The 144,179-nt window shown below is 38.2% G+C and overlaps 2 protein-coding genes and 4 pseudogenes across 2 annotated transcripts; 2 read left to right on the forward strand and 4 right to left on the reverse strand.

Moving 5' to 3' along the window:
* The first annotated feature begins 15,451 nt into the window (after positions 1 to 15,451).
* Positions 15,452 to 16,381, forward strand: LOC140515555 (olfactory receptor 5W2-like). The gene has a single exon (XM_072626319.1). The coding sequence runs from the start codon at positions 15,452 to 15,454 to the stop codon at positions 16,379 to 16,381; it is 930 nt and encodes a 309-aa protein (XP_072482420.1).
* Positions 16,382 to 80,859: 64,478 nt separating this feature from the next.
* LOC140515797 (olfactory receptor 5D18-like) lies at positions 80,860 to 81,855 on the reverse strand. Its single transcript, XM_072626634.1, has one exon. The coding sequence runs from the start codon at positions 81,853 to 81,855 to the stop codon at positions 80,860 to 80,862; it is 996 nt and encodes a 331-aa protein (XP_072482735.1).
* Positions 81,856 to 84,947: 3,092 nt separating this feature from the next.
* On the forward strand, positions 84,948 to 86,246 carry LOC140516469 (eIF5-mimic protein 2 pseudogene; annotated as a pseudogene).
* An 11,798-nt stretch (positions 86,247 to 98,044) lies between these two features.
* On the reverse strand, positions 98,045 to 98,988 carry LOC140516451 (olfactory receptor 4P4-like; annotated as a pseudogene).
* Positions 98,989 to 107,249: 8,261 nt separating this feature from the next.
* On the reverse strand, positions 107,250 to 108,225 carry LOC140515798 (olfactory receptor 5D13-like; annotated as a pseudogene).
* Positions 108,226 to 129,612: 21,387 nt separating this feature from the next.
* On the reverse strand, positions 129,613 to 130,551 carry LOC140515803 (olfactory receptor 5D13-like; annotated as a pseudogene).
* Positions 130,552 to 144,179: the final 13,628 nt, after the last annotated feature.

The raw sequence follows: 144,179 nt of genomic DNA on the forward strand, positions 1-144,179 counted from the left end.
ATGGCTGAATAAGATGTCACATATGAATGTAATGGAATATTGCTGTGTTATAAGAAATGAAGAACAGTAGGACTTCAGGGAGGCCTGGAAGGACTTGAATGAACTGATACTGAGTGAAAGGTGCAGAACTGTACAAGTAAAAGTAAAACTCACAGTGTGTGAGGACTGTTTGTGATAGACTTAGTCCTTCACACCAATGCAAGGACCTAAAGCTTTCCAAAAGGACCCTTGAGGCAAAATACCATACACATCCAGAGAAAGAACAATTATATTGAAATGTAGAATGAAGCTCACTAGTTTCTCTCATGGTTTCTCCCAATTCTTTTGATTCTTCTCTGCAACATGACCAATGTGAAAAATGTGTTTAGTAAGTATCTATGTGTAGAACCCATATAAGATGGCATGCCCTCCGGGAGAGGGAATGGTGAGCAAGGGTAAGAAAATTTAAGACTCTTGCAAGTCATTGTTGAAAACTGAAATCAAATAAATTAATTTTAAAAAAGAAAAAGAAGAATTTGTAGTCTAGAAGGTGATATAGAATTCAGCATATAAAAATAATGATACTAGGGCATTATGTTTTTCACAGTTACAAAGTATTCTTTTTAATTTTTAATTTATGCAATAAACCAAACATTTCCACAAGATGGAAATGAAAACAAAATTGTACATGAACTGTAAATCTACTATAAAAGACTTACTATTTCTTTCAAATATATAATAAAATTATCATGTAATTTGTTTCCATTTGTTTCTTTCTTCCCTAGCTCCCTACCTTAGCGATGGCTCCCATTAGACAGAAATAGTTGTTCTTTCTGTCTCTCTGTCTCTGTCTCTGTCTCTGTCTCTGTCTCTGTCTCTGTCTCTGTCTCTGTCTCTCTCTCTCTCTCTCTCTCTCTCTCTCTCTCTCTCTCTCTCTCTCTCTCTCTCTCTCTTTCTCTCTTTCTTTTTTTTGATCATGGCTTTCAGGTAGTCCCATAATTTTTAAATTGTCTCTCCTGGATCTATTTTCCAGGTCAGTTGTTTTTCTAATGAGATATTTCACATTGTCTTCTATTTTTTCATTCTTTTGCTTTTGTTTTGTAATTTCTTGGTTTCTCATAAAGTCATTAGCCTCCATCTGTTCCATTCTAATTTTGAAAGAACTATTTTCTTCAGTGGGCTTCTGAACCTCTTTTTCCATTTGGCTAATTCTGGTTTTGAAAGCATTCTTCTCCTCATTGGCTTTTTGAACCTCTTTTGCCAATTGAGTTAGCCTATTTTTAAAGGTGTTATTTTCTTCAGCGTTTTTTGGGGTCTCCTTTAGCAAGGTGTTGACCTGCTTTTCATGCTTTTCTTGCATGTCTCTCATTTGTCTTCCCAGTTTTTCCTCCACCTCTCTAACTTGATTTTCAAAATACTTTTTGAGCTCTTCCATGACCTGAGCCCTGGATGTTTGGGATACAGAAGCCTTGACTTTTATGTCTTTCCCTGATGATAAGCATTGTTCTTCCTCATCTGAAAGGATGGGAGGAGATATCTGTTCACTAAGAAAGTAACCTTCTATGGTCTTCTTTTTTTCCCTTTTTTGGCCATTTTCTCAAACAGTTACTTGACTTCTGGGTCCTTTGTCAAGAGTAGGGTATACTCTGGGAATCTGTGAGATCTCAGTTCCTCCAAGGTGCCACAATCAAGCATGTACTGGTCTGGACTCTGAGAGGGATTTTTATGCCCAGAATTTTAGCAGTTACCTCTCTACAGCCACCTGGCCTCCAGCTCCCAAGTCAGCACTGGGGGTTGATTTTCAGATAAGCTGGATGGGCAGGGCCACCATTCAGTTTGAGACAAAGATCTGCTAGGCCAGGGCCTCCACCCAGGGCTGAGGTAAGACTCAGCTCTTCAATGCCCCCAGGGGTTTTTCCGCTCCAACAATGGAGCTTCTGTATGGGCTACTGTGCAGTCTCTGTGGCTGCTGCCTGCTGCGGGAGCTATGGGAAGGCCCTTCTCCCTTTCTGCCCAGCTGATAAAACCCTGTCACTGACCTTTGGCCCCTGTGGGCCGAGGGATCTGAGGATCTGCTACTGCGACTGGAGATTCTGCCCCCAAGGTGTCCTCCTCCCAGAGTCTGGTCACTCCGTGCCACTTGGCCAAGGCTGGGCTGTGCTCCATGCTTGGCTCCAAGTCCAGCACAACCAGTGTTTCTGTGGGCCTTTCAGGTCACCGTGGGCTGGAAATCTCCACTCTGTTGTTCTGCACTTCTGCTGCTCCAAAATTTGTTGAGAGTCCCTCTCTACACGTATTTTATGGGCTGTGGGGAGGACTCTACATAAGTGAGTCTTTCTAGTCCGCCATCTTGGCTCCACCCCCTGCTAATATGTTATTTAATATTTGTGAATCTCTATCAGGAAAATTGGCTTATAATATTTTTCTCTCTTTTGGCTCTTCCAGATTTGGGGATCAGAATTAAATTTGTATCATAAAAAGATTTTTATAGTATCTCAACCTCTCCATCTGTAAACTTGAGAAATCTAACATCAAAATAAACGAGACAGAGTTTAAGGAAGTGGATAGGACTGTGGATAAGGTAGATATGATAGATGTCTGGAGAAAATTGAATGCATATTGAAAGGAATATATCATTTTCTCAGGGGTACATGGCACACATAAAAAATTTACCGTTTGGTAGGGCATAAAAACCCCACAATCCAGTGGAAAAAGGAAGAGATAGTCAATGTATCCTACTCAGATCATAATGCAGCAAAAACTATATGTAGTAAAAACAATCATGAAACGATAGACTAAAAATTACTTGGAAAGTAAATAATCTAATCCTAAAGAATGAGTTAAACAACAAATCATAGAAAGAATAAACAGTATTCAAGACAGTGACAATACTGAGACAACTTACCAAAACTTATGGGATAGTATGGAAGCAGTTCTTAGGGGAAATATTACATCATTGAAAGCCTACGTGAATAAAATAGACAAAGACGATATCAAAGAATTGTACATAAACCGCAAAAGCTAGAAAAAAGAAAAAATTGGAAATCATCAAGTAAATATCAAATTATAAATACTGAAAAACAAATGAGTGTAAATATTGCAATAAAGAAAACTATTGAACTAACAAATAAACTATGAGTTGGTTTTATGAAAAAACTCTTGCAAGTATTAAAACTTGGGTCAAATTGATTAAAAAAGAAAGAAGAAAATCAAATTACTAATATCAAAGATGAAAAGGGTTGATTGGTTAGTTGGTTGGTGGGTTGGTTGTCCTTCATCTTCGAAGAGGACCAAAATGAAATCACCACTGTAAAGTGAAATTTTTGTGTGTCTCATTGGCTGATCAGACCAATAAGAGCTCGGAACGCTCTACCACAGGTTGGACACAGATAGTCCGTGTGAATATTTGGGGTGGTTATCCCAAATTTGTGCATCCTGCGTTTACTTTGTGCTGCCTCAATTCTGCTTTGCTCAAAGAGCACAACACCTTTTCTTATGTGGGCAAGCCATGTTGAGTGATCCTGTGCCAGTGTTTCCCATGTTGCACAGTCAAATTCAAAGTTTTTGAGAGAGATCTTGAGAGTGTCCTTGTCTCATTTCTTCTGGCCACCATGTGATCACCTGCCCCATGCAAGTTCTCCATAAAATAGTCTTTTTGGCAAGCGTACATTTGGCATTCAAACAACGTGGCCAGCCCATGGGAGCTGCGCTCTCTGAAGCATAGTTTGAATACTTGGCAGTTCAGCTCGAGCAAGGACTTCAGTGTTTGCTACCTTATCCTGCCAGGTGATCACCAGAATATTCCTAAGACAGTTCAAATGAAAACCTTTCAGTTTCCTCGCATGGCACTGGTAGACTGTTCATGTTTCACAGGCATACAACAATGAGGTCAGCACAACGGCATTCAGTTTGGTAGTCAGTCTAATACCTCTTCTCTCCCAAACTTTTCTTCGGAGCCTCCCAAACACTGATCTAGCTCTGGTAATGAGTGAAACCACCTCATTGTCAATGTGCACATCCCTCGAAAGTACAATATCAAGAGAAGTGAATTTATCCACAGCATTCAAAGCTTCTCCATTTGCTGTAACCAATGGTTCCACGTATGGATGGTGTAATGGTGGCTGATGGAGCACCTGCGTTTTGTGTGTGTGTGTGTGTGTGTGTGTGTGTGTGTGTGTGTGTGTGCGTGTGTGTGTGTTAATTATTAGGCCAAAATTGGATTGTTACTATGAGCATCAAACTGAATTTCATCTGCCTTCTTATTGAGCGAGGAATCCTGCATCTCTCTAAACTTTGCTTGAACTTTGCTTTTGATGGAATTAAATGCTGCCTTCTTAGACATGGATGAACTATACTGCTGGTAAATCCTGTGGAGTTTTCATTTGTCATTTAGCACCTTCTGAATTTCCCCATCATATTCACCAAATGAGTCTTGGTGTTTGCGAGTGTTCTGACCGAGAGGAGCAAATGCGGTGCTGTACACCAAATCTCTGAACGCTGCCCACTCCTTTCCTACTCCACTGTTGCCAACTGGGTGTTGGCTCAACTTTCCCTCCAAGTCAGCAGCAAACTGTTCACGCTCAGGGAAGGGCTCTAATTTGTGGACATTAATTCCTCTGGTAGTCATTTTGCCTTGAGGTCGGCGCTTTTGATGAATGTGAATAGTTAGCTTGGAAAGGATAAATCTATGATCAATCCAGCACTCTGCACCGAGCATTGCCTCTGTCACTCTCAGATCTTGTCTGTCTCTTCTCCTTACAATCACATAATCTATCAGATGCCAGTGCTTGCTCTGATGGTGCATCCATGAAGTTTTATTCCATTTAGGTAAACGGAAGACAGTGTTGGTGATGAGAAGGTCATGTGATGCACAAGTCTTCAGCAGCAAATGATCTTTGCTGTTGCTTTTTCCAACTCCATTCCTCCCTAGGACTCCCTTCCAAGTCTGGTAGTCTGAACCTATTCTAGTATTAAAATCACCCAGAATTACAAGCTTGTCCTCTTTTGGCACATTGAAGATAAGGGCCTCTAGGTCTTCATAAAATTTGTCTTTGACTTCATCAGGGTTTGCCATGGTGGGAGCATAGGCACTGATGATGGTGGCATGGTGTTTTCCTGGGAGTGGCAATAGCATAGTCATGAGCCTGTCATTCAGTCCTTTTGGCAGGCATGTTAGCTTGCTGATTAGATTGGTTTTGATTGCAAAACCCACAACGGCTTCATGGCGCTCCCCTTCACTGTGCCCATTCCAGAAAAAAGTGTATCGAGCTCCAGCTTCAGTAAACTGGCCTTCATTTTCCCACCTTGTTTCACTCAGGGCTGCTATTTGGATACTATACCTGTTGAGTTCTCTTGCAACAAGAGCAGTTCTTTCAGGTCTACTGGGTTTTGTGTGGTCTATTAGTGTGCTCACGTTCCATGTGCGATGGTGAGTGGAATCATCTTTGCAGATGTTTTTGTACATTTTTTCATGCTTCCACCACATAGTGGGATTCCCGCCCCCCCCCCTACCGCGGTAATCAGGCCAGGGTTGGGTAAGCAGGCAGTGTTTAGGGCACCTTTTTTAGTCCCCTTCCTCACACCAGGAGGTGAGCAGTGCTGTCCTTAAATGGCTGCTCAGACACCCAGGGGCCTGCCAAGTCCCACTGCTGCTTCCAGTGACAAACGGCCCTGTGGCCTGGGCCGCCTATGTGCATGGTTGTGGCTACAGCTCTGCAGCCATCACACCAAAGGTACTGATACTGGTCCTTCCTCAACACACCTTACTTCTTAATACAAGTCTCAAGTAAAACGTGGACCATACCTCACATTCCGGACTCCATCAGTACTGGCCCTCTACAACGTGGGAGATTTGAAACATTCAATCATTGTTGGTGGAGCTGTGACTTGATCCACCCATTCCAGAGAGCAATTTGGAACCATGCCCGAAGAGCTGCAAAAATGTGCATGCCCTTTGATCCAGCAATATCACTTCTAATACTATATACCAAAGAGACCATAAAAATGTGAAAAGGTCTCACATGTTCAAAGATATTTATAGCCGCTCTCTTCATGGTGGCCAAGAACTGGAAATCAAGGGATGCCCATCAATTGAGGAATAGTTGAACAAGCTGTGGTATAGGAATGTAATATATTACTATTGCACTATAATAAATGAAGAACAGGAGGACTTCAGACAGGCTTTGAAGGACTTATATGAACTGATGATGAGTGAAATGAGCAGAACCAGAAGAACAATGAGCACGGTAATAGCCACAATGTGCGAGGAGTGTTTCTGATACACTTAACCCTTCACATCAATTAAAGGACCTAAACCTTCCTCAAAGGACTGTTGAGGCTAAATGGCATCCACATCCAGAGAAAGAACAATTGAATTGAAACACAGAATGAAGCACATTAGTTTCTATTGTGTAATGTTTTGGTTTGGCTTGGTTATTCTCACGGTTTCTCCCAAGCAATTTAATTCTTCTGTGCAACATGAGTAATGTGAAAATGTGTTTAATAAGAATGCATGTGTAGAACCTGTATAAGATTGCATGCTCTCTCTGGGAGGGAACGTTGAGAGAGGGGAAGAAAATATGACTTATGGGAGTGAATTTTAAAAATGAATACAAATAAATTAAATTTCAAAAAAGAAAATTTCACAATCGGTAATCTAGAAGGTGATGTAGAATTCAGCATATAAACATCATGATATTAGGGCATTATATTGCTCCTTATTATTAGGTATTTATTTTATTTTTAATATATAAAGTAAACCAAACGCTTCCACAAAATGGTACTATAAAAAGTTAGTTGTAAATGAACTGCAAATTTACCATAAATAAATTACTGTTCCTGTCAAATATATAGCAAAATTATTATGTAACTTTTTTTCCATTTTTTCTTTCTTCCCTGACTTTCTACCCTAGAGATGGCTACCATTAGACAGAAATAGTTGTACACAAACTTTCTCTCTCTCTCTCTCTCTCTCTCTCTCTCTCTCTCTCTCTCTCTCTCTCTCTCTCTCTCACACACACACACACACACACACACACACACGCACACACACTCAGTACATATGTATGAAAAATTATTCTATGCATATTTTTATTTGTTAGTTCTTTCTCTAGATGCAGCTAGGATCTGTGTTCATATGTCCTTTGCAGTTTATTTGGATATTTATAATAGACACTTGTTCAATCCAAGTCATTCTTAAAACAATCTTATTGTTACTGTATTTAATGTTCCCTTGGTTCTGCTCATTTTGCCCTTCATTATTTCTGGCAACTGTTTCTAGATTTTTCTAAAATCATTCGACTCATCATTTTTATAGCGTTGTAGTATTCCTTTACAATCATATACCACAACTTGTTCAGTCATTTAGATATTTCTTTTGAGAGCTAAATCCATTCGAATATTATGTTTTAAAGTCTAGAACCCACTGCCTTGACTCATATTAATAGGAATTAACACTGTTGATAATTAAGAAAATATTATTTTCAAAGTGCTAGATAAATTTTAAAGCAGGCTGCAAATGTAATTTCTTTTCCTCCTTTTACTTCTTCTTTTCCACAGTACAGTGCATATGTTAATGACTTAATAAATGCGTATGAAGCTGAATTCAGTTTTTTTAATCTGAAAATGAAAGCTTTGGGACAAAATGGTTCATAAATCATTGAAAGATTTTTTAGGCCCTCATCACCATTCCTCTCACTTCTATGCATCATTTTCCCAATATCCCCTATTACCAACACACAAAAGCCATGTAAACTGAGATCTCCATCCAGACAATCATCTAATTTGTGAAGACACACATAAACACACACACACATACACACACACTAGAGGACTTAAAGTTTCATTGTGTCCCCAGCTTCAGCTCCCACTTTGGTGTGGGGTAATGTATCACCAAAGGAAGAGAAGATTAATGGAATTTCCCTTTGGATTAATTAGATAAATGTTTACACGGGCGTGTAGAGATATATCAGAGACTTCCCAGCTTAAAGTTCCAGATGTTACTAAAAGTGACTTCCCTTCATTTGAGTGCATCAGACAAGACACATGGCTGCTGTTGGGCCAGGTAAGTTTTAGAAATTTCAAGAGATGGTATTGTAGGATAGTGGCTGTAGAGGACAGTCTCCTTAGGTGACCCACACAGATGAGAGTTCCAGAGATTTGTGACTAAAGGGCCCTTATATAATTAAACATCAGGGAAACTAAAGAATTAAGGATCAATGAATTTCAACTAGAACTCTGAGGAATACTCATTCCTGTGTTTATGAACTAGACTTGTGTGTCATTATAGAGGGAATTTTTAGTGAGGAATTTCCTTGTGTCACGGAAGATCATAACCTGCTCTCCAAATTACTATTACATTATGATGAAGTCTGAGGTTAGTGGTTAAATGACTTGTGCAGGATCACACAACCTGTATGAAGAAAAGGTAGAAGTTAACACCAGGTTTATTTAACTCCAAAACCAGTAAAATATATATATCAAGTAAACATGCATCTTGCCATGCATGTAACATTTGATAAATATCTGTCAAATTGAATGAATAGGATAAGACTTTAACAAAATTTACAAAAACATTAATGTGAATATTTTCTTTTGAGCCTGATGACAAATCTTTGTGTAAAATATGTATGTATTATTAGTTCCTCTTACCTTTGAGAAAAGTGATGCTCAGAAGGGTCCTTTCAATTGTCCTTAGTCATACAGTGAGAGGGAAGACTCCATGTTTCTAAGAGTAGTTCTCCCGGGTAGTTCTAAAGGTAGTTCTATCCTTCATGAGACATGACCTTTCACCATACACACAGCAGTAAAAAAAAGCCTTGTTAAATTGAACCGAAGCTGAAACTTAGCAAGCACTTGGATACAACTGAATGTAACTAATCTCGTCTGAGATGAACAACTTTTTGTTTTTCTGGTTCATTTTTATTCATGATATTCTGTGACAGACAATGTACTAAGCAGTGAAAATACAAAGGAAATTACAAAAAGTAGTACCACTCTCAAGGAACAGACAATCTAGTGGGAGAAGCAACATACAGACAAAATATGTGGAAATAATATATACACATAAATTGTATATCTCAAAGGAAAGCATAGATAGTAAGGAAGACCAGGAAAAACTTCCTTTTTTCAATTTATTTATATATTTTTAGTTGTCAACATTCATTAACAGAAGATTTTGAGTTCCAAATTTTCTCCCCATCTATGCCCTCCTCCACCCCAAAAAAACCGTGCATTTTGATTATCCCTTCCCAAATCTGCCCTCCCTTCTATCACACCTCTCCCTTTCCTTATCCCCATCTTCTCTCTTTTCTTGTAGGGCCAGATAGATTTCCTTACCCCATTATCTACATTTCTTATTTTCCAGTTACATACAAAAGCAATTCTCAACAATCATTCCTAAAACTTTGAGTTCCAAATTCTCTTCCTTCCTCCCACCACACACATTCCCACTGAGAAGGCAAGGAATTCAGTATAGGTTATATTTGGTAGTTTTGCTAAAGAATTCCGTAATAGTCATGTTGTGAAAGACTGGCTATATTTCCCTTCATCCTGTCCTGGCCGCCATTTATTCCATTCTCTCTTTTGACCTCGCCACTCCCCAAAAAAGTTGACTTCTAATTACCTCCCCTCTCATTTGCCCTCCCTTGTATCATCCCCCACACCACACTTATCCCCTTCTCCCCAAATTGAGTGTGTACGTTATTTCCTTCTTATACCAAATGTGATGGGGGAAAGGTTCACTTTTCCCCTCTAACCTCTCTCTTTTCCCCCTCATTGAAAAAGCTTTTCCTTGCCTTTTTTAGGAGAGATAATTTGCCCCATTACATTTCTCCCTTGCTCCTCCCAATATATTCCTCTCTCACCTCTTAATTTTATTTTTTTAGACATCATCCCTTCCTAATTATCTCACTCTGTGCCCTCTGTATATAAGATTTTCTTGCATCACTCTCATTTCTCTTCTCAATTTTTTGTCCACTTCGCTTACTTGATTTTCAAAATCCTCTTTGACCTCTTCCATGTCTTGAGACCATTGTATATTTGTTTTGGAGGTTTTGGATCCAGAAACCTTGACTTCTAGGTCTTCCTCTGTGGTGAGCATTGTTGTTACTAATCTGAAAGGATGGAAGAAAATATCTGCTCACCAAGAAAGTAAACTTCTATTGTCTTTTTCTTCTCCCCTTTTTTGGGCATTTTTTCAGCCAGTTACTTGACTTTTGTGTTCTTTGTCAAGAGGAGGGTATGCTGTGGGGACCTGTAAGTTGTCAGTTCCTCCAAGGTGAAAAATCAATGGAGAGAAGTTTACTCCTCTCCTGGCCTGTGCTCTGGCCTGTGAGCAACTACAAGTACTCTTTTCTGAGAATAGAATTCCCTCTCCAAAGCTTCTTCCAGCTCCACCAGCCAGTGCTCCTCCTCACCCTAGGGCCACCACTCAGGGCTGAGATCCAGATCAGCTGCTCAGTTCTCACAGAATCTTTAGGCCAGGGCTCCAACAATGGAAGCTGCTACTGCCTGGGGCTGGGGCTAGACCAGGGTCTTCAATTTTCCCTCAGGTGAAAGAGCTTTTTCACTGACCTTTGAAGCTGTCTTTGGCATTTTTGAGTTGTGGAATCAGTTACCTGCAGCTGCTGCTGGTGCCACAGCCTGGAATTCCATGCCAGTCCTGTCCTTGCCACAGTGTAGTGAAGACTGGACTGTGTTCCGGCCAGCGCCTGGTGGGACAGACATTTCCTGTCGTCCTTTCAGGCTGCCTTGGGCTGCAAAACTATTTCACTTTGTCATTTTGTGGATTCTACTGCTCTATGATTTCTTTAGAGTAATTTTTACAGGTATTTTATGGGCTATGAGTGGAGAGTTTCTAGTGCATCCTTGTACTCCACCATCTTGGCTCTGCCCCGCCCTGCTATTTTTATTTTTGAGGGTACTATCATCTTTTCAGTCACCAAGATTTGGAAACTATGGTGCCCTCCCCTTCCTCCTTTCTTACCTCCCCTCAGAGAGAGAGAGAGAGAGAGAGAGAGAGGAAGGGAGGGACGCAGGGAGGGACGCAGGGAGGGAGAGAGAGAGAGAGAGGAAGGGAAAGAGGGAGGGAGAGAGAATGTCCATTCAGTTGCAAAGTTCTATCAATTTTACCTTTGGAACATGACTTCTTTATAACCCCTGTTCTCATTGTAAATTATCAAAGCTCTGGTGCAAACACTCAACACCTCTAAATAGGATATTCTAGTAGTCTTGTGGTTAGTCTACCTGAGTCACTCAATCACTCTCAAATCTCCTCTGTCCTTTAATGAGCTATCAGATTTTTCTTCCTAAAGAGTAGATCTGACCATGTCACTGCCCCACCCATCTCAATAAACTCTAATGTCTCTCTATTACATCAATGTTTAAATGAATAATCTGCATAGCTTTTAAAACTCTCGATGTATTTGTTCCACTGCTACATTTCCATTCTATTCATACCACCAACTACATTACTTCCTCAGAGACAGCTAGGTGGCACAGCGAATAGAGTACTAGACCTGGAGTGAGGAAGATTGGGGGAATTCTCATTTCATTTAAGAAACAAACTGTGTTACTTTGAGTATATCACTTAAACTTTATCGGCCTCAGTTTCTTTATATAAGAAGAAACAATAATACCACCTCTCTCTTAGGGATTTTAAGAATAAAATGAGAAAACTTATTCAAAGCACTTGTGGTGACACAAGATTTGGTATTTCTAACTGGACAGTCTATTTGGAATTCTATCAATCTGGGGTTTCTTTCTCTTAGCAACTTTGCCTCCCAGATACTTTGTCAATACAATTAGTAGTTAATATACCATATTATAGAACAAGAAGCTCTCAGTCCTCTTTAATAAATATACATTGCGCTTGAAAATATCATTCACGGGGGCAGAGCCAAGATGGAGGAGTAGAAAGACGCACATACGCTATCTCCAAACCCACTGCCCATAAAATATCTGTAAAAAAAGAACCACCAGCGATTCCTGGAGCAGCAGAAGCCACAGAACAACGGAACGGAGGAGATTTCTGCTCCAGAGAGCCTGAAAACCTCTCACAAAAGGTCCCTCGCCCCCCAGACCCAGAGCAGAGCGCAACCCTGCCTCAGTGGCGTGACGCGGAAAGGAGCAGATACAAGCAGGCTTCAGGGATGAAATCTCCAGCTGCCACAAGTCCAGCGGCCACGGGGGTCCCCCACCCACAGGTGACACGGGTCGTTGAGAGGGTCTCTTCGGCGGGTCGAGAGGGGTGTGGGGTGCCCCCATAACTCAGGCACCCTCGGGAGGCAGCAGCAGAGGCAGGAGCAGACCAGGGCTCCTCAAGCAGGCAGGAGTCTGGACCCGTTGTTGAAAGTCTCCACATAAACCCCCTGAGGGTACTGAGCCCCATGAGGGGGCCCTGCCCTGACCTGAGCACCTGAACTTAATCTCACACTGAATAGCAGCCCTGCCCCCGCTCAAAGCCCTGAGGCTGGGAAGCAGCATTTGAATCTCAGACCCCAAGTGCTGGCTGGGAGGATCTGGAGGCGAGGTGGGGGTGGAGAGGACACTCAGAAGTCAAGTCATTGGCTGGGAAAATGCGTAGAAAAGGGAAAAAATAAGACTATAGAAAGTTACTTTCTTAGTGAACAGGTATTTCCTCCCTTCCTTTCTGATGAGGAAGAACAATGCTTACCATCAGGGAAAGACACAGAAGTCAAGGCTTCTGTATCCCAGCCCACCCAATGGGCTCAGGCCATGGAAGAGCTCAAAAAGGATTTTGAAAATCAAGTTAGAGAGGTGAAGGAAAAACTGGGAAGAGAAATGAGTGACATACAAGCAAAGCATGGGAAACAAGTAAACACCCTGCTAAAGAAGACCCAAAAAAATGATGAAGAAAATAACATCTTGAAAAATAGGCTAACTCAATTGGCAAAAGAAGTTCAAAAAGCCAATGAAGAGAAGAATGCTTTCAAAAGCAGAATTAGCCAAATGGAAAAGGAGATTCAAAAGCTCACTGAAGAAAATAGTTCTTTCAAAATTAGAATGGAACAGATGGAGGCTAATGACTTTATGAGAAACCAAAAAATCCCAAAACAAAACCAAAAGAATGAAACAATGGATGATAATGTGAAATATTTCATTAGAAAAACAGCTGACCTGGAAAATAGATCCAGGAGAGACAATTTAAAAATTATGGGACTACCTGAAAGCCATGATCAAAAAAAGAGCCTAGACATCATCTTTCATGAAATTATCAAGGAAAACTGCCCTGAGATTCTAGAACCAGATGGCATGATAAATATTGAAAAAATCCACAGATCCCCTCTTGAAAGAGATCCAAAAAGAGAAACTCCTGGGAACACTGTGGCCAAATTCCAGAGTTCCCAGGTCAAGGAGAAAATATTGCAAGCAGCTAGAAAGAAAAAATTCGAGTATTATGGAAATACAATCAGGATAACACAAGATCTAGCAGCTTCTACATTAAGGGATCGAAGGGCGTGGAACAGGATATTCCAGAGGTCAAAGGAACTAGGACTAAAACCGAGAATCACCTACCCAGCAAAACTGAGTATAATACTTCAGGGGAAAAATTGGTCTTTCAATGAAATAGAGGACTTTCAAGCATTCTTGATGAAAAGACCAGAGCTGAAAAAAAAATTTGACTTTCAAACACAAGAATGAAGAGAAGCATGAAAAACTAATGGCAAAGAGAAGTCATAAGGGACTTTACTAAAGCTGAACTGTTTACATTCCTACATGAAACGACAATATTTGTAACTCTTGAAACTATTAAGTATCTGATTAGTGGGTGGGATTACACACACACACACACATGCACACGCACACGCACACACACATAGAGACAGAGTGCACAGAGTGAATTAAAGAGGATGGGATCATATCTTAAAAAAATGAAATGAAGCATTGAAAGAGAAATATATTGGGAGGAGAAAGGCAAAAATAGAATGGGGCAAATTATCTCTCATAAAAGAGGCAACCAAAAGACTTATTAGTGGAGGGATAAAGAGGGGAGGTGAGAGAAAAACATGAAGTTTACTCTCATCACATTCCACTAAAGGAAGGAATAAAATGCACACTCCTTTTGGTATGAAAACCTATCTTACAATACAGGAAAGTAGGGGATAAGGGGATAAGCAGGGTTGGGGGGATGATGGAAGGGAGGGCATGGGGAGGAGGGAGAAATTTGAGGTCAACACTCATGGGGAGGGACAGGATCAAAACAGAAAACAGAAGTAATGGGGGACAGGATAGGATGGAGGGAAATATAATTAGTTCTTACACAACACCACTATTATGGAAGTCATTTGCAAAACTACACAGATTTGGCCTATATTGAATTGCTTGCCTTCCAAAGGGAAGGGGTGGGGCGGGAGGGAGGAAGAGAAGTTGGAACTCAAAGTTTTGGGAACAACTGTCGAATACTGTTCTTGCCACTAGGAAATAAGAAATACAGGTAAAGTGGTATAGGATTGAGAGAAGGGCAGAGAGGGATGATAGACGAGAGGGCAGATTGGCAGACAGGGGCAATTAGAACGCTCGGTGTTTTGGGGTGGAGGAGGGGCCAAAAGGGGAGAAAATTTGGAACCCAAAATGTTGTGAAAATGAATGTTAAAAGTTAAGTAAATAAAGAAAGAAGGAAAAAAAAGAAAATATCATTCACAAATACATACATACATGTGGGTGTGTAGGATTGCATGTTGTCTCATTTGACTATGTGTTCCTTAACGGAAGCACCTATTTATGCTTTTATTTGTGTCCCAAGTGATTAACAAATTGACTGGCACACAGAAAGTCCTCAATAAACTTTTTTGAGTTAAGGTCCCCATTTTATCATTGAGAAAACTAAGACTTAGGGGTGTTTGGGTATTTGATCATGGGCACATAATTAATATATGTCTGAGGCAAGATTTCAGTTCAAATATTGAGTCCAAGTATAGTGATGCTTAACCAGTCGTACGTTCCATTCATTGGAGACTGGAACACCTGGGGTCATTAAGTTTTGGGGAGGAAGATTATGAAATAACACACGCTATTTCTCAGGATTGTTTTCAGGAGAACATATATGAAGATCTTCATCTAATGTGACTAAATACTTGATAAAAGGAAAATTATCCAATAACTCTAAATTTCTTTTTTCACAGAGGAAAATTTGAAATATTGATTTCTACAGTTCACACTTCATCAGATTGTGCAACAGAATTTTTTTAAGGCTTCAAGCACTATAAAATTGTGAGGCATCTTTATGTCTTCAGATCCTTCTCCACTCTTTTGTTAATATCTCATCTAGATAAGAAGAAATTTGATATCTTTCTTCAGCATTAATATGAAGTGTACAGGAACTCTATTCCTCCTTACTGATGAGAACCAATCCAAAATCCCTCTTCTCATTAGCTTTACAAAAGAGTGAAAACATAATTCCTCCACTTGCCTCTGTCCTATTCACAGAAACAGAGGAGAGAACAAAACAGAAATGATGGGGAATTACTCCATCCCAACTGAGTTCATCCTCTTGGGAATTACCAATGTTCCAGAGGTAAAGGTGGTTCTTTTTGTTCTCTTTCTCATCATTTATTTGATTATTCTTGTAGCAAATCTTGGGATGATCATCTTAATCAGGATAGATCCTCAACTCCATTTACCCATGTATTTCTTCCTTAGCCACATGTCCTTCTCTGACCTCGGCTACTCCACTGCCATTGGCCCCAAGATGCTGGTGGACTTCTTTGCCAAAGACAAATCAATTTCCTTCATTGGTTGTGCTCTGCAATTCTGTGTCTTCTGTTACTTTACAGATTGTGAGTCCTTATTGTTAGCAGTAATGGCCTTTGATCGCTATATGGCAATAAGCAATCCTTTACTTTATACAGTAAATATATCTAGCCGCGTCTGCTACTTATTGATGGCTGGTGTCTACATGGTGGCGATGGTGGATGCTCTGCTCCATACTACTTTAACCTTCACATTGTCTTTCTGCAGGTCCAATGAGATTAATCATTTCTTCTGTGATGTTCCTCCTCTTCTATTAATCTCTTGTTCTGATACCTATGTCAATGAGCTGATTATCTTCATTGTCTTTGGCTTTATTGAAATGGTCAGCATTTCAGTAGTTCTCATTTCTTATTGTTATATAGTCCTCTCTGTGTTTAAGATCCGCTCCTCTGAGGGCAGATGGAAAACATTTTCAACCTGTTCTTCTCACTTAACTGCTGTCACAATCTTCCAGGGTACTCTTCTTTTTATGTACTTCAGGCCAAGTTCTGCCTATTCACTAGACCAAGACAAAATGACCTCCTTGTTTTATACCCTTGTCATTCCCATGTTAAATCCCTTGATCTATAGTTTGCGAAACAAAGATGTGAAAGGAGCTCTGGGAAAACTGAAAAATAATATATATTCTTAATATTGGTTGCTATGATTTCCATGATTTAGACCCTATATTGGGAGGTTCGAGTCCAATTCAGTTCATTGAAGATATTCTAAGCCATTGACAAGTTGGAAGTTTTACTGAAGTGATAATGATAACATATCAGTATACAAACACTGAATCTCAAAATGTGAAAGGAACCTCGGAGTTCACCTAATCCAATCTCTACTTAAACAGGAATATATTCCATAATTTTCTATATGCACAATATTCCTTGGAAAGTGAAATTTCCCAATCAATGTGTGTATATACATACACAACAATATACACATGCATATGTGCACATATAAACCCATGTATGCATGGACATATACACATATATATGTATGTATTATTTATATTGCTTCATATGTATGAAAGATATGAGTAATTGAGATTTTAGGAAAATAGACTTATGAATCGCAGATTATATCTTTACCTTCAATTTAAAATTACACAGCATTCTACATTTATCAATGTCTCATGTATCAACTATTCACTCTTTGACATATAGTATGTTAAAATATAATTGTGGCTTTATTTTCTGTATCTCGGAATTATTGTTACTTTACCCAGATATGTGATTTTATGTGTGTCAGAATATTCTGGTAAGAAATTATTCCCAATTCAGATCAGAGAAGAATTTCCCAGGGTCACATAGCCAATTATGTTGCAATGATCAGACTTCTACCTAAGTATTCATCACCAAGAGGACTGCCTTTTATCCACTATATTTTTGTGTTTTGATGTTCAGTTGCTCTAATATAGTTTGTTTTGTAATCTTTAAAGGTTCATTATGGTTCTCTATGACTATATTGTTTGTCTGAAACTTCCATAAATGTCTCTTGGAGCTACTAAAGCCAAATGAGCGTGTGCTAGAAGCATACATTCATCCCCAATTGATAAATGGTCAAAGGATATGAACAGGCAATTTTCAGAGAAAGAAATTAAAGATATCTATAGTCATATGAAAAATGCTCTAAATCACTTTTGATTAGAGAGATGCAAATCAAAACAACTCTGAGGTACCACATCACACCCATTAGATTGATAAACATGGAAGAACAGGAAAATGATAAATGTTGGAGAGGATGTGGGAGAATTGGAACACTGATTCATTGTTGGTGGAGCTGTGAGCTCATCCAACCATTCTGGAGAGCGGTTTGGAACTATGCCCAAAGGGCTACAAAAATGTGCATACCTTTTGACCCAGCAACATCACTTCTCAGACTGTATCCCCAAGAGATCATAAAAATGGGAAAGGGTCCCACATGTACAAAAATCTTTATAATAGCACTCTTTGTAGTGGCCAAAAACTGGAAATCAAGGGGATGCCCATCAATTGAGGAATGACTGAATAAATTATGATATATGAATGTAATGGAACTCTATTATGCTATAAGAAATGATGAACAGAGACTCCAGAGAGGCCTGGAAAGACTTATATGATCTGATGCTGAGTGAAAGGAGCAGAATCAGGAGAACTTTGTGCACAGCAATGACCACAGTGTGTGAGATTTTTTTTTCTGGTAGTCTTGGAACCTCATTGCAATGTAAGCACTTAAAAAAATTTCCAATGTTCTTCTAAGGCACAATGGCTTCCACATCCAGAGAAGGAACTATGGAATTCAATCACAGAATGTAGCAGATCATTGTGTGTGTATGTGTGTGTGTGTTTTGCGTTTTGGTTTGTTAGATGTTTCCTCCCACTCATTTTAATTCTTCTACACAGCATGACTATAGTGAAAATATATTTAATAGGAATGTGTGTGTAGAACCTCTACAAAACTGTATGCTGTCTAGGGGAGGGAGGGAGGAGGTAGTGAGGAGGGAGAAAAAAATAATAATCTAAGTTATATGGTAGTGATTGTAGAACAATGAAAATGAATAATATTATTTAAAAAAAAAAAACATGCATACCAGAGGAACATTTCTATCCCTCCAATCATTGTTTTCTTTGTATACACTCATATATACATGCATATATACACACATATATACACATATATATCCTACATAGGGGTAATGTACCTTTCCGTCATTTGTAATAAAGAATATATGAATTGGTTATTATATTAAAAAGGCATTACTTGAGAGTAGGAATAATTACTTGTGCGTTATTGAGACAAATAATACATGATTTAAGGATGAAATGGGTATATAAGCATAAGATAGAAGTGAAATAGCATAGTGGAAAAAGAGAAGAGAACCCAGGCCAGAATCCTGAGAGATAACTGCATGTAGAGGATGTGATTTGAAGGAGGATGCAGTGAAATAGATTAAGAAGGAATAATTAAATAGGTTGGAGGAAAACCAGGAGAGAGTGGTAATCTACAAACCTAGGGAGAAGAAAGTACTAAGGAGGAGAGAGTGATCAACATTGTCAAAGGCTGCAGAAAGTTCAGGGCTAATAAAGACTGAATAAAGATAGTTGCATTTGTCAACTAAGAAATGATTAATAATTTGGAGGAGAGCAGGTTTAGTGGGATGATGAGATAAGAAGCAAGATTATAAGGAATCCAATAGGTACGTTGGTATTGTATACATAATACAGTGAGATCAAATGCAATGTCACAGACACTTCACTTCATGATGGGATTCTGATAAATTCAATTGGACATATATGATGAGACTAAATTATAGTGTGATTACATATTTAGCAGGGAAATATGCAAGATCAACTAGTCTAATCTCCTCTTAGAGATGAGGAAATCATACAGGTTGAGGTAAAGCTTTTGAAGTAGCAAAATCAGGCATGTACCATCATACTTATCAATATTGTGATTTTGTTTTGATGAGCTACTTTTCATCATTGTTCTCTCTTTTTAATGTGTTACTACAAGACATGAAATTATACTCTGGGGAGGGGAAAGAGCAGAGTCATCTGGTAATAAATTGATAAGAAATAATGTATGAAACTGTTGTGTAGGCCTTAGGAAGGAAAGTGAGCATAAAAAAAGAATGGTGCATACACAGGTACATATGTGGGAAATAAACAATAACTCCAACTCATCAGCTGTATTGGAAATGACTGAGCTATATATTAGATGATATCAGACCTTCCATAGCAAACTGTGAACCTGCACAAATAATCACTCTTCTGCTTTGTAATTGGTTTCATATTTCTGCAATTAGCAGAGTCAAATACGTTTTAAATTCTTTGTTTTTTTATTCCAAATCTAGCTTCTTATGGTTCCTGGTGTCTCATTTATGTGTGTATACATGCAAGCTTGCATCCATGCAAAAATATGCACAAATATAGATATGAAGCATATATACATGTGTATTAAATCACATAGCTGTGTATACAAATATATATACATGTAGAGTACACACAAGATAGCAATGTTTCTATTAAAAATGAATAATTCATGTATACATGCATGTGTATGCATAAAATTTATACATACATACATATAGGAACAATTTATATATGCATGTATGTATTGTTATACACAATCATTGTCTATATATTGTAAGCCTATGTACATATATTCTATACACATATACGTAGAGATTGCATATATACATATATTGAACTACACAATGTAATTATATATATATATGTTTGCATAAGACATAGATTATTCATAATTTCTGTTTGTATATGTGTGTGAGTTAAAAAGAACATTAAAGGAATTTGAAATTTGCCGTTTGGGAAATTATCTCACCTGATTGCTACGAGTCTTTTTTGAGTGCCCCCGAAGAAGGGATGGAGGCGGGGGCGGGCTATGATTGACTCTCCTTAAAGATCATAAACTGTGGAGTATGGAATGTTGATAGACATGAATATTTATGCAAATCACTATTCAAAATAACTTTTCTCTTTCACACCCCATCTCCCCTTCTATATCTTCCACACATGCTTTCTGATAACAGTTTATCCCACTTTGTAATGTGCTGAATTAATTAGTCTATTATAAGACACATTAGAAAGGAGGATGGTGGAAAGGGGGATGCCATCCCTAGTCAAATTAGAATTTCACTCAGCTGCCTCTCACTTAATGGTAGCAATACACAATATGAATCAGTTGATATACCATAACATAGCACTTCCATACTTTGATATTTCCAGTAGTGTGTTCCTCGTTAATACATATGAGGTAATATTGTCATGCCTGCTTTCCAGATAAGGCAACTGAATCTCCGATATCTTAACTGAAGTAACAGGTAAAGAAGTTGTAACATTGAGGCCCGAATCCAAATGGAAAACAAACCAACCACTCTTTCCACTTCACTGCACTGCCTGAATTAACATCAAATGCTTTTATCTAAATTATCCGTTCAAAACGAACGGTTAATTTCTTCCTTTTGTTCTTCTTTTTGAGTTTCCTTCTCTTGTTCCCCCACCTAGGAGTGAAGCACTTTTAATTTCAAAATGAAATTCAAATTCACTTTTAATTTCAAAATGAAAGATGGTAAGAATTTGGTATTATGTAAAAATTATTTTTAGCCTTTATGTTCCGTTGTCATTCTCAGTCCGTAAAACATAAAATAATTCAGTGGCAAGGAAGTATTTTAGTATTTAAAGTCCCATGCCAATACAAGCTAGTTAACTCAATTTAATAAACAAAGATAGAATTGATTACAGGGTTGTAAGCTTTATGCCCACTGTAGCCAGTCAGTTTTACTATATTTTTGGTCCACCAATTTAGCCCTATCCATCAATCATCCATTTCACAACTTCTAGTCATTAAAAATGAAGTGGTCAGTCTGAGAATGCAGACGGAGCAGTATAGGGTATTTACACTTTATGAAATATGATTCACAGCATATATCCTATAGATGTTGTCAATTCAGTAACCCTTGTATGCAGTAAAATTGTTTCCACACATCGACTGGACCTAAATTATAGGGGAGAAGAAACTATTCTCCTGGAATTAATAACATATTCTGGCATTCTTGATACAAGAGGGTTATCCTGGATAACTTCCAAGGTCCCACCTAACAATGAGATTCCATGTCCTTAGTATGAAGTATACATTGATAATAATATGTTCATTGAAATCTTTATATTTAAATTCCTTATACAGAAATTACACTGTTGAGTCGCTAAACATATAATTGAGTTCTTCATCAGTGTTGGTGAATAGCCATGGAGGTATCCAGATTTGTTGTTGTTTTCTCAGTAAGTCATTCATATATAATATCACTAAAGTTTCAGTATGTGTTTGCAGTGAAATTTCAGGTGGGACCCAAAAGGATTTTTCCTCACTCATCTGGGTTCTTAAGTTGAAATTGGATAAAAATAATAAGCAAAGAAAGCATGAAGTAAATAGACATTTATTCTGGCCAGCAAAAAAAACAAAAACAAAAAAACAAAACACCAAGATGGATGGCATTTACCTGAACTTTCTGTAGCAACGTTATTACATACAGATTTTTAAGGAAACATTCATAAGCTAAACATTATTAAAGTAATATTTTAGGAAACAAAGAAAAGCAAGATGTCTATTCATAAAACAGATGTTTATATGAAAGAGTATACCAATTGGAGTGAAAATATACACATTTATACACACACATACACACACACACACTTATATGAATGGGAAAGATTTTTCCTTTAAGAAATAAAACTACAGCAGGCAGAGACAAGATGGCAGAATGACAGCATGTATTCTCTAGAGCCCTGCTACAAGCTCAGCCATATATCTGTAAAAAAGGGCTCTAAACAAATTCTGGAGCTGCAGAACCCACAGAATGACGGAGTGAAGCAAATCTCCAGCCAAAGACAGCCTGAAAGGTCTCCAGGAAGTGTCTATTGCGCCACTTTGGGAGCAGAGCACAGTCCAGCTTGGACCATGTTGGCACAGAGGGGATCTAAGCAGGCCTTAGGGAGACTGAATCTCTCGCACTTGTAGAAGTTCCCAGAATTCAGGACCCCAAAATGCCTAGGACAAATTGGAAGGTCAGTAGAAAAAGCCTGTGGAACCAGTGTGGGAGAGTGGAGTGGTCCGACCACAGGTCTAGGGTGGCAGAGCAGGGAGGAGATGAAGGGACCCAAGGCAGTCGCAACAACAGCAGGGGCAGAGACAGCCACTGATTCTGGAACTCTAGGCTCGCTGACTGGGAGGAGGGATGGATTGACTGAGAGTACACCACGTACTCTCACTGGAAGCAGAGAAGTACCTTGACAAAGATCTCGAAAGTCAAGTAAAGGGCTAGGGAAATGAGCAAAAACTGGAAAAAGAATCAGACAATAGAATCTTACTTTGGTGACATGGAGGACCAAAGCATGCAACAAGAAGGAAAGAAAGTTAGAACACCTGAATCAAAAGCCTCCAAGAAAAACATGAATTTGTCTGAGGACATGAAAGAGCTTAAAAAGGATTTTGAAAATCAAGTACCAGAAGTAGAGCAAAAATTGGGGAGAGAAATGAGAGTGATGCAAGAAAATCATGGTAAGCAAGTCAATGACTTACTAGAGAAGACCGAAAAAAAGATGCTATTTCAAAAAATAGACTAACCAAAATGGCAAAAGACATCCAAAAAGCCAATATGGAAAAGAATGCCCTAAAAAGCAGAATTGGCCAAAAGGAAAAGGACATCCAAAAGTTCACTGAAGAGAATAATTCCTTGAAAATTAGAATGGAACATATGGAAGCTAATGACTTTATGAAAAATCAAGAAATTATAAAACAAAACCAAAGGAAGGGAAGACTACCAGACAATGTGAAATGCCCCACTGGCAAGACAACTGAACTGGAAAATAGATCCAGGAGATACAATTTAAAAATTATGGGACTACCTGAAAGCCATGATCAAAAAAGAGCGTAGACCCCATCTGTCATGCAGTTATCACGAAAATCTGCCCTGAAATTCGAGAACCAGAAGATAAAATAAATACTGAAAGAATTCACCAATCACCTCCTGGAAGAGATCCAAAAAGCAAAACTATTAGGAATACTGTAGCCAAGTTCCAGAGTTCCCAAGTCAAGGAGAAAATATTGCAAGTTACCAGAAAGAAACAATTCAAGTGTCATGGAAATATAATCAGGATAACACAAGATATAGCAGCTTGTACATTAAGGGATCGAAGTGCTTGGAATATGATATTCCAGAAGTCAAAGGAAGTAGGATTAAAACAAACAATCAACTGTCTTGCAAAACTGAGTATAATATCTCTGGGGAAAAAATAGTCATTCAGTGAAATAGAGGACTTTCAAGTACTCTTGACGAAAAGACCATAACTGAGTAGAAAATTTGACTTTCAAACAAAAGAATCAAGAGAAGTATGAAAAGGTAAACAGGAAATAGAAAAGGTAAAGGACTTTCTAAAGTTGACAGTTTTAGATTCCTACATGGAAAGACATTTGTAACTCTTGAGACTTTCCTAAGTATTTGTGTTGTCGGAGGAATTATATACATACTAACAGAGGGCACAGGGTGAGTTACAGAGAAAGGGATGATATCTCAAAAAATAAATTTAAGGGTTGAGAGAGTAATGTATTGAGAGGAGAAAGGGAGAAATGGAATGGGGCAAATTATCTCTCATAAAAGAGACAAGAAAACGCTTTTTCAATGGAGGGGAAAAGGAGGGAGTTGAGAGGGAAAAAGTGAAACTTACTCTCACCACATTTGGCTTAGGAAGGAATAACATACACACTCAATTTGGTATGAAAACCTATCTTAAACTACGAAAAAGTAGGACTTAAGGGGATAAGTGGGATGTGAGGGGCATGATAAATGTGTGACCAAATGGGAGGAGGGGATAATTAGAAGTAAATACTTTTGTGGAGGGACACTGTCAAAATAAAGAAAAAATAAATGGGGGCAAGATAAGATGGAGGGAAATATAGTCAGCCTTTCACAACATGACTTTTATGGAAGTCTTCTTTTGCATATCTCCACATGTATAACCTATATTGAATTGTTTGCCTTCTCAGCAGGGATGGTTGGGGAGGGAGGAAGGGAGAGAATTTGGAACTCATCTTTAAAAACGAATGTTAAAAGATGTTTTTACATGCAAATGGGAAATAAGAAAGATGGGTAATGGGGTATATAAGTCTATCATGCCCTACAGGAAAATAGAGGAGATGGGAATAAGAGAAGGGAGGGGTGTGACAGAAGGGAGGGCAGATTGGGGAAGGGGTGATCAGAATGCACAATATCTTGGGGTGGAGGGAGGGGAGAGATGGGGAGAAAAATTGGAACTCAAAATCTTGTGGAAACATATATACATATATACATACATACATACATACATACACACATACATACATACATACATACATACATACATACATACATATATATATATATATATATATATATATATATTCCCACTCTTACTCCCTTCCCTTCTGTTTTCCTGTAGAGCAAGATAAATTTCTAGCCCCATTGCCTATATATCTTATTTCCTAGTGGCATGTAAAAATAAATAACAATGACTTTTAAAGTTTTGAGTTCCACATTCTCACCCATCATCCCTCCTCACCCACCCTCATTGATAAGACAAGAAATTCAAAATAAGTTATGCATACGCAGTCATGCAAAACACTTCTATAACAGTCATAATGTGTAACATTATTTTTCCCTCCATCCTGTCTCACCCTCCATATATTGTATTCTCTCCTTTGACCTATCACTCCACAGAAGAATTTGCTTGTGATTACCCCTTCCCCCAATCAGCTGTCTTTCTATTGTCGTCCTTCTCTTATCCCCTCCCGTTCCCTTTTCTGTAGGGTAAGATAAATTTCCATACCTGCAACAGTAAGCATCCCAATATATACAGGGGGGCTTAATATCACAAGTTCTCAGATCTGCATTCATAAAAGGAAAGCGACTTTCAAGGGGTTAAAAATCACCTTAATGAAGCAGGGGTATCAGAAAAAATCAAAGTCAAAATTCAGATAAAATACAGAAAAATCAAAAGCCAACAGACATGCTTTAAAATGTCTGACCATTACATACATACACAGGTAACGTAGAGGGAAACATCAATTTCTGGGTTTTATATATGCTCTTTCTAACTACCTTAGTATTGAAAAAGGTCTCAAGACTTACAAATAACATATTTCCATGTAGGAATGTAAACACTTAAAATTAAATGAGTTCCTTAAAGCTTTTCTTTCCTGTGTACCTTTAGGTGTTTCTCCTGTTTCTTGTATGTGAAGGTCAAATTTTGGATTTAGCTCTGGTCATTTCACAAAGAATGCTTGAAAACAGTGTATTTCATTGAAATTTCATTTTTTTCCCTGACGTCTTATAGTCAGTTTTGCTGGACAGGTTATTCCTGGTTTTAATCGTATCTCATTTGACCTCTGGAATATCATTTTTCAAGCCCTTCTATCCCTTAGTGCAGAAGCTACTAAATCTCGTGTTATTCTGATTGTATTTCCACAATATCTGAAATGTTTCTTTCTGGGTGCTTTGAATACTTTCTCGTTAACCTGGGAACACTGGAATTTGGCTACAATATTCCTAGGAGTTTTCCTTTTCGTATCTCCTTCAGGAGGTGCTTGGTAAATTTTTTCCATTTCTATTTTATTCTGAGGGTCTAGAATATCAGGCCATTTTCCTTGATAATTTATTGGAAGATGAAGTCTAGGTTCCCTTTTGATTATGGTTTTCCAGGTAGTTCAATAATTTTTAAATTAACTCTCCAGGATCTGTTTTCCTGATCAGTTGTTTTTCCAATGAGATATTTCACATTGTGTTCTATTTTTTCATTCTTTTGGTTTTGTGTTATATTTTCTTGGTTTCTCATACAGGCATTAGCTTCCATATGTTTCATATTAATTTTTAAGAAATATTTTCAGGGGGCGGTGCAAAGATGGCGGAGTAAGAGCAAGGACTCACCTAAGCTCTAAGACAAACTCTTTGGATACCTCTGAAAGGAGAATCTGACGAAATTTTGGAGGTGCGAAATCCAGTGGGAGACAGACTGTGACGGATTCGGAGCCCAGCTTAGACTGGAAGGCCCACGGTAAGGATCTGTTCCACTGGGTTGAGCCCCCAGCTCACAGTCCAGTGCGGTCAGTGCAGTGGAGCGGAAGGGACCCGAGAAACCTGAGAGTTGTGGGCGGAACCAGAGGAGCGGGAGACAAGCCGAACCAAGCCAGTGAGAGCCGCTGAGAGCCAGATATCAGTGCAGCAGTTCCTGAGACCTTCAGCCTGAAGATTAAACTTCAGTAAGTCACCTATTTGAACTTCCAGGAGCCAGGTTGGTGGAGTGATTGGTAAATGCTCTCTCCTCCCCCCCGATGACTGTGAAAGAACCATAAAATATTTCCCCAGAAAAATCCTGATCAGCGGGAACAGCAGAGGGGCAAATAGTTTCATAACACCTGAGGCTAAGAAAATAGCTAGGGGGGATTCCTCCTACTGTGGCGGAAGCGAACCAAAAGGACAGAGGACCCAGGGCAGAGAAAACTTGCACTAGGACCCAGGCAAACCTCAGAGCCAGGAGAGGAGCCAGGAGGGGTGGGAACACATATTAGCATCTAGGCGTGCCTCAGCCCTCCAGGGGAAATGGGAAGACAATAGGGTAGCTGGGATCACCATCCCCTGAGCTTGCTTTTGCCTCAGTTCAGCTGAGGAGATCTCCTGTGACCAGACTACTCCTCCCACACACTTAACAAGCTAACCCCAGGGTTCATCTGGGAAACAAAACACAAACACCTGCATTTAGCTTTTCACACATCAGCTCAACACAAAGTTCTGTACCTTCTGACTGAAAGAACCAGAAGCTACAACAGTCAGTCAACATCATGAACAGGAAAAGGCAGATGAAGGGTGAAAAAACCGTAGAATCTTTCTATGGGGATAAGGACCAAAACACAAAAATCAAAGAGGTCAGAGCTGAGACTGTACTTCCATGTGAAACTTCAGAAGGGACTATGAACTTCTTGCAAGCACGAGCAGCTCTCCTGGAACAGCTGAAGAAGGAAATAGAAGAAAAACTGGCCAATTATTTTAAAATTATAAAAAAAAAATTACCTGATGAGAACATCACTTTGAAAAGGAAAATTGAACAAATGGAAAAGGAAGTTCAAAAATTAACTGGAGAAAATAATTCCCTAAAAGGAAGAGTTGATCAAAGGGAAAAGGAAACCCAAAACCTAATTGGGAAAATTGGTCAAATGGAAAAGGAAACACAAAACCTAACTGGGAAAACTGGTCGAATGGAAAAGGAAGTACAAAAATTAACTGGAGAAAATAGCTCCTTAAAGGGAAAAATTGGTCAGATGGAAAAGGAGATGCAAAAGTTAACTGAAGAAAAAAATATGATAAAGATTAGAACTGGGCAAGTAGAAACTAATGATTCAATGAGACAGCAAGAATCAGTCAAACAAAACCTAAAGAATGAAAAGATAGAAGAAAATGAAAAATATTTAATTGGAAAAACAACTGACTTAGAAAAGAGTTCCAGGAGAGAAAATTTAAGAATTATTGGCCTGCCAGAAACCCATGATGAAGAAAAGAGAATGGACAATATCTTCCAGGAAATCGTCAAGGAAAACTGCCCAGAAGTGCTATATTCAGAAGGCAAAATAGTCATCGAAAGAATCCACCATTCCCCTCCCGAAGGGGACCCCAGACTCAAAACCCCAAGAAATATCGTTGCCAAATTCCAGAGCTATCAAGTGAAGGAGAAAATACTACAAGTAGCCAGAAAGAAACATTTGAAATATCAAGGACATACAGTCAGGATCACACAGAAACTTGCAGCTTCTACATTAAAAGACAGAAAGAATTGGAACCCAATATTCCATAAGGCAAAGGAATTGGACTTCAACCAAGGATCAACTACCCAGCAAAGTTCAACATAACATTTCAGGCAAGGAGAAAGTCATTCAACGAAATAAGGGATTTCCAGAGCTTCCTGACCAAAATGTCAGAACTCAACAGACAATTTGATCTTCAAATGTAGGTCTCAAGAGAATCATAAAAAAGTAAACAGGGAGGAAAAAACAAAAACAAAAACTTGTTACTCAATTAGGGCAAACTGTTTACCTCCCTATAAGGGAAGATGATGCCTATTAATCTTGAGAATTGTGCAGCTATTATGATAAAAAGAATATACATAGAGGGAACGGGTATAATGTAAAGTATATCATGTCAAAAATATGATTTAAGTATGAGAAGGGATTGTAATAGGAGGTGTGAAAAGGAGGAAGCAGAAAATGGCAAATTACATCACAGGAAGAAGTACAAAATTATAGTAGAGGGAAGGAGGGGAGGGAGATGAGCCTTGTTTGAGAGGTACTCTCGTCTGATTTGTTTAAAGGAAGGAACAATAAATTTAAGCAGATAATCCTAACTAGCTCTATAGGTAGTAGGAGGGGAAGGGGGAAGAAAGGGGAGGGAGGCTAAAAGGGAGGTAAGAAGCAATAAGAGTAAAGGGGAGTAAAATGGAGGGGGGCTAAAAGAAGGAAGGGAAGACCGCAGGAGGAGGTGGTGAAAAGTGAATACTATTGAGGAGGGGAAGGGAGAGGGGAGAGGTAAAAGCACAAATGGTGGGAAAGAGGATGGAGGGAAATACACAGATTGTAATCATAACTGTGAATGTGAATGGAATGAACTCTCCCATAAAACGGAGAGGGATAGAAGAATGGATTAAAACCCATAATCCAACAATATGCTGCTTACAAGAAACACATTTGAAACGGGAGGATGCACATAGGATAGAGGTCAAAGGTTGGAGCACAATATATTGTGCTTCAGCTGATGTAAGAAAGGCAGGAGTAGCAATCCTAATCTCAGACAAAGCAAAAGCAGAAATAGATCTAATCAAAAGGGATAAGGATGGAAACTATATCCTGCTAAAAGGCAATGAAGCAATATCATTACTAAACATGTATGTTCCAAGTGGTATAGCATACAGATTCTTAGAGGAGAGGTTGGGGGAGTTGAAGGAAGAAACTGACAGCAAAACTATACTAGTGGGGGACCTCAACCTCCCCCTCTCTGAACTCGATAAATCTAACCTCAAAATAAACAAGATAGAGGTTAAGGAGGTAAATAAAACTCTGCATAAGGTAGATATGATAGATCTTTGGAGAAAATTGAATGGGAATAGAAAGAAATATATCATTTTCTCAGCAGTAAATGGAACATTTACAAAAATTGACCATCTACTAGGACATACAAATCTCACAATTCATTGCAGAAAGGTAGAGATAATCAATGCATCCTTCTCAGATCATAATGCAATAAAAATTACATGTAATAAAAGGCCATGGAAAGATAAGCCAAAAAACAATTGGAAACTAAATAATCTAATCCTAAAGAAGGAATGGGTTAAAGAAGAAATCATAGGGGGCGGAGCGAAGATGGCGGCGTAGAAAGATTCACATACACTACCTCCGAACCCACTGCCCATAAAATATCTGTAAAAAAAGAACCACCGGCGAATTCTGGAGCAGCAGAAGCCACAGAACAACGGAGCGGAGGAGATTTCTGCTCCAGAGAGCCTGAAAACCTCTCACAAAAGGTCCCTCGCCCCCCAGACCTGGAGCAGAGCCCAACCCTGCCTCGGCAGCATGGCGTGGAAAGGAGCAGAAACGAGCAGGCTTCAGGGATGGAATCTCCAGCCGCCGCATGTCCAGCGGCCACGGGGATCCCCCACCCACAGGTGACAAGGGTCATTGAGAGGGTCTCTTCGGCGGGTCGAGAGGGATGTGGGGTGCCCCCATAACTCAGGCACCCTCAGGAGGCAGCAGCAGAGGTGGGAACAGACCAGGGCTCCCCAAGCAGGCAGGAGCCCGGATCCATTGTTGAAGGTCTCCACATAAACCCCCTGAGGGTACTGAGCCCCATGAGGGGGCCCTGCCCTGACCTGAGCACCTGAACTTAATCTCACACTGAATAGCAGCCCTGCCCCCACCCAAAGCCCTGAGGCTGGGAAGCAGCATTTGAATCTCAGACCCCAAGTGCTGGCTGGGGGGATCTGGAGGCAAGGTGGGGGTGGAGAGGACACTTAGAAGTCAAGTCACTGGCTGGGAAAATGCCTAGAAAAGGGAAAAAATAAGACTATAGAAGGCTACTTTCTTGATGAACAGGTATTTCCTCCCTTCCTTTCTGATGAGGAAGAACAATGCTTACCATCAGGGAAAGACACAGAAGTCAAGGCTTCTGTATCCCAGCCCACCTAATGGGCTCAGGCCATGGAAGAGCTCAAAAAGGATTTTGAAAATCAAGTTAGAGAGGTGAAGGAAAAACTGGGAAGAGAAATGAGTGACATACAAGCAAAGCATGAAAAACAAGTAAACACCGTGCTAAAGGAGACCCAAAAAAATGCTGAAGAAAATAACACCTTGAAAAATAGGCTAACTCAATTGGCAAAAGAAGTTCAAAAAGCCAATGAGGAGAAGAATGCTTTCAAAAGCAGAATTAGCCAAATGGAAAAGGAGATTCAAAAGCTCACTGAAGAAAATAGCTCTTTCAAAATTAGAATGGAACAGATAGAGGCTCATGACTTTATGAGAAACCAAAAAATCACAAAACAAAACCAAAAGAATGAAAAAATGGAAGATAACGTGAAATATCTCATTGGAAAAACAACTGACCTGGAGAATAGATCCAGAAGAGACAATTTAAAAATTATGGGCCTACCTGAAAGCCATGATCAGAAGAAGAGCCTAGACATCATCTTTCATGAAATTGTTAAGGAAAACTGCCCTGAGATTCTAGAACCAGAGGGCAAAATAAGTATTCAAGAAATCCACAGATCACCGCCTGAAAGAGATCCAAAAAGAGAAAGTCCTAGGAACATTGTGGCCAAATTCCAGAGTTCCCAGGTCAAGGAGAAAATATTGCAAGCAGCTAGAAAGAAACAATTCAAGTATTGTGGAAATACAGTCAGGATAACACAAGATCTAGCAGCTTCTACATTAAGGGATCGAAGGGCGTGGAATAGGATATTCCAGAAGTCAAAGGAACGAGGACTAAAACCAAGAATCACCTACCCAGCAAAACTGAGTATAATACTTCAGGGGAAAAATTGGTTTTTTCAATCAAATAGAAGACTTTCAAGCATTCTTGATGAAAAGACCAGAGCTGAAAAGAAAGTATAAAATACTCTAAAATGCTACTTTATTTCATATTATTTTCATTATTAAACTGAACCTTGGTCAATATTTAACGTTGAATAGAAGAAGTGATCTGCTGGGCCATTGGGTAGGATTCAGAGAAGAAATGTTCGCCTACAAACAATATGCACGCATATACATGAATTAGAGAAGTCAATGAAAGTGGTCCAAATGTGGAAAATTCCAACTAGGATGACGCTAGTGGGAAGAAAAGAGTCTAGTACTTCTTTCAACACAAGTAAAGCACTGACCAATTTGCTCCAGTAATAATCATATTAGTAACCATACTTCACCATATCTCTAATGTTTTCTCTACTTTTTATATCTTTATCTCTATCTAGGTTCTCTGCTTAATCTTCTTATTCTCTTTTTATTTGTTTTTATTTATTTATTTTATTCATTCATTCATTTTTATTTTATTTATTTTTAATTTATTTATTCTTTTATTTCTCGTTTTTCTCCTTAAGATTTATTATAATTTGATATTTTTTACACATTCACCACTTTTACAAATGAGGAAACTAAAGCTGAGAGAAATTTAAAAAATTTAACAAGTGTCAAATATCTAGTAAACCTATGAGAAGAGAATATCATTCTGCTCTTTTAAAAAAAAAGTTTTCTTTAACTTATGGAATAAAACAAGCATTTCCATAACATAACATAGCAACAACAGCAAAAGATTATTGCATATGGAGCTGCAAGTCCATTGTGTTCAACTTGATATTCCTTTTAAATACATAACAAAATTATCATGTAAATTCATTATTTTTTCTCCTTTCCTCTATCCCCACATCAAGCCCTGTTACATACTCTCTACTAGTAACCTCTATTTTTGGAAATCTTCAGGACAGTCATGTCACTTTCAACCTACCTCTTTTTCTGACGCTCCAAACTTTCTCTTTCTTTTTCTCTTGCCCTTTAAGTCAGGACAACTAGGTGGCACAGTACATAGAGTGCCAGGCCTGAATTCACGAAGACTCATCCTCCTTATTTCAAAGCTCTTTTTAGACAAATAATAAGTGTGTGATCCGATTTAAGTCACTTCACCCTGTTTGCCTCAGTTTTTTCATCTATAAAATGATCTGGACAAGGAAATGGCAATCCCCTCCATTATCTCTCCCAAGAAAGCCACCAAATGGGGACACAAAAAGTGAGATATGACTAAATCAATTGAACAACAAAGTCCTTCATCTGTTTAATGGGGATACAGTGTAGAAGACAATGACAAACCAATATCTTTGCAAAGAAAATCTCATGCGCTATGGTGTCATATAAAGTCAGACATGACTGAATTATACATCAACAAATCACTCCAGTCATTAGTCCTTACTACTCTGCAGCAGATCTCATCAGTGGCAGATAGTTGACGCAGTAGATAGGCTGCTGGGCCCAGAGTCTCATCTTCCTGATTTCAAATGTGACCTCAGATACTTACTATTTGTGTGAACCTGGGCAAGTAACTTCACTCTGTTTGCCTCAGTTCCTTCGTCTGTAAAATGAGCTAGAAAAGGAAATGACAAACCACACCAGCATCATTGCCAAGTAAATAGGGTCACAAAGATTCAGGCATGACTGAAATGGCTCAACAACAAGAGAAAATTTGAGAATATACATATATTTATATATATATGTATTTGTATGTATGTTTGCATACTTTATATGCATATTTGTGTGTATATGTACATATAATGTATATTCGAAACTCGTCTTCAGAGAACATTTGACACTCTATTTGTCAAACAATAAAAATTAAGTCTCCATTTCTTTTACATTAATAAATCAATAGGTTGTTCCTAAATGCTTATGACATATAGTGAATTTTACATGCCTTTCCGCATAAAATAGCTTCAATCTATATGCATATATACTCCATTGATGTGTATTTTAAGTATGTAGATAAAACTTATACAGATACACATGCACATATAGATATATTAATACAAAATTAATATTACCTTTTAAAATCAGTGTATTTCATCTGTCAACTTGAATTTCATAGATTTCTTTCTCATATGATATTAATAAACCATGGTTACAATCATATGCATACATATGTATATATTGTGTTTGTCCTTCATTCTCAAAGAGGAACATAACATCCAGATGATGATACGACTTGCAGTTGACTTTGATTTGAGTGAGGGTGGGTTGTTCAAGGTCACCAAACTCACTTTCTCCTCCATAGTCATCTGGGTCCAGTGACCTGGTATTCATCAGGAAGACTGGAGATGGTCCAGAAGGCAATATGAGACCCTGGTCATTTTAGGTTAAGGCCTTATCTCATTCTCACTTTGAGTGAGATACTCCCATTCGATGAATAGGCTTCTTTAAGTATTCGCTCAAGAGATGGCCCCTTTAATAAAAAAAAAAATCAAACTTGGAGTGGAATACCCTCAAGTTTCCTAGGCAAAAGAGAAACAGGTGCTATTAAGTATTTAAATTCACTCTGTCATAAGTGGGTGGAAACCCGTTTTCCAGTCTATAAGGTGCAGAGTAAATGGGGTTTAAGGCTTGTTCTTTGAGAAAAAAAAATCTAGTCAGTAAACCCAAAGCAAAAAAATGGCAGCTTTTGGCCATGGAAGTGTATGTTCCCCCGGATAGAATACTGAGGAGGGGAGAGGAGAGGAGAGGAGATGAAGGGAGAAGAGAGGAAAGGAGAAGAGGGAGGGGAAGAGGGGAGGGACGAGGAGGAGAGGAGAGGAAAGAAGAGGAGAAGAGTGGGGGAGGGGAGAGGAGAGGAGAGGGGAGAGGAGAAGTGGAGAGGACAGGGGAGGGAAGGGGAAGGGAGGATGGGAGATGAGAGGAGAGAAAGGGATGGGAGGGAAGGGTAAGGAAGGAGGGGAGGGGGCAGGGGAGAGAAGAGGAAAAGAGCTGATACTTACTCACCGATTGTGTTTGTCCATCATACTCAAGGAGAATCATGACATCAAGATCATTACATGACTTGCAGTTGACTGATTTAAGTGAGGGAGGGCTGTGGAAGGTCATCACTCTCACTTTTTTCTCCAGAGTCATCTGGGGTCAGTGGCCTGATATTCATCAGGATTGCATATATGTATACACAAATTCATATATATTTACATACACATGTATATACACACATATCTACATGCATGAACACACATATGTTTTATCCTCCTATTAGGTTATAAATTTCATAAAGTCAGGGACCTATGTGATATCTCAAAATCATATTTTTTCCAGTTACTAGGAAAAAAACCATACATTGCATAGATGGCTAAGCTAAGAATCAAGAAACCCTGGTCACAAATCTTATATCTGTCACCTACTACGAATATTATCCCAGTCAACTTGTATGATGTTATTAAAGGTCTCCTATGTGCTAAAAACAGTTACGTGGTGCAATTGATAGAATGCCAAACCTGGAGTCAGGAAGACCCATCTTCATTAGTTCATATCTGACTTCTGACAGTGACTAGCTCTGTGACCCTGGGCAAGTCATTTGACTGTTTGCCTCTGTTTTCTCATCTGGAAAATGAGCTGGAGAAGGAAGTGAAAAACCAACACAGTATCTTTGCCAAGAAAATTCCAAATGGGCTCATGAAGAGTCAGACATGATTGAGACAACTAGAAAACAACAAAGTATTAGATGTGTTAGGAGCTAGATTTTTTAATAAAAAAGAGATAATTTCTGAACTTAAGAAACAACTTATATATGCATTTATATCTGTATATGTATATGTGAATGACTACAGTGGTGCAGAACTCCAGACCCTGTTCCAGCCCTGGAGCTGCTTTCTGCTGATTCTTTCCAACATTATTATAGGAGTGCTGTGAGTTTAGTAATTTGCAAACTGTAAACTAAAGCTTCTACAAATAGTGAGTTATTATTGTTAATTTTGCAAATAGTATTGTTTGAATTTTTATTTGAATAATATTTTTATAGTAAAATGTCTCATACATTTCATTTCAATATCATTCGTGCTTCACACATACCCATGAAGCTCATAACTGACAAAAAAAGATAATTTTTCCACCAGGAGAAGGCAACATGCTTTCCAGGAAAGAAATTCAGATTTTCTGTAAGAACAGTATACAAAATGTATTGCACTTTGAATTTAGATATGCTAGACTCAGAAGAAAAAAAGCAATAGCTTGTCTAGATCAGAACCTATAGTTCTTGGATCTTTTAGTTCCAGCATTACTAAGTAGAGATTTGTGATGTAAAATGGGAATAAAGAAAAAAGCATTTAGTAAAATTTGTTGCACAATATTGGTGACTGATGCCGAGGAGGAGGAGGAGGAAGAAGATGATGATAATGATGATGTAGAAATTGTCTTTTAGGTCACAGGATAACAGAAAATTCCTCCCACGCTCAGCAGGATGTGTTGAGTGAAGGAGAACGATAGGGGCAAACTTCTGTCCTGATCCCTGATCGGGTATATCATTTATTAAAATTCTGCTCGTGATCAAAATTTTCCTTTATTTCATTACCTTAGTGGTGCTTTGTATTTATATTTTCAAGAGAGATTTTGGCTAGGTGCAAATAACTTCTTTTGAAAAGCCTCTACTGTACTTATCCTCTAACATTTAAAAACAGAACAAAGCTGAATTCTATAAAAGTGGCACTGGAGACTCAGAGTTCCCTCTAATGATGTACTATGTTGTTCACAGAGAAGAGGTCAGCTGAGATTCTCTAGATGTTAGGTCCCAAAGGTATCCTAAAAATACATATGTGATCCACAGCATTCTCCCCAGACTAAACTTCCTGACGCAATAATCTAAGCTGTCTCTTGCTTTGTATCTAGTCTATGAATTATCCTGAAATGGTTGCCTCAGTAGGGTCAGAGAAAAGTTCTCTACTGGACTACATTAATGTACTGTATGCTCCCATTGCTAGCATATCTAGCACTATATTTTTAAAAACACTTTAGAACAATAGAGGTACAATCTTGAAATTACAGTAGCAGAGTATACCAGGGCCGAAAGGGACTTTTGCTATTAGGATGACCAGACTCCTCTTTTGATAGATGAGCTAATGGAAGGAGAAAAAAAACTTCTTAAAGCCATACTACTAATAAGTGGTTGTTCTGGAATGCCAAGTCATGTCTTCTGGCTTCCAGACTACTGATCATTATACCGTGTCATCTTTTACTGTGTCATGAGGCTCATTAATCACAACATACCAGATTTAGGGATAATCGAGTCAAGGAGTGAACTTTCAGGTGAGTACATGTAATTTGAATTAGATTCCTTTCCCATGTCAGTGTTCCAGACTGGAATGGACAGATATCACTCAGTCTAACTCTAACTCCCACCTCTTCCCACAAGGCTTCTGTTGTTTAAGACAAAGACCAAACAGAGGACAAAATTTCCAAGGTAATTTCCTCCTGTTTCTTGTTATTATTATATGTCTTTCTAATTATTTTCTCCTACCTCAATATCCTCTTCCTCATTCCATGTATTGGTCATTTTTTTATTACCTAAGGAGAAGAAAAAAAGAATTATGATCAGACCACATGACCTTGTGAATCTCAAAATCTAATGAGCAGATGAGACATTAAAATTTAAATATCAGTTCTGTTTTGAAGACCAGGAGCATGCACAAAGGCCCACTGCGTGTGCGAACACACACACACACACACACACACACACACCCCAAAACAAAAACAAAACAGGTTTCATGTATTGAGAAGAAGAGTCCATAGATAAGCATCTGTACAAGAAGGCTTTGCAAATAGGAGGGATCTGTGCAATTCTTGCAGAAGGGTAAAGATAGATAAATAGAGATCAAAAAATGAATGTGTTAAGGCAAGGTGTATGAAGCATCAAAATGCATGAAGACAAGAAATTGCATTTTGTGGATAACATAAAGTCTCAAGACCTGTTTTTAAAGTCCAAGAAGTCATAGCTGAAAACCAGAAATCTTGGTTTATTTACCTTTATATCTGGATTGGTGCATAGTATGGTACAGTTACACAGCTCTAACTTGATAATAATTCCCTAATTATTCCCTAATATAATTATATGAAATGGAAAACATTAAAAAAGGATAATCTATTATAATGGTCCTGTTATACAAATTATCATCCCATGTCTAAATATTTGAGATTGTTAAGAATAGTCATACAGACTAAGGAATCTTTAAAATATAAGCCTATAGAATCAGTTTTCTTTTAATTTTGTATTATCTCTCATTTCTTCTATACTGTTCTCACTTAAAATCTTCTTATATTTTGCTGCCCTCCACATACTACCCTGGACCACTTGCTTATTACCATTGATTACACTGCTTATGTTAACCCCATGCATTTGTATTGTCTGTTCCAAATGCTTCGCCTTTTCTCATCTCTACCTCCTAGCATCCCTGACTTCTCCAAAACTAAACTAAAATTCTATCTTCTGGAGAAGGTCTTTCCTAGTTCCCAATTAACTAATCTAATATCTGCTCATTGAGACTGATTTCTTTTGACATTGCACTTTTATAGGATGCGTATCACCTACATTTATAATTTTTATTTTATATCTAGGGCACAGGGGGCTCTGTCACACCTTTCTCACACTGGGAACCAGGGGCCTTATTATTGGCTTTGTGTGCTTTGGCCTCTGGTTCTTTCAATCCGAAGCTATGCAATGTTGCAATTACCTGGTGCTGAGCTGGCTGGTGTGTGCCAACCTTGAGGACAGGCGAAATCTGAGTGTCCCTGGGGTTACACTGAAGCTTTTGGTGTAAGGTGTGGGGAAATGTGGTCTCGTCATTGATCATATCATCCTCCCCTCAGGCTGGGATAGAGGACTTGCAGGCTCTGTAGCTGGTGAACAACGTCTGCAGTGATGTCCACTCAATTCACCTGACTGTGCCAAGGCATACCTGGGGTCCTGGTGTTGGCACTTACAGGCTCCAATCCCCTGGGGCTCAGGATTTGCTACTGGCCTGCTGAGGTGGGACTTTCTGAGAGCTTCTAGTCCTGCACTTCAGATACAGCAAGAGGAACCTTTCCCTAGCCTCCCAAGCGAGAAGACTGCTATACCCCTGTTGCAGACTCCACTATTCCAAGATTTTTCCTGGGGCAATATTCTCTGGGTTTTTCAAGAACCATAAATCATAATAACCAGAAATCATTTCCCCAGAAAAATTCTGGAAGAGTGGGGTCAGCAGAAAAGGCAAACAGTCTCTTAGCATGTGAGGCTGGGAAAATCACTAAGGAGGGTCCCTCTTGCTACTGCTGAGGGGCACCACTGAAGGACCAGAGTTATTCCAGACAGTCCCTCTTCAGCAAACCAGAAGATCTGGAGCCCCAGGGGGGTGGAGCCCTACAAATACCCACATCAGGACTCCAGGCATACCTCAGCACCACGGGGGCATTGGGAAGACACTAGAGGAGCCAGGATCCCCAACCACTGAGATTGCCTATGCTGTGACTAAGTAGAGGAGACCTTCTGTGGCCAAATCATCCCTCTCCCACACTTAACAAGCTAGATCGAGGGTAAATTGCAGAACTATAAAAGGACTTCACTTGGCCTACTTGCCAGCTCAGCACCAGGTGTGCTTCAGCACTTTAGCTTCTGGCTAAGAGAGCCAGGGGCCACAGCACACAAAGCTTCAAGTTCAAGACACAATAATTCAGGACTGAGCCACTCATTCTCTAGAGACAGGAATCTACGTTAAAAGTCAGGGAAAGGGTGATAATCATCATCATGAGTAAGAAACAAAGTAGGAACAAAAAGACCATAGAATCTTTCTATGGGGACAAAGGACAAAACACGAATACCAAAGAGATCAGTAGTGAGACAGTACTCCCATCTGAAACTTCAGAAGGGACTATTAACTGGTCAGAAACTCAAAGAGCACTCTTGGAAGAGTTGAAGAAGGGTTTTAAAATACAAATGAGAGAAATACAAGAATAACTGGCCAATGATTTTAAAAGTATGAAAAAAGAATTCACTGAAGAGAACAGCTTCTTAAAATGGAAAATGGGACAAATGGAAGAAAAAGGTAACTGGGAAAATCAGACAAATGGAAAGGGAAGTACCAAAACTAATGAGAGAAAATAACTCCTTAAAAGGAATAATTGGACAGATGGAAAAGGAGATGCAAAAGTTAACTGAAGTAAACAATTTGAGAAAAAGTAGAATTAGACAAGTAGAAGCTAATGACTATGAGATATCAAAAATCAGTCAAACAATATCTAGAGATTGAAAAGGTAGAAGAAAATGTAAAATATCTATTGAAAGCAACTTACTTGAAAAATAGATCCAAAAGAGAAAAAACTTCCCAGAAGTCCTAGATTCAGAGGGTGAAATGGTCATCGAATCCACTGTTCACCTCCCAAAAAGGGATCCAAAACTAAATACACCAAGAAATATTGCTGCTAAATTCCACAACTATCAAGTGAAGGAGAAAACACTACAGGCAGCCAGAAAAAAAGTTATTCAAATATCGAGGAGATACAGTCAGGATCACACAGAACCTTGCAGTTTCTATATTAAAAGATCAAAGGAACTGAAATATGATATTCTGTAAGGCAAAGGATCTGAGACTACAACCATGGATCAATTACCCAGAAAAATCTAGCATAATATTTCAGGAAAGGAGACGGACATTCAATGAAATTAGGAATTTCCAGACCTTCCTGATGAAAAGGCCAGAACTCAATAGAAAAGTTGATTTTAAAACGCAAGTCTCAAGAGAGACATAAAAAGTTAAACAGCGGGAAAAAAAAAAAACAAAACAGCTTGTTACTCAATATGAGCAAACTGCTTACATCCCTGTAAGGGAAGATGATACTTGTTAATCTTGAGAATTGTACATTTGTTATGAAATAAAAAAGTTATACATAGATAAAAGGAGCAGATATAAAGTAAATGATGTGATGATAAAAACGTGATTTAAGATTGCTAAGGCGTTGTAACAGGAGATGTGAAAAAGAGGAGTCAGAAAATGGTAAATTATTTCAGAGGAAGAGGCACAAAATTATATTACAGTAGAGAGAAAGAGGGGAGTGAGATGAGAATTGTTTGATATTTACTCTCTTATCATTTGGTTCAAGGAGGAAACAACAAAATGAATTAGGTATATAAATCTAACTGGCTATATATCCAGTAAGAGGGGAAGGGGGAAAGAAATAGTAAGAGTAAAAGAGAGTGAAAGCGAGAGGGACTGAAAGAAGAAAGGAGAGACTGTGGGAGGTGGTGGTCAAAAATTAAACCTTTTGTGGAGGGGATGGTAGAAGAGAGAACTAAAAGCACAAATGGAGGGGAACAGGATTGAGGGAAAGACGCAGAGAGCAATCATAACTGTGATTGTGAATGAGATGAACTCTTCCATAAAACGGAGACGGATAGCAGAGTGAATTAATAACCATAATCAAAAAACACATTGTTTACAAGAAACACATTTGAAGCGGGGGATACACACAGGGTAAAGGTAAAAGACTGGAGTAGAATATATTGTGCTTCATCTGATGTAAAAAAGCAGGGGTAGCAATCCTAATCTCAGACAAAGAAAAAACAGAAATAGATCTAATCAAAAGATATAAGGAAGGAAACTAGATCCTGCGAAAAGGCACCATACAAATGAAGCAATATCATTACTAAACATATATGCTACAAGTAGTACAGCATCCAAATTCTTAGAGAAGTTAAGGGAGTTACAGGAAAACATAGACGGCAAAACTACACCATCTGTGCTAGCGTCTTTCTGATTCCCCTCTGCTGTTGAGGCAGGCCTGATGTCCTGATGTTGCTGGTTGTGCGCTCCAACCCCTGGTGCTCAGGATGTCCTCCCAGTTTGCTGAGGTGGGACTATCTGTGACTGCTCTGTTCCTGCTCTGGTCCCCTTCAGCCACAGCAAGAGGGGTCCCCCTTGGCGATTTTCCTAGCTGCACTGGCTAAGTGACTGTTTACCCCTTCAGCTGATCCCACTGCTCCAGGGTTTTTCCTGGGGAATTATGCTACAAGTCTTTCAAGGTCAAAAAGGGGAGGGGGAGAGCATTTACCCATCACTTCACAATCTTGGCTCCTGGAATTTCAAGTTGATCTATACCCTTTCCTAGATTTGTATACTTAACTAAGGATGGTATTTCCTCCTTGAATCAAATCTGATTAAAGTAAAGCTCAAACAATGCTTGCCTTCCTACCTCATTCCCTCTACTATAATATGGTTTTGTTCCTCTTTGTGTGATTTAATTTAACCTTTTCTGCCTCCTCCTTTCCTCTTATCTGCACCCTTTAATTAGATTTTTTTAATTATCACAACATTTATTCCCACACCCTCTACTTATGTATATCTCTTTTAGATGTTGTAATAAATATACACTTCTCAAGAGTAATAAGTGTCATCCGCCCAAATAAGGATGTAAAATAATTGTTCATAATAAATATTTTTTCATTTTCTTTCCCTGTTTACTTTTTTATTCCTCTCTTGGGTCTTTATTTGGAGATCAAATTTTCTAAGGAGACTTTGCATCAGGAAGGTCTGAAAATCCCTTATTTCAGAGAATGTACATCTCCTTGTCTGAAAGATTATGCTCAATTTTACTGGATTGTTGATTTATGGTTGTAGTCTAAGTTCTTTTGCCTTACAGAATATCACCTTCCAATCCCTCCTAAATTTTAAGATAGAATCTGTAAGAGGTTGTGTGATCTTGACTGTAGTTCCTCTATATTTGAATTGTTTCTTTCTAGCTTCTTGCAATATTTTCTCCATGACCTGACAATTCTTGAAGTTGGCAGCAATATTCCTTGGTTTTATTAATTTGGTATCTCTTCAGTAGGTGATTAGTAGATTTTTGATGACTATTTTGCCTTCTTGATTTTGGACGTCAGTACAGTTTTCCTGGATGATTTCTTGTAAGATACTGTCTAGGATCTTTTTTTTTTCATCATGTCTGTCTGGTAAATCAATAATCCTTATATTGTCTGTCCTGCAACTATTTACCACAGTAGTTATTTTCCCAGTGAGATATTTTACATTTTCTTCTATTTTTACATTCTTTAGATTTTTTGACTCATTCTTAATGTCTCAAAGAGTCATTGTTTCTATTTTCCAAATGCGCACTTTTAGCAAGTTGTTTCCTTCAGATAGCTTTTGTACCTTCTTTTTAAAGTTATTTTTTCTCCAGCTAAAAGACCTTTTTCTGGCTCCACTACAGCAGGGTTTTTCCTGGGGCAATGTTTTCTGGGTTTTTCAAGGTTAAAAGGTAGCATTAAAGTAATTACATACAGTTTGCTCTGTCATTCTGGCTCCTGGAAGTTCAAGTAGGTGAATTTCACACATTTAGTCTCTGGACTGATAGTCTCCAGAGTAGCTGCTCCAGATGCCCTGGGCCCATCTCTTCTCTCCCTCACCATATTCTGCTGGACACCAGTCCTGTGATGAGCTATTCTGGAATCTAAAGTGCTGATGATGATTCAGCCTCCCCCTAAGGTGTTCCCACTCCACTACGGCAGCATCTCAGCTGGTTTCTTTCATAATGTTTGCAGTCCCGTATCCGGGGGTAACAGATCTGCTACACTCTGTCTCCCAGTGGTTCCTGCCATTGTAAAATTCATACAGATTCACTTAAAGATATTTAAAGAAATTTGCATCTGGGAAATACTTTTAAAGACAATGCCTCTAATAAATATCTCATTTATCAAATATATATATATATATATATATATATATATATATATATATATATATATATATATATATATATATATATGGATTTGAGTCACATTTATAAGAATAAAAGTCATTCTCCAATTAATAAATGGTCAAAGAATATGAACAGGCAGTTTTCAGATGAAGAAATTAAAGCAATTTATAGTCATATAAAATGTAAATCACTATTGATCAGAGAAATGCAAATTAAAATAACTCCAGTGTATTACGTCACACTTATCTAATTCCCTAATAGGACAAAAGAAAATGATAAATATTGGAGAAGATGTGGGAAAATTAGAACTCTAATTCATTGTTGGTGAAGTTGTGAAATGAGGCAATCATTCCAAAGAGCAATTTGGAACTCTCCCGAAAGAGCTATAAATCACCATTGATTAGAGGAATGCATGTAAAAACAAGTCTGAGGTACCACATTACCCTGAGCAGATTGGATAACATGGCAAAACCAGAAAATGATAAAGGCTGGACAAGATGTGGGAAACTGGAACACAAACATAATGTTGGTGGAGTTTTGAACTGATCAAATAATTCTGGAACTATGCCCAAAGGGCTATAGAACTGTGCGTACACTTTGATCCAGAAATACCACTTCTATTTCTATATCAGAAAAGAGATCATAAAAATGAGAAAAAGAACTACATGTACAAAACTATTTATACTAGCTCTACTCGTGGTAGCAAAGAATTGGAATTTGAGAGGCTGCTGAAGGGAATGGCTAGACAAGTTATGATGTATTAATGTAGTGTTTGTTCCATGAGACATGATAAACACAGGCACACTTCAGAAAAAGAAAACTGGAAATACTTACATGAACTGATGTTTAGTGAAGTGAGCAAAACCAGAAGAATACCTTACAATACTGTACTATGACTAACTTTGATAGACCTTGCTCTGCTTAGCAATGCAAGGATCTGAGACAACGACAAATGACTCATGATGCAAAATGTTATCCATATCTGGAAAAGGAAATCTGGAATCCAAATGCAGATCAAGGCTCTCCCCGCCCCTCTCTCTTTCTCTCTCTTCTTTCCCATAGTTTCTCCCATTGATTCTAATCCTTCTTTACATCATGAGTAATAGGTAAATATCTTTAATATGAATGTGTATGAAAAGCCTGTGTCAGATTGCATGCCATCTTGAGGAGGTGAGAGGTGAGAGATGGGGAAAAAATTTGGAACTCAAAATGTCATGGAAGTTAATGGTGAAAACTAAAAATAAATAAATTAGTTTATTTGAAAAATGAAAATTAAAAATGCATTAGTCATCACTTTTCTTATTCATAATTGCTACGCATTGCTTTTTGTCTTTATCTCTCGTGCTGATCATTCTTGAGGGGCTGCCACAGGATTTACCGTAGGCACAATCTAAGCATGCCATATTTTTCTCAATAATTCCAGTAATTCTTTCTTACATTCAAGTTAAAAATGAACAGCATAATATGAAATTTAATAACCTATACATTACAGCTCCAAAGTATTTTCTAGACTTATGATACATTATTCCTTTTCATGAACTCTATGGCTTAAACAAATTGGCCTTCTTGTTATTTCTCACATATATCATTTCATTTCTCATCTCAGAGCCTTGTATAGGTGGTCCCCCAATGCCATAACGCACTATCTTTTCATGTTCACATTTTAAGAGCTCTCGTTTCCTTAAATGTCAACTCAAATGACATCTGACATCCATAAAAATCATCTTTCACAAATCTAGAAATTATATTCTATGCATTCTTATATGTTGTCTCCAAGATGTCTCCACTGTTGTTTCCAAGCCAAAAGGTGACATTTGAGAAGTCCAGGAATGTTTGAATTTTTAGTTGTATTTTTGTAAACCCAAAACCTAACCAGGAATCTACTGGTTAATAGATAAATCATAACTTCTTGTTGACTGTATGATTGATTAGCTTGTTAGCCATTTAGATACATAAAAACAATAATCAATGACCTTAAACCTTTTCTCTGGTCGTCCCAAGCCTAATCCACCATTGGCAGTTATTAAAGGCTCTCCTTCATATATGTATATATCACCGTGTTATACACTCTCTCTTATATATTTATGTCCTTTTCATAATGAGGCACTCAGATCTGAAGATGGTACTATCAGAGAAGAGTACAGAAGGATTCACCATTCAAATAGAGGTATGTTCTGTCTCTTTTATGTTATCTAATATATAGAAAACTAATCTATTCCCCAAGTGATAAATAGTGAAAGGAGGTGAACAGGCAGTTTTCAGAGGAAGAAATTAAAGATATCTATAGTCATATGAAAAAAATGCTCTAAATCTCTATTGATTAGATATATGCAAATCAAAATACCTCTGAGGTACCACATCACACTCATCACATTGGCTAACATGACAGAACAGGAAGATGATAAATGTAGGAGAGGATATGGGAGAACTGGAACACTAACCCATTGTTGGTGGAGCTGTAAGCTGATCCAACCATTCTCGAGAGCAATTTGAAACTATGCCCAAAGGGCTACTAAAATATGCATACATTTTGACTCAACAATGGCGCTTTTAGGATTGTATCCCCAAGAGAACATAAAAATGGGAAATGATCCCACATGTACAAAAATATTTATAGCAGCACTCTTTGTGGTGGCCAAAAACTGGAAATCAAGGGGATGTCCATCAATGGGCGAATGACTGAATAAATTGGGGCATATGAATGTAATGCAATACTATTGTCCTATAAGAAATGATGAATAGGAAGACTTCAAAGAGGCCTCGAAAGACTTATATGGTCTGATGCTGAGCGAAAGGAGCAGAACCAGGAGAACTTTGTGCACAGTAACGACCACAGTGTGCAAGAGTTTGTTCTGGTAAACTTGGAACTTCTTTGCAATGTAAGGATTTTTAAAAATTCCCAATGAACTATGGAATTCAATCGCAAAATGTAGCATAACATTTTATTTTGCATTACGTTTTGGTTTGTTATATGATTCCTCTCATTCATTTAATTTCCTCTACACAGCATGACTATAGTGAAAATGTATTTAATAGGAATGTATGTGTAGAACCTATATAAAATTGTATGCTGTTTCGGGGAAGGAGGGGGGAGGGAGGAGAAAAAATCTAAGTTATAGAGTAGTGATTGTAGAACACCGAAAATAAATAAAATTAATAAATAAAAAGAATTGAAGAGAAAAAAATAAATTGCCTTTTTTCTCCATGACTCCTTTTTGTGTATTCTCTAATTTTCTGAACAAAAGTACAAACAGAATGTGTTCTTCTTTGTCACTTATATTCTGTTATTATTACTATTATTTATCATTGCTTATTGGGGAGCTAGTTGTCTCAGCCCATAGAGCAGGGTCTTGTAGTTAGAAAGATTTGAATTCGAATCTGGCTTCAGATAATCTCTAGCTTTGTGACCCTGGGCTAGTCACAACTCTCTTTGTCTCAGTTTCTTCATCCAGAAAATGGTGTGTAGAAGGAAATGGCAAAGCTCTCCAGTATTTCTTTAAGAAGACCCCAAAAGGGATCACAAAATGTTGGGCACAAGTGAAAATATTGAGCAGCAGCAGTTGCTTAGTCTAGACGGACTTATTACAGTTTTCATCAGATTTATTTTTCATACGGGGTCTAGATTACTCATATTGTGAAAAACCATGAAATCTGTACTTAATCGCAATGTAATGGTGAGATGGGGGGAGGGGGTGGTGAGCCAAGATGGTGCAGAAAAAGCATTGACTTTTAAGAGAACTCTCTCCAAGCCCAGCCAAATACCTGTAAAAAATGGTTCTAAACCAATTCTGAAACTGCAGAACCACAGAATGAAGGAGTGAATCAAATCTCCAGCCCAAGACAGTCTCTAAGGTCTCCAGGAAGTATCTATCATGCCACGCTGCGAGCAGAGCACAGTCCAGTGTGGGCTGGACCTGCACAGACAAGACCTGGGCAGGCATTGGGGACACTAAATCTCTCACACTTGTGGTGGTTTCTGGACTTCATGACCCCAAAACGCTGAGGAAATATTGGAAGGTCAGGGGGGAAATCCTGTGAGATTAGTGAAGAAGAGTGGAATGGTCCAGCCGCAGCCTCGGGGCAGTTGAGTTGGGAGGGGAAAGAGGAAGCCTTAGCAGGAACAGCAGGTGCAGGGACAGCTGCAATCACTGTTTCTGTAGCTCTTGGACGAAAGACTGTGTGTGTGTGTGTGTGTGTGTGTGTGTGTGTGTGTGTGTGTGTGTGTGTGTGTGTGCGTGGCGGGGTGGGGTTGTGAGTCTGACAATACAAACCCCGCCCCCACTGGAAGCAGAGAACTACCTTGACAAAGAGTTCAAAAGTCAAGTGAATGGCTGGGAAAATGAGCAGAAACCAGAAAGAAATCAGACCACAGAATCTTACTTTGGTGACAAGGAAGAACAAAGCATACAAACAGAACCTCTCCAGATAACTACTTAAAAGCCTTCTTGCTTCTCTACTCAGTATTCACTCCTCCTGAAAAGGATTAGAGGGCGCTTCTGGTCAGGAGTGTCCATCCTCTTGAATTACTCAATAAAAGTTACCTTAATAATGAGATTTGGTGTCAGGTGCATTTCTAACAATTTGGTGTCTAACGTGGGGCTCGAGATTAGAGAATTTAAGAGGGGTAAGATAAGATACCGTGGGATGAGCACTCCCGCTGCATTTTCAGTGGTCCCTGTGTGTTGAGCCTTTCGTTACTGAATCTGAAATCCCGGACCGTGGAACAGAAGTCTAGAGGTTTGCATGAAACAGCTGGCGGACCACAGATGTCGATATATTGAGGTAAGTTAAGAAACAACCTCTGTTCGTCTCAACTTCCACTATATAGCTAGGAGGATGCTCCCCAGACAAAAGAAAAAAACAAAAGGAAAATGATAAGATAGTTTTGCCAGGAGTGGACAAAGGAACCCCATCTTGTCACCCTCTGTATTTTAGCCTAAATTTGCAACAGATGAGTGTTGGATTTGTCAGTTACTAAATTTATAAATGAATATTAAGAAAGGCACTTCTGAGGGATTAAGCAGGCTGGGGGATCTTGGGAATTTCCTCCCCAACAGTGACCGGCATATTTCTGACTCAAGTAAAAGGGAAGAAGGAAGAGGAGAGGACAAAAGGACCTCTCTCTGAGTGGGATCCTCTCCTTATTCTACCTTCTCCTCCTCCTTCTTACTGCGCATAGCAGCACACTGCATCCCCCTTGCCTTTTTCCTTGCTACCCCCACTACAGACAAGCTATTACTACCATGCCTAATCAGGAAGTAGAGGAAAGAGCATACTCTAGATTGAGGAAGGAACTGGAGCAATGAAGACAGGATATTCAAAATCTGCCCTTTCGGGCCCTGACAAGCAATAAAGAAAGTGAGGCCTCCACCCCTTTGATTCTGCTGAGAGAGGTCCCTATGGGAAGACACAGAGGGGGAATAGGGTTTGTAAATGCTCCTCTTAGTACTACTGAATGAGAGCATTCAAGAAAGAAATGAAGTCATTAATAGAAGATCCAGTGGGGTTGTCAGAACAGCTAGATCAGTTTCTGGGGCCCAACACTTATATCTGGGGAGAACTAATGTCAATCCCAAATATCCTCTTCACAGGAGAGGAAAGGGGCACTATTTTCGTGATCATTTGCTGTAACACTTTAACTTTGATTTTGGCTTCTGCATCCCCAGTAGCAGGAACACATGTGAACATATATATTATTTTCCTCAGCTCTCCAAGGATGTCATTCGCCTTATGGTGGAGAGCTCGTATAAGACTTGATCAGACAGCTTCTATTTTGTGGACAACAAGCTGATCATGCAAAACAAGGTCCACTACTCCCATAAAGGGGGGCAGTAACTGCGGGAAGGAGGGCTAGGTGCTGTGCTAGGTGTGCAGAGGGGACCAAGCTGCGATGACGACGACCAGAGCCCACAGCCCAGTGGAGCAGCTCAGGGCTAGCAGCTTCCTCTCCACCATGGGAAACGCTGAGCCAGGCTACTCTTTCCTTCCTCAGCTTCCGTTCCTTCCTTTCTTCTTGCTGTCCCTTAGATCTCGAAGATATTCTTGTTTAACAACAGGTTAGGATAAGGCCTTAGTTAAAGAAAAAGTTTATTTCCACTTGGTTTTAGCTGTGTCCAATAAAAGCTGCCTTCTATTGAGCAGATGTCTCCTTGCTGTGGAAGCCCTCAGGTTGGGTCTCTGCCTCAGTTATTCCTCCTCTCACAGTCTCAGTGCTTTGACTGGCATAATATTTTCTGACTACTTGCCCCATACCAGCCCAAAGGAGCTTGAGGTGGGAGGAAGAGAAGGGCAGGTCAAGGCAAAGGTTTTGGCCTAGGAATGAGAAGGTCATGGGGCCAGATAGTAGAATTAATTTCTTGGAGAAGCCTGCTTTCTGTTTGGTTCCCAAGAGACTTGGTCGGACTTGATGTCTTCTCCTGGAGTAAGATTGAGTTCTTAGCCTCTCCAAAGGGACAATTCCCAGGCAGGATTCCTCTCTTCAAACTATCAGTGCCTTCCTATCCTCATTTTTGGGGGAGCTTTAAACTCATGGCCAATTTAACTTCTACTGCCTTATACGCTCATTTTATCTCATTAGATAGAATATGTTGATATTCTTTGTGGGGTAATAGTTTACTCTGAGTCTGGAGCAGCCTCTTGCTGCCCGGTCTTTCCTCTACTGTATTATTTTGGAAAATTCTGAACTTTTCAAAGTGGTTTTATACTTTGACAATGGTGTTTCCAGTTTATCTGATCTGACTCCAGACTTAAAATAGCATTAATCTAGGTTCCCAGAACCCATTGTGATCAAGTAAACTATACTTAAATACCAGCCTCATCTTACAAGAAGAATTTAGTCTGTATAGTGTCGCCTGGAGCATTAGAGGAGAGAGAGTGGACACTCACTGTCCATATGGAATGACCTCTGAACTTAAGAAACTTCTCAACTTGATTTTCCACTGAAGTTATTGGAATCTTTCCTAGCTGTCAGATCAAAGTAAAGGCTGTGGCCTTAACTGTTGGACAAGAGAGTGTGAGGTTTGGAGGATGGTGGGCGGGACAGTTAGATTGGCCTCTCAGAGACTGCCTTAACATATTTGGCTAGGAACCCCTGTCTCACTCAGACTTTTTTCATTGATTGATTCCCCTCTTAGCCGCAAGCAACGAGATGGTTGTTTGGATAGTTTTATGGTGCTCGACCAAAACGTCATGGATTTTTTGCAAACAGGTTGCCACTGCTGGTCACCATTAACACTGGTCTAAAGTTATCTGGTGGAAATGTCCAAAGAAAGCCCTGAGAGAGCTAGTCTAACTCTAGGATCCCCTCATATTGGTCGGAGGACCTTCCTGGAAAGTCAGGGCTGCTGCTTTGCTTGGATGTCCCCACCTCTATTTAACAAGAGACCTAAAACTTGGGTGGTGGTAATGGGTCAAGATTGTTTTTCCTGGGGCTGCCCATGCCCATTTCCTATGCCTTGATTACATTCCCTGCCCCAAAGGCTCTTTTGTCTGGAGGTTTTTGAGAGCTGAGTGAGGGAAGGGGCTATCTACATGCTGGGGAGACAGATCCTAAGATGAAAGCTGAGCAGAAATCCTGGTGCCTTACCTGCGGTTTTGCCTCAGTGCTGCTGGGGCAGCATTCTTGCTGTGGTTTCCTCTCCTTTTCTCATGGGCAAATATTATTTCTGCCTTATGACCTTTGGTTTTCCATTTTAGCTGTGCCGATGGGCTGCAGATCTAGACTGGTGTCTTCTCCCTCCAACAGAGTGCTCATAAGGGTGATCTTTGGGAGCTATGCATATCACCACTCATATCACCTTCTTTTAGCTATACAGTGTGTCCCCTGGTCTCTATGCTCCATCATACTTGCCTGGAGGAATGGATCAGAACAGACTGTGTTTTGTTTTAGAATGGACTTCCTTTCTCATTGATCTCTCCACTTGCAGCGTTCACTTTTCCTTGGGAACAGGAGGTGGGAGAAGACAGGTCTTTGAGGCTGAGGGCTGATTTGACTGGAACTCTGCCCTGTCCCCAGGAACCTCTGTTTGACTTACTGGAGACTCTGGGAACTCCTGTAAGTGAAGTATGAAGTCATGCTCCATTGATAAGGAGCCAGTGTTGTTGATGCCCACTTTTTGTCTTATGTCCTTAGGGGGTCCAGAGATGCTAGGAAACTTGGCCACTGTGAGATCTGGTGTGAGAGTCAGTTTAGAATCTCTAGACAGAGTGAGATGAGATGAGAACATCCAAATTCTTTATTAAGCTAGCTAGACACCAAGTTCCTAAGGTTTTGAGACTAGCCCTTGGCCTCTTGGTGGAAAAAATGGAAAAGCAGAGACATGCCAGGGGAAGTCCATGGTCTGTGATTGCTAGTTCCTGAAATACGTTGCATTTCAATAGACATGCTGGGACAGCTTGGCATCGTGCGGATTCTGTCATCTGAGTCTCTTGTTTGTCCTTGCCTTCCTCTCCATTGTATTTCACCTTAGAGCATTACACCAGCCAGGTCTTTCCTATAGAGCCTTGGGTCTACGATACCCTTATCCAAAGAAGATCCTCCTTTGTTAAGTGAAACATCCTGAAGGGTAAGTTGAGAAAATATGAAGACAGATTTGGGCCAAAGTTGGGTGACTTACCCTCACCTCAAAGCTTGAAGGTAGTGACCTTTTGGAAATAGTGCAAGGATACATGCCTCCTGAGAGACAGTGTCTCTGCCTTTGTTATCAGATGACAGGCAGTGTTGGTGTTTTGGGACTTCTCAAGCAACCCCTGAATGGGTCTTCATAAAGGGGTGGTGCACATTTGTAAGTGTTTACTGTAGAGCATTTGAAGAGACAGTTTTCACATAATGAAGAACACATACAAGATATGTTACTTTTTGATATCATAGCTGTAGTCGGCACAATGGGGAGGTTGGAAACTTAAAAGCCTCGTAGGTGATATTCCCCCTCTTTGGGGGTCAGCCTACCCAGGGATTGGGACAGAGTGCTCAGAAGGCAGTCTAGCATGTGTTCTTACATTGGGCACCAATGTTCGCAAATGCAGAAATTGCCTCCTGGGAATGTGAACCCAGTGGCCTAAGGCACTCCATTGCTGCCATTTCCATGTTGCTCATGTCTTTTGCACAAGAAGGATTTGGTGGCTAGTGAAATTTTCCTCTTGGTTTCCAAAGATTCATGTAAATGCGTTGAAGTTGTAAAATTCTATTTTTTCCATATAAATCTAATTTCACAGAATGTGAGAAGCATTAATGACGTGATCTATATCTCTCCCTTTATTCCCTGCTCTCTCCACCAGAGACCTTTCTTCCATTGTAATGTCTCTGTTTCCAAAGGGAACTAGGTGACTTATTGGTATAAAATGTTATTTTGTCACAATCGATAGGAATAAAATGACATTTTCACAGCAAAAAAAAGAATTTTGCTTGAGAATTCTTGTTTGGAAAATATTCAATGCCTGAATAAAATTATGGTAATGAAGATAATTTGATCTTGATTAATGCTCTTCAGCCACCATTCGAAATATTCATCAATTCCTTTACAATATTTGCAGCTACGACAGCAATGATGTTTCTGAAAATATATACACATCTATGTATATGATTGTTTAATATATACATACATATTACATATATATGCATATGTATACATGTATATGCGTACCCACATTTTATTCGCGTGTAAAATGACAATATGGTATTGGAAAGAAAAGATTTAGAAAGAAAATACCCTCCTCACATCAGTTAAAAACATTTCCTTTTTAATTCTGAATATATTTCCCAAGTCATCAAGAAGCAGATCTCAGATACTCCATGAAAAAATAATTTTTGGAAAAACATATTTTGGGGTCAAATCCTTTCCAGACAGGTTCTTTTAAATCTTTGTTTTTAAGCTGTTTATTAGAAAATTTAAAATGGGGAATGAACATTGGGCTTGGGAGGTGGGGGAGAAAAAAAGCCAGAATGACATTGACTATGATGCATGATTTTTTTAGAAATGAGGACAAAATAAAAAGAGAGAAAGGTCCCATAGACAGTGCAAATTACAGTCAGATGGGAGAGGCAGGTGGACAAGACATTATGGCTCCCATAGCTCATGGTTAGAGGAAGAAAATGATCTAAAGCACTATTGATTAGAAGAATGCAAATCAAAACAACTCTGTGGTACCACATTACACCTATCAGAAGGGTTAACATGATAAAACGAGAGAATGACAAATGTTGGAGAAGATGTGAGAAAATGGAACATTAATGCATTGTTAGTGGAGTTTTCAACTGATCCAACCATTCTGGAGAGTAATTTGGAACTATGCTCAACGGTCTATAAATCTGTGCATACCCTTTGACCCAGAAATATCACTTCTAGGTCTATATCTCAAAGAGATCACAAAAATAGGAAACAGACTCATATGTACAAAAACTCTGTTTGTGGTGGCAAAAAAACTGGAAATTCAGGAGCTGCTCATCAGTTGGGGAAGGGCTAAACAAGGTGTGGTGTATGAATATAATGGAATCTTATTGGTTCATAATAAATGATGAGCAGGCAGACTTCAGAAAAAACTGGAAAGACTTATGAACTGATACTGAATGAAATGAGCAGAACCAGAAGAACATTTAACACAGTAGCAGCAACATTGTGCTATGACTAACTTTGACAGTCTTATCTCTTCTTAGCAATTCTAATATCTATGATAACTCCAAATGAATCATGATGTATAATACTATCCACATCTAAAAAAAGAACAATAGAATCTAAATGCGGATTGATGTATACTATTTATACCACTTGCTCTCTCTCTCTCTCTGTCTCTCTGTCTCTGTCTCTGTCTCTGTCTCTCTCTCTCTCTCTCTCTCTCTCTCTCTTTATTTCTTGTGGTTTCTTCTATTCATTCTAATTCTTCTTTACATCATGACTAATGGGGAAATATTATTGCACCATGTTATGGAAATGCTTTATACTATAATTTTTTAGAAAAAATGAAAATACTTTGAAAAGGAAGAGAAAGTTTTACACAATTGATTTGCTGTTCCATGTGCAATCATGTTTTATTTTATTATCCGATATTATGGAAATACTTGTTTTACTGCATTAATCAAAAACAAAATAAGAATGTAATTTGGAAGGCAATATCTGAGAGAGAAATTCTCTTGTTGAAAGCAAAGAGAATCAGGAATCTTTGTCTCTACATTCCAAATGAATGACTCAATCAACACTTTTTAAGCCTTTATTGTGTTGTGAGAACTCTACTAGTCGCTTTGAAGGAATAAATTTGGCTTTGTAAGAATTATACCAGCCCACTGAGTTGCTTCGGGGTGGGTGACTAATAATATCTTTCAGTGCTGAATATGGATGCCCGTCAAGGTATTTGTTTCCAGGCACGTCTTAAAGAAAAGAAAAAGAAAAAGAAGAAAAAAACACCTGCTCCCTGCACTGGCTTGTGCCTTAGCCTTTTTTCCTCTTCTTTTGTATGAAATATTGGAAACTTGAAGAAACCAGCCATCAGTCTTGAAAAATCAATCAATTTATTTTAACAGTGAATTGCTGAGGATCTTTAATGAAAGGTTCTGAAGTTGATGCCACATTGTTAAGCATATTATGATGATTTTCAGGCAGTGATTTTTCTCATTTCAAATATCCTTTACTTACCTATAAAAGTTCATGGCTACCTTTCAAATGGTAGTAGAAACAGAAAGTGTGACCATCACAGAAAGGAGTAACTGACTAGGACTCACTGAATTAATTGAAAATAATATAAATCACAACACTTTAGCCAGGAGCCATAGAATCCATAGAAATAATCTTATTGAGAAATGATTTTGAGATCTATTAATTTCTTCAAGGTTTCCTTCACATCCTTGTTCCTTACACTGTATATTAAGGGACTTAGCATAGGAATTACTAAAATATAAAAAACAGATCCTACTTTGACTATAAAGCCTGAGTTTTGGAAATTGAGAATACAATAGAGGAAGAGGATTGTTCCATAGAAAATGGTAACAATTGTCAATTGGGAGGCACAAGTGGAGAAAGCTTTATATTTCCCACTAGTTGAATGAATTTTGAGTATTGTGACAAAAATGAAAAGATATCGTGTAACAATAACGATGAGAGTGCAAAATGCACTGAGATATGCAGAGATTAAAAGCATTATCTCACTGAAGTGTTTATCAGAACAGGAAGCAGATAGGATGGCAGAATGTTCACATACAAAATTGTCAGTGATTTTGATTTCACAAAACGACAGCACAAGAAGTAAATAGGTGAATACAATAGAAGAAATTATGCCCTTAGAATATGCCACAGTCACTAACTGGGCGCAGAGTTTTGGGAACATGGAAACCGTATACAGCAAAGAATAACATATAGCGACAAAGCGGTCATAGACCATCACAGCCAACATGACCATCTCCATTATCACACAGGTAACACAAGTGGAAAACTGTGATGCAAGCCGTGATAGAAATGCTTCTGTCTTCTATAACTAGATTTTCTGGTAGTTTTGGTATAATACTAGTGGAGCAACAGAAATCCACAAAGGACAAATGCTAAGGAAAAAGTACATTAGGGTATGGAGTTTGGGGTTGACCTTGATGACCACAATCATACCCACATTGCTCAAAGCAGCAACTGCATAGATGATGAAGAGTATAAAGAGAGGCACCTGGAGGTCTGGGTAATCAGAAAATCCTAAGAGGATGAACAAAATTGCACTTCTCTGATTGTTGTCAGGGCTCACCATGATTCCTGTTGAAGAGAATTAGATAGGTATCATGTTAAGCAAAACATACACGAAACTGAGAAACAGGGGATATGGGGTGACTTGTGAATTAAAAATTGCTGCTGTAATTATGGGAATGGTAATAGCATTATTTTCAAAGTTAGCACTTATTTTCAAATCCAAAAATTCAGCTTGACAGGAAATCACGCATTATGAAAGAAGCCAAAGAATGACGTAGAGAATGGTCTGAAGATATAGGTGACTGCAAGTTTGCAGAATCTTGAATATTCTTTACTTGCATAAAAGTCCATTTTAGAAAAGAGAGTTCATTCAACACCTTTAAAACCCACTGACTCCTAAGGCAGCCTATTTTACCTCTTTACACATCAAAACGGAAGCTTAAAGATTGCTCATCTCCCCTCCACTTTTGTTATTCATTGGGTCATGGTAAATATGTCACTACCACCCATTGGGTCTCGTTCAGTTTCCTAGAACCCAGTGAAAGAAGTCTCATTTCTATTTCACAAAGAAACCTTTAAAATACTTTTTTTTAAAATTTCATAGCTTATTACCCCTAAATTAGTTTTCTACTCTTTTCTTGTGCACACACTTGTAAAAAGACAAGTTAACAGTTAAAGAGATTTCTTTCTACAATAGCAAAAGCTGGACATATTGTTTGAGAGAATATCAGAAGCAGTAATCTATTGAAGGATTTTTATAAAGAACATATGTCAGTAGGTTTCCTGGTATAGCAACACAATTGAAGTAATATGTCCACTAACATAAAAATTCACCTTTAACATTAGTATGCCACAGTGGCAGTTAAGTGTTAGGCATGCAGCCAGGAAGACCTGAGTTCAAATCCAGCCTCAGATACTTACTAGATATGTGAACCTGAGAAAATTAACCTCCCTTTGCCTCAGTTTCCTCATATTTAAAATGGGGAAAATAAAAGCAGCTACCTCCAAATGTTTGCTATGCGGAACAAATAGGAAAATATTTAAAACTATCATGGGGAATACCCGGCAGACAGTCAGTGCTATATTATTTGTTTAAAATGGCTTTAATCCCTAGTGTTTGCCTTAAGGCCTGGGGAACAGTCAATCAATCACTTCACCTTTGTTCACTGGGTTTTATAGCAACAAGAACCATGATAATAACTAACATTTACATATCATTTTCTGCTTATTAAGTATTTTGCTCAGCGCTTTCCATTTGTTATAGAAATAACCTGGAGAAGTCCTTGCTATTATTATCTCAATTATACAAATTGGGAAACTGATGCAAACAGTGTCTGAAGATGACATGCCCAGAGTTACACAGATAGTAATATCTTGCCGTCACCTTTGAACTCAGATCTCCTTGAATCCAAGCCCAGATCTCTGTTGACTGCACTGTCATATACGAGGTTGGACTAGAAAATATTTAAACACTTTTTCAATCCTAAAATTATATATTAATTGCATTAAAGTCATTCCCACATCTATAAGCTAAAACTTTGTAGTCCTATCCACTCTTTCTAAGAACAATGAAGAAAAAAATCCCCAGATCAAGAGGAAAGATCTCTATTAGTCAAATCCTAGATACAACCTCCTGAACGTTTTTCCTGGATAGCGAAATGCTGTAATGGGAGGAAAGAAAATCATGATGAAGCTAATGGGTAAATGTGGAGAAAGCTTGAAGTGGGAAGTTTGAAGCATCAGTTCAATTATCTTTTCTGCCAAATAGTCCTTATGTCTATCCTTTTAAATGTAACAATTCTATTGGAAACAGGAAATAACAATTGAAAATAAGTATAAAAAAATTTAAAACAGCAAAAAAGAATAGGAAGAGGAGAGGAGAGAGAGAGAGAGAGAGAGAGGAAGAGAGGGAGGGAGGGAGGGAGAGGAGAGAGAGAGATCAAAGGTGGTAGAGACCTAGCTGTTTTGAGAGTTATGTTAGTCATGAGAGTGAAGTGTGGATTAGGAAACTGGTCAGAGGAAAGATGAGATGGAAGTTAGCATTTCGAACTGGATTTCTATTTTTATAGAAGCTTTGTAGAAGAACATTCTCCGGTTCAATTAGTGTCCAGGAACAACAGTAATGAGAGAATATGTGACCTGAAAACTGAAAATTCCAAACTGGCATATACAGATGTATGGCTTATTCAAATGCCACTTTTCATCCAGGAATAACAGCATTGTACTTTCCTGTCCAGATTCTACCACTTGAAAAATATTTCTACATTTCACTTCTATCCCCTCTAATTTTCTCCCCCTCTTCCTTCATTAAGTGTACAAATTTCACCTTATTCCACTTATACTTCTTTTTTTACTTGAACCATATTTTATGCGTGAGAATATTTCACCTTAATTATCTCTTTTTTACTACAGTACTGTGGTACAAAAATTGGCATTTCATAATTCGTTATATACTGTCATTTGTTTATTTTTCAAATATTTGTGTGATTTCCTGATCTTATATAATAGAAAACAAATGCCTTTCCTAACTATCACAACCTATTTGTCCTTGTCTCCTTTTAAACGTCCTCACCCAATTCACATACTTATGATTTCTCAGTACATTGATATGGAAAGATGGATTTATCATTGCAGTGCATGGCCAAGATATGGGTATAGTTCATGATTTTCTTCTCCAGCACATTTTACAGATTAGGAACTAAAGCAAATAGGGTTAAGGGACTTATTCAAGGTCACACAACTGGTAAGTATCTAGGCTGGATTTGAATTCAAATCTTCCCAATTCCAGGCCAATCTTCTATCCACTGGGACACCTAGCTTTCCCTTATTGTTGTCATTTTGAAATATGTCTTATTGCCTGGGACACAAGGTGGGTACATGACTTGTCCAATGTCAATGAATTATGACAGTCTGTATTAAGTTCTTCAGAGGTAGAGCTAGAACAATGATCCCCCACACTCATTATCTCCACTATACAATATTTTTCTTCCTGGGCACGTTTGTATGTGAATGTGATATATATACACACACACACACACACACACACACACACACACACACACACACATATATATATACATATATATATAATGTGTGTGTGCATGCAGGTATATATTTTTTACATGTACTTGCATGTGTATATATATTTCGTTAAGTATATGTGTGTACAAATGCACACAGATATACAAACACGAAGAATACTTAATAAATTAACTATCAAGGGGGGGTGGAGCCAAGATGGTGGAGTAGAAAGATGCACATACACATAGCTCCGAACCCACAACCCATAGAACATCTGTAAAAAGGAACTCACAGCGAATTCTGGAACAGTAGAGGCCACAGAACAGTGGAGCGAAGGAGATTTCTGTACCAGAGGGACCTGAAAACCTCTCTCAAAAGGTCCGTCACGCTGCGGACGTGGAGCCCAGCCAAGCCCTGCCCGGCCGTGGCACCGAGAGGAGCAGATTCGAGCGGGCTTCAGGGACGGGATCTCCAGCGGCCATGCCAGTCCCTCCACCCACAGGTGACAGGGGTTGGTGAGAGGGTCTCTTTGGCGGGTCGAGAGGGGAGTGGGGTGCCCCGATAACTCAGGCCCCCTCGGGAGGCAGAAGGTGAGGCAGCGGCAGACCAGGGCTCCCCAAGCAGGCAGGAGCCTGGATCCATTGTTGAAGGTCTCTGCATAAACCCCCTGAGGGAAGTGAACCTGAGAGGCGGCCCTGCCCCCAACTGAGCACCTAAACTTAATCTCACACTGAATAGCAGCCCTGCCCCCACGGAAGCCCTGAGGCTGGGAAGCAGCATTTGAATCTCAGACCCCAAGCACTGGCTGGGAGGATCAGAAGGTGAGATGGATGTGAGGAGAATATTCAGAGGTCAAGTCACTGGCTGGGAAAATGCCCAGAAAAGGGAAAATAAATAAGACTATAGAAGGTTACTTTCTTGGTGAACAGGCATTTCCTCCCTTCCTTTCTGATGAGGAAGAACAATGCTTACCATCAGGGATAGACACAGAAGTCAAGGCTTCTGTATCCCAGCCCACCCAGTGGGCTCAGGCCATGGAAGAGCTCAAAAAGAATTTTGAAAATCAAGTTAGAGAGGTGGAGGAAAAGCTGGGAAGAGAAATGAGAGACATGCAGTCAAAGCATGAACAGCAGGTCAGCACCCTGCTAAAGGAGACCCAAAAAAATGCTGAAGAAAATAACGCCTTACAAAATAGGCTAACTCAATTGACAAAAGAGGTTCAAAAAGCCAATGAGGAGAAGAATGCTTTCAAAAGCAGAATTAGCCAAATGGAAAAGGAGATTCAAAAACTCACTGAAGAAAAGAGTTCTTTCAAAATTAGAATGGAACAGATGGAGGCTAATGACTTTATGAGAAACCAAGAAATCACAAAACAAAACCAAAAGAATGAAACAATGGAAGATAATGTGAAATATCTCATTGGAAAAACAACTGACCTGGAAAATAGATCCGGGAGAGACAATTTTAAAATTATGGGACTACCTGAAAGCCATGATCAAAAAAAGAGCTAGACATCATCTTTCATGAAATTATCAAGGAAAACTGCCCTGAGATTCTAGAACCAGAGGGCAAAATAAATATTCAAGGAATCCACGGAACACCGCCTGAAAGAGATCCAAAAAGAGAAACTCCTAGGAACATTGTGGCAAAATTCCAGAGTTCCCTGGTCAAGGAGAAAATATTGCAAGCAGCTAGAAAGAAAAAATTCAAGTATTGTGGAAATACAATCAGGGTAACACAAGATCTAGCAGCTTCTACATTAAGGGATCGAAGGGCATGGAATAGGATATTCCAGAAGTCAAAAGAGCTAGGACTATAACCAAGAATCACCTACCCAGCAAAACTGAGTATAATACTTCAGGGGAAAAATTGGTCTTTCAATGAAATCGAGGACTTTCAAGCATTCTTGATGAAAAGACCAGAGATGAAAAGAAAATTTGACTTTCAAACACAAGAATGAAGAGAAGCATGAAAAGGTGAACAGCAAAGAGAAGTCATAAGAGACTTATTAAAGTTGAACTGTTTACATTCCTACATGGAAAGACAATATTTGTAACTCTTGAAACTTTTCAGTGTCTGGGTACTGGGTGGGATTACACACACACACATGCACACACTCACACACACATAGAGACAGAGTGCACAGAGTGAATTGAAGAGGATGGGATCATACCTTAAAAAAATAAAATCAAGCAGTGAGAGAGAAATATATTGGGAGGAGAAAGGGAGAAATGGAATGGGGCAAATTATCTCTCATAAAAGAGGCAACCAAAAGACTTATTAGTGGAGGGATAAAGAGGGGAGGTGAGAGAAAAACATGAAGTTTACTCTCCTCACATTCCACTAAAGGAGAGAATAAAATGCACACTCCTTTTGGTATGAAAACCTATCTTACAATACAGGAAAGTGGGGATAAGGGTATAAGCAGGGTGGGGGGGGATGATGGAAGGGAGGGTATGGGGAGGAGGGAGCAATTTGAGGTCGACACTCATGGGGAGGGACAGGATCAAAAGAGTATAGAAGTAATGGGGGACAGGATAGGATGGAGGGGAAATATAGTTAGTCTTATACAACACAACTATTATGGAAGTCGTTTGCAAAACTACACAGATTTGGCCTATATTGAATTGCTTGCCTTCCAAAGGGAAGGCGTGGGGAGGGAGGGAGGTAAAGAAGTTGGAATTCAAAGTGTTAGGAGCAACTGTCGAGTAATGTTCTTGCCACTAGGAAATAACAAATACAGGTAAAGGGGTACAGAAAGTTATCTGGCCCTACAGGACAAAAGAGAAGATGGAGACAAGGGCAGAGAGGGATGATAGAAGAGAGAACAGTTTGGTCATAGGGGCAATTAGAATGCTTGGTGTTTTTGGGTGGGAGGGGATAAAAGGGGAGAAAATTTGGAACCCAAAATTTTGTTTAAATGAATGTGAAATAAATAAAAAAAAGAAAAGAAATTAATAATCAAAAATAAAAGATGAGTAGAACAATGCTAGACTCCCCCCAAAAAACCAAACAATCCTTTCTGGGTATCTGTCTACTTATTCATGTAGTTGTTCACTTACTTTTTCAGTCTTGCTAATTTTTTTCTGCATTTCTGGTGTCTTCAATGGATTTGTAGTTTCAGTAGCTCTAGCATACTCAGACAGGCTTATATTATATTATCATTGCTTTGGGGCTCGAGTACTTATTAGCCATCTTATCCAGTTCCTCATTTTGTAGAATAGAATAGTGATGCACAAAGAATTTGAGTGGTTTTTCCAAGATCATACAGGCAGTAAACAGTAGAATTGTGATTCGGAAAGTGTTCCTGTGTGTCCACATCTGATACACTTTCCACTGCACTGCTTCTCATCTTCAAAAGATTCAGTTCCAAAATGGAAATACTTCTGTTTTAAATTGTGAGCAATGCGAAGAAGACTATTAGATCGCTTAGTCTGTCATTAAAGTTTTTCCATAAATTTACTCTCATGAACTCTGACTTTCCTGCCCAATCGTATTTCTATTGCTTGAATAGTTTCTACCCGAAGTCTATATTCTATATACCATCAACACAATGTATATTCTTGGTTCCACCTTTGCTCTCAGCCACTACCTCAGTGATTTCTTTATGCTTTTGTCATTGCAGACACATTAAGTGTTGCTTAAGTACTGAACAAATCTCTCCATTTATAAAGCATTTCATGACCATTCTCTGTCCATTTAACATTTCTATCTATCCTCTCAAAGGTATAAGACAATTCTTAAGACATATTAGGCTCTTTTGTTTTTATTACTAGCTTCGAATTCTACATGTAGGTGTCTATCTCCCTGACAGGGATTATGAGGCCCTTGATGTCAACGATTTAGTCTTTTTTCTGTGATGAAATAAGATTCTCAGAATTGCTGACAATATATATTTTTTAGGGAACCTATTGTTGCTCTTTATTATTAAGCACTTACTAACTGCCAGGTATTGCCTTAAAATCTGGGTATCAATAAGAATAAAGAAGAAACAAAAATAGTGCCTACCCTCAAGTAGCTTCTATTCTAATGGGAAAAATAACATGTGCAAATCAGAAAATATAAGATAAACACAGAGTAGATGAAAGGTAATCTTAGCAGCTACATCACTATATCTCAGATCAACTACTGTTTTCTTTTTTTGTATTTAAATTTCTTTATTTAAGTTTTCAACATTGATTTCCACAAAATTTTGGGTTCCAAATTTTCTCCCCATTTCTCCCCTCCCTCCACCCCAAAACGCCGAGCATTCTAATTACCCCTATCTCCAATCTGTCTTCCCTTCTAACATCTCTCCCTTTCCTTATCCCCATTGTCTCTTTTGTCCTGAAGGGCAAGATAAATTTCTATACCCCCATTACCTGTATTTCTTATTTCCTAGTTTCAAGAAGAATACTCAACAGCTGTTCCTAAAACTGTGAGTTCCAGCTTTTCTTCATCCCTCCCTCTCCACCCATTCCCTTTGGGAAGGCAAGCAATTGAATATAGGCTACATCTGTGTAGTTTTGCAAATTACTTCCATAATAGTCGTGTTGTGTAAGACTAACTATACTTCCCTCCATCCTATCCTGCCCCCCTTTTCTTCTATTCTCTCCTTTGATCCTATCCCTCCCCAAGATTGCTCCCGCCTCCCACTGCCCTCCCTTCCACTATCTGCACCACCCTGCTTATCTCCTTCTCCCCTACTATCCTGTATTGTAAGATAGGTTTCTATACCAAAATGAGTGTGCATTTTATTCCTTCCTTTAGTTAAATGTGATGAGAGTAAGTTTCACGTTTTTTCTCTCACCTCCCCCACCTTTTCCCTCCACTGAAAATGCTTTTACTTGCCTCTTTTATAAGAGACAATTTGCCCCATTCGTTTTCTCCCTTTCTCCTCCCATTATATTTCTCTCTCACTGCTTATTTTCATTATTTTAAGATATGATTCCATCCTATTCAATTCACCCTGTGCTCCCTGTCTCTCTCTCTCTACGTGTATGTGTGTGTATGTGTATGTGTGTGTATGTAATCCCACCAACTACTCAGATACTGAAAAATGTTTCAAGAGTTTCAAATACTGTATTTACATGTAGGAATGTAAACAGTGCAACTTTAATAAGTCCCTTCTGACTAATTTTCTTTTCAGCTCTGGTCTTTTCATCAAGAATGCTTGAAAGTCCTCGATTTCATTGAAAGACCAATTTTTCCCCTGAAGTATTATACTCAGTTTTGCTGGGTAGGTGATTCTTGGTTTTAGTCCTAGTTCCTTTGACTTCTGGAATATCCTATTCCACACCCTTCAATCCCTTAATGTAGAAGCTGCTCGATCTTGTGTTATCCTGATTGTACTTCCACAATACTTGAATTGTTTCTTTCTAGCTGCTTGCAATATTTTCTCCTTGACCTGGGAACTCTGAAATTTGGCCACAATGTTTCTAGGAGTTTCTCTTTTTGGATCTCTTTCAGGCGGTGATCTGTGGATTCCTTGAATACTTATTTTGTCCTCTGGTTCTAGAATCTCAGGGCAGTTTTCCTTGATAATTTCATGAAAGATGATGTCTTGATCAAGGCTTTCAGGTAATCCAATAATTTTTAAGTTGTCTTTCCTGGATCTATTTTTCAGGTCAGTTGTTTTTCCAATGAGATATTTCACATTATATTCCATTTTTTCAGTCTTTTGGGGTTTTTTTGTGATTTTTAGGTTTCTCATAAAGTCATTAGCCTCCATCTGTTCCACTCTAATTTTGAAAGAACTATTTTCTTCAGTGAGTTTTTGAATCTCCTTTTCCATTTGGCTAATTCTGCTTTTTAAAACATTCTTCACCTCATTGGCTTTTTGAACCTCTTTTGCCAGCTGAGTTAGCCTATTTTTCAAGGTGTTATTTTCTTCAGCATATTTTTGGGTCTCCTTTAGCAAGGTGTTGACCCACTTTTCATGCTTTTCTTGCATCTCTCTCATTTCTCTTCCCAGTTTTTCCTCAGCCTCTTTCACTTTATTTTCAAAATTCTTTTTGAGCTCTTCCATGGCCTGACCCCATTGAATATTTATTTTGGATGTTTACGATATAGAGACCTTGACTTTTATGTCTTTCCCTGATGATAAGAATTGTTCTTCCTCATGTGAAAGGATGGGAGAAGATATCTGTTCACCAAGAAAGTAACCTTCTATAGTCTTATTTTTTTCCCGTTTTTGGACATTTTTCCCAACCAGTTACTTGACTTTTGGGTCCTTTGTCAAGAGTAGGGTATACTCTGGTCATCTGCGAGATCTCAGTTCCTCCAAGGTGGCACGATCAGGCATGTACTGGTCTGGATGCAGAGAGGATTTTTGTGCTCAGAATTTTAGCAGTTACCTCTCTACTGCCACCTGGCCTCCAGTTCTGCCAGTTAAGCCCTGGGTGCTGATTTTCAGATAAGGTGGATGGACAGGGCCACCATTCAGTGTGAGACAAAGATCCGCTCCTCCAGGGCCTCCACACTGCACCAAGGCAAGGATCAGTGTCCCCAGGGTTTTTACGCTCCAACAATGTATGTGGCTGCTGCGCCTGCAATGTGGCCTCTGAGGTGGCTGGCTGTTGTCAGAGCGGTGGGAAGGCCTTTCTCCCTTCCTGGCCAGCTGAAAAATCCCCGTCGCTGACCTTTGGCTCCTGTGTGTTAAGGGATCTTCGAACTTGCTGCTGCTGGGACTGGGGATTCTGCGACTGGAGATTCCGCCCTTGAGGGCTGTTGGCAAGCCACACAGCCTGGCCAACGTTGGGCTAGGCTCTGCTCTGTGTGTGGTGCAAGAGACGTTTCCCGTGGGCCTTTCAGGTCACCCTGGGCTGGAAATCTCCATTCTGTTGTTCTCCACTTCTGCTGCTCTAAAATTTGTTGAGAGTCTCTCTCTACAGGTACTTTATGGGCTGTGTGGGGAGGCCTTGCTTATATGTGTCTTTCCACTCAGCCATCTTGGCTCCGCCCCCCTACAATAAATATTAAGAAGGAGATAAACAACTATACCGATTCAGTCAGTTCCACTTTTAATAAGCTTTAATTATTCAGAAGAATTTAGTCCTCAAGTCTAAATTTCCATCTTTGTAAATTTCACCCAACCACTCCTGGCACATAGTATTCCATTCAAGACAGTCATGATTCTCCCATTCCTATGCACGTCTCATGTCAGGATTTATTGTATCCCTCATACTTTCCAACTTTGATGACATTAAAGCCTTATAATTCATTAAAGTATCTCAAATCAAACTGTTGCCTTATTTTATTTGATTAGCGTTTATAACTGCATGTTACTCTGAAAAGCTTTGAAGACAGCTCCAAAAGCCATTTTGAAATTACAATCCACTGATAATTTACAGTAAAAAAAAATGCTTGCTGAGTTTTAATTAATTGATCAATTTTAGTGTTTTATCTGGATCTTTGTTTCTATAGTTATAAGGTTTTCAGACATGTAAGCCACATCCACTGACAGAGCTCCAGATATCTCTTGCAACGTCCAGGTTCAGATAATTAATTAGTAGTAGAGTTTAACTCACTATATTGCCCATTTTCACTCCAAGAGGATGTTTCACAGGCAGAACATGAACCAAGGTTGTCCTTATACAAACTTATATTGTCCTTAATCTACCAGTATATGGATCCTATACAGAGATTCCTGTCCAACCCTCTTTACTAATGCCACTACACCTTTCTCATTTTATTTTTTGACAGACATAGAATTTGGAGCCTTGCTAACGTTATCTCTCAACAATTTTCCTATATGAAACCACAGCCTCTGCCAAATGTTTCTGCTCAATATTCTCTGAAGATAATACATGTATTCCTGCCTTCATTCTCATATACATACCATTTCCTCCACAGTGAATGATACCTTCTCTGTTGCACCCTACTAAATTTAATCGAGCTTTTCAAATTAACTTTTTGCTGACAATCCTAACCTCCACATCCACATGCTTTCTTCACTCCTCAATTTCTGTAGCCTCGATTGTAACTAACAGTGGACTTTTAACACAAATTACGTAGTATTAGCATTGGTCATCATAAATACCTATATCATCTTCCCATGCACTAAATATTTTCACAGGAAGAGACCCTGGTTGATCCCTTCTTAATATTCATGGATATTAGTTTCCCTACACAGAAATGGTGAGTAAACAGTGAAGGATAATTATGATCTTATGATGATGATGGTGATATATGATAGGCCCTCTCACTTCCCCTTTTTGGTAATTCTTTTGTAATGTATCTTTTTGGGAAATATTGAAAGGAATGTTGTATTTTAGAATCCACAGACCAGAAAAAAGTTCTGTAGGAGGAAATTGCCAGAAATATCTACTCACCAGAGCATAGATTCTCCTGTATGCTTCATTCATTTCCTAGATCTATGGTAGAAATAGTGTATCTTGTAAGATATTAAGTTCATGATTTGATCCCTTTTTCCCCAATGAGAAATCTCAGAATTAATCCACTGGCATACATTATTAACAAAATCACAGACTAGTTCACTGACTGTACAAAGAGAATGGGATTTTCTCCATTTAACAACAAAGCTCAGAGGCAGCGACATGTCCTCTTGTTTTATCGGAAACTTTGGAATGGTTCTTATGTTGAGGATCTTACATTTGTCTCCAAGATCTTTGGGATGCATTCTATAGAGACTCTCTACTGACCCTATATATGTGGGATCAAAAAGAGTAATTCAAGAAAAAAAAATGGTGTCTGCTACGTCATTTTCAGAGTATAGAATTTTCTGAAAATTATATTGGTCTTGCATTTAAAATTCCTTCACAAATATTAACAGAGTTTCCATCAACTTATTAAATACATAAATAGATGAAAAATATCTTGCAATGGAATATTTACCTCATGGTCTTCGAGTAAGGCTTGGCCTTACATAATAGATGCCTTATTTGGCTTTGCCTTAATAAATGCTCATTGAGAGAACTTAATAAATATTTCTTCACTCCACATTGCCCAGGATAGATAAGACACTGCGAACAGTAAACCAGCATTTGTTAAGTACTTTCTATGTTCCAGGCACTCTTCTAAGCAGTGGAAAAACAAATATAAGCAGAATGAGAGACCTTGTCCTCAAAGAGCTTGCATACTAATGGGTGAAGACAAAGGAAATTGAAAGAGTCTACAAGGAAGTTTTCCTCTGAATTCTCCCTGATGTCTGTATCATTCATGATATCTCAACCAGACCTAGCGACAGTCCCAAATTGAGTTCAAGCTGCTCTGATAATATGGAATGCCTAGTGGAAAGGGAGAAATGCAAGACTGAAGAGTTCATCACCATTTTCTAGAGTAGAAAGAAGGGGAAGAACTCTCTAAGGAAGAATTGATGGATGATTGGGTATTAACTGCATCCAATCAAAAGCATGAACAATTTAAATTGCACTAAATAAGCACTCATAAGAAACACATATGTAGTGTTTTTCCAGAAAGAAGGGAGAGTGAACCACTGAGGCTAAGCCCAGTACCTTTGTATTATCATAAATTAGCAAGAGAAGCAATACTTAGATTAAACAAATAAAAGCAAACCTTGGAAGTGAGGAGTCTGATCAATCTATCTACAACTATATTAAAACAAACATTAAATTTCTGAATTAAATAAAACAACCAGAAAACTTACTGGAATGTTCTGATTAGACAGTTAAAATGCCAGTCCATTGCTTTGCTTGAGTTAATTACCAAGGAGGACCTCTACAAGAGTGCATTTACTAAATAATAGAAATTTAGCCATTTTTTCATTACATATGTTCCAAAATGTATGATGCATGAAAGAAAAGGGTTATACTTATTGAGTATTAAACGATATATTCAAAGATATGAATCCAAGATGTAAGATGCATCATGTAAAAATAAGACAATACTATTTTATTGTATGATTTTTATTTAAAGTGTCAAAATGCTGTACTTTTCACACTGAAAAGGATTGAACTACCTATATCCATCCAAGTTTGTGTTTGTGAGATTGTGTGTTTCTCAATCTCTTCTTCTCATCTCTTTGCTGTGTTTTGCCATAATAACCTGGCTTACCCGGCATATTGTCTTAAATGGTTTGGTTAGTTAAAATGCATTTTAAAAAAAAATTAAAAGGCCTTTTTTCCTCCTTGTCTGCTTCTTGTGTATTCACTAATTTTTTGTAGTAAAAATACGATCAGAATGATTATGTGTTCTTTTATGTCATTGATATTCTGTTATTATTACTATTATTTATCATTGTTTTGGGGGGATCTAGGTGGCTCAGTGCATGAATAACTCGCTTGTAGTTAGAAAGACTTGCATTCAAATCTGGCCTCAGACAATCTCTAGCTGTGTGACACTGAGCTAGTCACTTAACTCTGTTTGCCTCAGTTTCCTCCTCCAAAAGTGGTGTGTAGAAGGAAATGGCAAAGAACTCCAATTTCTTTCAAGAAAACCCCAAAAGGATCACAAAGAATTGCCTACAATTGAAAACACTGAGCAGCAGTAGTTGCTTAGTCTAGAAGAATAGACTACAATTTTCACCAGGTTCCTTTTTCAGACATGGACTTTTACTGGATTCCACATATTATGAAAAACTATAAAATCTGCACTTGATCCCAATGTGAAAGTGAGGATTCATTTAAGAAAAAGGTGGCAAAGTAGAATTTATCAGAGAAGAAATACAGAAAAGGAAAATGAAGAATGCCACATATGACTTTCACTTACCCTTTTTCCAAGTCCATCAGCAAGCCAGAAAGCAAGACAATATTCTCAGAGTCTGAAAAGTTGCACCTGAGACAGGAGGATTTTTGTTGTTGTTGTTTTGTTTTGGTTTTTATTCATATGGAAATTCTAATGCACATTACACATTATCCTTTTGTTCTGTTTAACTCTAAAACCCTATTAAGCAGAAAAGTAGTTTGAGATAGAATGAATATTGCTTTACATATATACATTATCATTTTCTAAATGGATATACATATTTACATTAACAGAATGTAAATTCATTTAACAGACATTAAATTCAAAGTAACATTGTATAAACGCATGATTTTCTCAATAAGGACACACTAGCGATGTAAGTATTAAATTGGAGCTTGGAAAATGATGAACACTTACAAAAAATTTTCCACAGGAATTGCTGCTTGGGAAATCTTCCTTACGTAAGAAGTGAATATTTTTCTCTTATTTCTCAGAAGTAATGTATTATGACCAAGTGGTATCCACTTTTCCACTTACTCCTCTAGAAATCAACCAGTGTGGGAAATCTGTCCTAGACATTTACTCTGTAAGAATTAGACAAGGGTTAAATCTCCATAGCTGTGGGTTCAACACCCATAGGTATTTTCCAGCACAAATAAACCATATCCTTGCTGATGTCGACAGTCAATCAGATTAGAGTTAGTGGATTCGCTTTCACCTCAAAATCAAGATATAGACTATCTGACACAAGTTGATCAGGGCTAACTTGGATATTAGGCCAAAATATAACTGCACATGCCTAATGAGTTTCATGAATATTAACTGACATACCTTCAAGGTGGAGACTGCCACCATTTTTGAACATGCAATGTACAATGAGTTGAGGGTTACAAGCTTACATGTACCAAGGGTGGAACAAGAGAGGGGAATTTAAAGACGTCTGTAATCTGAAAGAAACTGGACCAATCTGGTGAATGAAAGGAGAAATTTGGCCAGCTAATTTCTTAAAAATCTTCTCGCTTCTGTACTCTGTGTTCTCTCCTCCTGAAGAGGAGTAGAGTCTGCTTCTGGCCAGAAGTCTCCATTCTCTGGAATTACTCAATAAAAATTACCTTGATAATGAGATTTGGTGTCAGGTGCATTTCTACCAATTTGGTGCCCAACATGGGGCTCAAGATAATAGAATTCAAGAAGAGGTAAGGTAAGATACCACAGGATGAGAGCTCCTGTTGAATTTCCAGTGGTCTCTGTGTGTTGAGCCTTTCCCGACTGAATCTGCAATCCTGGACCATGGAACAGAAGTCCAGAGGTTTGCATGAAAGCACTGGCCAATTACACATGTCAATACATCGAGCAAAGGTAAGAAACAACCTTTGTTGCTCATAACTCCCACTATAGCTAGTGACAGTTTCAGCACTCAGTCAGGGACCAACCAATGGGGAGGTGGGGAGCAAATTCAAAGGTACCAGAGAAGGGAAGGAATGCCCTGGACAACATTCCTTCCAGCAGGCCTTTGGGGAGGATGTTGAAATGCTGGGAGGACGATCCCGGGAAAAAAGACAAAAAATAATAGGAAAATGTTAAGATATTGTTGCCAGGAGTGGGCAAAGGAACCCATTTTGTCACCCTCTGTATTTTGGTCTAAATTTGCATCAGATGAGGATTGGGTTTGTCAGTTACTAAACTTATATGTGAATATTAAGAAAGGCACGTCTGAGGAAGAGAAGGATTATGCAGTCCACTGGATCTTGGAAACATCGTCCCTAGCAGTGGCCAGCATATTTATGACTCAATCAAAAAGGAAGAGGGAAGAGAAGAGGACAAAAGGGTCTTCTCCCGCTGAGTTGGATCCCTTCCTTGCTCTACCTCCTCTTCCTCCTCCTCCTCCTTACCTGCAGCCCTATCCACCACATCCCCCTTGCCTTCTTTCCTTGCTACCTCCGCTATGCTGAAACTATTACTAACACGCCTAATCAGGAAGTAGAGGAGAGGGCATATTTCAGATTGAGCAGCACTTGTGTGTGTGCTCGTCCTTCGTTGTCGACGACCATGCCATCAGAGAAATGATGACATGACTTGCACTTGACTTTGTTTTGAGTGAGGGAGGGCTGTGCAGGTCACCAGCCTCACTTCTCCTCCAGAGCCATCTGAATCCAGTGACCAGATATTCATCAGGATGACTGGAGATGACCCAGGATGCGGCAATTGGGGTTAAGTAGACTTGCCCAAGGTCACACAGCTAGTGTCAAGTGTCTGAGGTGAGATTTGAACGCACGTCCTCCTGACTCTTGCACTGACACTTTATCCCCTGCACCACATAGCTGCTCCAAAACAGTGTAAAGTGACTTGCCCAGGGTCACATAGCTAATGAGTGTGAGGCTAGATTTGAACTAAAGAAGATGAGTCTTCCTGATTCCAGGCCTGGCATTCCATCCATCGCACCACCTAGGTGCCTCCAGATTGAGCAAGAAACTGGAGAAATGAAGAAAAGATATTAAAAATCTTCCCTTTCCGGCCCTGACAATTAATAAAGAAAGTGAGCACTCAATCCCTATGTTTATACTGAGAGACGTCCTTATGAGTGGACAAGCATAGGTAATAGGGTTTGTAAATGTTCCTCTTAGTACTACTGAAGTGAGAGCATTTAAGAAAGAAATGAAGTCATTAATAGAAGATCCAGTGGGGCTCTCAGAACAGTTAGATCAGTTTCTGGGCCCCAATATTTATACCTGAGGAAAACTGATGTCAATCTAAAATATCCTCTTTACAAAAAAGGAAAGGGGAATGATTAGAAAGGCAGCAATGGAGGGATGGGAGAAAAGGCACTCTCCAGTTGTGGGAGTGTTGTGAGTTGAGGTGAAATTCCCTACCCCAGACCCCAGATGGAACCATAACAATGAGGCATACACGGTCCATATGCAAGAACCTTAGGCAGCTAATAGTGGTAGGAATCAAGGAAGCAGTATCAAAATCACAAAATCTACACAAAGCTTTTGAGGAATGAGCTTTTTTCTGAGTTTTAGAAAGAATAAGAGAGAATTTTAGGAAGTTCTGTGGGCTAGATCCACAAGTCCCAATAGCAGAAGGGATGTTTGAAGTCCATCGTGTGACCAAATCATGGCCAGATATAAACAAAAAACTTCAGAAATTGAACAATTGGAACCCTCGGCCCTTAGAAGAATAATTACAGGAAGCACAGAATGTATATGTAAGGTGGGAGGATGAGAAACAGAGAGGGAAGACTAGGATTATGGTACAGGCTGTGAGGGAGGTGGTGAACTTTCCAGGAATAAGCAGTGAAAGTCAGGGACCCAGATCCCAATTAGAAAGAAGATTCAGAAGAAAAGAAGAGAAGAATGGGAAATATGAAAATAAGAATGAATGTCACAGGTGTGGAATGACAGAACATTGGAAGCTAGGATTTCCTAAGCAAAAGAGAGAGGAGAAAGTTGCTCCCCCTATGACATTTAAAGAGGAAGAAGAGCAGGGGTTTTGGGGGTTCTTCCTCCTTAAACTCGAGAAAGAACCCCGGATTATTCTAAAGGTCAGGCACTCCAGAGAAAATACCACTTTTTTAGTGGATACAGGAGCAGAAAAATCATCATCGAACATTATCCCAGAACGGATGAAACTCTGCAAAGATATATTTAATATCACTACGGTAAAAGGAAAAAATTTTCAGGTATCAATATTTGGTTAGGTTCTAGTGAAAAGAGAAAAGTTTGAAACAACAGCTAGATTTCTGTATGTACTGGAGGCAGGGATTTATTGGGACACGATCAGATGGTAAAATTAAGGCTGGAAATCCGAGTTGAAGAAGAACATATTGTGAGGAAAATGCTCACAACCATGACGGTTGAGACCTACAATGAAATAAGGGCAGAAGTGTGGACGAGGGAAGGAAATAACAGAGACATGAGGATAAGACCTATAAAAGTAAAATTAAAGGATCCACAAGCTGTGGCATGTGTGAGACAGTATCTCATCCCAATAGAGGGGAAAAAACCAATAATTGATCAGTTACTCAAAGATGAATTATTAGAACCCTGTATGTACTCCATCAACACACTTATACTCCCAGTCTGCAAATGCACCACCACCTTGTGGTCCACAACTGCCCTGCTGAGTCAAATCCCCTCAGATCATTGCTGGTTTACAGTCACTGACTTGAATGATTCATTTTTATCATCCATTGGATAAGGGGAAGTAGACCTTTTTGCTTTTATGTGGAAAATATGGAGACAGGGAGACAACAAAAATGTAAGCACAAGGTTCTGTCCCAAGGGTTTACTGAGGCTCCGAATTTATTCGGTCAGGCACTAAAATAGTTATTACAGACCCTTGAGCTTCCACGGGGAATTAAATTGTTACAATATGTGTGTGATCTACTCCTATCAGGGAAGAAGGAACATGATGTTATATAGATTTCAGTGAAAGTTCTAAATTTTCTGGGAAGCAATGGGTTGAGGGTATCACCAAAGAAGTTTCAATTTACTGAAAGGGAGGTAAAATAGTTAAGGCACCTAATCAGTAAAGGAGTCAGGAGAATTAATCCTGACAGGGTAAGGGGATTGTAGAATTGCCCATCCCAAGGACTAAGAAGGAACTAAGGAAGTTCCTGGGACTGGTGGGATAATGTAGATTATGGACTGAATCATATGCCCAATGACTAAAGAGCTACACAGGAAAATACTCGAGGATGAACCTAACCAGCTAGTCTGGACAAAGGAGGAAAGAGAGAGAGTGAAGCAAGTTAAAAAGGCCTTGATCTCAGCCCCGGTATTAGCCTTGCCAACATAAGATAAGTCATTCTATTTATTCATCTCTGTTGACCACGGGACAGCCCATAGGGTCCTTACTCAATACTGGGCAGGGCAGAAGAAGCCAGTGGCCTTCCTATCCTGACTACTGGACCCTGTTCCAAGAGGGTGGCCAGAGTGTGTCCAGGCAGTTGCTACAACCACCCCTTTGGTATAAGAAAGTAGGAAATTGACCTTTGGATGGGCTCTGGTGGTAAACACAGCCCACCAGGTTAGGGCTATTCTGAACCAAAGAGCTGGTCGCTGGCTCAGGGACTCAAGGGTCCTTAAATATGAATTAATTCTATTAGAGAAGCATGATTTCATTCTCAGTGCTGAACACTGTGTAAATTCAGCTGCTTACCTCCAGAAATGGGAAGCAAGTAAAGAGGAAATAGAGCATTGCTGTCTGGATCTCATATATTGTCAGAGAAGATATAGCATTAACATCATCATCATCATTATTATTATCATTATTATTATTAGGCAAGATCTCAAGGACACCCCTCTTGTGACCAGGGAACAATTCTTTATTGATGGGTTCTCTAGAGTGGTAGTGGGGAAAAGAAGAAATGTGTATGCATTCATAGATGGAGAAAATGACAGTGTGGGAATCTGGGTCACTACCTAAGAATTCGTCTGCAGAAACTTATGAGCAGTAGGCACTAAAGGAGTTAGAAAGGAAAGAAGAAACTATGTACACTGATTCTAAATACGTATACAGAATAGTACACACCTCTGGAAAAATCTGTGGGTGGGGGATGGGGGAAGATGCCTGATTAATCTTAAAGGAAGCCATTTATCACACAGGGAATTAATTAAACAAGAATTGGAGAAGTTGTTGCTACCTACACGAATCTCAGTCATCCATGTGAAGGGTCACCGGAAAGGAAATTCATTTGAAATCGGAAGAAATAGGCTAGCAGATGAGGAAGCCAAAAGGAATGGACACTCCTGTGTCTTCTATGTTAACCTTGATCCCCCATATTGAGAACCCAAAAACTGACTCCTCATTCTCTAATAAAGAAGTTGGGGAATTGAATGAACTTGGGGCAATTATGGAAAAGGAGGAACGGTGGATTCTCCCAGATGGTAGAATGATAATAAATAAACCAATAGCCCAAGAAATAATGGGGGTTTTACGCAGGGGGAAGCATTGGGGAGCCCAAGCCTCGGGTGACATGGTCTTGAAATATTTTGGATGCATTGAAATTTATACAGTTACTAAGCAAATTACTGAAAGATATGTAATCTGTCAGAAAGTGAATCACAAAGTTTAAAGCTTAAGTATCTGCTAGTGATAATTGATCATTTAACTGGATGGTTGGAGGTATATCCCTTAGCCTCTGCCATGGTGTCAGCAAGGTACTCTTAGGACAGATTATTCCCTGGTTCATATTAGTAGAAAGAAAAGATTCAGGTAAAGGAACACACTTTACAGCTAAGGTTCTGCAAGATGTTATGAGGTGTTTAGAGATAAAGTGGGAATTCCACACCCCTTGGCATCCATCCTCCTCAGGGAGGGTGGAGAGAATGAACCAAACTCTGAAACACATTACAAGGTTAGGGATGGAAACCACACTACCATGGCTCGGGTATTTACCACTGACTTTGCTAAGGACAAGGGCACCCCCCAGAAAGGATCTGAGAGCATCACCTTTTGAATTACTACATGGCATACCATTTCCAGGAGGAAGAAAGGAGATATCATCCTTCCAAACCAAGGACAGATTTTTAAGAGACTATTTACTGGAAGTGTCCTCCTTCCTTTCAGAATTCTGAGCCAAATATCTCCTGGCCCAATCACCACCGCTTGAGTTCATTGTTCATTCTTTCAAGCTTGAACAGTGAGTGTTGATAAAGAATTGGAAAGGGGAGAATCTGCATCCAAAGTGTGACGGATTATTTCAGGTACTGCTAACCACTGAGACCGCTGTAAGGAGTTCTGAAAGGGGATGAACTCACTATTCTAAGGTAAAGGGCCTGGTGGAAGAGCCACAGGATTGGATTGTAGAAGGAGACTCATCCACACTGAAGATTATTCTGAAGAATAAAACTCTAACCTGATGGGAGGAGGGGAATTAGGCTGTGCAATATTCACTCTTAAGCTGGGTATTGCCATGGGGGAACTAGGTGGTGCAGTAGATAGAGCACCAGTGCAGGAGTCAGGAGGACCTGAGTTCAAATCTCACCTCACACACTTGACACTCATTAGCTGTGTGACTTTGGGCAAGTCACTTAACCCCAATTGCCTCATCCTGCGTCATCTCCAGTCATCCTGATGAATATCTGGTCACTGGATTCAGGTGGCTCTGCAGGAGAAGTGAGGCTGGTGACCTGCACAGCCCTCCCTCACTCATAACAAAGTTAAGTGCAAGTCATGTCATTGTTTCTCTGATAGCATGGTCTTCTTCGGGAACGAAGGACGAACACACACAGGGCTATTGCCATGATTATTTTTTAAATTTTAACACAATTTAATTTTTAATTTATTTATTTTATACATACATACATATATATATAATTTAATACAATAATCACACAACATACAATTGTCTCTTCTCAGGTGGTTGGATTCATCACATGTGTCCTAAATAGTAGCTGTCTACATGTTACTCCTACCCCCGGACAGTCCTGAGTGGACCCTGGAGTATAGGTATTTGAGACTTTTTTTTTACTGGTTGTTAGACCCCTGGCACCTTGGTGTGGACTGAGAGAATAAGTGGACCAGGTGGGGCTGGTTGCCCTGAGACAGGGATCAGTTGTGAATTCCAGACCTGCTGGGACTCTCAGGTACCATTCCCAGATCCTACTAGATTCAGGTTGATTGGTATAAAGATACAAGACAAATGATGATTATGAAAATTTTTCGGACACAAGGCAGGGAAAGAAGTAGAGGGGTGGGCAATCATTGATCAAAAAGTCCTAACATGGCCCTCGACGTGGCAGTTACCCACCTCATTATTCTCTTGATTGTGAGGCTTGCAATGAGTATCAGAAGGCAGTCCTGTCCTGGGTATACAATACGTCAAATAGTACTCAAAAAGCATTCAGGAGTACAAGTAACCCAACTTGACACCTGTCATATAGTGACTTGCTTTCATCATGATTATTAAAGGGCGAGAAGAAACCATGACCGGTATTTGTGCCAGGAACTAAATTATCAACATGAGAGAGATAAAAAGAAAAACCATTCCCCTACTGGGATGACTTATGGTTCATGACCTCTGGTGGGCTGTCTAGCAATGCCCAGAATCATGATACTAAGGGTTACATTAGTAAAAAGTTTTCACCATAGGACAGGACCCAGGAACAGAGTGGGGAAAAAATAGATCTTCCTCTAATATATTAACCTTCATGAACCCAAATGACAGAGTAGTGGGAATGTATGGATTTGGGCACTAACTTGGGGTGGGTTAGATCCCTTTTGAAGGATAAATATCAGCTTCAAGGTTGAGGAGACAAAGAAGGAAAATTCTAGCCTAATCATGCTCTTCCCCACTGTAAGTCCCAAGGGAGAATATGAAAGCCCATACGAGACTCCAGATGTGGTAATTAAGACAGGTGAGAATAATGACTTAAGGCAAGGAATATAGATAGAGACTGGGTATGGAGATTTGAAAGCCTGTATAGAATAGGTAAGATATGAGGCCAAAAGCTTAAACAAAAATATTTTCTATGTATGTGCATCAGGCAGACCCTCTGCTCAGGTGGTGCCCTTTCCACTCGGTATGGATGGGAATAAGGGCGGATTCAAATGTCTTGTCTGACTATACCAAAATAGGATACTGAGAGAAAATTGCAGTGCCTCGTCTTGTTTGTTTCCTGAAGTCAAAAAGGGGAATACCAAAAGAATTCCTATAACTACCATCTTAAGACCTGAGAATTATTCTGCCTGCTTCTCACGGGAGGCGAGTGAATCCCAGGTCAAAGGTAACATTACACGTACCAAGTTTTGGAATATCACCAGTGGTGGCACTGGCAATTTCTCTCAGGTGATTATTCCCTGAACAGATCTCTGTTGATTCTGTGGAGAAAACACTCTCAGACGCATAATACCTGAGTCATGGGCAGGGACTTGCGCTTTGGTGTACTTGGCTAAGCCAGTCACTCCGCCATCCTTAAAACCATCCACAGAACTGGGTCCAGAACATAGAGAAAAAAGAAAACTGGCCAAGCTGTGTGGATTAGTTGATGGTAGGATTTACTTGGATAGCATAGGAGTCCCCAGGAAAGTACCTGACAAATGTAAAGCCAGGAATCAGGTAGCCTCAGGATTCAAGTTCTTCCTATTTTGGTGAGTGACAATTAACAAAAATGTGGTTTGGAGAAACTATATCTATTGTAATCAACAAAGATTTATGAACTACCCTTGAGATGCTGTGGAAGGCACAGCGGGATAATTAGACGCTGTTAATAGAATTAGCATGGGAAAACAGAATTGTCCTCGACATGATGCTAGCCGAGAAAGGGGGACAAGGCAAAATGATAGGCACTGTGACGCGCTGTACTTTTATCCCCGGTAACACAGCTCCTGATGATTCCATCACTCCGGCACTGCAAGGTTTAATTGCCCTTTCCTAGGAGCTAGCCCAAAATTCTGTAATCAATAATTCCATTACCAGATACTTAGAAAGCTGGTTTGGGAAGTGGAAGAAAATGACTATCTCCATCATAACTTCCCTCTTTGTGGCTGCTGGACTCCTAACTGCAGTAGGATGTTGCATTATTCCCTGTGTCAGAGGGTTAGTGCAAAGACTAATAGAAACAGCCATTACTAAAAATTCTCCCATGGGGTCAGGAGTCAAGATACTGATTGAAGGAATCGATAACCTTGACCAAACACTTTCCCCTGAGGAGGAGTATGAATTGATGTAAAGTCGGTTTGAAGAAAGACAATGTTAATTAAAAGTGTGGAGATTTAACTTATATTAAAATACAAAAGGGTGAAAATTGTAAGAGTTAGACAAGGGTTAAGTCTCCGCGGTTGTGGGTTCAACACCTGTAGGTATTTTAGGTGATTTCCAGCACAAAGAAAGCCAATCAAATTAGAGTTAGTGGGTTTACTTCGACCTCAAAATCAAGATAGAGACTGATCTGGCTCAAACCAGTCAGGGCTAACTTGGTAACTAGATCAAACTATAACTGTGGGTGCTTAATGGGCTTCATGAATATTAATTGATACACTTTAAGGGCAGAGACTGAGGTCATTTTGGAACATGCAATGTTTGATGAGGGGGGGGGTGCTTACACATACCAGAGAGGAAACATGGGAGGGGAGTTTAAGGAACTCTGTAACCCAGAAGAAACTAGACTAATCCAGTAACTGAAGGAGTGTCCATCCTCTGGACTGACGCAATAAAAATTACCTTGATATTGAGATTTGGTGTCAACTGTATTTCTAACAACTCAAGCCAAGTCTAATCACACAGTAAAAGAAATTCAAAGTTTAGGTTAATGGGTGAAATCCTTCTCATTGTGTTTACTCAGGCAGGTCTAGGGAAAATATTGACTTAACATATTGTCAGGACAGGAAATATGGAAATTGATATCTCTTTAACCAAGATTTGAGTGACCTAAGTCATGTACCCAAAGATAGTCCACTTCTCATTGTATTAACCAATCCAAGTAGATTTCCAACTCATTGCAACACATCCTCTTCAAAGGGCATTTAAACTCTAATCCCACCACCGTTAAGTTCATTGCTCTAAGAGAGATGGCCAAATGACCATCCTTTCATCAATAATCTACAGAATTTATTAATAAAATCATTAAATTATCCAGAAACTATGTCCCTCAACCTTTTTAATTGTCACACTTACCTGAATAAAATTATTATATTGAAGATAATTTGGTCTTCTTTAATGCTTTGCAGTCGTCATTACACACATCCATCAGTTCCGATGTAATTATTTATATCTGCTCAAACACTAATATTTCAGAACATATTTTTACTTGTACACATATGGATGGATGTACATATGTATGTGTGTTTATACATAGTAGGCATACGCACAAACTACCCATGTATCTGTAATTAATACACAGAGATGGGGAGAAAGTGATTAGAAAATGTCTCATGTTTAGAAGGCAATGCTTCTACTGATCTTTAAAGGAAGCTAGAAGTACTAAAGGGAACAGATAGGGAAGTAGTATATTTCAGAAAAGGATATACACCAAATATTTTTCAGAAAATATCGCATTTACATAGGGCAGTTTGCCACTGTAACGAATAACATCAACCTGATGATGTGTCTGAATGTTTAGTGGTCACTCTTCTCCTCCGTGATCATAACTGGTCACTTCTCAGTTTTTTTTTCTAGCAGAACCTCCCCTAATTCCATGAAATTCAGGTAGGATAGGAAGATCTGAAGAGAACAAAGGGAAAGATAAATGTTCAAAAATAATAAGTTAATAATATTATCTTATTTTGCTTGTTACTCTAAGGAGCTTTATGCGGACAGGATGGAGGCCACTCCATCCTACATAGTAAACACTAATGGACTTTAGGAGATGATTTTCTTTCTTTTCACATTTCACATTCTTGTTTTACTTAGGCATGGGACTCTATAAGACATGAAAGAGCTCAACGACTGAACACTAGATGAGTATAAGAGCTTCTGCCTGTATTCATTGTTCATTTAGGGCAATGGAATCATTAATTACAACATTATGTAAGCAACAAATGTTGTCGTTGTTTACTTTACGTTGTTTTAGTTGCTGTTCTTGTTTATGGAGTTGTTGATTCTGGTGATGACGGTAATAATCCAATGAGAAATCATTTTTTTGTCCATTAACTTCCCGAGTGTTTCCTTCATATCCTTGTTCCTCAGACTATATATTAGCGGGTTCAACATAGGGATGACCATTGCACAGAAAACAGAGCCCACTTTGATGGTCAACATAGAGTTTTTACCATTGGGTATACAGTAGAGGAAAAGGACTGTTCCATAGAAGATTCCAACAGCTGTCAGGTGAGAGGCACAAGTGGAGAACGCCTTATGCCTTGCCCTTGCAGAATGCATTTTCATAACAGTTACAAAAATAAAAATATAAGAAGTGAATATGACCATAAGTGTGCTCAACATATTAAAATTAGCAATTATAAAAAGTATCAGCTGACTAAAGTGCTTATCAGAGCAGGAGGCAGAGAGTATGCCAGAATACTCACAGACGAAATTATTAATAATGCTAGTCCCACAAAAAGATAATATAAGGAGAGTGTAGGTGAATAGCAGAGAGAAGAGTTTGCCCCAGGAGTACCCTGCAGCCATAAAGAGGGTACAACGTTTCTGGGACATAATAACCACATATAAAGGGGGATTACAAATGGCTACAAAACGATCGTATACCATCACTTCCAACATGAATGTGTCACTCAAAGCACAGTTTGCCATAAAGAAAAATTGTGTAATACAAGCAGGGATAGATATTGTCCTGTCTTCTGCAACTAAATTTTCCAGCAGCTTTGGTACAGTAGTAGAGTAACAGAAATCCACAAAGGACAAGTGTTTAAGGAAAAAATACATTGGAGTGTGTAACTTGGGATTCATTATAATGATGGCAATCATTCCAAGATTCCCCATCACAGTAACCATGTAGATGGCCAAGAAAAGCAGAAAGAGAAGAATCTGAAACTCTGGGTACTCAGGGAATCCCAAGAGAATGAATATGACTGCAGCACTCTGATTTCTGTCAGAGATCATCATGGCTAACTTTGAGAGGAATTTGAAAAGAAATCCTGAAAAACAGAATAGTGCAATAATAAGGACACAAACAATGAGATGAAGTAGGTTTAAATTAATGACAATTAAAGGACATTTAAAAGAACTGATCATCTCCCTGATGAAAGGGAATGTTTCTGAATGCATAAAAGGTCAACCTTGAAGTCAGAAAGTCCCAGATTCTCATATTATCTCTGAGAAATGATTATTTGTGACCCTGGACTAATCACTCAAACTTTTGGTGACCCAGACACTTTACTAACACTGCAAGTTACAGGTCAGATGTCAACCTACATTAGAAGCGTTGTTTTCATAAAGAAAACTCTTTGTAGCCAAGAAATAAGCAATACAGAGAAAATAAAGACAATAATTTACTTGTGAAATTACTATTTACTGAAAAAACAAATCAAATCAGAATTTCTATTGAACGGATGAGAGAAAGGGAAAATAAGATGAATTCATATTTTAGAGGAGAAGAGAGAAAAGACGAGGAGAGGAGACTGGGAGAATGGTCAAGTGGTGAGTGGTGTCTTGGATTAAGTGTTAGTGACTAGCCCTTTCATGGTTCTGAGCACGATATGCATATAACACAGAAAATGATGCAAATAGGGGCACTTTTTGAATGTTGAAAATTATTCCAATCAGTAATAAAACAAAATAATTTTATACTCCAATCTTTATTCCTTCTCATTTTTGCCTGCAAAAATTCATTGTATCATTTTGCTTAATTTTCCAAAATACTACGTTTCCATTCAGGCTTTCATTTCTCTTCCTCTTCCAAATTTTTATTTATGTTTATTTTTATTTTTTTTCCTCTTGGTGAATTATGTCATTTCCTATCATGGTGTGAGGCTCACAGGAAACACTTCATATCACTTCAGAGCTTGGATTTCTGACTTTCAGAAGTCTTCCAAATTTATCCCAAGCTATACAGAATGAAGAAAATAGCATCCCCTGACCAGTTAAAAATGTGTGTGCATTAATTTTCAATGTATTCCCCAAATGCACATGAGTCTGAGAACTCATTAAACATCTACTCAATGAAGACAAACGATTGAGGAAGTTTTAAAAAAGACGGATTTAAGAAATCACACTCAGAAATAATGACAACTAACCACCAATATAATCGTCGATTTGAATCTTTCCAAACTTTACTTGCATTTCATATCACTCTAAAAAATTAAGATTTCCAAAATAATTCTTATTGTAAAAAAAAAAAAACAAAACTTCCTTTATTTATGGTGTTGGAAAAAGGCAATGTCGAGGCTGTAAAAAAGAGATGATCACTGTCTAGAAGAAAACTATTCTCCAAAAGTTTTGTTAATGATGTTCAATTTTGAAATATCGAAGAATAAATTTAGTAGAAATTACAGAGTTATTTGGGAAAATAATAGATCCAGTACTTTCTCTTACTCTAGAATTATTTGATTGGAGATAGAAAAAATATGTTCAAGTCGCACATCAGAAGACTGTCAGTCAAAAACCTGAGTTGCTGACACCTTAACTGAGACTTGATGGAAGAAAAACCTTTGGTATTACCTGGTCAAATCTCTGTACCACACTATCTTGAAAAATAAAAATCTTAAACTTGATTCCCTGCAATTCGCATCTTGTTTCAATTTTAAAAAATATGTATTTCGGCAATATTATTTCCGTAATGTTTTCTCAAACGTAGTTGTTATTTCAGCTAAAATGTACTAATCGCAATTCCCTGAAATACAGCATTAGTTCCCTCCTTGCTGCTTTCACTCACATAATTGTTCCTGCCTGAATTGCCCTCTCTCTTCATGCCCTGTTTCCTTCAGGGTTGGTTCCAGTTTGCCTCTTTCACAAGTGTTCGCTGAGTACCGAGCCTTTATATTTGCACTTTCTCTTAAAACCAGTTACACAGATTATCTATAAGAATCCATGGGCATTTAACATATAGTTTCTGACACGGACATTTTCTTTTTGGGTGTATCGACTCTCTTCCCACAGGGAATATGAGTTCTTGAATTCAAAGGCTTATATTTCCTATCATCCTTGGCACTTAGCACAGTTCTCTCTGAATACTAACTATCTACTAAATATGCAGTGATCATAGTGAAAATGATGATTTGAGAGTAGCACCTACCTCCTTTGCTGGTAGATAGTTTCAGATCTAGGAACTTGCAGGAATCTTCTAGTACCAGTATTTGTTTCTGAAAAGGAAATAAAAGGAATTGTCTTGGCAAATCTACTATGATAACCAGATTGTGGATGGTTGTTTCCTAGATTCATGGAAAAATGAGTGTTGAACTTGGACATGGTAGAAAAAATAGTCATTAGCAGAATTTGATTTGACTCAGAATTAAGAGAGAAATGAGGATGAATGTTCTAAAAAAATGAAAATGTAAATCATTTTTTGAACTGACTTCAATAGGACAGTAAAGTATTTTCTATGTTGCAGCGAAACTCAGCCTGAGGGACACATATTCTTATTGTACCAGTGACCTCAGGCTGAGATGGATGCTGTCAGTTTTACTTGTAGCTCTAAAAACATTGTGAAAGAGATGCTAGGGATTAATAGCCTTGACTGGCTAGGGCCAAAACAAGTAATCAGAGGAAATTCTGTCTTTAGGGAATAATATTTCCTTGAAATCATAGGGGATAGTTACAGCCAGTTTATTTTCCATTCACATTATTTTCTGTTGGTTGAAACCTATTTTACTAATATTAATGAGGAAATCTCTAAAGATGAAGCAACAGGAGACAATTCTTATTTAAAATTTTGTAAATAATTACCTAACTCAATAATTGACCCACATTGGGGTTGGAAGGTGACATTTCAGTAAAGAATACTGTGCAGACGAGTCCCCAAACAGTGTAACAGATTGGATTTAAGATGTAGAATTACTTCCTCCCTTGTTTTGGCCTATTCAAGTCCCACTTAAATTTCCATTTTCTGCAGCAACTTTTCATGATTCCCCCTCATTGTTAGTCGTTCCTTCCATGTAATTATCTCCAATTCATCACACTTTAAAAATGTATGCATAGATTTTCGCGTTACTTCAGATCGCAGAGGAGCCACCTCCACAGTTACTGCCACCTTGGGGATTTCTGGCACTTTTCTCTCCTCCTTAAATTCGGGTGTCTTTTATGAATAATCAAAAGCAGCAAAATCCAAAGCTATCAGGCCAGAGTTTTAAAACTAGAAAAAGAGATGATAAAGAGAGGTTTGACCCTAATCAGTTTCAGGACTGTGTTATTCAAGGTTTAACTCAAACTGGAACTGATTTGGAAGCAGTAGCAAAATTTCTTGATGCTTCTGGGGCAAAACTTGATTATGGCCGATATGCTGAAACACTCTTTGACATTCTGGTGGCTGGTGCCATGCTGTTCCCAGGTGGTACACTAGCAGATGACATGATGCGTCCAGATGTCTCTGTATTTGCAGCACAAGAAGACCTAGAGACCATGCAAACCTTAGCTCAAGTATTCAACAAGTTAATCAGGCGATACAAACACCTTGAAAAGGGATTTGAGGAAGAAGCTAAAAAGCTGCTGCTATTCTTGAAGTGTTTTTCAGAGTCTGAGAGGAACAAGCTGGTCATGTTGACTGGGGTTCTTCTGGTCAATGGGACACTTAATGCATCCATTCTTAACAGCCCTTATAATGAGAATTTGGTTAAAGAAGGCATTTCAGAGGCCTTTATGTAAAGCTGTTTAAATCAAGGATAAATGAAAAAGATATCAATGAAGTAGCTGCTAGTCTTCGAAAAGTCAGCATGGACAACAGACTGATAGAACCTTTTCCTGCTAACAAGCAAAGTGTTGACCACTTCACAAAATATTTTACAGAAGCAGGTCTAAAAGAACTTTCTGAGTATGTTTGTAACCAACAAATCATAGGAACTCGTAAAGAGCTACAGAAAGAATTTCAAGAACAGATGTCACGTGGTGATCCATTTAAGGATATAATTTTGTATGTCAAGGAGGAGATGAAGAAAAACAATATCCCAGAACAGATCGTTGTAGACATAGTCTGGTCAAGTGTAATGAGCACTGTGGAATGAAACAAAAAATGGGAGCGGGTAACAGAGTAAGTCATCAAGCATTTGAAGCAATATAGCCCTCTACTTGCTGCCTTTACTACTCAAGGTCAGTCTGAGCTGGCTCTGTTACTGAAGATTCAGGAGTACTGTTATGACAACATTAACTTCATGAAACCCTTCCAGAAAATCATGGTGCTTTTTTATAAAGGTGAAGTCCTGAGCGAAGAGCTTATTTTGAAGTGATATAAAGATGCACATGTTGCAAAGAGGAAAAGTGTCTTTCTTGAGCAAATGAAAAAATTTGTAGAGGTGCTCGAGATTGCAGAAGAAGAATTTGAGTCTGAAGCAGTAGAAGGCGACTGAATTGTGAACCTACAAGCTCAGTGAAGCAAACAGGAGTTGTAGATAAAATGTAATGTCTCATGTCTCCCTCTGGTTCTTACATCTTCCTACCTCCCTGTATCAAGCATGATATAAAGGCTTTCATAGCAAATTTATTTTAACTGTTTTCTACGGTTACTGAAAAATGTTGCATTTAGTTTTTAAAACCAAGTTTTAAGTAGTTACAGGAAGTATAGATTTGAATCTAATGCTACATTAATCTTTTCGGTTATTGTCTATCTCCTGTATTTTCTACTGTAATAATGTAATTTAAGGCCTTCCACAATGAACAGTTCATTTTACCCCTGGGTTTTCTATAAACAGTTTACAAGACATGATTTGTTTAAAAACAATTTGTTATGGAAATTCTGTTTGCAAATTAAACTGCACAAGTATCCAAAGGCAAATGACTTGTATGATAATTTGGTATGAAATGAAAAGGCAACATTAAATGGTGTTCAGAGCCCCATTCATCAGATGATAATCTATATATAAGATACCTTTTTAATTTCTGAACATTGATTCTAACGTAATTGGCTCACTTTTTGTCAATATTACTAAAAAGTATTTCTGTTAACACTTATTTTTGGCATTATTAAACTTTAAGCAAAAGGTTTCCAAGTAGCTTACAGCTAAAATTTCTATTACCCTTGCTCCCTGGTTTCTCACCTGTATGTAAAGGAATTAGTGGGAAACAATTCAGAAAAATCAAGGCAGCCAAGTGACCAGGAAGGTGGAAAGAAGAAAATTCAGATCTCTCCACAGCATACGTTTCTGCATTCAGTGTTTTAGCCAATAAAAGTAGGTTAGTGTCTGCTTTGCCACCACCTCCAGGTCCTTTTACAAATGTGTTATTAAAACAGTTTTGTCATTCATAGTATCTTGCACTCTAGATAACTGTAAGTTCATAGGAGAGGAATCTTTAGAGGGACTGCGTGTAAGGAAATGACGAATATCCTAAACCCAGTAAAATATTTAATATGTTAAGTGACCAATGTGTTCTAGATTACAAAGAGCCCCTTTGGGACTCCAAGTATAACTGTCAGATCTGTCCTCCTGCTTGTTGTATTGAAATGCAGGGATGGGACACCACCTGGCCATACTGGACTGGACTGTCTTCATTCTCTACTATATGCAGGGATGATGTAAATATTTGCCTAGTATCTACCCCATTGCATTTTCTTCTTGCCACAAGTCAAAAAAGTTTCTTTCCAGCTCAAATTTTTTTATTCTGATGGCTCACCTTTTTACTTTATCTTTGCTGATAATTTGTCTATATACCTAGCCATAGTCATTAGAAGAGAAGGTGATTGTTGCCTTATTTTTGGCAGCTAAATTGTTGTAGTAGGAAAAAGAGATTTTAAGTGATCATTTCAAAGCAAGCTGTTCTTAACTGAAGCTGGAAACTGTCACCAGGACGTCAATGAAATGTGCCCTGTCTTAGCATGTGCCATTAAGAGCCAAGAATTTGGTATTTAAAATTAAAAGTACACCTTGAGGAAATGAAGTGTAACATAATTTGAAACTATGTAATAGCCTTATAAGGAAGAGCATTATGGCTGATAATCTTGTGAGTGGAGTGTATGTTAAGTTTTCATATGCAGATATTATGTATCTATCTAATAGGTTTCTACTGTAGTGATCTGCTTCCTTTGTAATTTGTAGTCCTAAATGTTTTTTTAAAAAATAAAAGCCATCCTTAAACTTAGGTCTAATAGATCCGTTTTTGTTCAATTGGAACTTTAGAAACATTTATGCCTAAATGATTGGCATTGTATAACACATAGAAAATGTCTTTGTAGTTCATAAGTAATGTAAATTCTGCTTTCATCTGAGTATGTCCCAGACCACAGATACTATACCCTTGAGAGGACTCTGATCTAGATGGAGCTAGATTAACATATCTCCACAATGAAGTCTCATGTTACTACAATACAATCAAAATTACTTAAACTGTTTAATTGCATACTGTGTACACTTAAAAGAGGGTATGGAGTGTGTGTGTGTGTGTGTGTGTGTGTGTGTGTATGTCTGTGTGAGAGTGAATGACCTTTCAAGCTAAATCTTCCCTGATCACAGGAATCTTTTCCTACTAGTGGCATAAGGATTCATTAAAGTTGTTACAGTATTACGGACCAGTCCCAAAGAAGTAAAAACAACATGGGTTTGAATGGGGACTTCCTTAAGCTTAACTCTTTTAGTTTGGGGCTTTGTACCAGCAGGTGACAAGATTTCATATAAGTGATTTTTATGATATAACAGTATGGAAAACTAACAAAAGGAATCATGAGATGGGTTTGCCTATGGGAAACAAGAAATTCAACTGCCAGTGCCAACCCTACACCCTCAAACTGTCCTTAAAGGAAAGGCCAGGAATGCTATGCTTTCAATAGTGAATAAGTGTTAGTGATCATATTTTGCTGCTGCTGGATGTCAATATGTATCCTAACTGGTAGTATGAAGATAAAATGTTAGCTCTGCCACTTCTAGAGATATTTTGAGCCTGGGTTTCTTAAGTATGAAGAGAAAATGTCTTCAACATTTTTCTCCTTCTGGTTTATTTAAAGTTGAAAGTTAAATTAGCTACAGAGCTTTTTGACTTTTTAAGATTAATCAAGTGTTGGGGTTAAGTGGAAGACATTCATCTCTTCAGATGAAGTAGTATGGGTGACAGACTACTTCACCTTAATTCGGTTTAGAGTGTTGGTCTTCGGTGGAAGTAACATGGGCTTTGCCTCTTCTGGTTTGTAAAGCTCTTTTCATGAACTGGCTTTCGTGCTCCACTTCAAATCTTTGTGAGACAAGGCCTGTGGACCTTTAACAGAAATGTTTCATGATTACATAAGCAAATCATTTTGAGCCCCAGTTCCCTATAAATTGATGAGCATCCCTTATTGATAAAAGGAAAATAGAATTACAGCTGTGCTTACTTTTGGATAATGGGACTGGAATTTCAATTTGAGCATTCTTGTCATAAAACAGTCTTAAATATAAAATAATTTTAAATTTGTTTGTTAATTGGATTTCTGCATACAGGATGTGCATGTTATTTGTATAGGTATAAGCAATTTTAGCCTTTTACATGAGGGTGATTTGCCATTTTTTTCTTGTCCACCATAAGAATTGCAGTCCATTTCTGAACTGGATTATATGTGAATACATTTCATAGCTATATGTCCACCCATTACAATTTTGGGTTAATCTTTCCTTTTTGTTGTGTCCACATGGACTTAATGTACTACTATCAACTGGCATTTTAGGTGGGTTCAGATAGTGTGAATACTTTAAACAGTTGAATTTCATGGAATTTATGTAATGGAAACCTAGGATTACTAATTCTGAGTACAACTTCATTCCTTCATAAAGTAGAAGCTGCCAAGAGCTATTGAACAAGTTTTAAAAGTGATTTCAAATCCAATAAGTATATTGTACTGTTATTTAAGCAATACAGAGAGAGGGTTTCTAGTAAACAGTCATTTTTCTACATTTGCCCGAATTCCTTCTTTTTTTGCCACGTTATTCTTAAAATCACAGACTTGACCACCTAGCATAACTTGTGTTTTCTGACAGTACGTATCACTGTCCACATAAAGCTCTATTGAAGTTACAGCTTTTATAGAACCAAAAGATTTGTTCAAATGGAGATATTGGAAGTTGAAACTAGAGGTATGAGCTAAATACCACCTAGAACTAAAAGAAATTCCTTATTTTTTAAGGTTTTATCTAGGGGTTTGTTAATACATGCATTAATGTGGTCTTAAAGATAACAGGAGTAATATTGTTTTTGCTTAGTGTTGCTTAAGTGTTTTTTTTTCAATTCTTTGGCTTGTGGGCATCAAATTAACCTCTGGGGAGTTAGCATTGATATTAAATGATTATTTTATATTACACTTTGTAGCTGCAATAATAGCTTACTTGTCCTACCACTTATATGTAAGCCACAAATATTATGTGGTTTTAGTTGTCCTGTTTTGCTAGATTGTCTACCGAAACGTCAGCCTTTATTTGGCAAAATGTGTACAGATGGTTCTTCTCAAATAAACTCGTTGTTAATCCATATTGTAAACTATTTTAAACACTGCACTGCGACTGATTTTTCCACTTTGGGGATCTAGCTAGATCACTCCATTTAGGACATCTAAAGTATACCTTTGAGTGGGAACCGTGAGCTAAAAAAATTCAGAGGCTTTTGTCCCAAGGATTGAATAAAAAAATTATCAAGAGTACAGATTCTGAGATTATACCATAAACTATATATATATGGAGAGAGAGAGGGAGGGAGGGAGAAGGAGAGGAAGAGAGAGACAGAGAGACAGAGAGAGAATTTGGGGTTCTGGAAAGGAATCTTGATGAAAAACTGTAGTTGGGCACTATGTAAAATCAAACAGTTGATTTGTAAAGTATGACAATTTCAGAGTGTCTGAGAAAAACTAGCCAGGATCCACGCAATGCTGGTGCTTATATTAATGGCAAAAGTAGCTTGTACTAGTTCATTTTTTTTAAGCTGCCACACCCTAAAACTCCTTTAAAAGTTAAATTTACCTACAGGTGAATAAATGTTGACAAGAAACATCAAAGCAGTCATTTTTTGACCTGTCCTTACTTGGCAGTCTTTATTATGTCAGAAAAGCTTTATGCTGTCCTACTTGATTTCTGTAGCATTTTAAGGTTTAAATGTCATGTAAATGCAGTAGTGTTCCAAGTAAGAGTAATATAAAAGATAAAGAACAAAATGGTGAGTGGAGAAGTCTGGCAAACTAGCTAACTCTTGGCACTCTGGAACATGTCCACAACTTAACTACAGCCATCCAATCCAGTAACTGTAATGATGCTTATTACTATGTATAATTGTGAAAATTGCTTCTTGTCTGTACCCTTGAAACTGAAATAAAATTTAAAGAGAATCTTTGTTAATGTAAAAAGAAAAAATTGTATGCATATATATACATATATATATATATGAGATGGCATAATACAGTATAACATAACATAAAAAATACGTGTATACATCTTAAGCATTTTAATGATTTCTCCTTACATTACATCATCTCTTTTAAAACAAGGACATTTAGAATCTCTCTTCATATTCTTAGGGTACTTATTTACACCTTAGAGCATGTTACATTTACATAAGATATACTGATTTCTATCTAAGTGGCTAAAAACTTTACACATTATCTCATTTGACTCTCATAACAGTCTGGAGAAATAGGTGCTGTTAATATAATCTTTTGAAAGATGGGAAAACTGAGGAAAACAGCAATTAAGTAACTTGCCTATGATCAAATGGCTGGTAAATATTCCCGAGTCTTTGCCTAGCACTCTATCCACAACTATCTCTTGCCATATTTATTAACTCTTATCTAACACTGTCATGAAATATGTGTGAAACAAACAAAAACAAATGTTCAGTCAGTGAAAGACCTTAACCAAATAATAGCGCACATATCCATAATAATAGTAGTGATGATAACTTCAATTGTCATAGAAACTTAGTTTGCTCTTCGTTTCCCCAGAAATAATTATTGATAGAACTTGGATCAGTCCCAAATTATCCAAGTATGTGGCAGAGGAAGTCTCATACTCTCCTCCATTGCATTGCTAGTGGATAAAAAAGTCCAGTTTGACAATCAAGAAAACGTTGATTTTGATAACAGTAAACAGTCAGACTTTAATGCCTTAAACACACATTTATTAAGCAGATATTGCATTGAGCATTGATAGGGTGTACCAATTTTACATAACACTCCAGTTTGCACAGGAGGCATACAGTTTTGCAGGGTCGTGATAAAAAAATTAAATTCCCGTTTCTCTGGTGTTCTACGTTTTAGGAACAACTTTCTGCAAAAGTAATCCTGTAAAATTGTGACAGTATGCATCATTCCCAGTCTTCAATATGGGAAAAATAGAGGTTCAGAAAGATAGTGATTCACCTACTGTGAAAAAGCTGTTAAATGAGCTCCGGATCTGAAGGGCAAAGTTCTTTTTCTTTTTTTCTCATTAAATTTACCCTCTTCCCCTTCCAAGTTAAGAAGCAAAAATAAATATAAACAAAGGGCTATAAAATATTCAGAGAATTTGGCCCAGCAATATTACGTCTACGTCTGAATCCCAGAGAGATCATGCAAATGGAAAAGGGACTCACATTAACAAAAATATTCATAGTATCTATATTTATGGTGGCAAAGAATTGAAAATTGAGGGGATGCCTATCAATTGGGGAATGGCTGAGCAAGTTATGATGCAAGAGTGCAATGGAATATTATTGTGTTATAAGAAATATTGTGCAAGCAGATTTCAATAAAACCTGGAAGGACTTATATGAACTGATACCGAGTGTGGGGAGCAGACATTATATAACGTTGGACACAGTTACAGCCACATTGTGTGATTACCAACTTTGATAGACTTGGCTCTTCTCAGCAATGAAAGGTTCCTAGACAACTCCATAGATCATATGTTGGAAAATGCTATCCACATCCAGATAAAGAATTATGGAGTTTGAATGCATTTCTAAACATAATATTTGCCATCTTTCTTTTGTTTTGTTTCATTTTCTTCCTTGTGGTTCATTCCATTGATTATAATTTTTATTATACCTCCACCAATGTGAAAATTGTGTCATGTTCTTCCTTCGTTTACCAAGAAGACCATGCCATCAGGGAAATGATGACGAGACTTGCACTTGACTTTGTTTTGAGTGAGGGAGGCCTGTTCAAAGTCACCAGCCTCACTTCTCCTCCAGAGCCATCTGGATCCAGTGACCAGATATTCATCAGGATGACTGGACATCGCCCAGGATGCATTCGGAGACCTTGGCCTATTTAGGCCAAGGAATATAGGGAAAGGAAGGGAAGGAAAGAGAAGGGAAAGATCTAGCCAGTAAACCCCAAATTGACTGGGCATCCTCTGGCCATCCAATTTTTGTACATGTGGAGATAAGATGGAAAAAAAACTATTGGGTATTGAATGACTTCTTGAAAATGGCAATGTAACTGAGCAAATGATACTCAGATCTGTAACTGCTTATGAATAAAATCAGGAAGCTAATGGTAGACATAAGGGATCCCAACAGTGAAAGAATGCAAACCAATGTGAAAATATTTTTAGTATAAATGTATATGTAGACCTTATATTAGATTACAAGTCATCTGGGGGATGTGTTTTAATATTAAATCAGTGGTTTTATATCCTAGAAATACACTGGAGTAAATAAACAGATTTCTTTTCAGACATTGAAATTTATTCTTTGTTATGAATCTGAAATATATAACAATCTATATGCTATTTCACAATAAAACAAAAATGTTAGATTTATTATTTTTAATTTCCTCAATTCGTTCTGGAAATTAGTTACCAGTACTAGATATCTAAAAGGAAAAATAATCAATAAAACATTTAAATGGGAAAAAGTGTGTTAAAAAGAGATAATCATTGAATGATTCAGTTACTGTCCATCCATCAGTATTTAGCAAGCTCTTACAATGTATGAAATACCATGCTAAACATTGATGATACAAATAAAGGTAAAAATGCAGATAGTAGTGTTTAGGAGCTCATAATTAAGTGGAAGAAAACTTGAACATAATTATGTACATATGAACAATGTATGTGTTTATAAACCCCCCCATACATATATAGATACACATTTATACACACAATACAATACGTATGTGTGTGTACACACATATATCCACATACATATAGAGTTATGGATACATAAAAATATATGTGTATAAATGCATGCATAAATATATATGTGTGTATGTATATATGTTAATATATGTTTATGTGTGTGCAAGTATGTGTGTATGCCTCTGTGTGTGTGTATATATATATATATATGCATATATATATATATATGTGTATATGTGTATATCTGTGTGTGAGTATATGTATATATACGTTGTTCCATCATTTCAGTCATGGACACTTCATTAGAACGTTTTGGGTTTTCTTGGCAAAGATACCAAAGTCCTTTTCCATTTCTTTCTCCAACTCATTTCACAGATGAGGAAATAGAAACACAGATAATTGACTTCTCCAAGGTCACACAGCTAGTGATTATGAGATCCCAGATTTGAACTCAGAAAAAATGACTCCAGGACCAACACTCTATCCATTGTGCCACGTAGAAACTTCTTACACACACACACACACACACACACACACACACACACATACACACATTCACATATACACTCTAGTATGTAGTATAAATGAAAGATAATCTCCTAGGTAAGGTATTAGTAGTGGAGAAGCAAGAAATAACTTTGATAAAGACAGACATTCAGGTAGATAGTGAAAGTCAAATAATCAAACACAGAGAGAGAGACAGACAGACACAGACAGAGACAAAGAGACAGACACTGAGAGAGAGGCTGAGACAGAGATACACAAAGAGACAGAGGCAATGATAGACAGAGAATGAGAGTGAGTAGCACTTTATCTCTCTTGTGTTTCTTTCTCTTCTTGTTCAATGACTTGTTTCTCTTTCTCTATCTAGCCCTTTCTGTCGTTGTCTCTGTTTCTCTCGAATTATCTTCATCTATCTTTTGTAGATCCAGAATTTTATAGGTTTATGGAGAGTCCCTAATATGTAAATTCCTTCTCTTATTGCACAACCAATGCCAATAGAAACTGGATGGATAAGAAGGGAAGCAGAAAACGGAGAAAGAATTTTTGAAAGCAGTGTCTCTAACAAAGGCCTCTTTTTAAAAAATATATAGTGAGGTGAGGTGAAATTATAAGAATAATTCATTCTGAAATGGATAAATGGTAAAAGGATATGAACAGATTGTTTTGAGAAGAAGAAATTATATATATGCATATGCATGTGTATATGTATATATATATGTATGTGTGTGTGCGTGCATGTATATATATGTATATATAGTCATATTAAAATGCTCCAAATTTTTCTTGATGAGAGAAACACAAATCAAAACAACTCTGAGGGACCAAATCCAAGCTATCAGATCGACTAATGTGACAAATTATGAATATGATAAATGCTGGAGAAAATGTGGGAAAATTGGAACACTAATGCATTGCTGGGGCAACTTTGAACTGATCTAATATTGGGGACCAATGTGGAACTATGCCTGAAGGGGTATGAAACTGTGCACACCCTTTTACCCAGCAATACCACTAAAAGGGCTGTATCCTAAAGAGATCATAAAAATGGGAAAAGGGCCCAAATGTACAAAAATGTTTATAGCACTTCTTTTTGTTGTGTCAAAGAATTGGAAACTGAGCTGATGTCCATCAATTTGGGGAACGGTTGGACAACGTGGCGTGTATGAACTTAATGGAATACTCTTGTAGTATAAGAAATAATGAGCAGGTGTGCTTCAGAAAAATTCACAGAGACTGAAATGAACTGATGCTGAATGAAATGAGCAGAACCAGGAGAATATATTGCACAGTAACAGCCACACTGTGTGATGATTGACTTTGATAGACTTAGCTCTTCGCAGAAATGCAAGGAATTAAGACAACTGCAAAAGAGTCATGATGGAAAATATTCTTCATATCCAGAGAAAGAACTTGGAATCTGAATGCAGATAGAAGCATATTGTTTGCTCCCTCTCTCTCTCTCTCTCTCTCTCTCTCTCTCTCTCTCTCTCTCTCTCTCTCTCTCTCTCTCTCTGCTTTCGTTTTCTTTCTTTGATCTTCTGGTTCTTCCCATAGATTCTAAAGTTTTAAATCATGATGAATGTGAAAATATGCTTAATGTGAATGCATATGAGAGCCTATATCAGATCTCACTCAGTCTTGAAGAGGGTGGAGGGGAAGGGGAGAAATTTAAGATCCAAAATGTCTTGAAAGTGAAAACTAAAAATAAATAAATAAAATGCTGAGATTAACAAAAAAAAAAGATTTATAGGTTCTTCTCCATGTAGATCACTCTTCTGCGCACCCCTACTTATTTTTTGTATCTCAAATTACTTTTTTCTTTTCTAAAAAATAATTAATTAATTTAATTCTCAATAGACACTTCCACAAGATTTTGAGTTCCAAATAATCTCCCCATCTTTCCCCTCCTCCCGCTTCAAGACCGCGTGCATTCTGTTTACCACTTCTCCCAATATGGCCCTCCTTCTATCACACCCCATCCTTCTCTTATTCCCATCCCTTCCATTTTCTTACAGGTCAAGATAGATTCCTAAACCCATTGCCTGTATATCTTATTTCCCAGTTGCGTGTAAAAGCAATTTTGACAGTCATGTTTAAAACTTTGAGTTCCAACAACTCTCCCTTCTTCCATCCCCACCCTTCCCCTCTGAGAAGACAAACAATTCCATATAGGTCACACATGTGCAGTTTGGCAAAACACTTCCATAACACTCATATTGTGAAAGACTAACTATATTTCCCTCCATCCTATCCTGCCTCCTATTTATTCTATTCTCTCTTTTGACATTGTTCCTCCTCAAAAGTGTTTACTTTTAATGACACCTTTCTCCCATTTGCCCTCCCTTCTATCATCCCCATCCCCTGCTTATCCCTTTCACCACAACTATCCTATAGTGTAAAATGGATTTTTATACCGAATTCAGCGTGCATGTTATACCCTCCTTAAGCCAAATACGATGAGAGTAAGGTCCACTATTTCCCTCTCATCTTCCCCCTCTTCCCTCCTTTGGAAAAGCTTTTTCTTGCCTCTTTTGTCTGAAATATATTGCCTCATTCTATTTCTCCCTTTATCTTCCCCATATATTCCTCTCATTCCTTAATTTTATTTTTTAGATATCATAACTCCCTATTGAATTCACTGCATGCCCTCTGTCTATATGCATATAATCCCTCTAACTACCCAAATCCTGAGAAAAGTTTCAAGAGTTATGAATATTATCTTTCCATGAAGGAATGTAACCAGTCCAACTTTAGTAAGTCCCTTATGATTTTCCTTTCCTGTTTACCTTTTCATGCTTCTCTTGATTCTTGTGTTTGTAAGTTAAGTTTTCTATTCAGCTCTGGTCATTGGCACATACAGGTTCCACCCACCTGGGGCTCAGAATCTCCTACTGGTCTACTGAGGTGGGGCTTGCTGGGATGCTTCTGCTCCTGCACTGGTCCCCTTCAGTCACAGCAAGAGGGACCCTTCCCTTCGATCTCCATAGCCTCAGGGGAGGGCAGCCTAGTATAAAAAGATTGTAAGTGAGAATAGTAGAGAAGAAATGAGAGGAAATCAAAAAATAAGAGAAAACTGCAAGAAATAGGCATTCTATAGGCTGCCCATTTCATGATTCCTTAGTGTGCATTACTATTTCTGACAATCTCAAACATCTAGGCATAGAATAATAATTTGTATAATAAAGACATATTATAATATATTATCCTTTTATTTAATCCTTTCCATTCCATATCACTGGGTAAATTATTATCAAGCTAGAGGTGTTTAAAATATCATACTAAGCACGAAACGTATATAAAGGTGCATAAACTTAGATTCCTGGATTTCATCCATGACTTTTTGGCTTTCAAAAACAGTTCATCATTATTTTTAGTGAAGATTTTTTTTCTTTATTTTTAATTGCTAATGTAGGCAAGTGTTTTCTGTGATATTTTAAGTCTAATTGATATATTTCTTTTCTTCTCAAAGGGTAATGGAGGACTAGGAGGGATGAAGAGAATATTGAAATTAAAAAGTTTTAATTTATTTTACAAATAAAGAGAAAAAAGAGAAAAAAAATCCACCCTGAAAAACATGGTGAAAATAACAGCGTGTCATTATTTCTTCAGTCTTAAATGAAAAATCAAATTTAAATTGTATTTCATTTGAATATCAAAAACATTTTTGTTGCCTATATAGTTTTCACAACATTCTTCATCTCCATATTTCTCAGTGTATAGATGACAGAGTTCATCATGGGCAAAATGGCTGTGTAAAATTGAGAACTCTATCATTTTGGCTGGCAGAGGAAGGTGGAATATAGGTGGCAATACAGTGTAAAAAGAATGGAGCAACTACCATGACATGGGAAGCATAGGTGGACAGTGCTTCACATCAAGCATCTGATGAATGATTCCTAAGGTTATATAGTATGACAATACAAGATGCCACCAAAACCAGAAAGGTGACCAACACAACCATTCCAGCATTTGCAATGCGTAAGATGTTTCAGGTACGTGTGTCAATGCAGACAAGTTTTCAAAGGGCTTTCAAATCACACATGTAGTGATCCACTAGATTAGGGCCACAGAAAGGTTGTCAAATGATGGTGATAATTTGGCAATGACATGCCAAAAGGCTACTGATCCGACCATTAAAAGCATCACGTTACATCTCTGTCTACTCACAATTATCATGAAATGCAAATGTTTACAAATGGTGTCATAACAATCAAAGTCCATAGACACCAGAATGAACATCTCAACCCTTGTAAGCAAATGACCAGTAAAGAGCTCAGTCATGCAGCTATTATAGCAATTGGATTTCTGCTTGGAAAGTAAGTCCTTGAGTAGTCAGGGAACCACAGTGCAAGTACATGCAAAGTCCTATATGTAGGATATATATTATGTAGGATAAGTGAGAGAGAAAATAGTATATGGGTTGTTGGATTAAATGATTACATGCAATAGTGACAACGATAATAAAGTTCCCAAAGGAGATGGTATAATAGCAGAGCAAGAAGATTATAAAACATATCATCTTAATTTCTGTCTTCTTGAGACATCCCTAGAGAGCAAATTCTGTGACATTGTTCTGATTTTCCATGAATTTGAAGGAGAAGACAATTTTCTAGAAAAAAAATTCTAATTGACCTGGAATTAAACCAAATATGGCAAATCAGTAAAAGTACTGAGTTTGTAGATGTTTTTGGATGGAAGTCTCATTAGCAGATTATGGATGCAATTTTAATTCTACTATTTGGCTTTTTCTATACATATAAATAAAAATAAAAAAAGTCTTAATCTCATTCAGTTGATTTGTCTTCTAATAAAGGTAAATACCTGTCTCGTAGCTTTTATCATGCTATTAATATCTATTTATATCTGTGAGTTAAAATGAAAAATAAGTTTAAAAGATCTGTTACTCTCATGAAAGTCCATTTTAGTGGGCTTCTTAATCAAGAAAATGATCACTTTTGTGAGAAAGCAGCCTATATCAGTCAGCTCTTAACATAATTAAATTGAAGTGGTTAAAAATGGACATTCCCAACGTTTTATTAAACAAGTATGACAAAAGATATTATTTTTGGAAAACTTTAACAAATATTATATATGAATATGATGCTAGTTATCAAAATAATTATCCTTTGGAAAACTAGGAAAAAAATAATACCGAACAAATTTTTTATTCCACTAGCCTAATCCATTTTAATTACCCAATTAGCAGTCAGTGAGAAATTATAGGCCTTAAAAGAATGGAATGGATGTCTAAATAAGGAGAGCAAGAAAATATACAAAACATGACAAATAAGGTTCAGCTCCCAAAGTGGTTGGATTTAAAACATGAGAAGTAATATTTTACAATGGACTAAGAAACCACTGATATGGATTTATTTCTGTTGCTGAAAAGGAAGAGTGGACTAGTTAATCGATGAGTGGGTACCTCTTATTATTCAAACATCAGAGATAAAATAAAGAAATAGTATAGAGTGAGGGAGGAAAGAATGACACTAATTAAGTGGAGCAATGATATTTACTGTGACAGTTTTAAGAGATCTGGGTGGTAGTTCACTTTACAAGCTTTGTGGCAATTGAGGATGTGGTAGAGGCATACTATTAGTCTGAGATTTGGGGGAAAGGTTAAACTCTTTTTATCTTTCTCTCTCCCTTTTTGTTTTCTAGATGTATCCATATCTCTGATATTCTTGAACAAAAATATCTCACTACTCTTACTCATCCTCCTTCTAACCTTCTTCACTTCCCTTTTCTTGCCTTCCTTCATATCTTCCTCCTTCTCCTTTTGATCCCCCACTTTCCAGCATGACTTACAAAACTCCTTAAAAAACTCCTCAAATCAAATCCTTCAGGCTTGGAAGGATATTTCAGATCGTTCCTCACCACATTTCCTTTCTGGCATAAACTTGTAGAACCCAGGTCCACTGTCATTGTTATATGTTTTTAATAGATTGGTGTACTTGTTTCATCTGTTGGGTGGTAGGAGGGAGGATGTCTCCAACAGCATTGACAGTAAACTTCCCAACATCAATGAATCTGGAGCAATAATACTTGAGTTCTAATATTTATATCCTAATTTTTGTAAAAGAAGATGCAGGCATAAGAGAATAGTGAACAAGATGGAAAAAAACAGTTAAATCATATGATTGCTAGAATTAACACAACTGTAAGGGAAATACGACAATAATTTATATAAAATCTGAGACTAAAGAAGACATGTTCAGTAATTTCAGTTGTGTCTGTCTTTTGTGACGACATTCGGAGTTTTCTTGGCAAAGGTACTAAAGTGGTTTGTCATTTCCTTCACCAAAAAGACACCAGAGACATTAAAAAACTGCAATGAATGGGAACAGGAACTATAATCTTATTGCTATATGGAACTTCCAAGTGAGGAAATTCCCTCTTACACTTGAGATTAGCACTTTTTCTTTGAGAATGAACTTGTAGAACTGCCTAGAATGTTGAGAGGTTAAATGACTTGCCAAAATCTAGAGAAACAAATTTTTTTCAGATGTAGGACCTTGGTACATATAAAAATATCAACGGTTAGTGATCTATATGCCTAATTTCCCACCTATATGAAATGTGATTTTTAATAATGTGCACATTAGGATATCTTTCATTCTTTAATTCATAAAGAATAGGCAGGGTCACATGTGTTATACTACAACCATCCTCTTTTATTATCACATATGTTACTGGAAAGTGTAAAATGTCCAACTATTTCATGTGTGTTGTAAAAAAAATCAGTAGGCATTTCTTAAGTGCTTAGTGTACCACTTCTCAATTACTAGAGATTTTTTAATGTGCTGCAGCTGGTTTCTAACTGAATGGTCTCTCAATACTGTCTGCCATGCATACATCCAAATTATTGAATGTTTCTTTTTTTTTTCTCTCCGATTCAGCCTTTGGCATTTATTTATTTTTTTATTTTAATTTTTATTTATTTATTTAACTTTTAACATTCATTTTCACAAAATTTCGGGTTTCGAATTTTCTCCCCTTTTGTCCCCTGCCCCCACCCCAAAACACCGAGCATTCTAATTGTCCCTATCACCAATCTGCTCTCTCTTCTATCATCCTTCTCTGCCCTTGTCTCCATCTTCTCTTTTCTCCTGTAGGGCCAAATAACTTTCTATACCCCTTTACCTGCATTTCTTATTTCCTAGTGGCAAGAACAGTACTTGAAAGTTGTTCCTAAAACTTTGAGTTCCAACTTCTTTTCTTCCCTCCCTCCCCACCCCTTCCCTTTGGAAGGCAAGCAATTCAATATAGGCCAAATCTGTGTAGTTTTGCAAATGACTTCCAGAAGAGTCGTGTTGTATAAGACTAACTATATTTCCCTCCATCTTATCCTGTCCCCCATTACTTCTATTCTCTCTTTTGATCCTGTCCCTCCCCATTAGGGTCGACCTCAAATTGCTCCCTCCTCCCGATACCCTCCCTTCCATCATCCCCCCCACCCTGCTTATACCCTTATCCCCGACTTTCCTGTATTGTAAGATAGGTTTTCATACCAAAATGAGTGTACATTTTATTCCTTCCTTTAGTGGAATGTGAAGAGAGTAAACTTCATGTTTTTCTCTCACCTCCCCTCTTTATCCCTCCACTAATAAGTCTTTTGCTTGCCTCTTTTATGAGAGATAGTTTGCCCCATTCCATTTCTCCCTTTCTCCTCCCAATATATTTCTCTCTCACTGCTTGACTTTATTTTTTTAAGATATGATCCCATCCTCTTCAACTAACTCTGTGCACTCTGTCTCTATGTGTGTGTGAGTGTGTGCATGTGTGTGTGTGTAATCCCACCCAGTACCCAGATACTGAAAAGTTTCAAGAGTTACAAATATTGTCTTTCCATGTAGGAATGTAAACAGTTCAACTTTTATAAGTCCCTTATGACTTCTCTTTACTGTTTACCTTTTCATGATTCTCTTCATTCTTGTGTTTGAAAGTCAAATTTTCTTTTCAGCTCTGGTCTTTTCATCAAGAATGCTTGAAAGTCCTCTATTTCATTGAAAGACCAGTTTTTCCCCTGAAGTATTCTACTCAGTTTTGCTGGGTAGGTGATTCTTGGTTTTAGTCCTAGTTCCTTTGACTTCTGGAATATCCTATTCCACGCCCTTCTGTCCTGTAATGTAGAAACTGCTCGATCTTGTGTTATCCTGATTGTATTTCCACAATACTTGAATTGTTTCTTTCTATCTGCTTGCAATATTTTCTCCTTGACCAGAGAATTCTGGAATTTGGCCACAATGTTCCTAAGAGTTTCTCTTTTTGGATCTCTTTCAGGTGGTGTTCTGTGGATTCCTTGAATACTTATTTTGTCCTCTGGAATCTCAGGGCAGTTTTCCTTGATAATTTCATGAAAGATGATGTCTAGCTCTTTTTTTGATCATGGCTTTCAGGTAGTCCCATAATTTTTAAATTGTCTCTCCTGGATCTATTTTCCAGGTCAGTTGTTTTTCCAATGAGATATTTCACATTATCTTCCCTTTCTTCATTCTTTTGGTTTTGTTTTGTGATTTCTTGGTTTCTCATAAAGTCATTGGCTTCCATCTGTTCCATTCTAATTTTGAAAGAACTGCTTTCTTCAGTGAGCTTTTGAATCTCCTTTTCCATTTGGCTAATTCTGCTTTTGAAAGCATTCTTCTCCTCATTGGCTTTTTGAACCTCTTTTGCCAATTGAGTTAGCCTATTTTTCAAGGTGTTATTTTCTTCAGCATTTTTTGCGTCTCCTTTAGCAGGGTGTTTACTTGTTTTTCATGCTTTGCTTGCATGGCTCTCATTTGTCTTCCCAGTTTTTCCTCCACCTCTCTAACTTGATTTTCAAAATCCTTTTTGAGCTCTTCCATGGTCTGAGCCCATTGGGTGGGCTGGGATACAGAAGCTTTGACTTCTGTGTCTTTCCCTGAGGGTAAGCATTGTTCTTCCTCATAGAAAGGAAGGGAGGAAATACCTGTTCACCAAGAAAGTAGCCTTCTATAGTCTTATTTTTTTCCCTTTTCTGGGCATTTTCCCAGCCAGTGACTTGATTTCTGAATATTCTCTTCACACCGACTTCACCTCCAGACCCACCCAGCCAGCACTTGGGGTCTGAGATTCAAATACTGCTCCCCAGCCTCAGGGCTTTGGGTGGGGGCAGGGCTGCTATTCAGTGTGAGATTAAGTTCAGCTGCTCAGATGGGGCCAGGGCTGCCACAAGTGGCTCAGTTCCCTCAGGGGGTTTATGCAGAGACCTTCAACAATGGATATGGGCTCCTGCCTGGTTGGGGAGCCCAGGTCTGCTCCCGCCTCCGCTGCTGCCTCCCGAGGGGGTCTGAGTTATGGGGGCACCCCACTCCCCTCTCTACTCACCAAAGAGACCCTCTCACCAACCCTTGTCACCTATGGGTGGAGGGACCAGTGCGGCCACTGCAGATTCTGTCCCTGAAGCCTGCTTGGATCTGCTCCTCTAGGCACAAAGCAGCTAAGGCAGGGCTGGGCTGGGCTCCAGGTCCGCAGCGTGAAGGACTTTTTGTGAGAGGTTTTCAGGCTCTCTGGAACAGAAATCTCGTCTGCTCCGTTGTTCTGTGGCTTCTGCTGCTCCAGAATTTGTTGGGAGTTCTTTTTTACAGATATTTTATCAGCTGTGGGTTCGGAGCTAGTGTATTTGTGTCTTTCTACTCCGCCATCTTGGCTCCGCCCCTAAATGTTTCTTGATACAGAAAATATCCAGCATAACTTCTGATCATTAATATCAAGTAAGACATAAAATAAGGACACATAGTAGTCACCATTGTCTTGAAGGAGAAACAGAAGGGAACCCAAGTTGAGTGGGAATTCTCCTTAGGTTTTGAGAGCTTACACATGTTCATTTTCATGTATGACATTGTACTTCTTGCATCAACTCCAAGAGTACCTTAAATCTTTCTGGGTAAGCCACATAACCAATTTTAACAATTGATCTAATTGTATAGACATAATGAGAAATAAACAAAGAAGCGAAAAAATAGCAACAACAACAAAGTATGATGAATGATGTCTTTCATTTAGATTATGACGTGAATTGAGAAGAATTTTCTGGAATATGTAAACATTTTCCTATCTACTTATGTTTTTCATTCTATTTAGATTAATCTTTATTGTAAACACAAATACACACGTACACTGGCAAAGGCTGGGTTGCCTTTTGTTAATTTAATGCCTTTTAATTTCTTCAATCTTCTGCAAACAGTGGTCTGTCTTGTTATCGTGATTTTCAAGACGCACTTTGCAATTGGATTTAGTACGCCTTTAGACAGAGGCTTCATATTTGTAATCAAAAAGGGAAAAGAAAATTTAAGTATTGTCACATATAGCATCACATATGATTAAGAGGAATCATTGAAATTGTTATCTAGAACCAAAAGGAATGTTAGTTTTCATCTAGTGTAAATCTTCCCTCCCCTTATTTTACTGATAGAAAATGATGGTCAAAAATGGCTTGCTCAATGTTACAAAGCAAAAAACAAACAACAGCAAAACAGCATCAGAATTAAAACTTTAGTTTGATTACTAAAAGTCCATTCATCAGAGTTATGGGGCTAATTATAAGAGAAAGCAATTCAATATGGTTAAGGCCATGGGTTAGGGAGCTGGGTAAAAAGAGGAGGTTTGAATTCCTAGGATTGACTCTTGTACAGAAAGATAGACATGGATATAGAAAGAAAGATAGTGATAGTAACAGAAATGAAGGGACAAAGAAAAAGTGACAGTGACAGAGTGACAAAAACAGAAAAAAACAGAGATAGAGAAACAGAGAGATTAAAACAGAAGTGGCAAGAGAAAGAGAAATCTAATGAAGTAAATTTAAGATGTATGAGTGAACAAATAAAATTTACCTAAAAACAAAATCAGCTTATTAAGCAATTCAATTACATTCAAGCCAATTTAGTTCTTCTACTCCTTTGATAGTAAATATAATATAACAGAAAGTGTGGAGACTGTGTTAAAAGCCACGTAGATATGAATATCATCTGTCACAATTAATATTTGTTTATCCATTAAAAATTCACTCTAACTCCATTTCCTTATCCCTAAAATTGAAATAATAAATCTGTTTCTTTTATCTCGATGAATGGGTATAAGAGGCAAAGAACATTATATATGTAAAGGGTTTTAAAAGCCTTTACAATTATTTTCAGATTATCAGGAATTATTAATCCTTCAATGCTCAACTTAGTTATTACCTTCTCCTAGAAGGTGTTACATAATGTCATGTTCTACTTATTTGGACATTCATTTTATTTCTTGCATATTGCATGGCTTCCAACAGAATGTAAGTTTAATCATTCCTTAAGTGCCAGAGTTGAGGGGAACATTATTAGCAATCTATTCAAATATGTATGGGAAAAAAGGATCCCTCTTAAAATATACCTACGAGTCCATTCAGCATTTCTTCAAAGGTCCTCTTCCTTCAGAAGGCAAGTCATTCTCCTTTTCAACAGCTCTTGAAGTATTAGCTAATTTGTCCCTATATTGAGAATAAATCCATGTGGTTGCAACATCCGCCTGGAACTTCTACATCGATAATATGCCTCAGAGCTAGATAAAAGAGGTGCAATACCTCTTCCACAAGAAACTTACATTTACTTGAAGGCAGTTATTATTTCATATCTTGTCCAGGATAAATATCACAGATTATTTAAATTGTTTTTTAGGTAATGCACTAGTGAAGATATCGACTCTTCTAGTTGTTTTAACAAATTGCAAGTTGATGTCCAACCCATGGCAATACCTCCTCTTAAAAAGGCATATAAACTATAACCCCACCACTGTTAGGGGTCTTTGGTCTAAGAGAGGTGGTCAAATGACCATACTCTCATCAATAATCTGTAGATCTTATTAATAAAATGATTAAATTACCCGGACACTATGTCTCTCAAGATTTTTAACAGTCACACATGACTGAATGATTGTATTAAATGTTTGTATTAATTAAAATGATTGTATTAAAAGTAACTTGATCATGTTTAATGCTTTGCAGTCATCATTAGAAACATCTATCAGTTCCTATATAATTATTTATAACTGCTACAGCAATAAAATTTCAAAACATATCTCTACTTCTATGCATATGGATGTATGTACATATGCTTGTGTGAATGCATAGTAGAGTTACAGTATATACATATACAATCCATGCATCTGTAATGAATACACAGGAATGGTGAGAAAATGATTAGAAAATGTCTCATCTTTACAAGGCAGTGCTTCTACTGAGCTTTAAAGGAAGCTAGAAGTACTCAAAGGCAGAGAGAGGGAAGTAGTACATTTCAGAAAAGACATACACCTAATATTTTCAGAAAATATTGCGTTTCTATCGGGTAGTTTACCACTGTAATGAATTACATCTACCTAATGATGTGTCTGAATGTTCAGAGATTAGTATTCTCCTCCTTGACCATTAATAGTCACTTCTTAGTTTCTTAGTTTCTAACAGAACCTCTCCCAGTACCAAGAAATTCACCACTTCCTACATATAGGATAGGAAGATCTGAAGAGAACCAAGGAAAGAAAGAAGTTCAAGGACAATAAATTAATAATATTATTTTATTGCAACTGGGCGATAGAGGCCAATTCACCCTACATAGTAAACAGTAATGGACTTTAGGTGACCACTTTTTTTTCTTTTCACTTTTCACATTCCTGTTTTACACAGACATGCGAGACTATAAGACATGTAGGTGCTAAAATATGAACGTAAGATAAATATAAGAGTTTCTGCATGTATCTGTTGTTCATTTAAGGGAATTGAGTCATCAGTTGTAGCATATGTAAGCAATGAATGTTGTTATTTAGTTTATGTTGTTGTAGTTGTTGTGTTCGTTTGTACTAGAGACAGTGCTGGTGACGATGGTGATCATGGCAATAATCGAAAGTGAAGACGTTTTTTCTCCATTTCCTGAGTGTTTCCTTCACATCTTAGGTCCAGAGACTATATATTAGGGGGTTCAACATAGGGATGACCACTGTACAGAAAACAGAGCCCATCTTGATAGTCAACCAGGAACTTTTACTATTGGAAATACAGTAAATGAAAAGGATTGTTCCACAGAAGATTCCAACCGCTGTTAGGTGAGAGGCACAAGGGGAGAAGGCTTTATGACTTGGACTAGCAGAATTCATCTTCATGACAGTTACAAAAATAAAAATATAAGAAGTTACTATGACAGCAAGTGTGCTAAGTATATTACAATTTGCAACTATAAAAAGTATCAGCTGACTAAAGTGCTTATCAAAGCATGAAGCAGAGTGTATGCCAGAATACTCACAGATAAAATTATTAATAATGGTGGTCTCACAAAAAGATAATACAAGGAGAGAGTAGGTAAGGAGTAGGGAGAAGAGAATGCCCCAGGAGTACCCTGCAACCATAAGGGGGCCACCGCGTTTCTGGGACATGATAACCAGTTATAAAATGAGATTACAAATCGCCACAAAGCGATCATATGCCATCACTGCCAACATGAAGGTGTCAGTCAAAGCTGAGGCAGTCATAAAGAAAAACTGTATGATGCAAGAAGGGATAGATATTGTCCTATCTTCTTCAACTGAGTTTTCCAACAGCTTTGGTGTAACAGTACTAGAGTAACATAAATCCACAAAGGATAAGTGTTTAGGGGAAAAATACATTTGAGTGTGCAACTTTGGATTCATTATAATGACTGCTATCATTCCAAATTCCAAATCACTGTAATCACGTAGATGGCCAAGAAAAGCAGAATGAGAAGATTCCAAAATTCCCGATAGTCAGGGAATCCCAAGAGAATGAACATGACTGGAGACTCTGGTTTCTGCCAGAGATCATCACGGCTAAAGTCGAATGGAATTTGAAAAGAAATCCTAAAAAACAGAATAGTAGAATAGTAAGGACACAAATAATGAAGTAAAGAAATAGGTTTATATAAATGACAATTAAAGGACATTTAATGGAATTGATCATTTCCCTGATGAAAGAAAATTTTTCTAGGCGGATAAAAGCTCATCCTTGAAGTCACGATGTCCCAGATCCTCATGTTATCTCTGACAAATAATAATTTGTGACCTTGGATTCATCACTTAATCTTTTGGTAGCCCAGACTATTTACTAATACTCCCAGTTACACGTTGAATGGCATTTCACTTCAGAAGAGTAGATTTCACAAAGAAAACTAGAGCAAAAGCGTTAGAAATATAGATAAAATAATGAATAATAATAACTTAAATGACTATTTTTGAAAACTCAAATTAAATCATATTTTCATTTGGATGGATGAGGAAAAGGAAAAACAAGAGAGATTCATACTTTAGAGGAGAAGAGAGGGAAAGAGAGGAGGCTAGAGACTAATGGTTAAGAGCTGAGTGCTGACTTGGATTAGTGTTAGTGACATTATCTGTCGTGGTTTTGAGCATGATAGCCATATAAAACAGGAAATGATACATAGGAGTACTTTCCAAATGTTGAAAATTCGGAATGAACATTCAAAAAATAAGTTTATTTGTTTGTTTGCTTTTGTTCCCTAACATCTGTTTCCAGTCAGGAATGAAACAAAACAATTTTATTTCCCAATATTTATTCCTTTTCAGTTTTTCCTTACCCAATTTCGAGACATTCCACCTGCCATCTTTTGCCTGGGTAAATTCATTTTATCATTTGGCTTAATTTTCCACAATACTACGTTACCATTCACACTTTTATTTCTGTTCTTCTTCCAAATTTTTATATGTGTTTGTTTGTGATTTTCTTCCTCAGTGAATTATGCGATTTCCTATCATGGTGTGGGGCACACAAGAATTACTTCACATACTCTTTAGAATTTGTATTACTGGCTTTCATAAATCTTTCGAATTTATCTCAATCTACATAGAATGAAGAAAATAGCCTCCTCTGACATGTTAAAAATATGTGTGCATTAATTTTGAATGCACTCCCAAAATGAACATGAATCTGAGAACTCATTAATCATCTACTCAATAAATAGAAATGGTTGAGGAACTTTTTACAAAGGAGTTAAGCAATCACACTCCAGAAATAATGTCAATTAACCTCCAATGTAATCTTCCATTTGAATCCTTCCCAACTTTATTTGCATTTCCTATCACTCTAATACATTTTTGATTTCTAAATAATTCTTTTTGAAAAAGAAACCTTCTTTTATTTATGATGCTGGAAAAGGTAATGCCTAAGCAGTAAAAATGTGATGATTTCTGCCTAGAGGAAACCTTTTCACTACTAGTTTTGGTCTTGTTTTTCAATTTTGACATATTGAAGAATAAGCTTAGCAGAAATTACAGAGTTATGGGGGACATAATAGACTCAGGTCTTTTCCCGACTCTAGGATAATTTGAGCATATATTGAAATATATATATGTATATATGTATATATGTATATATTCATGTGACATATCAGAAGATTGTGAGTCCGAAATCTGAGATCCTGGCACCCTACCTGAGGCTCAATAGAAGAAAAGCCTTTGGTATTATCTGATCACATCTCTGTAGCAAACTCTCTGGAAAGCTGAAAAGAACATTCAACTGGATTCCCTGAAGTTCAAGTCATGTTTTAATTTAAAAATACAAACTTCCACAACCTTATCTCCATATTGTTTTCCTAAATGAAATTGTTGTTTCAGCTAAAGTATGCTAATAATAATTCTCTGAAATGCAGCACCAATTCCCTCCTTCCTCCTTTTGCTTACATAATTACTCCTGCCCGAAATGCCCTCGGTCTTCATACCCTGTTTTCTTCAGGGTTCTCTCTAGTTTGCCTCATTCACAAGTATACTCTGAATACCTGACCTTAACGTCCACACTTTCTCTTAAAACCAATGGCACAGATTATCTATAAGAATCCATGGGCATTTAACACATACTCTCTGACATCTACATCTACTTTTTGTGTGTATCTGTTCTCACTTCTCACAGGGAACGTGAGTTCTTGAATCCAAAGGCAAATATTTCCTAGCATCCTTTGCACTTAGCACAGTTTTCTCTGAATAACTACCCACTAAATGTGCAATGGTGGCAGCGAAAGTGATTATTTGAGAGTAGCACCTACCTCCTTTGCTTGTAGATAGTTTCGGATGAAGGACCTTGCAGGAATCTTCTAATATCTGTACTACTTTCTGGAAAGGAAATAGTGGAATTTTCTAGACAAATGTACTATGATCACCAGATTTTGGATGACTGTTTCCTAGATCCAGGGAGAAATGAATGTTGGGCTTGTAAACGGTAGAAAAAATGGCCATTAGTAGAAAATATGGTCTCCTCCCAAATATGATTAGACTGAGAATTAAGTCAGTAATGAGCATGAATGGTCTACAAAAATGAAATGTAAATCATTTTTTGAACTGACTTCAACAGGACAGTAAAATCCTCTCCATATTGCAGCAAACCTCAGTCTGTGAGACACATATTCCTATTGAACCAATAACCTCAGGCTGAGATAGATGCTGTCAGTTTTCCCTACAGCTCTAAAACATTGTGAAAGAGATGCCAGAGACTAATAACTCGCCTGGCTAGGGCCCAAACAAGCAATCAGAGGAATTTCTGTCTTTGGGAAACAGTATTTCCTTGAAATCATAGGGGATGGTTACACTCAGTTTATTTTCCATTCATATTTTTTCTTATCGACTGAAATCTCTTTCACTTATAGTAATGCGGAAGGCTCCCAAGATGAAGTAACAGGAGACAATTTTCATTACAAATATTGTAAATAATTCAATAATTGAACCACGATGGGGTTGAACGGTGACATTCCAGTAAAGAATACTGTTAAGGTGAATCCCAAATCAAAATAATAGGCTGGATTTAAGATACAGAATTATTTCCTACCTTGTTTTGGCCTCTTGGATCATTGGGTTACTTCAGGTCCCACTTAAAATCCCATTTTCTACAGAAGTTTTTCATGATTCTCCCTCATTGTTAGTTCTTCCTCCCTTTTAATCACTTCTAATTAATTATACATAAAATATATATGGGTGCATACATAATATAATATAATACAACATAACATTTCATAACATAATATAATATATACACATAAAATTCTTAAACATTTTAAGGATTTCTCATTACATTACATCATCTCCTTTAAATAAAGGACTTTTTAAAATCCTCATATTTCTAGTGCTTCGTGTAGTTATTGACACTTATTAGTAAGTCACATTTATATAACATGAACTTAGGGTTAGCATATTTTACATATTATCTCATTTGATTCTCATGACAATCTGGAGAAATAGATACTATTACTATCTTCGTTTGAAGAATGGGAAAACTGAGGAAAACAACAGTTAAGTGACTTGCCTATGATCAAATGCATAGTTAATATACCAGGCCACTTTTAAACTCAGATCTTCCTTAGTCTAGATCTAGCACTCTATCCGCAACACCTCTTGTCATATTTATTAACTGTTAATAACACTGTCATGATTTATGATTTAAATCAAAATAGATTGAAGAGCCGGGGAAAGATCTGAATCAAATACTAACTCACATAACTATGATAATATTAATAATGGTAACTTTCATTTTGGTAGAAACTTAAAGTTTGCACCTCATTTCCCCAGTAATAATTATTGAAGGAGTTTGGTTTAGCCACAAATTATCCAAGTACGTGGCTAAATAAGTCTCATACTCTCCTTCATTTCTAGGGGATAAAAAGGTCCACTTTGACAATCAAGACAACAGTGAATCCTATAACAATAAACAGCCAGACTTTAATTCCTCAAACACCTTTATTAAGCAGTTATTGCACTGAGCATCGAGAGGGAGTACCAATTTTAGATAAGACCCCAGTTTCCACAGGAGTCATACTACCTAGTAGGGTCACGATAAGAAAAAAATTCCCATTTCTATGGCGTTTTAAGTTTTAAGAGGAACTTTCTGCAAAAAGAATCCTCTAAAATTGAGACAGTATGCCTCATTTCCAGGTTTCAATAAGGGGAAATTGGAGTTTCAGAAAGATCAAGATTTACCTACAGTCACAATGTTGTCAGATGAGCTCCTGCTTCCAGGGGCAAAACTTTTTCTTTCTTTTTTTTTCCATTAAAGTTTTCCTCTTCGAAGTTAAAAAGTAAAAATAAATACGCCCAAAGGGCTATAAAAAAGGGTCATAACGTTTGACCCAGCAATACCATTTCTAGGGCTGCATCACAAAAAGATCTTACAAATGGGAAAGGGATCCACATGAAGAAAAATATTCATACCAGCTCTTTTTGTGGTGGCAAAGAATTGGAAATTTGGGGGATGCCTATCAATTGGGGAATGGCTGAACAAGTTATGATATTTTCGTGTTAAGGAGTACTATTGTGTTATAAGTAAATATGAGCAGGAAGATTTCAGTAATACCTGGAAAGACTTATATAAACTGATGATGAGTAAGGGAGCAGAACCAGCAGAATATTGAACACAGTTACAACCACATTGTGTGGTGGCTAACTTTGATAGACTTGGCTCTTCTCAGCAATGAAAGGTTCTAAGACAACTCCAAAAAATCTCAAGATGAAAAATGTTATCCACATCCAGAGAAAGAATTATGGAGTTTTAATGTGGTTCTAAACATAATATTTGTTCTCTCATTTTTCTTTTGTTTTTTTTTCTTTCTTGCAATTCGTTCCATTGGTTATAATTCTTGTTTATTACATGACTTATGTGAAAATATGTTCAATATGAATGTATATGTGGAGTCTATATCATATTACATGCCATCTTGGAAATGCTCTTTAATATTTAATCAGTAGTTTTACATCCTAGAATGCTCTGGAATATATAAAGAGATTTCTTTTCAGACATTGAAATTTATTCTTTGTGGAGAATCTAAAATATATAACAATCTACACGGTATTTCACAAAATAACAAGGATGTGTCATTTATTATTTTAAAATTCCTCAATTCGTTTGGAGATTTAGTAACTAGTTCTGAATATCTAAAATGAAAAATGATCAATAAAACATTTAAATGGGAAAAAGCGTGTTAAAAGAGATAATCATTCAGTGATTCAGTTACTGTCAGAACACAAGTATTTTGTAAGATCTTGCAATATATCAAGTACCATGCTAAACACAGAGGATATCAATAAAGGCAAAAACGCAGTTAGTGCTCCTAAAGAGCTCATAATTACGTGGAAGGTAACTTGCAGATAATTATGTACATATGAATCATGCGTGTGTGAGGACATATGTATATGTTTATAGGTAGACCCACACATACATAGGCAAACATACATACACGCACAATGCTATATGTATGTGTGCATACACACACATTTATATCCACATATAGAGAGAGTTATGGACATATGCAAATATACTTGCATAAATGCATGTCTAAATATATGTATATATATGTTTATATATGTTTGTGAGTATGTGTGTATGTATCTCTATGTGTGAGTATGTTTGTATATACATATATACACATATGTATATATGTGTATGTATATACATATACATATATAAATATATATACATATACATATGTGTGTGTGTATGTTTTCCATCATTTCTGTCATGGTCACTTCCTTACCCCATCTGAGGTTTTCTTAGCAAAGATATTACAGTTCTTTTCCATTTCCTTCTCCAGCTCATTTTACAAACGAGGACAATGAAACAAATAAGTGACTTGTTCAGGCTCACACAGGTAGAGATTATGAGACTCCAGATTTGAACTCAGAATAAAGGACTCCAGGTCCAGCATTCTATACATTGTGTCACCTACTAACCACACACACACACACACAAAAACACATACACCCACACACACACCGCAGTATGTAGTATAATGAAAGATAATCTCATAGGGAGGACTCTAGCAGTGGAGAACCACGAAATAATTTCGCTAAAGATAGGTGCATAGGTAGATAGGAAGTGAAAGACATAGAGTCAAACAGAGGGAGAGAGAGACAGAGACAGACAGAGATAGATAAAGACAGCGTGACAGAGACAGAGAGATAGAGAGAAACAGAAACACCGAGAGAGACAGAGACACAGACACAGAGAGACAGAGAGAAACAAGCAGATAGAGACAGAGACAAAGACTGAGATAGTGACATTCAGAGAAACCGAGGCAATGGCAGAGAAAGAGAGAGAGAGAGAGAGAGAGAGAGACTGAGAAGATGAGATGGTTCTGTCTCTGTCTCTCTGTGTCTCTATCTCTTCTTTCTCAGTGACTGTGTTTCTCTATCTCTATCTGCCTCTTTCTGTCTTTGTCTGTCTCCGTCTCTCTGTATTTCTCATCGTCTCCCTTTTCGAGACCTAGAGGTTCCCTATAGTTATGCAGCTTCAGTAATAATTAAATTCCTTCTCCCATTGCACAAAAAACCCAATGCGAACAGGATTAGAAGGGAAGGAGAAAACTGGGAAGGAATTTTTGCAACTAGTGTCTCTGACAAAGGCCTCATTTCTAAAATATATAGGGAACTAAGGTGAATTTATAAGAATACATTCATTCCCCAATGGATAAATGGTCAAAGGATATGAACAGGCAGTTTTCAGAGGAAGCAATTAAAGAGATCGAGAGAGATACATAGATAGATAGAGATAGAGAGATACATAGATAGATAGATAGACAGATAAGTAGATTTATATGTATATATATATATATATACGTAGATATAGTTATGAAAAAAATGCTCTAAATCACTATTGATTAGAGAAATGCAAATCAAAACAATTTTGAGGTACCACATCAAACCTATCAGATTGGCGAACATTACAAAAGAGGAAAATGATGAATGTTGGAGAGGATGTGAGAAAATTGGAAAACTAATGCATTATTGGTGCACTTTTGAACTGATCCAACTTTGGGGAGCAATTTGGAACCATGGCCAAAGGTCTATGAAACTATGCACGCACTTTCACCCAGCAATACCACTTCTAGGGCTCTACATCAAATAGATCATAAAAATGGGAAAGGAGCCCACATGTACAAAAAAATATTTATAACCGCTGTTTCTGTTGTGGCAAAAAAAAAAAAATGGAAATTGAATGCATGCCCATCAATTTGGGGAATGACTGAACAAGTTGTGGTATATGAACCTAATGGACAACTATTGTTTTATAAGAAATGATAAACAGGTGGACTTCAGGAAAACCCGGAGAGCCTTGCATGAATTGATGCTGAGTAAAACGAGAAGAATCAGTAGAACATTTTACACAGCAACAGCCACAATGTGTGATGATTGATATTGATAGAATTAGCCCTTCTCAACAATGCAAGGACATATGACAACTCCAAAAGACTCATGCTGAAAAATATTGTTCACGTCTAAAGAAAAAAACTGTAGAATTTGAATACAGATGGAAGCATACTATTTGATCTCTCTCTCTCTTTCTGTCTCTGTCTCTCTTTCTCTCTGTCTGTCTCTGTCTGTCTCTCTCTGTCTCTGTCTCCATCTCTCTCTCTCTCTCTCTCTCTCTCTCTCTCTCTCTCTCTCTCTCTCTCTCTCTCTCTGTCTCTCTCGATATTTTCTTCTTTGTTGTGGTTCTTCCCTTTGGTTCTAAATCTTTGCATGACTACTAACGTGAAAATTGTGTTGGTCCTTCTTTGCAAAAAAGATCATGCCATCAGAGAAATGATGACATGACTTGCACTTAACTTGTTTTGAATGAGGGAGGGCTGTTCAGGTCACCAGCCTGACAGGACGGGGAAAGGAAGGAAAGGAATGGGAAGGGAAGAGACCAGTAATACCCAGGTCAACTGGGCATCTTTGACCATCCAAATTTACCGTCCTTTGGAGAAGAGAAGGAAGGGAGGTAGGTAGGAGAGGAGAGTTGAATTACCCAGTTAGGTGAGTCCCCATTCAGCCAGCTGCATCTACTCACATGATTGTGTTCGTCCTTCATTGCCAAAGAAGATCATGTCATTAGAGAAATGATGACATGACTTGCACTTGACTTCGTTTTGAGTGAGGGAGGGCTGTGCAGGTCATCAGTCTAACTTCTCCTCCAGAGCCATCTGATACCAGTGACCAGATATGCTTAATATGGGTGCATAAGTAGAGCCTACATCTGATCCTACGAAATCTTGAGGAGGGGGCAGGACAAGGGGAGTCAATGTAAAACACAAAATCTCATGGAAGTGAAAACTAAAAATAAATAAATATAATCTTAAGGGCAAAAAGAAAAGAATTAGAGGTTGTTCTTCATATAGATCACACTTCTGTGCACTTTCTCCTACTTTTTTGTACTTCAATTTTATTCTTTTTTAAAAGAAATATTTAGTACTAGTTTTCAACTGACACTTCCACAAGATTTTGAGTTCCAAATTTTGTCCCTCTACCCATCCCAAGACAGCATGGATTCTGATTACCACTTTCCTCAATCTGCTCTCCATCCTATCACATCCCTATCTTCTCTTATCCCTATTCCCTCTATTTTCTTAAATGGCAAGATAGATTTCTATATCTCATTGCCTGTATATCTCATTTCCTAGTTGGGGGTAAAACCAATTTTTAACATTCGTTTTTAAAACTTTGAGTTCCAACTGCTCTCCTTTCCTCTCTTCCCACCTATCCCCACTGAGAAGACAAGTAATTCAATATAGGTTAATCATGTGTAGTTGTGCAAAATACTTCCATAACAGTCATATTTTGAAAGACCAACTATATTTCACTTCATCCTATCCTGGACTCCATTTATTCTATTCTCTCTTTTGACCCTATCTGTCCTCAAAAGTGTTTACTTCTAATTATCCCCTCCTCTCATCTACCTTTTCTTCTGTCATCCCCCACTCCCTCTCATCCCCTTCTCCCCACTTTCCTGAAGTATAATATAGATTTTCATACAAAATTGGGTGTGCATGTTATTCTCTCCTTAATTCAAATGCAATGAGGTTAACGTTCACTCTTTCCCTCTCATATCCCCTCTCTGTCCCTCCGTTAAAAAAGCTTTCTTTTGCCTCTTTTAGGTAAGATAAGTAGCCCCATTCTATTTCCCCCTTTCTCCTTCCATTATATTCTTCTCTCACCCCTTAATTTTATTTTTTGGATATCATCTTTATCTATTCAACTCACCCTTTTCCCTCTGTCTATATGTATAAAATCCTTCCAACTACCCTAATACTGAGAAAAGTCTCAGGAGTTAAAATATGATATTTCCATATCGGAATGTAAACAGTTCAACTTTAGTAAGTCCCTTATTATTTCTCTTTACCTTTTCATGCTTCTCTTCATTCTTGTGTTAGAAAGTCAGATTTTCTATTCAACTCTGTTAGTTTCAAAAAGAATGCTTGAAAGACCTCTGTTTCATTGATGGACCATTTTTTCTCCTCTGAAGTGTTACACTCACTTTTACTGGGTAGGTGATTCTTGGTTTTCATCTTTGCTCCTTTAACCTTTAGAATATTATATTCCAAGTCTTTAGATCCCTTACTGTGGAAACTGCTAGATCTTGTGTCATGCTGATTGTGTTTCCATAATACACGGATTGTTCCTTTCTCCCTGCCTGCAAGATTTTTTCCTTGACCTGGTTGCTCTGGAATTTGGCTAAAATATTCCTAGTTATTTTCCTTTTTGTGATATCTTTCAGGACGCAATCAGCGGATTCTTTCAATATTTATTTTACCCTCTGGTTCTACATCATAAGAGCAATTTTCCTTGATAATTTCTTGGAAAATGATGTCTAGGTTCTTTTTTATCATGACTTTCAGGTGGTCCAATAATTTTTGAATTGTCTCTCCTGCATGTATTTTCCAGGTCAGTTGCTTTACCATTGAGATATTTTTCATTGTCTGCTATTTTTTTTCATTCCTTTGGCTTTGTTTTATAATTTCTTGATTTTTCATGAAGCCATTACCTCCCATATGTTCCATTTTAATCTTTAAGGAATTTTCTTCAGTGAGCTTTTGGACCTCCTTTTCCATGTGGCCAATTCTGACCTTTTAGGGGATTCTTTTCCTCAATGTCTTTTTGGATCTCTTTTGCCATTTGGATTAGTCTAATTTTTAAAGTGTTATGTTCTTCATCATTTTGGGGGCCTCCTTTACCGAGTAGTTGACATGTTTTCCATGATTTTCCTGTATTACTCTCATTTCTCTTACCAATTTTTGCTCTACTTCTCTTATTCGCTTTTTAAAATCCTTTTTGAGCTCTCAAAGTCTTGAGACCAATTTTGATTTTTCTTGGCATCTTTGGATGTAGGAGCTGTGACTTTCTTGTCTTCTGTTTGAATACTCTGCTCTTCCTTGTCACCAAAGTAATATTATGTAGTCTCATTCTTTTTCTGTATTTTGCTCATTCCCCAACTATTTACTGACTTTTGAGCTCTTCTTCAAGGTAGTTTTCTACCTATAGTGGGAGTAAGAGGTGTACTGTCGGCAGCTAGATGCACAGTCTGTGCTTCTAGAGCTCCAGAAACAGTCATTGTTTCTGCCTGCTACCCCTGCTGCTGCTTCTTGGTCTCCTCTTACACAGGCTCTTCCATGCCCTCAGCTGCCCTAGGGTTGAGGCCTGACCGTTCTACTCTTTCATAGGTTTTTTTCCACTGACTTTTTATTTTTGTCCTCGGCATTTTGGGGGCCTGAATTCTGGAAACTGCCGCAGGTGCCCGAGATTCAATCCCCCCAAAGCCTTCTCAGGTCCCTTTTATGCCAACATGACCCACACTGGACTGTGCTCTTCTCCCAGCGTGGCGTAGAAGACATGTTCCAGCGATCTTCTAGGCTTTCTTGAGATGGAGATTTGCTTCACTCTGTCATTCTGTGGGTTCTCCAGCTCCAGCATTTGTTTAGATCTCTCCTACTTATTTATGCCTTCCCATGAGGAGATATTGAGAAATGATAATTATACTCTTTTTAGGTAGTGCTAGCAGAAAGACTATAGGATTCACCCATTCAAGTAGAGGTATGTTGTAATTTTAAAATTATCTCATATACAGTAAACTAGTGAAGTGGTATCTAATGGAAGCTGAAATTAGGTGTTCTAAAATCTCTTTCTCTTATATGTTTTCTACATAAACCTTCAAAACAAGGAACCTTATATTTCATAACATGAGTTCTTGCATACATATTTTCTAAATTCATTCTTTTTTCCTATTTTCAACATTACTGTTGACTGGTATCGAACATTTATCAATTGCTTTAAAATTATTCTCATCACTGAGCCAAGATGTTCCAATAGATCCTATATCATCATCAGTCTTCTTGACTTTGGTCTTGCAGTGGACTCTAATTCTGGAGAAGAAACTGACGTTGATGAATTTTCAGTTCTACCATTCATAGACTGGAGTAAAATAATCGAAAGTGAAATGAGTAGAAGGAAGAGAATGCTGTATTTGGGAACAGTAATATCGTATTAATAACAATAATAAGTGACTAAATCATTTTGATTTTTATACATAATCAAATTAACTGCAAAGAATATATGAAGGAACAATACACACACAGAGGAAGAATTGATGAATAGAAGTACATATACAATGACTTTACATATACACAAATATATACAAATATATGCGTGTCTGCGTATGTTTGTGTGTTTGTGTTCATGTGTGTAAGCAAATACAGACATTTATACCTATCTGTATCTAATGGCAGTCATCTCTAGGGAAGGGAGTAGAGGGGAAAATGTAAAAAAATGCATTGTAATTGGATATATATTTAAAAGGAATAAAAAATTGTACATAATAGATTTCCATTTTCCTGTGTAATCATCTTTTTATTACACTAAGTTATGGAAATGCTTGTTTCATTGCATTAAATCAAAATAGAAATAAATTGGAAACCAACTTCTATGATAGAGTTGCTCATGTTGAAAGAGAAGAGAGCCAGGAATCTTTGTCTCCACACTAAAAATGAATCAATAAACCAGCATTTATTAAGCCTTCATTATGTTACAAGATTTGTACAACACCTTTTGTAGGGTTAAATGTGGCTTAATAAGAATTCTGTTAATACAGGTACTCCAGATATGGGTAAACTCCAAAACTCAGTAAAGTTGCCATCAAAGTGTGTGTGTTTCGCAGGCTTTCAAAAGTCATGTGCTCCCCCCCAACTCACACTATAGATTATTGTTCTGTTCTTATCTGTGAATATTGGAAACATGAAGACTGAAGAAAAAAGAAAATGATTATTCACTCTTATAGAATTACATTTATTTTTACAATAAATTGTCAAGGTGATTTAATGAAAGGTTCTGAGGTTGATGCTACATTATGGAGCATATTATAATGGTTTTCTGGCAGTGATTTTTCTCATTTCAAATATCCTTTCATGTGTACCTAAAAGTATTCATGACTACTTCTCAGATGGCAGTAGAAACTGAAAGGTGATGATCTGAGAAAGTAATAACTGAATAGAACTCGGAAAATTAATTGGAAATCATCATGAATCAGAACAGCTTAGCCAGTAGTGATAGAATCCAAAGAAATGATCTTATATTTGAGAATGATTTTGAGATCCATTAATTTCCTCAAGGTTTCCTTCACATCATTGTTCCTTAGCCTCTATATTAAGGGATTTAGCATAGGAGTCACCTAATTATAAAAAATAGATCACACTTTTACCATATGCCCTGAATTTTGAGAATTGTGAATGCAGTAGAGGAAGAGAATGGTCCCATAGAAAATGGTAACACCTGTCAATTGGGAGGCACAGTTGGAGAAAGTTTTGTATTTTCCACTATCTAAATACATTTTGAGGATTGGGACAAAAATAAAAAGATAGGATGTAAGGAAAATGATGAGGGTGCAAGGTGCATTAAGATTTGTAAACAGAAAAAGTATTTTCTCACTGAAGTATTTATCAGAGCAGGAAGCAGATAAGAAGACAGAATATTCATATACGAAGCTATTAATGAATTTGCTCACAAAATGACAGTACAAGAAGTTAGTACGTGAGTACAATAGATGAAATTATGCCCTAAGAATATGTCAGTGTCACTAGCAGGGCACAGCGTTTTGGGGACATGGAAACTGTATACACTAAAGGATAGCATATAGCAACAAAGCAGAAAAATACAAACCATCTCTGACGACATGACCACCTCTGTTATCACACAGGTGGCACAAGTGGAGAACTGTGTGATGCAGCACTTCATGGAGATGCTTCTGTCTTCTACAAATAAGTTTTCTAGTAGTTTTGGTGTAACAATAGTGGAGTAGCAGAAATCCACAAAGGAGAAGTACTTAAGGAAAAAGTACATGGGGGTGTGGTGTTTGGAGTTGACCTCATACCCAAATTCCCAACTACAATGACTTCATAGATGATGAGGAAAAAGTATAAAGAGGGGCACTTGGAGCTCTGAGTAATCAGAGAATCCTAAGAGGATGAAGATGACCGCAATATTCTGATTCTTGACAGGGCTCACCATGACTCCTGTTGAAGATAATTAGACAGGGCCCATGAGAAGCAAGGCTTACATGAAATTGAGGAACAGAGGATAAGAGGTGACTTGTGGACTAAAGTTTACTACTGTAATTATGGGAATTGTAATAGCATCATTTTCAAAGTTAGCAGTTATTTTCAAATTCAGCAATTCAGCTTGAGAGAAAATCATGCATTATGAAAGAAGCCAAAGGAAAGAGGACATAAAGGTCTGAGTATATAGGTAACTGAAAATTTGTACAATCTTGTATATTCTTTACTTTCATAAATGTCTATTCTAGAAAATACAGCTGATCTAGAAACATTAAATGAAAGAGAACCCACTAACTCCTCAGGCAGCCTATTTCACTTCTTTCCACTTCAAAATGAAAGTTTTAATATGGCTTGGCTGCCCTTCACTTTTGGTGTTTATTGGGCCATGTTGAATGTTGAATATCATGTTGAATATCACTAGTGCCCACTGGGTTTCATTCAGTTTCCTAGAATCCAGCAAAAGAAGTCTCATTTCTCTTTCACAAAATAAGGTTTTAAATATTTTAAAAGTTTTATAATTCATAACCCCTAAACTAGTTTTCTACTCTTTTCTTGTAAGCACAGTTGTAACAAGACAAGCTAACAGTTAAAGAAATGCCTTTCTATAATAGCAAAAGTTGAACATATTCTTTCGGAAAATTTCAGAAGCAGGAATCTGGTGAAGGATTTTTATAAAGAACATATGTTAGTAGTTTTCCTGATAGAGCAACACAATTGAAGTAATGTGTCCATTAATATAAAAATTCATTTTTAGCAATAGTATGACATAGAGGCAGCTAAGTCTTAGGTATGCAGTCAGGAAGACCTGAATTCAAATCCAGCTTCAGACACTTACTGGCTATTTGAACCAGAGAAAATTATTTAACCTCTGTTTGCCTCAGTTTGCTCATATTTAAAATGGAGAAAATAACAGCACCTACCTCCGAAGGGTTTTCATGAGGAACAAATGAGAAAATATTTTAAAGTATCATTGGTAATGCCTGACAGACAGTCAGTGCTATATTATTGTTAGTCATTATTTGTTTAAAATGGACTTGATCCCAAGTGTATGCCTTAAAGACTGTGTAATAGTCCATCAATCACTTCACCTCTTTTGCTTGAGTTTCATAGCAACGATAGCAATGATAATAACTAACATTTACAGAGCATTTTTTGTGTGTCAGCTCTTGTGATAATTTCCATGCATTATCAGAATAAGCTGGAGAAGTAGATGCTATTGTTGTCCCAATTATACAAATTGAGAAACTGATGCAAACGGGGTTAAATATGACATGCCCAACGTTACACAACTAGTAATATCTTGAGATCAGATTTGAACTGAGGTCTCCTTAGATCTAAGCCAATATATCTCTTGACTACACTGTAAAATCAGAGGTTGTACTAGAAAACACTTAAATACATTTTCATTTCTAACATTATATAGTGTTTGTTTTGTAGTTATTTCCTTGACTATGGACTTAAACCTTATGGTCCTTTACACTCTTTCTAAGTACAGTTTAAAAATCCCCAGATGAAGAGGGAAGACCTCTATTAGCCAAATCCTAGATACAACCTCCTGAAAGTTGTTCCTGGATAGCTAGAGGCTGTAATGGGAGGAAAGAAATCCCTCATGAAGCGAATAGGAAAATGTAGAGAAAGCCTAAAATGGGATATTTTAGGCGTTTGTTTCATTATCTTTTTTTTTTTTTTTTGCCAGGGAGTACTTATACTATCCCTTTAAAGAAAGCAGTAATGTAATAATAATATTCTAAGCAAGAAATAACAATTGAAAAAGACAAAATAAAATATAAAAAAAGGAGAGAGAGAGACAGAGAGAGAAAGAACAAAGGTTGTAGAGACCTAGTTGCTTTGATTGTTTTGATCTTTGTTAGTCATGAGGTTCAAGTGTGGACTGGGAAACGGGTCAGGACAGATGAGATGAAAGTCAGCAATTTGACTTGGATTTTTCTTTTTGTGGAAGCCTTATAGAAGAACATTCTTCAGTTCTATTAGTGTACAGAAGTGATTGTAATGAGAGAATATGTGGTCTGAAAACTGAAAATTCCCAATACGCATATACAGATGTATGGCTTATGCAAATGTCACTTTTTATCCAGGAATAACATCGTTCCATTTTCCAGGCCAGTCTCTCCCACTTCAAAATATTTCTATGTTTTGCTTCCATCCCCTCCAATTTTTTCCCCTCTCTTCGTTCATGAAGTGCACAAATTTTAACTTATTCCATTTATACTTCTTTTCTTAATTGAACCATAGCTTGTCCTTTAGAATATTTCTCCTTAATTATCTCCTTTTTATTCTAATGCTGCGGTAAAAAATGGCGGTACATAATTCATAATGGACTGTCATTTGCTTATTTTTCAAATAGTTGTATGATTTCCTGACCTTCTATAACAGACAACAAATGCATCTCCTAACTATCACAAAGCATATGTCCTCGTGCTCTTTGAAATGTCTTCACCTAATTCATATATGTATGATTCCTCAGTACATTCATATGTAAAGAATGATTTCTCATTTCAGTGCTTGGCCAAGAGACTTGTATAGTGCGGGATTTCTTTCTCCAGCACATTCTATGGATTAGGAACTAAAGCAAATACGGTGAAGTGACTTGCCCAGGGTCACAATACTGGTAAGTATCTAGGCTGGATTTAAATTCAAACCTTCCCAACTTCAGGCCAGTGTTCTATCTACTGGGCCACCTATGTGCCCTTTATTGTTCAGTCATTTTTTCCTCAGTCTTTTTGCCTGAGACACAAGGTGGCTAAATGACTTCTCCAAGTTCACTCAGTTCAAACATTCCCTATTAAAATCTTCAGAGTTAGAACTAGGACAAAGATCCTTCTCACTCATTACCTTCACTCTACAACACTGTTCTTCCTGGATATATTATTCATGTGTGTATGTATGTGTGTGCATGAAGGCATACATGTTTTACATGCATATCCATATATGTAAATATTTTGTCAAGTATATATGTGTGTAAATACACACGGATACACACACACAGAATAGTTAAGAAATAACCAATCTAAAATAAAAGATGGGTAGTCCAATACTAGACTTTCATAAAAAAAATTTAAGTGTCTCTGTACTTACCTATGCAATTGTTCAGGTACTTTTTCTATCTTGCCCATCTCTTTTCTTCCTTTCTCATGTTTTCAATTGATTTGTAGGTTCAGTGATTCTAGCATATTCATATATGCTTATGTTACATTATCATAACTTTGGGCCTTGAAGATTTATCGACCATCTTGTCCAGTCCCTCATTTTATGGAAGAGGAGACTAATGCACTAAGAGGTTAAATGATTTGTTCAAGATCATACAGGCACTAAATAGCAGAGTTTTGATTCTGAAAGACTTTGTATGTGTCCATATCTGACACTTTTTTCACTTCACTGCCTCACATCTTCAAACTGATCAATGGGAAAATGGAAATATTTCTGTTTCAAATTACTATCAAAGCCAAGTAGATTATTAAACAAACTTAGTCTGTCATTCCAGTTCTTACGTAAATTTAATCTCGTGAGCTCTGATTTTCCTTCCCAATTGTATCTCTTTTGCTAGCATAATTTCCACCCAAAGTGTGTATTCTATATGCCATCAACACAATGTATATTCTTGGTGACACACCTTTGCTCTCAACATAGGCCTTACCTCAGTGATTTCTTTACGTTTTTCTAATTGTAGACATATTAAGTGTTCCTTAACTATTGAGCAAATCTCTCCATTTTAAAGCATATCTTGACCATTCTCTGTCCACTGACCATCTCTATACATCCTCTCAAAGGTATAAGACAATTTTAAGACACGTTAGACACTTTTGTTTTTACTAATTGCATGGAATTTTGTGTGTAGATGTCCACCTCCTTGACATGGAATATAAACCCTTTAGTGTCGATAATTTAGTCTTTCTACATGTCGAAATAAGATACACAGAATTGCTGAAAATAAATATTAAGAAAGAGATACAGAACTATAATGATTTATTTGGTTCCACTTTTAATAACCCTCAATTATTTAGAAAATCTCCCTGACCTCAAGTCTAAATTTCTATCTTTGTAACTTCCATCCCACTACGCCTGGTTCTATAATATTCCATTCAAGACAGACATGATTCTCCCATTCCTATCCACGTCTCATGTCAGGATTTATTGTGTCCCTCATACTCATCCATTCTGATGGCATTAAAGTCCTATAATGCATTGATGTATCTAAATCAAACCAAACTATTGTTTTATTGTGTTGGTTTAGCTTTCATAATTGCATGTTACTCTTAAAAACCTTGAAGAGAACTCTAAAAGTTATTTTCAAATTATAGTCTATTGATAACTTAGGGTCAAAGAATATGTTTCTTAGGTGTTTTTATTAATTGATCAATTTTTGTGCTTGATCTAGATCTTTGATTCCATCATTATAAGAGTTTCAAACATGTAAACCACCTCCAATGATAAAGTTCCAGATAACTTTTGCAACTTACAGGCTCAGATAGTTCCTTAGTAGCAGAGACTTCAACTCAGTTTTTTGCGCATTTTTACTCAGTGAGGATGTTTCACAGTCAGAACAAGAATCAAGGTTGTCCTTAAAAAACCTTATATTGTCCTTAATCTACCAACATATAGATCCTACTATGATTCCTCTCTTGTACTCTTTACTAATTCCACTACGAATTTTTCATTTTATTTTTGCCAGACATAGAATTTGGATCCATTCTAACCTAATCTCCCAACAATTTTCCTATGTGAAGCCACAGTTTCTGTAAAATTGTCTGCTCACCATTGTCTGAGGATAATATTCCTGCCTTCATGCCCGTGTACATACCATTTCCCCGAAAGTATGTGACACCTTTGCTTTTGATCCCTACAGAATTTGGTTGAGCCTTTCACGTATATTGGCCCAAGTTAACTTTCTGCTGACAATACTAATCTCCACATCCATAGGCATTCTTCACTCCTCTCAATTTCTGTATCCTTGATTGTAACTACCAATGGACCTTTAACATAAATTACATGGTATTAGTCTTGGTCCTTGTATGTACCAGTCTCATCTTCCCATGCACTAAGAAGTTTTTGTGCAAAGAGACTCTGGTTGATCCCTCTTTATATCCTTGAATATTAGGTTGCCTGCACAAGAAAGGTGATTAAAAATGAATAGCAACGATGATTGTGATGATGATGATGACGATGGTGATCTATGATAGGCCTCTAACTTCGATTTTTTGAAGTTTCTTTTTGATTTTTCTTTTTGGAAAGTTTTAAAAATTATGTGAAATTTAAAATCAATAGAGCAGAAAAAAAATATTGTGTGAGAGGAAATTGCCAAGAATATCTTCTAACTAGAACAAAAATTCTCCTGGGACCTTAACTTCCTGAATCCGTGGTAGAGATAGTATATCTTTTAACATGCTAATTTCATGATTAGATCCCTCCCTTCCTCATTAGAAAGCTCAGAATTAATCCACTGGTATTCATTATTAATAGAAAATCACAGACTTATTCACTGACTGAAGAAGGAGAATGGCATTCTCTCCATTTTACAGCAAAGCTCAAAGTCAAAAACATTTTCTATTCTGTACCTGAAACCTTAGCATTGCACTTATGATGAGAATCTTATATTTGCCTCCAAGTCCTTTGGGATGCAAACCTTACAGACTCTACTGACCCTAAATATATGGCATAAAAAGAAGCAATTCAAGAACAAAAAAGGTCTCTGCTATATCATTTTCAGAGAACAAAATTTTCCAGAAATTTTACTGGACTTGCAGTTGCGATTCCTTCACAAATATTAACAGAGACTTCCCATAAAATTACAAAATGCATAATTACATACAAATTATCATATAATGCAATATTTACACTCACGGCCTTGGAAGAAGGCTTGACTTTATTTATTAATTGCCTTCTTTAGGTCTCATCTTAATAAATGTTTCTGGAGAGACCTGAGACAACATCAGGCAGAACGGCGGAGCAGCAGCCCAGGTCGAGAGATAAACAGAGCCCAGTGACAGTCGGTGAGTCCCAGATATCAGCCACAGCAGTTCCCGAGACTTTCAGCCCGCAGGTTAAATGCCTGTAAGTCACCTACTTGAACTTCTCGGAGACAGGATGGCGGACTGATCAGTAAATGCTCTTTCCTTCCCCCTTGATGAGCTCAAAAGAACCATAAAATACTTCCTCAGAAAAATTCTAGATCAATGGGAACAGCAGAGGGGGGCAAATAGTCTCATAACACCTGAGGCTAGGAAAATAGCTAAGGGGGATTCCTCCTACTGTGGCAGAGGCAAACCGGAAGGAGAGTGACCCCAGGGTGGTGCTACTCACACTAGGCCCCAGGTGAGCCTCAGAGCTAGGACAGGAGCCCCAGGAGGGATGGAAACTCTCACTAGGATCCAGGCATGCCTTAGAATTCCAGGGGAAACTGGAAGACAATAGGACAGGGGGGTCACCAACTCGTGGCTTGCCTTTGCCTCAGCTCAGCTGAGGAGATCTCTCTTGACCAGACCACCCCTCCCCCACACTTAACAAGCTAATCCCAGGGCTGATCAAGGAAACACAAAACAAAAAGATTTAAAAAAAAACCTGTTCTTAGCTTTTTCACACAGGTCAGCTCAACACCAGTGAACTTTTTTAACTCTGGAGAACAACCTGAGGTTGATGAATTTGCAGTTTTACCATATAAAGACTTGAGTAAAATAACCAGAAGTGAAATGAGCAGAACCAAAAAAAAATGTATTCATTAAAAGCAATATTGCTTTAATAAGAACATTAAGGGACTAAATCATTTTGATTATTATAAATAATGAAATGAACTGCAAAGAACATATGAAGTAAGACACTATCTACATCCAGAGGAAGAACTGATGAACTGAAGTACCTATAGAATTATTTTGTATATACACAAATATATATTCATACCAATATAAGTACATATATGCATATGTGTGTAAACAGATATATGTGTCATATGTGTCATATATATGTATGAATACATATATATGAAATGGCAGCGATCTCTATGGGAGGGGTGCAGAGGGAAAAAGGAAAAATACATGGTAATTGAACATATGTTTTAAAAGAATAAGAAATTGTACACAATAGATTTTCAGTTTCCTTTACAATCATCTTTTTATCATACTATGTTACAGAAATGCTTGTTTTGTTTGCAGTAAATCAAAATAGAAATAAATTGGAAGCCAACTTTTATGACAGAGTTGCTCATGTTGAAACAACGGAGAGCCAGGAATCTTTGTCGCCACACTAAAAATCAATGAATAAATCAACATTTATCGAGCCTGCCCTGTCATGCAAGAACTACACAAAGCCCTTTGTAGGGTTAAATGTGGATTTATAAGAATTCTATTAATAGAGGTAGTCCATGTGTGGGTATCCTCCAAAACTGAATATGGTTACTCGTCAAGGTATTGCTGTCTGGCTGTTCTCCAAAAGCCATATTCTTTACCCACTAGCTCACACTATACATTATTGTTCCGGTCTTATATGTGAAGTAGTGGAAACATAAATGTTGAAGAAAAAAAGAAAATTGGTTTTCACTCTTGTAGGATTAGATTTATTTTTACAATGAATTGTCAAGGAGTTTTAACGAAAGGTTCTGAGGTGGATGCTACTCATTAAGTATATTATAATGATTTTCTGCTAGTGTTTTTCTCATTTCAAACATCACTTGTTCAATTGCCTATTACTTTTCTGACTTCCTTTCAGATTATTGTAGAAACTGAAGGAATGAGCACCAGAGAAGGGAGTGACTGAAGAGGACTCAGAGAATTAATTAAAAATCACTATAAATTCCATCAGAATAGCTTAGAAGGCAGTCATAGAATTTACAAAAAAAAAAAAAAAAGATCTTAATGAGAAACGATTTTGAGATCCATTATTTTCCTGAAGATTTCCTTCACTTCATTGTTCCTTAAACTGTATATGAAAGGGTTTAACATATGAATCAATAACAGATAGAAAACAGTACCACTTTAACTACAAGTCATGAGTTTTTGAAATTGGGAATACAATAGAGAGAGATGATGGTCCCACAGAAGATCATAACAGCTGTCAAGTGGGAGGCACAAGTGGAGAAAGCTTTACATCTACCGTTGGCTGAATGCATTTTGAGGATTGTGACAAAAATGAAAAGACAGGATGTAAGAATAATGACAAGGGTGCAAAATGCACTGAGATTTGTGAAGATAAAATGCATTTTCTCATTGAAACTTTTATCAGAGGAGGAAGCAGAGAGAAAAACAGAATATTCACATACAAAGTTAGTAATGATTTGGGTCTCACAAAATGACAGTACAAGAAGTGAGTAGGCGAGTACAATAGAAGAAATTATGCCCCACGAATATGCCACAATCACGAGCAGGGCACAGAAATTTTTGGACATGAAAATTGTATACTGGAAAGGATAACATATAGCAACAAAGCAGTCATGGGCAATTACTGCCAATACGAACATCTCTGTTATCACACAGAAAATGCCAATGGAAAACTGTGAGTTGTAGCCTTTGATGGAGATGCTTCTGTCTTCTCTAAGTTTTCTAGTAGTTTTGGTGTAATTGTGGTGGAATGATAGAAATCCACAAATGACAACTGCTTGAGGAAAAAGTACGTGGGAGTGTGGAGTTTGGGACTGACCTTAGTGACCACAACCATGCCCACATTCCCCACTGCAATGACTGCATAGATGATGAGGAATAGTAAAAAGGGGGTATCTGGAGCTCTGGGTGCTCAGAGAATCCTAGGATAATGAACATGAATGTGGCACTCTGATTCGTGTCAGGGTTCACCATTATTCCTATTGGAGTGAATTAGAGATGGATCACTGCCAGCAGCTGACTGATCCGAGGTGACGGTCGTGAAATGGGCTAGGCAGACTGAAGATTACAACAGCCAGAGTTTATTGAGTGCTTCAGTTATTTAAGAACACCAGACCTTCACACGTCTGTAGAAAGTTTACTATCTGGGAAAATACACAGTTCTTCAGAGAACATTCAGTAATCAACAACAGCCCCAAGGCATCTTTGATCCATATTGTTTTTTCCTGCCTCAGCGATTATCATAAAACAAACTCCCTAGTTCTCAGGAATTGGTGTGAGATTGTGGCACCTACGCATGTCCCCTCCGAGTCCTTGGCACTCTTCCCCTCCAACTCGAAAGCCATTCGTGGCCATCATGGATCTTTTGGGGCAGCTTGGCCTCGCTCTCCTTCAGCTGGACACCATTGTGTCTGTATTCCTCCTTCAGTCTTTGCAAATATGGATATTCTTCATCCTTTGGGAACTGGAGTATTTTCCCACGTTCAGAAAGAATGAAGTGCTTCCCCATGTCCTCATCCTGCTGAAGGAGGGTCTCTCTTTCTCTCACTTGGCCCAAAGCCCTTTCCAACTCCTCTCCTTTGTTCGCTAAGGCAGTGAGAGCCTCCTGGGGCTTGTCCTTGCTCTTGCCAGCGGCTGTTTCCAAAGGAAGCATTAGGTGATCCTTGTGTTCTGGGGGGAATAAACAGGAATCAGTGAAGACGCTCTGCTCTTCCTCACAGAACTTTTCTTTTTCCCCCTCTTGATCACAGCTAGTCACACTCACCATGCTCTGCCGCAAATAATGTCTGAGCGTTTGCCTAGCGAGGGACAGATTTTGCAGGTTGTTCTTGCTCCCCAACTCGCTAACTTCCTTAAGCCCTCGGCACTGCGGACAAGTCACGCATTCGTTGGCTCCCTCCCTGGCCTGCAGAAGACACACTGTCCAAAAGCTCTGGCCACCTTGGAGAGTCACTGGGTCAGTGAAGTAGCCCAGGCACATCGAGCAAGTGAGCTCTTCCTTCAGATTTTCAAGTACGTCTCTTGAGTCCATGTTCGAAGGATTCTGATTCCTACCTTGTCAAAGCTTCCCCTTAGCACCGCACAGAGAAAGGGAGCTCTTGCGCTAGAGCTCTGGCAGCAACTGATACTGCCCCAGAGCTGTCGAGGCCTTTGAAGGAGGCGTCCCCTACTTAGCCCCGCCCTTGACTCCACCTACCCAAGCAGGTGAAGTCCTGTGGGGGCAGGGGCAACCAGGGTCCCTCAACATCTCATTTCTCCAGCCTAGCACGTGATGTTGATTCATAACACTGCATCCTTCAACATTTCTCAAATGCCACAATTCTTGGAGCTGAGGTACTCTCCGTTTGATCATGAAAGCCCCCTCCTTGCTGGGAATACATCTTTATTCCTTGGGAAAAATATCAAGCAGATCTATTTTTGGTCACACTTCGGTGATTTCAGCCACTGGACTGGGAGTCAGAAGGGTGAGCGTACATGGTACCCCGTTCGCTGTTTTCTATCTGAGCTCGTGTGGGCGAGTCGCTCAGTTGTCACAGCCTCGCTATACTTTTGACTGCAAGGCAAAGGCTGGATTAACCCAGGACATCTTAACCTGGATTCCCAGAAGGCCACGGGATGCAGAAGTGCATGTCATGGGGTGTGTGAAAGTGCAGGATGTGGAAGGCATCTTTCTTTCCACTAAGACCTAAAAGAACCTTTCCTTTGCCTTCAAGAATTTCAAAAATTTTTCACTGGATGTGATGTCCATGGACTTCCCCAGACAGGCAGACGGGACCAGGACACAAAAAAGGGACAGGATGCTTGTGTGGGACAGTCGCTAAGGTTGTTCCAGGTCGATTGTCTACGGTTCATGTCAAGGACACTCCCAGAGCAGGGTAGAAGCATTAGAGCACAGCTTTACTTGAATGAAGGGATGTGGGGAGGACAAGTCCATCAGTCAGGCAGTGTTCAGACCGTTGTGAGAACTCCAAGGGATTCAGCAAGAGAAGTGAAGGGCAGAGGAAGGGGAGAAACCGAATGAGTGCCAGGGGTCTCAAATCTGGCAGGAAGCTAGGAATGGGACACCCAGAAGAAGGGCCCAGGAGGATTTGAGGTTTCCTGGCCTTCAGAATGTAGGCTGTCAGGATTTGAATACAGGGAAATATGTTGAAAGAGCCAAAAGCCATAAAGGACTGAGTCAATTTGTTTGTGGATGCTAAGTAGATGTCAGTCATGGGATGTGCATCACATCTTCAACTGCACTTCTTGACTACGTGAGTGACCTCGCAAATTGAGCAAGATTCAGAGGTTTCTGAGGCAGCACGGAGCGAAAATGAAGTTAAACTTAAATGCATAGGAATCCAAGGTGTACCCCACAGTCCCTTGATTCTGAACTTAAATCATGCTCACAGAGTTTGTTGACAAGCATGTCCATGTGGCCCTGCCCATGCCCGAGGCCACCCAATACCAACCAACCTTGATAGTAACGATAATTCCCTGGTCTCTCTAGAGGTACGCTGCCCTTCAGAATTCCCAGGCCTGGCTCACTCCTTGTAGAGGTCAACGCATTGCGAGCCTGGGAGATTCAGTGAGTACCTGCTCTCCTCTCCCCAAATCTTAAAGGTACTGCACTCTGAAGCTCGGAATCCAGTGGGACCCTGCTTAAGGACTCTCCTGGGCCCTCCTTGCTTGAGAATGGTTATCAAGAGTGACTGTGACTTTTTCCCTCCCAGACGGAAGTCTTTTTTTTCTGGGTCTCATTCAAGAGGCCATGCCCAGGCTGCTCCTTAAACAGTGCTATCCAGTGAATGGGCGCTCCCTCACCCTAAGTGAGTCTTTGCAAGTTCCCTGAAGCCTAAAGAGGCCAAGGTCTCCCTGTGCATCCAAGGTCATTTCCTGTTACCCTAAGGAACACCAGCTCACTGGATTCAAATGGCTGTGGAGGACAAGGGAGGCTGGTGACCAGCAGTTCCACACTGGACGCTGGAGTTTTCTTCTTCCTCATCTCGGTGCTCTCTTCCTTTTCCATCCTCACAGATGGCCTGATTCCCAGGGATCCCCCTTACTGATTTCGAGATGATCACATGTGGATGAGATCCCTTGGGGCAGGTGGTGGGAATGGGGAGGGTCTATTTCTGAGCAGCATCGTCTTGAATGATATCACAGAGTTGGAATTGTTGAGCAGATGATGACTTGCCTCCTCTCTGTGACGTGTGTGTGGCAGTATCAGAGTCTGGCTTGTGTGTGTCAGGCCTGGGGGCAGCGGCCACACCTGGCAGGGCTGCTTCTCCCTGTGCACACGTGGCCCGGCATTTGGAGAGCAGAGGACGACGGTCATCTTGCCAGGTCAGCAGCTTTGCAGTGAGGAGGTCCCAAAAGTTCCATAATGGCTACGAATGGCTTTCGAGTTGGAGGGGAAGAGTGCCAAGAACTCGGAGGCCAGCGTGGCGGCCACGGTGCCTGGGGTGAGACGGAAGCGCGGGGCGGATCCCGACGAGGACCTAGATGCTGGCATGTAAACGCCTAAGGATGGAGGACTCAGAGAAGAGGGCGGATTTGGCGGCACCAGGGTCCTTGGAGGACAACGTCTTGAAGTTGATGGCGACGGGATGCTCCCGGGATGAGCCTATTCAAAAGCATGGCAGACAAGCCATGAGCAGAGAGAAGGCCACCAGAGCCCTGATTGCTTTACAGTGAGGAGGTCTCATCCACATGTGATCATCTTTAAATCAGTTAGGGTGATCCATGGGCATCAGGCAATCTGCGAGGATGGAAAAGGAAGAGAGCACTGAGACGAGGAAGAAGAAAAGTCCAGCGTCCAGTGTGGAAGTGCAGGTCACCAGCCTCACTATACTTTTGACTGCAAGGCAAAGGCTGGATTAACCCAGGACTTCTTAACCTGGATTCCCAGACGGCCAGGGGAAGCAAGCTCTGGGTCTGGAATCAATGAGTCCTCTCTCCTCCTCAAAGTGCCCGCCACGTCCTGGTGTATTTGCAAGGGCACCTTGTCCAAATTCTCCTCTACTTCTTCTTTCTTTCCGTGTTCCAAAGCGATTTCCCTATAATCCGCGCATCAGATTCACGGAAGTTCATCAACTGACATACACACGTGGCACCCTTGGCATTTTTGTCAAAGGACTCCCAGCTCAGCAAGCGTGATCAAATTAAGGTCACGGATGGGAAATGGGAGGAAAAAGCAGCATGGATTCCTTTCACGAAACCATCTTGTTGAACACGCATGCATTCTCTTCATGTGTCTATAAGGTGTATTCAGTCAGTCAAGCCTTTGGCAGTGTTGGCTCCTCTAGCGCTAGTGTGTTCCACAGGAATGCCTCACTCAGCAGCATGAAGCAGAACCCACTTTCAGCAGCAGGAGAGGAATTTTTGAAGAACAACCTTTCCACGTGAGACACATTACCCAAATCTCTTTCTTTATTTACTGGCTTCCAAAGTTTCCCTTTTCTCACCAAGATTCAATCTGAGGAACGTTGTGCATTTGACATGGCAAGTCAATTCTTCACAATGGAGGGGAAAATCGTAGAGATTCAACAAAGGGCTAAATTAAAGTTTCTGGAAAGGAAAAGAGCTTCTGGCACTGTTAGATGAAAGGGGATTTCCTTGTGATACAAGTAGGCGACACTGTTGTTAGAGGCAAAGGAGCTTGCATTTCTTTGAGCTATTTATTTATTTACCCATTTTTTAACGTATTTATTTACTGTATCTTTCATTAAAATATTTTTATTTTTTAAATATTTCATTTATTTTTAATTTAGATGTTTTATCTTTTTTTTTGTTCATTTAATCGACCACCCACTACCAAAAAATCTTGGTAGTAACCATAATGTGCTGGTCTCTTTAGAGCTAGAAAGCCCTTCAGAGATCGCAGGCATGGCACTCGAAAGGTGGGAATCCAATGGGACCCTGCCTAATGGCTCTTCTGGACCCTCCTGGCTGGAGAGTGATTATCAATAGTAACTGTGACTGTTTCCCTCCCAGATGGAAGTCTTTCTTTTTCTGGGCCTCATGAAAGGGGCCATGCCCTGGCTGCTACTTAAACAGTCTTATCCAATGAATGGGTGCTGCCTCACCCCAAGTGAGTCCCTGCAAATCCCTGAGGCCTAAAGAGGCCAAGGCCCCCAGTGCATTCAAATTTATTTCCCATCACCCTGAGGTATACCAGCTCACTGGATTCAGATGGCTGTGGAGGACAAGTGAGGCTGGTGACCTGCACAGCCCCCCCATCCCCACATTCAAAAAGATACTGAGACTCTGGCGACAGAGTGATTTGCCCAGCGTAGCTCACATAGAAAGCAGTGAAACAGCCAAGGAAGCCCAGGTGTTTGACTCCAATTCCAGTTTCGTAAATTCGCAAAACTGTGACCCCAAAAAAGAAAAAATCGGCCTGGCATTTTCTCGAAGGAGTAAAAATTGTCCCCAGCAGGAAGCAAGCTTTCCTGATCCCAGGAAGAGTTAGCGATCTCCAAGGAGACTGGAATTTGAGAAATGGGAGAGACCCAGAGGCATGACTGCACATCTCGAGATGGACTTTGTGGGGCATTCGTGCACTCAGATGGTAGAGAAAATATATAACCTTAGTTTCAGTGACTTCGAATGTAATAACTTCAGGTATTTAAAAAGTTGATCCTAAATAAGGATGCAGCTGCTTTACAAGACTCCCAAAGGAGTCCATTCAGAGAAGATGTCACGAGCCCCTACCCCAATACCATCAAGAACCAAGGACTTTTCACTATTCATCCCAACAACCCTTTCATTTTCCCATCTTCAGCTAACCACCCTGGCTTCATGTTTGCATTCAGAGGTCACTATCATTTAAGGATAGAATTGAATAGAGTAGAATACAACAGCCCCACTGACTGTGGAAAGTTTGGCCAGAAGGGACGTTAGTGGTCCTCTAGTGCAGGGCTGAAGAAGAAGCAGCCTCTAGGCCACACCATGTGTTCTAAGTCCTCTGCTGCATCTTCTCACCCAAGTCGCATTTCGATAGAAGAAATCCTTTTCTGAAATCATTAAGGTTTGATGGGATGATTTTTTTTTTTTTTGGAGATGAGAACACAGAAGACAGACTTGATTTACATTGCTTTTCGTAATCATACATCTCTTTATTGATCAACACGAGTTCCAATAAAGGCAAAATCACAGGTACTGTCATGTGCAGTCACTTGCTTCCACAGTCAGCTTAGCCATCAGCATCATTCACAGCTTTCATGTAGCTTCTATTCTTCACCTGGGAACATAATAAAGAATCCAGGACTACTTTCTTTATTAGGACGTCAAGGAGAGAAGGAAGAGCGAAGAGGCCATGCCGACGATAACTTGGAGAGACTGCAGCAAAAGGAGTCTGTCTTTGACATCAGACAATACTTTCCATCGCTTTCCATACTCCACAAAATTGTCCACTTCTGGAAAAGGCGTGCTGGATCCAAAGCCTGTTTGTGAAGTCCGGAGGAGGAAACTATATCCAGATGTCAAAGCTATGAAGATCCTTACATCTTCAGAAGAGGAAGGGAGGTTCCCACTTCTGCTGACTGAATCTTTACAGATGCCCAAATCCCAGTCTGCCTTATCTCCCACCTGCACTTCCCAGTGGTGTTTGCCTGAGGTGAAGGACTGACTTGCCAAAATTCAGCCACAACACAGTCCAATTGATCTTTATTGTCAGGCACGTCCTGAGGGACACTTCCACACTGGACACTCTACAGATCTGCAGACAGGATGAGGTGAGCATTGATAGATTCTGGATCAAGAGTTCCATCCCTGGGTAATCCCCTGAGCCCTTCTCTCAGGCCTGTTATGTGGACTGTGGGCCAGGCAGGGGAAGCAAGCTCTGGGTCTGGAATCACTGAGTCCTATCTCCTCTCCAAAATGTCTGCCACATCCTGGATTATTTGCAAGGGCACCTTGTCCAAATTCCCCTCTACTTCTTCTTTCTTTCCGTATTCTGGAATGATTTCCCTATAATCAGTCTATCAGATTCATGGAAGTTCGTCAATTGACATACACACTGGGCTCCCTTGGCATTTATGTCAAAGGACTCCCAGCTCTGCAAGCAGGATCAAAGTACGGCCAAGGATGGGAAATGGAAGGAAAATACTAGCATGGATTCCTTTCACAAAACCACCTTATTGAACATGCATGCATTCTATTAGTGTGTCTATAAGGTTTATTCTGTTAATTAAGCCTCTGGCAGTGTTGGCTCCTCTTGCACTAGTGTCTTCCACCGAAATGTCTTACTCAGCAGCATGAAGCAGGACCAACCTTCACCAGCAGGATAGGAATTTTTGAAGACCAACCTTTCCACGTGAAACACATCACCAAAATCTCTTTCTTTATTTACTGGCTTCAAAAGTTTCCCTTTTCTCACCAAGATTCAATCTTAGGAACATTGTGCATTTGACATGGCAAGTCAATTCTTCACAATGGAGGGGAAAATCGTTTAGATTCAACAAAGGGCTAAATTAAAGTTTCTGGAAAGGAAAAGAGCTTCTGGAAGTGTCAGGTGAAAGTGGATTTTCTTCTGGTACAAGTACGAGGCACTGCCATTAAGAGGCAAAGGAGCTCTTATTTCTTTGATCAATTTATTTATTTCCCTGGTTATTTACGTATTTCTTTGTTGTATTTTTCATTAAAATGCTTTTTTTTAATATTTAATTTTAGGGGGAGGAGGCAAGATGGCGGAGTAGAAAGATTCACATACGCTAGCTCCAAACCCACAGCCCATAAAATATCTGTAAAAAAGAACTCCCAAGAAATTCTGGAGCTGCAGAAGCCACAGAACAACGGAGCAGACGAGATTTCTGTTCCAGAGAGCCCTGAAAAATCAACGAAAGTTGTGTTCGTTGCCCCAGACCCAGAGTGGAGCCAAGCCCTCCCTTGGCCACGCGGCACTGAGGGGAGCAGATCCGAGTAGGCGTCAGGGAAGGAATCTCCAGCGGCCGTGCAGGTCCCTCCACCCACAGGCTCTGGGGGTGAATGAGAGAGTCATTTAGGCTTGCCGGGAGGGGAGCGGGTTGTCTCTATAACTCAGGCCCCCTCGGGAGGCAGCAGTGGAGCCAGTAGGAGACCAGGGCTCCCAGAGCAGACAGGAGCTTGGATCCATTGTTAAAGGTCTCCGCATAAACCCCCTGAGGGAACTGAGCCACTTGTGGCGACCCTGCCCCCACCTGAGCACCTGAACTTAATCTCACACTGAATAGCAGCCACGCCCCTGCCCAAAGCGCTGAGGCTGGGAAGCAGCATTTGAATCTCAGACCCTAAGCGCTGGCTGGGTGGATCTGGAGGCGAGGTGGGGGTGGAGAGGACATTCAGAAGTCAAGTCACTAGGTGGGAAAATGCCCAGAAAAGGAAAAAAAAATTAGACTATAGAAAGTTACTTTCTTCATGAACAGGTACTTCCTCCCTTCCTTTCTGATGAGGTAGAACAATGCTTACCATCAGGGAAAGACATAGAAATCAAGGCTTCTGTATCCTAGCCTACCCATTGGGCTCAGGCTATGGAAGAGCTCAAAAAGGATTTTGAAAATCAAGTTAGAGAGGTGAAGGAAAAACTGGGAAGACAAATGAGAGACGTGCAAGAAAAGCATGAAAAACAATTAAACACCCTGCTAAAGGAGACCCAAAAAAATGCTGAAGAAAATAACACCTTGAAAAATAGTCTAACTCAATTGGCAAAAGACGGTCAAAAAGTCAATGAGGAGAAGAATGCTTTCAAAAGCAGAATTAGCCAAATGGAAAAGGAGGTTCAAAAGCTCACTGAAGAAAATAGTTCTTTCAAAATTATAATGGAATAGATGGAGGCTGACGTTATGAGAAACCAAGAAATCACAAAACAAAACCAAAAGAATGAGAAAATGGAAGATAATGTGAAATATCTCAGTGGAAAAACAACTGACCTGGAAAATAGATCCAGGAGAGACAATTTAAAAATTATGGGTCTACCTGAAAGCCATGATCAAAAAAAGAGCCTAGACATTATCTTTCATGAAATTATCAAGGAGAACTGCCTTGATATTCTAGAACCAGATGGCATGAAAATATTGAAAGAATCCACAGATCCCCTCCTGAAAGAGATACAAAAAGAGAAACTCCTAGGAACACTGTGGCCAAATTCCCGAGTTCCCAGGTCAAGGAGAAAATATTACAAACAGCTAGAAAGAAACAATTCAAGTACTGTGGAAATACAATCAGGATAACACAAGATCTAGCAGCTTCTACATTAAGGGACAGAAGGGTGTGGAATATGACATTCCAGAAGTCAAAGTAACTAGGACTAAAACCAAGAATCACCTACCCAGCAAAACTGAGTAGAATACTTCAGGGGAAAAACTGGTCTTTCAAAGAAATAGAGGACTTTCAAGCATTCTTGATGAAAAGATCAGAGCTGAAAAGAAAATTTGACTTTCAAACACAAGAATGAAGAGAAGCATGAAAAGGTAAACAGCAAAGAGAAGTCATAAGGGACTTACTAAAGTTGAACTGTTTACATTCCTACGTGGAAAGACAATATTTGTAACTCTTGAAACTTTTCAGTATCTGGGTACTGGGTGGGATGACACACACACACTCACACACCCACATGCACACATACACACACAGAGACAGAATGCACAGAGAGAATCGAATAGGATGGGATCATATCTTTAAAAAATGAATTTAAGCAGTGAGAGAGAAGTATATTGGGAGGAGAAAGGGAGAAATGAAATGGGACAAATTATCTCTCATAAAAGAGGCAAGCAAAAGACTTTTTAGTGGAGGGAAAAAGAGGGGAGGTGAGAGAAAAACATCAAATTTACTCTCATCACATTCAACTAAAGGAAGGAATATAATGCACACTCGTTTTGGTATGAAAACCTATCTTACAATACAGGAAAGTGGGGGAGAAGAGCAGAGTTGGGGGGAGGATAGAAGGGAGGGCATTGGGAGGAGGGAGCAATTTGAGGTCAACACTCATGGGGAGGATCAGGATCCAAAGAGAGACTAGAAGCAATGGGGGACAGGATCGGATGGAGGGAAATATAGTTAGTCTTACACAACATGACTATTATGGAAGTCATTTGCAAAACTACACAGATATGGCCTATATTGAATTGCTTGCCTTCCAAAGGGAATGGGTGGGGAAAGAGGGATGAAGAGAAGTTGGAACTCAAAGTTTTAGGAACAACTGTCGAGTACTGTTCTTCCTACTAGAAAATAAGAAATACACGTAAAGGGGTATAGATAGTTATTTGGCCCTACAGGACAAAAGAAAAGAAGGGGACAAGGGCAGAGAGGGATGAGAGAAGAGAGGGCAGATGGGTGATAGGGGCAATTAGAATGCTCAGTATTTTGGGGTGGGGGGAGGGGACAAATGGGGAGAAAATTTGGAACCCAAAATTTTGTGAAAATGAATGTTAAAAGTTAAATAAAGAAATTTAAAAAAAAGAAAAAGAAACAAAAAGAAAAAATAAATAAATATTTAATTTTAGATGTTTCATCTTTTTTATTGTTAATTTAATCGATTGGAATTTATTTATTTATTCTTTTCCTCTGTAGCTCTAAATTCTTGAGAGGACAGAATTGAACCTTAGAGCTGAACATGCCCACATGCTTTTTTTTCTCCTTTCCCCTTCTAAGGTAATTGATAAGAGTTTGGGGCAGGTGCAGGGGCAGCAGCCAAGAGGCTGAGGTGTATGGGCAGAGCCACCAAAGCCTTGACTCCAGATAAGTGGTGAATGCTTGAGTGATCTTCGATCTGAATCAAAGTCCTGGGAGCTGTCATACTCAAACTCTTGGAGCACATCACAGGGATAGTTGTTCCATTTCCTTGGTCTAATGATACTTCTTTCCTCGTCAGTCAAACTGCCATATTCTACATCAGACCCTCTGGTGCTCTCTGTGTCACTGGTTCCTTTTTCCTGGTCAGGGTACTATTGCAGCAGTGATTCTCACTGTTTTCATCTTCTGTGTCATCGTCATCTTCTTCCGTTTCCTCTGTTTGATCATCTACTTCCAGCTCCCAGTCCTAACTGTAGGGCTGTCCAGACAGTTTGCTTTCAGTTGATTCAGGCCCAGACATCTCCAGGGCCTTAAGGTCATAAACATAGTCTTCATATTCCATGTCTCGGTGCTCTGTTCCTTTTCCATCCTTGCAGATGGAATTCCAAATTCCAGTTCCAAATTCTGCTTCCATAGTCCAATTCTCAATTCCACTTCCAAATTTCAGTTCCATATTCTAATTCTGAATTCTTACTCCAAATTCAAATTAAAAATTCTATTTCCCATTTTCACACTGCAAATTGATACTAAAGTTTAGATTCATATTCCAATTATATCTTATTAATCCAAATTCTAATTTTAAAATCCAATTGTAAATTCAAGTTTCAACTTCCAATTGTACACTGAAATTTCATTACTAAATCAATACTGAAATTCCACTTCCAAATTCTTATTCATTAACTCATTCCAAATTCTAATTCCAAACTCCTCTTTCAAGCTGTTTTTCCAAAATCTAAGTTCCAAATCCAAATTTCACATTAACATTAAATATTCAAATTCTAATTTCAAATTTTGGTTCTAAAACTTTTTCCCAAATTCTAATTTCAGATTCCTAGTCTAAATTCATGGTGTAAATTCCAATTCATTGCTCAAATTGCAACACCAAATTAAATTGAAATTTCACTTCCATTATCCTCTTCCAAAGTCTAATTCAAAATTCTAAATCCAAATTCCAATTCCAAAGTCCAATGCCAAATTCCAGTTCTAAATTCTACCTCGAAATTCATTGTCCAAATTCCAGTTCCACATTCCAATTCCAAATTCCAATTCTTAATTCCAATTCCAAATTCCATTTCCACATTCAAGCTCTAAATTCCAATTCTCATTTCTTTATCTAAATTCTAATTCCAAAATCCTATTGCACATTCCACATTTCAACTCCAAACTAATATTAGAATTCCAATTTCCACTTATATCTTACTAATCCAAACTCTGCTTTCAAATTCCAATTGCAAATTCATGTTTCGTATTTCAATTTTTTACTCAAAGTTCAATACCAAATGATAGCTGAAATTCAACTTCCAAATTCCTTTTCCATAGTCTAATTCCAAATTCCAATTTCAAAATTCTATTTCAAACTGTATTTCGAAAATCTAGGTTCCCATTCCATATTTCACATTAAAATTAAATGCTAACATTCTAATTTCAGAATTTAATCCTAACACTTTATCCCAAATTCTAATATCAAATTTCTAGTCCAAATTCATGTTGCAAATTCCAATTCGGTGCTCGAATTTCAATACCAAACTAAATTGAAATTCCACTTACAAAGTGTTCTTCCATAGTCTAATTCGAAATTCCAATTCTTAATTCAAATTCACAATTCCATGTCCACATTTCAATTCCAATTTTAAATTCTAAATTCCCTTTCCTAATTCCACTTCCAAATTCCTCTTCCACAGTCTAATTCGAAGTTCCAATTCCAAATTCCAGTGACAAATTCCAATTCTGAATTCCATTTCCAAATTCTTCTTTCAAATTAAAGTTCCACATTCCCATTCCAAATTCGTATTCTTACTCCATATTCTAATTCCAAATTCCTGTTTAAATTTTCACATTCCAATTTGATACTAAAATTTAGATTCCAATTTCCAATTATATCTTATTAATCCATATTCTACTTTCAAATTCCAATTCTACACTCAATTTTAATTACCAAATGAAAACTGAAATTCGACTTCCAAATTCCTTTCCACTAGTCTCATTCCAAATTCCAAATTCAAACTCCTCTTTCTAACTATTATGCCAAAATCTAATTTCCAAATCCAAATTTCACATTGAAATTGAATCCTCAAATTGTAATTTCCAATTTTAACCCTAAAACTTTATCCCAAATTCTAATTCCAGATTCCTAGTCTAATTTCATGGTGCAAATTCCAATTCAGTGCTCAAATTTCAAAACCAAATTAAATTTGTAATTACACTTCCAAATTCCTCTTCCATAATCGAATTCAAAATTCCAATCCTTAATTCATATTCCAAATTGGAATTCTAAATTCCACTTCCAAATTGCACTTCCTAATTCTAGTTTCACATAGAAATTCTAAATTCCACTTCCAAATTCAAGTTCCAAATTCCAATTCTGCTTTCATAATGCAAATTCTAATTCCAAAATCCTATTGAACATTCCACATTTCAATTCCAAACTAAAATTTCAATTCCAATTTCCAATTATCTCTTACTAATCCAAAGTCTACTTTGAAATTCCAATTGGAAATTCATGTTTCATATTCCAATTCCTTACTCAAATTTCAATACCAAATGATAGCTGAGATTCAACTTCCAAATTCATTTTCAATAGTCTAATTCCAAATTCCAAGTTCAAAATTCTGTTTCAAACTGCATATTCATAATCTAGGTTCCCATACCATATTTCAGATTAAAATTAATTGCTAATATTCTAATTTCAAATTTTAATTCTAACACTTTATTCCAAATTTTAATATCAGATTTCTAGTCCAAATTCATGTTGCAAATTCCAATTCCATGCTCAAATTTCAATACCAAATTAAAATTGAAATTCCACTTCCTAATTCCTCTTCCATAGTGTTGTTCAAAATTCCAATTTTTAA

This window comes from Notamacropus eugenii, chromosome X (assembly GCF_028372415.1).
Source record: "Notamacropus eugenii isolate mMacEug1 chromosome X, mMacEug1.pri_v2, whole genome shotgun sequence".
In the NCBI taxonomy this organism is placed as follows: Eukaryota; Metazoa; Chordata; class Mammalia; order Diprotodontia; family Macropodidae; genus Notamacropus; species Notamacropus eugenii.

Bases quoted from the DNA above. Each gene is read 5' to 3' on its own strand.
- LOC140515555 (XM_072626319.1), top strand. From the start codon at position 15,452: ATGATGGGGAATTACTCCATCCCAACTGAGTTCATCCTCTTGGGAATT.
- LOC140515797 (XM_072626634.1), bottom strand. From the start codon at position 81,855: ATGATGATCTCTGACAGAAATCAGAGTGCTGCAGTCATATTCATTCTC.